Source organism: Lepidochelys olivacea (genome assembly GCF_965140295.1).
Source record: "Lepidochelys olivacea isolate rLepOli2 genome assembly, chromosome: 9".
Taxonomy (NCBI): domain Eukaryota; kingdom Metazoa; phylum Chordata; order Testudines; family Cheloniidae; genus Lepidochelys; species Lepidochelys olivacea.
Genome location: NC_140419.1, coordinates 80,605,685 through 80,749,863, shown reverse-complemented (window position 1 = coordinate 80,749,863; position 144,179 = coordinate 80,605,685). Strand labels below are relative to the sequence as shown.

Sequence of the window (144,179 nt, the reverse complement as noted above, 5' to 3'; positions counted from 1 at the left end):
TCCTAATTCTCCCTTTCAAAAAGATGAAATAATCCAGCATTAGGCTGTACCTAATCATAGAGAACTCTCTGATAGCAAGCTAGCCTTTCTTTAACTAGAAAAAACAGGGAGATCATTTTTAAAATAAAATGATTCTCTGACTAATCTGGAAGGTGAATGACATCACTTGTGTATGCATTGTGACAAAGTTCCTCCTCTATCTTGGTGGGTCTTGTGCTTATTGGCGGATTTGCTCACCTTGGAGCTTCATGGCAGCCCTCAGTTTGGCCATTTTCTTGAACCCACAGTCCAAGTCAACTTCTCCTGTGTCTGACCAGGAGTTGGGAGGTTTGGGGGGAACCCGGGCACACCCTCTACTCCGGATTCCAGCCCAGGGCCCTGTGGAATGCAGCTGTCTAGAGTGCCTCCTGGAAAGCTGTGCGACAGCTACAACCCCCTGGGCTACTTCCCCATGGCCTCCTCCCAACACCTTCTTTATCCTCACCATAGGACCTTCCTCCTGGTGGCTGATAATGCTAGTATTCAGTCCTCCAACAGTCCGCGTTCTCACTCTCAGCTCCTAGTGCCTCTTGCTCCAAGCTCCTCACACGTGCACCACAAACTGAAGTGAGCTCCTTTTTAAACCCAGGTGCCCTGATTAACCTGCCTTAATTGATTCTAGCAGCTTCTTGATTGGCTGCAGGTGTTCTTATCAGCCTGTCTGTCTTAATTGTCTTCCTGATTGTTCTGGAACCTTCCCTGTTACCTTACCCAAGGAAAAGGGACCTATTTAACCTGGGGCTAATATATCTGCCTTCTATCACCCTCCTGTAGCCATCTGGCCTGACCCTGTCACAGCACTGAGAATGTTAGTGGTAGCCACAGCACTTTGTACCTGTGTTTGTAAATAGAGAGGTGAGCACTAACCTAAACCATACTTTCACGTTTTGAATAGGGCATCTTTGTCTCTCATAGTATTTCCCTTTATTCTCAATTAAGCATATTTCCCTCTGTACTCTTCTCAAGCTCCCACCTCTCCTTGTTTTTCCCCTTCCTCTGCATAGGAGAAGAAGTCTAATTTTGTGTTTAAGGTGCAGAATGAGGAGTTCAGAAGATCTGGAATCTGTTCCCAGCTTTGCTGTAGACTGACTGACTAGCCCTAGGCAAGACTTTTAGCCTCTGTGCACAAGGGTAAAACAAGAATAGCCTCAAGATACCTTTGTGAGATGGAAAAAACTTATTAATATTGGAGTTGCTCAGATATTATGGGATGAGTGTCACAAATGTGCATAAGGAGACAAATTTAATTAAGGGTCACGTTCTTTGGTGTTTTGAAAGTGCCAATAACCTTGATATCTAAGCACTGGTTTCTCTCCATGACTTGTTCTTATCTGAATAATCTTAGCTACAGCTGTACATCCTTACCCTCTTCTAAAAGATATGCTATCTCTGCCCAAAACATCTCTGCTTAAATGTGTGCATGCAGGCCATGTATACTTTTCTAGATATGTTTGTTTCAATTCTAAGAGTTCTTCAGAATGTAATAAAAAACCTGGGTTACACTAACAGCAACCACTGCTAACACTTTGATAGAGTCCATGTGTAGTACAATTAATACATCCCTACTTTTCTCACAATCACTGCATACTAGTTTACTAACTTGTATAAGAAAGTAAGATACTTGTCTCTTAAAATTGTGGATATCAGACTTATCCAAACAAATTATTTTGATCTCCAGTAAAGTATGGCAGACCTCCTTCTTTAGAACATTCCAAGTGAAGATACTAACCTGCCCATTTACATCTTCAAAATGTTGTACAAATATTAATTAATGTACTCCACTCCATTAGAATTCAATTTCTTAGCTTTACCATGCCGAGGTCTGCCAAATGTAGTTGTCAGTTCTTGGTGTGGATGCTGAGTCAGCTACAGTCTGAGTCTTAAAAACATTAATATTTGGAACGTGTTTTTTATCTTAAAATGTCCAGTGAACCATAGCATTCAGCTTTCCATATGTTTTCCCCAAAGGTAACCCATGTTACCCAATCCAGGAGCCCTCTTTTATCTTGTGATTCTGATTACACCTAACACTCTGTGCAAGTGAATGAAGGTGTCAGTTCTCTTTTTCCTTATCTGTATTGCACCACACAAGAATATTGGGGTACCCCATTTTCATAGGTTGTTTGTAGTTCCTTTTTTTCTTGTTAGCATCTACACACAACATGTACTCTGCGGTTAGGACACATGTTGGAAGAGATGTTATAACAAGTATCTCGTGATCTTAAACAGTACTTTGTGGTCAGTTTTTTGCATCACCTGTTGACACATCTTTCTCATGATCTTGTAGCATAGGGTCACTCTTTGCTCACTTATTTATGTCAAGCATTTCTTAAGCTTGTGACCTAGTACATCTTACAGGCCTCAGCCTGTAGGCCTTGCATTTCAGCCCTGCTTTACTTATATACCTAATGCATATTTATCACTCCTAAATACTTATCAGTCTCATACTTGTATGATCCCACAACTTAAATATATTTAGCATACTACAATTATATACGACGTAGCATATGAGTTAATCATAACATCTCACAACGCACAATAAATGAATGATAAAATGAACAAATTGACTATAAAACATATTCTCCCAGTTTGATAGCGAACCATTGATAACTACTCTTTGAGTATGGTCTCTCAACCAGTTGTTCACCCACCTTATAGTAATTTCATCAAGACCACATTTCCCCAGTTTACTTTTGAGAATGTAATGTAGGACTCTGTCAAAACACTTACTAAAACCAAGAGATATCACATCTACTGCTTCCCCCCATCCACTAGGCCAGTAACCCTCTCAAAGAAGGAAATTATGTTAGTTTGCCATGATTTGTTCTTGAAAAATCCATGCTGGCTATTCCTTATGATCCTGTTATCCTCCAGGTTCTTACAAATTGGTTGTTTAATAGTTAGTTCTAGTATCTTTCCAGGTATCAAAATTAGGCTGACTGGCCTATGATTGCCCAGGTCCTCTTTGTTCCCCCTTTTAAAGATAGGTAATATATTTGCTCTTTTCTAGTCTTCTGGAACCACATCTGTCCTCCAGAAGTTCTCAAAGATAATTGCCAATGGTTCTGAGATTGCTTCAGCTAATTCCTTAAGTATCCTAGGATGAATTTATTTCCCTATTTTGGCTTGCATAAATTCCTCCTTGTTGTTAATATTACTTGTGTTGAGTATCTAGTCACCATTAACCTTTTTAGTGAAGACTGAAGCAAAATAGATATTAAACACCTCATCTTTCTTGATGTCATCTATTATTAGCTCTCCTTCCCCTCGAAGTAGAGGACTTACACTTTCCTTCATCTTTGTCTTGCTCCTAATGCATTTAAAGAACTTCTTCTTATAGTCTTTTATGTCGCTTGCTAGGCATAATTCATTATGTGCCTTAGCCTTTCTGATTTTGTCCCTACATACTCATGCTAGTCTTTTGTACTCCTGTTTAGCAATTTGTCCATGTTTCCACTTTTTGTGCTATTCTTTGTACTCCTCATTTTCAATTTGTCCATGTTTCCTTTTTGATTTTCAGGTAATTAAAGAGCTCCTGATGGAACCATATTGGCCTCTTACTGTTCTTCCTATCTTTCCTTCGCATCAGGATAATTTGCAGTTGTGCCTTTAATATTGTCTCCTGAAGAAATCGCCAGCTCTCCTGAACTCCTTTTTCCCTCAGATTTTCTTCAACAAGAACTTCAAGCTCCTGCTTTGTAAGAATGAAGCTGCATTATCTTGTATCACCACTAACCTGTATTTATGTATAAACTTCTACATGGTCAATGGCACATAGAATGGATAGTATTCCCACCAGCAAAGAGAAAATGGGAAATAATGAGACTTTTTCTCCCTGTTGCAATTTGTAATAATTTTCTTCTTTGTGTCTAGACAGCATAATTTTTCTTTCCTTTCCATTTCCCCCTACTCAGGACACATGGAACTTTAAAAGTGATTAACCAAAACACATGTTTTGAGTGCTAGCTAGTTTACTTTATAACAAATCATTTACCACTGCTAGATAATCTAAGAATCTTTTTTCCTTTCCCATTTCTTGCCTGGATGTTTCCCTACACCATTAACACTTGTCTAACACTTTTGATCACCCATTCTTTCTCATGAACGTGTGCTGGCCTCTTTGCCTGTTTTGTCACTGTACAGTCACCGGTCCCTGCACAGCGTGAGCTTCCTTGCAATAAAATGGAATTTGTGTGTTCATAGCCCACAGATATAAATATTGGTAACTATCTTTTTTTCAAAATGTTTTGTATGGAAGGGATTCAAATAAATATTTAAGCATTTTTTAAACTAGGCTTGGCCTGGATCTCTTCAGTGGCAAAGCCAGAGACAAAAACCAAGCTCTGTTGTAGACAAAGAGCACACAATTTCCTACAGAGGCAGCTATTGCCATTTTGTGCATTGGTAATCTTTCTAATCCAATTGATACCAGAAGAGGAGAAGGTGGAAAGTTTCTCTCCAAAGGAGCAGCGGAAGCAAGCTAGAGAATATCCCCTGCAAAGTCAACTGAAGCTCACATGCTACTAGCATTTCAGGAAAGTACTTTTTTCTGAAAAATTAATGATTCAAAAATACATGTCTGGCCAATGCAAGGGAAACCCACACGTAATACCCCATTGCCCAAACATTAGGTGTTAGGGGAAACTGTTGGCACTTTGATACCCTAGATCAAGAATTCCTCCAGTCTGTGACTAACGTAAATTCTCCACATTCTTTCCTTAATGTGACTTCTCAGCATGCTTTTATGCTTCATGAATGTTGCAGTTCTTAAACTTGCAGCAATCGACTCATGAAAGGGCTGATTTAAAACTGCTGCTCTCATTTAGTATAAAAATTTAAAATTGCTTCATGCCTTTAGAACTGTTTGTTCAGGGGCAGTGCTATGGGGTAGATTATGCTGCTGCTATTTTTGGTGCATAATATTTCTGCCTTCACCGTCAGCACTGGGTCAGCGGATTGTGGTGTTCTAGCAATAAGCTAGTTAGTGTGCTGCGGGGAGAAATTGACAATGAAACAGTAATTAATGCAGTCTTCCTGTGTAAACCTGACTAAGACAGAACATCAGTAGAGATTAATATAATTGTAGTTGACTGAATTAAATGTGGCTTATGTTGGTGATGAGACTTTCTGTTTGATAATGCTTATATTAAGTGGAATTAAGTTGAGGCTGATTTAATCCATCAGAAGTGTGACTTCAAACTCCCTGTATTTCATTCAGAAGAGCAAGTCTAGATCTGATTTCTAAGAGAGTAAGTAGATAGTCTGGCACTTTGTCTGTCAAATTTCTGATTTCTGTGCCAGTAATGATTATGGACCAAGATCATAGATCATAGAGGTCTATCCTCTTCCCATTATGTATATGTAATCTCTTGCCGCTAGTGGGAGGTGTATGGAAAAGGGAGCGGACCCCTTTTAGGACCCGATCTACATTCATAAAATGACCATGTGGAAATGGTTGTAAGTTATTTCCCTTCCCACAATAACTGAGGCTCCTGTGCTAAAGTCAACGGGATAAAACAGGTTCCCTACCATCAGATTTACAGTCAGCCGCTCAATCTCAACCACTCTAAAACGGGTGATCATTCCTGTCTTGTCTATGCTAGCAGCTAGCCTTATGTACCCCAATTGAGGGTGGGAGGGCAAAGGGGATAGGTTGCTGACAATCACTGTTGGCAGCGGATCACTTTCTCCACACTGCGGCTCTGTCTGTGAAGAGTATATTTAAAACCAGCCCAGCAAAGCACGCGTTTACACGTGGAAGTTAAAGTTGTTAAGAACTTGCACTGTACCTTGCTGATTGAAACCCCTCTCTTGGTGTCTTGTAGCTCTGACAGTACTGGCATGTGAAAGATGCAGGTGCCAGGCAGTAAGGAGCAAGAAAGGGGCAGCGTTCCAAACAGCACAGGAGTAACTTGCCCAGCAAGCTACTTCTGGCTATGGGTGGCTCTTACTCAGGGAACATGTGCTTGCAGTGCCTGTGCCTCCCTTCCACTACTCCTCACTCCCCTCCCCAGAAACCCACTTACCACTTTATAAACAAACCTGAGCATATTTTTAATAAAAATCCTCTTCACAGAAGCATCTGAACTCACAGCAAGCATTTAGACCAATGTCTTATGAAGTTAGGACCAAACCGGTCTGTTTGAGGTAGCTGAAATATTTCTTTAGCAGTTGAATGTGCAAAGGCTGGAGCTTAGCTCTAGATGGTGTTTAGTACCTCACAGACTTCGGGCTCTGTGATCTCATTATGTGCCCAGCGAAGGTTTATGGGAGTTTTGCTGCTGATTTGTATGGAAGCAGAATCTGGAACGGAGGAGAATCAAAATGAAGCTGAACCAAATGCTGATTAACAAAGTGAATAGCCTGGGGGGATTTTTAGTGTTGCTTATATAAGTGGCTCTCAACCTTTCCAGACTACTGTACCCCTTTCAGGAGTCTGATTTGTCTTGCATACCCCAAAGTTTCACCTCACTTAAAAACTATTTGCTTCGAAAATCAGATATAAAAATACAAAAGTGTCTCAGCAAACTGTTACTGAAAATTGCTTAGTTTCTTATTTTTGCCATATAGTTATAAAATAAATCAATTGGAATATAAATATTATACTTCCATTTCAATGTATAGTATATAGAGAGGTATAAACAAGTCAGTGTCTGTATGAAATTTTAGATTGCACTGACTTCGCTAGTGCTTTTTATGTAGCCTGTTGTTAAACTAGGCAAATATCTAGATGAGTTGATGTACCCGCTGGAAGACCACTGCATACCCCTAGTTGAGAACCACTGACTTAGATAATGGGAAGAGAGTTCGTAGACTCAACCAAGGAGGACAGTGGGGTAGGGGAGGAAGGAAAATTCCAAAATGGTCTAAAACTATTTCCAGATTGAGTCCAATTCTATTTCATCTTTCTAAATGGGTGATGCTTTCCAAAAGTTCCATTTTGGGTATCACTTTAATAGCTTAAATATCATTTGGTCATTTAAGGAGAAAGCTCCCTCTACTGTTCACAGTGAAAACTACCTCTTCAGAGTATATAAAGATTTAACTTAGGAAAGAAACAGCTCTATCCAACACCCATTTCTTTATCTTAAATGGTTGGCAGATTCTTCTCAAGGATTCCTGTACTAAGCCATTAGTAAGCTGAAAAAGGAAGTCTGCGCAGCAGTTTGCTCTGGGTGAACTAAACTGCTGCAAACTTGGGTGTACACAGTCTTTTAAACTGGATCATAGTAAAAAGAGGTTTCTTTGTCCTCTTGTGGGTCTGACGTTCACAATTGAACACCTCCAAGTGTATGGTAATTGCACAGGCAAAATAGGCATTCAGGTGCATCTAAACAGGGTCTTTGTGTAAATGGTCAGCTGGAGCAGTGAATACTTCCATGTGAAAATACCTGCTTGTGAAAGTCAAGACTCTGTTTCTCTTCATCATTTTATCTGGATTCAGAAATCATTTGAATGCAAGCAGACTAGAGTGTTCCAGGGATGTGACTGAGAAGCTTGGCTAGTGCCAAGCGCTGGTCAGGCCTGGCTTTGTCTTATCTTCCTTTCTACTCCTCACTCCTTCCAAACAAAAGCTCATTGCACAGGGACCTTTATTTCCTTTAGTCTGTAACACCTTCAACTCCATCAGCTTGCCGTAAGAGGGGTATTTCTAACTGTATTCTAAAAAACTAAGGAACTGAGCTTTTAGCTTGCAAAACATTGGCTAATCATGATTAATGCAATCAAATATATGTGAAAATACTCCACAGAAGGAAATGTGGCATGAAACAATGTTTATTAAAAAGGACTGTACAGACACGTTGAACATTTAGCACATTACTCCAACTGGGCACAGGAGTATAATATTTAGAACACAGAACCCACTGAAACTCAAGGCTAGCACTAATGAGGGAAAGGCAGAAGGCTCTCAAATAAGGATGAACAGTGTCTTTTGTATTTTACTTACTAAGGATGTTAGTTAGCTCTTACCTGAGCCCTGCCGGAGCCGTCTGATCTTAGAAGCAAAACAGCCAGGGCTATACTTTGAAAAATGGCCTCTAATTTTGTAACTTGCAGTTGAAGGCAGGTTCACTTAATTGCAAGCGTGCCTGATGGTAGGGTTGCCAGCTTTCTAATCGCAGAAAACCGAACATCCCTGCCCCTTCCCCGAGGCCCAACCCCCTCTCACTCCATCCTCCCTCCCTCCATTGCTTACTCTCCCCTGCCTTCATTCACTGTCACCAGGCTGGAACAGAGGGTTGGGGTGCGGGAGGGGGTGAGGGCTCCAGCTGGGGGTGTGGTCTCTGGCGTGGGGCTGGAGCCGAGGGGTTTGGAGTGTGGAAGGGGGCTCCGGATTGAGGCAGGGGGTTGAGGTGTGGGAGGGAGTACGGGCTCTGGGCTGGAGGTGCAGGATCTGGGGTCGGGGCAGAAATGAAGGGTTCAGGGTGCGGAAAGGGGCTCAGGGCTGGGGCAGGGGGCTGGGGCACAGAAAGGGGTTCGGGTGCAGACTCCGGGTGGCACTTACCTCAGGCAGCTCCTGGGGAGTGGCCACATGTCTCTCCAGCTCCTAGGAGGAGATGCAGCCAGGGGGCTCTGCATGCCTGCAGGTGCTGCCTCCTCAGCTCCCATTGGACACGGTTCCTGGCCAATGGCACCCATAGAGCCAACACTTGGGATGGGGGCAGCATGAGAGCCCCCCTGGCTGCACCTCCGCCTAAAAGCCGGAGGGACATGCTGGCCACATCCTGGAAGCCAGGCATGGAACCTGCCTATGCCACCAACCGGACTTTTCACGGCCCGGTCAGCAGTGCTGACTGGAAGTGCCAGGGTCCCTTTTCAGGTGTTCCAGTCAAAAACCTGAGACTTGGCAACCCTACCTAATGGACATCTCAAGTTAACTCTTGAGTGCACATATTAAAATGTGGATTGTCAAAGTTGTTCATAGGTGCAAAATTAGAGGTCGTTGTTGATCTGTAGAGGCTTTTACTTTACCAGAAAATACAGAAATTATATAAGAACTATGGTGCAGATAGTTTCCTCATATGCCTAAAAGAGCGAGAAATCAATAAGGGGTGTCATTTCAGAAAAATTCTGGACAGGGGGAGGAGGTGGCAAAGTTGTGTCATCATATAGAAAATTATATGTGATTATATAATAATCCTGCAAAGTCTGGGGGGAAGGGAGATTGTAAAAAATGGAAGACATAATGGAGCATACAGACCTATGAAAAGTCTCGGGGGACAGCTGCCCCCACTTTCCCCATAGCAAATGAGGCCCCTGAAATCAATATTTCATAATATACATTTGTATAGTCTCTTAACAAGAAAAAAGAGGAATGAAAAAGAAAGGGCCCAGTGTGGTCATGTCAGAAGCCATCCAATAATCTTCCTGAAATCTGTAATGGGGGAATACTGTTTTCCCTATGAAAGAACCCCTCTCCCTTAAATACATAAACAACTTTTGACTCCTTGGTGTAATAGTTTGACTTACTACTAGCAATGCACTTTATTCATATGGCACAATTTTGTAAAAAAGAAAAAATACAAAACCAGCAAAGCACGCTATTGATATGGCACAGCTTTGTAAAGAATATGAAAACAGCCATGTAAATACATGATTGGTATAAACTAGATATGTTATATGCACATATTATAAAAATGTTTTTTTCCTTATTTTAAAAAAAAAGGTAGCTTGTTGAACACGAAGGTGCAAAAGACTAGATTAAAAAAAAAGTCCAAAGCACTGACTTAGAAAATGGTGCATCTCCAAACACTCTTCAGTTTAGTCAGAGCTCTGCTCTAGAAATCCCCAAGGAGGAAGTAACTCTTGAATGTAATAGCGAGGTGAGAGCAGTCAGGACAGAGTCTATCCCTTCCCCTATCCACAGGACAGGATGTCACAAGGACTTTACAAATTTACTTTTCTCAGCAAACTACTTCACTGAAGAACCATTTGTCCAATGTCCATTATCACTACTTTTTGAAGTTATATGAATCTCATTAATTCAGCTTAAGGGCCTTTATGCTGCCTTCTAACTATACATATTTTCCATTAATCCCAGCAGGAATCGCACTATTGAGGGAAGGTAGCATATGGCCTTTCAACATTTAAAAGTAGAATACAGCATTTATTTTTAAGAAACAGGAGTCCGGACATAAAAGACTGTCAGTCAATGTCACCACTGCCCTCTACTGAATGGAATGTCAGATTTGAGCAAGAATGTATCTGATCAGATTACCTTCCAGTGGCTATAATTCACAGAGGCTCTTAATCCTAATACTAAAGTAAGAGAAAAATGCCTATTTATACTGAGTGAGAGGCCTGTATTTTCAGGAGCAGAAGGTCCTGAGAGCTCTCATTGCTGATAGATGTTTACATGGTTATGAAACTAGTACACCACTACAAGATGAACTAAGCTTGCAGTAAGTGGCTCACTTCAATAAAATCCCGTTGGGACAACTGGGCCTATAACTTTTTGCCTGTTGGGAATTAATCATGAAAAGTAGGTCAAGTTATTTTTAATACAGAATGGTATAAACAGGTGCAAGAAAACCAGACAGAAAAACTGAATTAGTCCAAACTCAAAGGTGTATTGATAAAACTCTAGGATGGTGTTGAGAAGTGAACAAGAAAATGTGGGTCTCAAAATTAATTAACTAAAACTGGCGTGTTAGAAACCAGGCCTAACTAGTGGACAAATGAGAGAGGGGAAGAGCTATTTCACCGACCATTCCCTTTGTGCAGGGGTGGGCAAACTTTTTGGCCCGAGGGTCACATTAGGGTTGCAAAACTGTATGGACAGCCGGGTAGGGAAGGCTGTGCCTCCCCAAACCCTCCCACTTCCTGCTCCCCTCAGAACCCGCAACCCATCCAACCCCCGCTCCGCTCCTTGTCCCTTGACCGCCCCCTCCCGGGACACCCCACCCCTAACCGCCCCTCGGGACCACACCCCCATCCAACCCCACACCGCTCCCTGTCCCCGGACTGCCCCGACCCCTATCCACAACCCCGCCCCCTGACAGGCCCCCTGGGACTCCCATGCCTATCCAACAACCCCTGTTCCCCGTCCCCTGATGGCCCCCCCAAACCTCCGCCCCATCCAACCTCCCCTTGTCCCCTGACTGCCCCCCGGGACTTCCTGCCCCTTATCCAACCCCCCCGCTCCTTGCCATCTTACCATGCCATTCAGAGCGACAGGACTGGCTTATTGGAAAGCCTGGGAGGCGAGTGGGTGCAAGCCGTGCTCCCCTCGCAGCGAGTTGAGGCTGCGGGGGAGGGGGGACAGCAGGAGAGGAGCCGGGGACTAGCCTCCCCGGCCAGGAGCTCAAGCGCCGGGCAGGACGGTCCCACGGGCCGGATGTGACCCGCGGGCCATAGTTTGCCCGCCTCTGCCTTTGTGGGTCATTAAAGAAAGAGACTTTGTGGGGAAACTACAGAAGAACAGACAGAGATGACTGAAGCAAGCTTCACCATCCTGGTTGCCACTCCCACCATTTCCTGGGACCCCGAGCCTTTGCCTTCCTAATCCTGAGAGATGTCCTCACCAGATCGGGCCAGAGAGAGGGACCCAGGTGACATCACCACCCTACTGGCTCCAGCTGACTCCCAAACACCACCTGGGACGAAATGGGATCGGACTTTAACAGGAACAACAACAGCTACAGCCCAGATCAACTAACTTCTTCTCTTTTCCCCAATCAGACAGTTAATTACCATCTTTGAGGAAACTGTCCAACAAGGAGTTTTTCCTTCTAAAACTCTTTCCAGCTAAAGGGAACAAGGAAACAAGTATAAAATTAAAGCCTTATTTAATACTGCACATTTCAAATGCTTTAACTGTTTTTCCTTCTTTTCTGTATCTTTAATAAAAGGTTAATAGGATTTTTAATGGTGTGTTTGCTATGGAACTAAGCAGGCTGATGTCTCTGTATAGCAAACTCTGGACAGAGACTGGGTTATGTTAACACCTTTGGCACCATCTAAATTAATACAACCACACTGTCACTGTGTGGGAAGCAAGGGGGGACTTAGCGCAATTCATGTGCTTTGGCCAGCAAAAGCTTTTTAAGTGGGCTTGTATGGTCCCCAGCAGCAGGTACAGTCTCCTCACCAGAGGCCAGGGTGTGGCTTATTCTGTGTTTTTTTAACTACCAAACAAAAATCTTTAATACAGTGGTCCCCTAACCTTTTTTGTCACGCCTCCCCTTACCAGTAATGGAATCTATTCTCCACCCCACCCCACCCCAAGGAGCTGTGGTCGGGAGATGGGTCAGGGCCAGGAGTGGAGCTGTGTTCAGGATCAGGAGCCAGGGGCCCAGGCTGGGGCTGGAGCGGAGCTGGGGGCAGAGCGGGGCTGGATATCCCTCCCTCTCCGCTCTCCATGGGGGTTGGCCTGGGCCCCCCCAAACCTGAAAGTTTCTCCATGCCCCCCTGGGGGGGATGTCCCACAGTTTGGGAACCTCTGCCTTAATACAACCACTCCAGCACAAGTATGGATGAAGGATTGGGGCAAGGGAGAGGGGAGGATAAAAACCTAGGGAAGGGGCTCCCTCCTTCTGTAATCTCAAGTGTTATTGAAAAGAATAATAAGGCCTTAATTAGTTCTTAATTGAATTGAAGTCAGTCTTACGATTGCTGAAAATGGCCTAATTAAGATGCTAGACATTATTTAATATTAATATGGATACAACGGCTTGATCCCCTTCCCAAATTTTAATCCATTTCTGTAGGAACCATACAATCAAACCCCATAAAACTGAACTATATGTTGATCTCCCATGCGCCCATATCCCTATTTTTCCTGGTCATTTCAGATATACCCCCAAATCCTTGGATACGCTGAGTTTTACTCTATATCTAGCCCATGTAATCTTGCTGGTTAGGACAAGGCATGGGTCTTTAACATAGCAAATGGATATTCAGCTACTTCTGTGCCTCAAGTGGGTTTCTGTTAGGAGAAAATTAGAGTAATCTTTTAGCAACATCTCTCTTTCTCTCAAAAAAACCCCAAAATACAACAACCCCAACTTGCTGTAGTAACACTTGATCATTAAGAATATTCTGGTTTTATAGACAGTGCCTGCTTTTTAGCAAAAGATACTGTATGGCAAACAGTGTAGAGATAGAAAAACACAGAGACATTTTGGCAAGTACAGTACAGGTACCTTAGGTCTAACATATTTAACTATGAAACATGTATCCTCAAATATATCTTCACAGGAGGGATCATACAAAGTGGTCATCGGCATTCAGACTACTTGCATTAGAAGTTCCACTTGGCTTAGGAGTCAGAAAGATGGAATGACTAAAATGTTAAAGTGTAGCACCATCAACACTTCTCCTAAAACCAAAATGTGAGGACTGGATGGAAATTAAGACGGAACAGAAACATTGTGCTTACGTCACATTAACTAGAAAACAATGGGTAAGTCATACTTAAGTCTGCACTTCAATAAACTGGCCACGTTTACAGTTCTACTGGAAAGGGATTAGGATGGGTCACATGTTTTCTCTATGGATTTTCTGTGTTTCACTCATCCTGTTTCCTCTTGGGTTTTTTGGGATTCCGAGACCGGCTTTTTGCTTTGCAGAGTGGACATATCGGTGCGTTCCGATGAATTTGCTGGTGACATGATAAACAGGCCTGCAATGCAATGTTACATCTTATTAATTTATTTGTATGGAAATAGTGCCTAGGAGTCCCAGTCATGGACCAGGACCCTGTTAGCAACCTATTTCTCTGTGAGGTAATAAACCCATGAAGTTCTGTTGAGACACACTGCTTATTGAACATGTTACCTGCTCTAATAAGTTAATATACTGTACAGGAAAAATATATAAGCCCCTGCATCCTCAGTGGCGAACTGGAACTAAATTCTGCGGCAAGGTTCCTAGATCCTACAGCAACTTCAGGTCAGTTGAAAACTAAAGGATTTATTGAATTAAATTTTCAAATGAATAAAACTGCCAGTGCACCCCCCGTTTATCATTTATTTAGATATTAAATTCAAATTTTTTTGAGCTTCCCCTCACATTTTCAAGATTTTTGTACTGACAATGCCTGACTATCAGAAAAATTGTTTAGAAGGCCAGCTGTGATTCCACAGATTTTAAGTCAGAAGGCACCTCTATCTAGATCATCTAGTTTGACCCCCTGTATACAACATAGAATTCTACCCACTTATCCTTGTATTGAGCCCAATAACTTGTGCTTGACTAAACCATATCTTTCAGTATATGTTTGCCGTGGAGCTGGAGATGTAACTTCCAGCTCAGAAAGACATGCCCGTCCTAGCTCTGAATGAGCTAGTGCCTTAAAAAGAAGCAATGTAGTCATGGCTACATGGGCGGGGGGCAGGCTGGCCACCCAAAATACATACGAAGGATCCTTGGAGTGGCTAGCCCATCCCAGCACCCATGTAACTGCAACTTCAAGTCTAGTTTTAAGCATGCTAGCTCGGTCAAAGCTAGCACAGATACGCCTCTCCAGGCGGGAAGTTACACCTCCACATCCAGCAGGCATACCCTCGGAAGGGCAACTAGATTTAATCTGAAGACATCAAGAGATGGAGACTCCATTACATTCCTTAGCACATGTCTACACATACAGGGCTGCAGCAGCATAGCTGTACCAATGCAGCTGCACCGCTGCAGCATGTGAAGACACTCTATGCTGACAGGAGAGAGCTCTGCCGTTGGCATAATAAAACCACCTCCGCGATGGCAGAAGCTATGTTGCGGGAGAAGCTCTCCCGCCGATATAGCGCTGTGTACACAAGCGCTTAATGCCAGTGTCACTTACGTTGCTCAGGAGAGTGGTTTATTCACACCTGAGTGACATAAGTTATGCTGACATAAGCTGTAGTGTAGACATAGATTTAGTAGTTTCTTCTAATGGTTGATCATCTTCTTTGTTAAAAATGTGTGACATATGTCTAATTGGAAATTGGCTTTAACTTCCGGCCGCTAGTTCTTGTCATGCCTTTCTCTGCTGGGTTGAAGAACCCATTAGTACCTGATATTTTCACCTTGTAACAATAATGTTTCTCAAGCTCAGGAAGCACAGCGAGTAGAAACTGGCAGTATCTGCCCTATGACTGAAGAGTCCCTGCAGGGGGAGTCATACAAGATACAGAGCCTGATTCTGAACTCTAACTGAACTGGCGCAGCTCTATTAACTTCAGTGGAATTGCCCTTGGTTTACCCTAAAGCAGGCAAAATAAGAATTGGACACATCATTATTTTCAGTGCTAATTCCTTTGTGAACACAATATGTTCCAATCACCCAAGAGACAAGCCTGTGCATTTGACACCCAAGAGACAACGCCTCACCTTCATTGGAGGTGGCTGTTGTCTGAAAGTTGCTGTCTGTCTGGTGTCCTGTTTCCTAGCCACTTGTAGCTGTTGGGCAGCAGCTGCAGCTGCAGCCAGAGATTCTGGAATGGGCGGTTCTTGTGGTTCTGTCTGCCATTCAGCTTTTTGCTTTTCAAAGTAACTATACAAAAACAAACCAAAATTATAATCAACTGCTGGCCTGTCATTTATTGATTTAACAAGCATTGATTTGTAATGACTCTTCCGTGCTAAAATATAATGGGCCAAAATTTTTTGGTTTTCTTCCTCTAGAATCAAATGACTTGCACCAAGGACTCATTTGGATCAATTTTTTTAAAATGGGATAATGACAATTGTTAAAATACTACATGTGGCCAAAAACACAAGCCCACTGACGATCAATAATTAAGGATCATCCTAATATAGATGGAGAAGACTTGTTAAATAATGAATTCCATCCACTCTCAATATCTAGGTTTTTTTTAAAGTTAATGAGCCAGATTCGATCATGTAACTAGTTAGTGGCATAATTATAGCGAAGTTGATATACTATGTTTCAGGTTCTTGTTTTCCAAGTTTTATCTGCAACAACCAGCCCTAAGAAATGTTTTTTGTTCTTCGTTTTTAATATAAACTGAGATTTTGGAGCACAATTCTGCAGCGAGGGATGAACTGCATAGTTATTCATTTAATATGTTCCAGGGGTAAGAGTTGATTTTATATATTTAAGACCACAGGAGGATCAGGTTATTCATAGTGGATCAGGAAGAAATCTCCATGTCCCCACCCAATAAGATCGCATGAACCAAAGCAGAGAATTTGTCCCCTTCCCTTGAAGCATGAGGGGTTGGTTGGTCTCTGCTGGATACAAGGCTAGATGGGCCATTCTCGGGAGAAGCATTAACGTCCTCCTTGGTTTTCAAAAAGAAGAGCATATCCTTTACATTTCTTCCATAGATCCAACCATCTGGATTCAGCCACAGCTTACCAGATTAGATTCTGTGTTTTTTTTAACAGCTATAGCACAAATTTGAATTCTGACCAAGACTCACTAAAGACACTCATGTAGTAGTTTTGGGTTCCTCTCCTCCCTTGCATCATATCCATACCTGCTAGTCAAATGGAAGAAATGGATTCTTAGAAAAAAGTACAAAGTAATGTAAAATTAGAGATAGAGTAGAACGAAAACCTTAGATCCAAACACCCTTTAATTTGCGGGTCAGCGCTGGGGTTTACAGCTTTGGCTGATCTAAATGTAACTTCGATCTTTGCCCCATATTCAGACAGAACCCTTTTGGAGGCTTGTAAATGGCTGGTTAATTTTTGTTGCACATACATGCTTCCTCCACTTTCAATTAATTTTGTTTTTCATGATTGCCTCTGAGTTCCTACCTTCCAGCTGGGCCCAGAAACAAAAATGACAAAATGCCAGCAGAATCATAACTGTATACAAGGCCAAATATTGTTTGATCTGGAGACATACTCAAGAGAGAGTTTCTCTTCCTCCTCACACAGATCTGGCAGCCTCTGCAAGCCCAGAGTCATCCGCAGGGCATCTACGTGCTCCTTCAAGGGCTTGTACTCTTCATGCAGGCGCCGAGTGGACTCCAAGAGCTTATTGAGGTCATTCTCAGACTGCTTGATGGTGTTCTCCATCTGAAACAGGAGGAGACATTTGCTTAGCAGATTGCTCCATTCACAGCTCTCTGATTCACCAGCCAGAGGTGGCAGAGTGCAAAGATGATGCTGCCCTTTAGAGAGTGGAGCTTTTCACATTCAGATTGGAAGAGAATAGGCAGACAATGAAATGGCCAAATAAGGAGTTAACATTCTGGGGGGGAGGGGAGGGTGGAATATGGGCAGGGAAAAAGCAGTCTGGAAGCAATTAGGACGGGCAATGTTGTTGTGTTGGGCACTTCGGAAAGATTCTCAAGGAAGGTTATAAAAATAACCTTTAAAAAAAAATCTCCACTGGGCTAGGGCCAACTCATTTGCATTATTTCAAGCCTTTCCAAATACCCCATAGATTTAAAAATTTAACTCTGATGTTGCTGAATTCATGTTCCACTTGGGAAAGAGAGGTTTCAGAGTAGCAGCCGTGTTAGTCTGCTCAAATAAATTTGTTAGTCTGTAAGGTGCCACAAGTACTCCTTTTCTTTTTGGGAAAGAGAGTGAGAGAAGCAGCAAAAAGAAAGATAATCTGATGGAAACATGAAGTGCAAGTAGGACAGCATGAAAGAGAAGCAGGGAGTGGAGGGGGTGAGAAAATTCTAATGACAAATGAAGGTGGTGTCACATATTCGAGGTACCCACTTGTGCCTACCCACAGTTTGGGAGCTTTTTCCATCCCTAATACAGAGTCCAGGCTTCCCTTTAATTCAACATTTTAAAAATAATTACTCACCCTTAAGAGAAGGAAAAAGTGTGGGTTTAAAATTGCTGGTGAACAGAGTTGCTAATTCAGAATGGTTTTGCAAACCCAGCAATTCACAAATCCTCAGCACTCTCCAGGGTACCCCTCTAATCATTAGTCTCCCTATTTTGCATTAATATCCTTCACGCTCCTGCTTGTTTTACTATTTGTATTGCAGCAGTGCTTAGTTGTCTCAGGGAGAAATCAAGGCCCTCTGATTCTAGGCACTATGCAAACATTACAAACCATCCCACTATCCCTGCTTCCCAAAAAGAAAACAACCCAAATCCCAGACAGCTGCCAAAGCCTCCGAGGTTCTAGGTGTTAAATTAGGCAGCACTAAGAGGGTTATTTGCTAGGAAGAGTCAGAATAACGCTACTATGACTGCTGGTACCATTGCAGCAGCAATGGGCTCGGTTGTTCGTTCCCTTTAACCTAAATCCGGTATCTATTATTGAAAATCATCTTGCCTGATACAGACAAGCACTAACAGTGACTAAATTTAACTCATTTGATACCATCTGTATAATCCTTTCATGCTGTCAGGAAAGCTCAGGTTGCATATCTCTAATCTGTCAACTGTATATCCTTAGGACAATCCATATGGGACTATATATAAAGTATATCCTGCCCACAATCCCACTGCTACATACCACATTTATGTCAGCATGGATCAGCCGCAGCTCTTCCACGTGGGCCATCTTTTCCTGCAGCAGAAGATCCATCTCCTGCTTGTATTCCTTCAGGTGCCTCTCCTCCGATTCCAGGGCTTCAAACTCTGCCTTCAGGCGTGCCTTAATCTTTTCCATCTGCAAAGTCTTATTCCTACAACCCGATGGAAATTACAAATATAAAGGGACAACTGCCATAATGTCAATGTAAATTCTGGTTTCAGAGTAGCAGCCATGTTAGTCTGTATTCGCAAAAAGAAAAGGAGGACTTGTGGCACCTTAGAGACTAACCAATTTATTAGAGCATAAGCTTTCGTGAGCTACAGCTCACTTCCTCAGATGAGGAAGTGAGCTGTAGCTCACGAAAGCTTATGCTCTAATAAATTGGTTAGTCTCTAAGGTGCCACAAGTCCTCCTTTTCTTTTTAATGTAAATTCTGTTTGCTTAAAGACTCACTATACACACACACAAGCAAAGATGTTCACATTGATAGCAGGGGACTGGCAAAAGTTGTTGATAAAGTCAGAACTAAAGTATATCTTTGAAAGACTGGGGTGGTCTGTGCAGAATCCCGGAATCAGGGAACTCCTGGGTTCTAATCCCAGCTCTGTCATTGGTCTTGTCTCCACGACAACTTTTTATTGTATTGGACCATGGAGCTAGATTACATGAAATTTACCAAGATTTAGCAGTTTCTGTAGACCAGGACAATTGTGTTCAGCATTGTATCAGTCATGATTAAACCTTAATCACGAAAGAGGAAATTCTAGAGAAATGTTTATTCCTGCTGGGCTTTAAAGGGGCTTCTGAGAAATGGAGTATAGGATGCAAAAGCCAACTATCTCGACAGTAGACTGAGACACTAAAATGCAGACTTTTGCTTTATACAAAGGATGCTCCAAGACAGTAAAAGTTCTGATGCCATTTCAAAGCATCTAAAATTCCACCTGCCGTCTACAGGGTAGCCTCCCATTTTCCTGCTGACCTCCAGCCCCTTTAATGCTATTTGTAACTGCAGCTCCCTTTGTTCTACATTCCAGTTTTTGTTTCTTCTTTTTAAAATGGTACCACCCCATATTTCTACACATAAAAGCTATGGAGTCTGGAGCAATGTCTTTCCCTCCAAAGCTAGGAGAGAAGGACTGGCTGTTTAAGCAACACAGCAAAGCTATGCTTACCATTAGTTGAATCAGCACTGCTTCATGACCATCTCCATTTTGAAACAATTGCCCAGACAGTCAAAAACCTGTTCTAGTTCCCAATCCAGCTTTGCCAGGCCATGATTCAATTATATTCCGATCTTCACTTTCCAAAGACATGATCTTAGAGATATAGCCCCTGCTTTCATCAGAACTGTGCCCACCAGCTCTGCTATTGTGAAGGCTTTGGAGTTGCTTCTGTTCGCCCTCCTCTTGCATCCCTTGTGTCCAATTCCAAGAACAAATACAAGACCTACCTAAGCCTCCGGTACTTCTGATCCCTCCCCTCGTGCATTTTTAAAGTAGTCTATAGCTTCAAACAGACTGAAAATGAAAACCAGAGGAACTGTGATCATTCTGTTGAGCAATCAAAATCTGACCAAAGAACTTCAAATGGACCAGGATCAAGTCCTTGGGTAACAAATTCTGGCTCCTGTCACGAGTTTTATGGGTGGGACTGAGATAACTGCAGGAGATCCAAAAAACAGCACCACAGGTTATTTTTCTAGAGTGTAACATGCCCAAAGCAGGAATGTCCAACAGTGATAATATCAATAATAGGAGATTTTTTTTAAAAAATTCTGAATGAGATTTTACATGCTCCCTTGGAACAAAATACAACAACGTCCTTCATCACAGGATACATTTTAAAAACAGCCTTAAAAATAAAAAATCTCCCTCTAGTCAAATAAACCTGAACCAGTTTGGATTAATGTTGCTTCTGATCAGCACCATTACACTGGGGAGTAGAAAAGCTGGAAGCAGAGGTGTGCATAGTACAAAGCCAGACATGGAATTGGATCGACTCAGAGGTCACCCAGAGACATTTACAAAGATATTCACCTAGATGAATATTTTACAGTTACAGTAGGGTTGCCACCTTTCTAATTGCTGGTAACCAGACCGCTAAGGCCTCATGCCCTGCCCCGCCTCTTCCACCAAGACCCCGCTCTACCCCTGCCCCCATCACTTGCTCCTCTCTCCCCCCACCCCCATTGCTCGCTGAATTGTTTCCACCTTACACCCCACCCGACGAGCTGGGCTCCCTGTGCTCCAGAGCTGGAATGGGAGCTGCTGCAGCATGACTAGGAGCCTGCCTGCAGGCAGGAGGCAGCCCCAGATGAACAGGGGCTAGCGTGGGTTAATGACCCATGCCTCCCCACACCCTGCAGAGACCAGACTTTTGATGTCCATCAGTACATCTGACCAGATACTGCCAGGTCCCCTTTTTGACCAGACCTTCCGGTCAAAAACCGGGCTCCTGGCAACCCTAAATGGCACCAAGACACAGAAGCCAAAAACTGGACTGTCTGGGTAAAATCCAGACGAGTGGCATCCCTAAGCTATAAACATGTATATTTTATGTGGTATATACCATGTGTTATTAAAGAGAATATTACATGTTTTATATAGAGACAAACATTTTTTTAAAAAGGAAGCCAACTGTCCCAGTTTTGAAGAATCAGAATCAGCCCATCAAAGTAAAAATGGCTGGAAAAAAACAGTCAGCGATAAAAGCATTATATCGATAAAAGTCATCTCCTAATCAAGCCAGAGACCATTTTGTCAAAACAAACAGCTACCTGAATACATTGATTTCTGGAACCAGAGGCAGGGCTTATTTCAACAAGAAAGTAGTTGCTGACTGGACTTCAGTTCCAGTGGCCCAAGTCAAAGTGTATTAGCCTCTGTGAAGAATTAATGGTCACTTAAGAATTTTTAAAATGACCACAGTAAACTCCGGGGAGTTATTTAGCAATAATATAAAGTTGTCATACTTTTTACTTTCAGGATTAATAGTGCCATTTTCTCTATATGAAGCAAACATTCATAACTGGCAATCTGATGAAAATTAAGAAGAAAAACATATCATACAACTCTATAACTCACAAATTTACAAGAGTTTAGAGAGCAGTCTTTCATCCACTGAGGAGACAGGATGTACATGATGTCTTAACAGTTTTAGAAAATGAATGTATTTTTATTTATTTTATATTAAGATTTATTACTTTTGAGTGGGAGGCTGAAGAGAATTAGAGCAACTGGTATTAAAATTTGTTATTCTACAGTGTTAGGGCCCAGTCTTACAGAGATTTACACAAGCGCTTAACTTTACGCATTGTGAGTAATGTGAATTTTTCAGTGCACTATTATTAATTATGTGCTTTCCAGGAGCATCCAAAATATGCTAGGCATTCTCACTCAGACAGAAGACAGTCAATGCCCAGAAGAGTTTACAGTCTGATGCCTCAGTCCTCCATCCAGATCCGTTAGTGCTGAACTCTGAGTCCATGTGAAGTGCCATTGACCGTAATGGGACTTTGCAAAGGAACAGAACTTTGCACCAGTACATTTGGAAGCAAGGGTGGGACAGAGGGATTCAATCGAAATATATGCACTTTTCAATATACATTATGTAATTTTAAAAAGTAAATATATTAACTATACTATCCCTTATACTTGGTCAATTTCTTGTAGCCATCACAAAAGAAGTAGGGCTATTGATTAATCGCAGTTAACTCAAAAAAAAATTAATCGTGATTAATCACACAATTAAACAATAGAATACCAGTTGAAATGTATTAAATATTTTTGGATGTTTTTCTACATTTTCAAATATATTGATTTCTATTACAACACAAAGTGTACAGGGCTCACTTTATATTATTTTGATGACAAATATTTGCACTGTAAAAATGATAAACAAAAGAAATAGTATTTTCCAATTCACCTCATACAAGTACTGTAGTGCAATCTCTTTATCGTGAAAGTGGAACTTACAAATGTAGATTTTTTTTGTTACATAACTGCACTCAAAAACAAAATAATGTAAAACTTTAGAGCCTACAAGTCCACTCAGTCCTACCTCTTGTTCAGCCAATCACTAAAACAAACAAGTTTGTTTACATTTACAGGAGATACTGCTGCCTGCTTCTTATTTACAATGTCACCTGAAAGTGAGAACAGGCATTCGCATGGCACTTTTGTAGCTGGCATTGCAAGGTATTTCTTTGCTGTTACTAGTCAGTTTCATCTTCTAGTTCCAGTGTGCTGCCAGAATGCAACAACATTGTAGTTTCAGGGGACTATTCCAACCCAAACAATTAACTTTTAATATTAAAAAACAAAGTACACATAAAGTATGAAGACATTTCCATTAATATTAGGGCATTTAAAATATGTATTTTTGAAAACAAAAACCTAAATTTGGGACCTAGCCTACATAGCTGATTCTGCTCTCATTTCTATTATTTTCTATTCTAAGTTTCTATACTGCCCTCCTCATCATACTGTCTGAGGGCTTGTCTACACTACAAAATCAAGCTGACTTTATTTAATTCGACCTCAAGCCCCCAAATTAACTAAGTTGATTGTGCGTGGCCACACCATGCTCATTGTCTCGATGGAGTGCGTCTTCACTAGCAGCGCCTGCATCGATGCACAAAGCAGTGCATCGTGGGTAGCTATCCCCAAGTGCAACTTGCCGCAGTGTGTTTTGGGAAGTTTGTGCAATGCCTCATGGGACCAAAACATTGTCGCAGGGGAGAATGGGAACATTGCGTCAGCATCCCATGATGCACTGTTCTCAACAACAAACAACCCAGTGGTTTTCGCGCCTTAAAACCGCCACGCATACGCCATAACCACAGAAGCATGTAGCCTGCTCAGTTGTGAACTCTCACTGTGAGCATCTCAAATACCTCGCACCTTCTCCTGCAGTATTTCCAAAGCCGAAGTAGGGTCTGCCGCACGGAACATAGCGATGTCCTGCAGAAAGCCCTGCTGCAAGTCATTGAAAAAAACAATTCGCAGTTGCTGCTGGCAGACAGAGAGGAGCTGCACTCTGTTGAGCACCATTTCTGGTCCCATGAAACAAGCACCGATTGGTGGGACCGCATCGTTTTCCAGGTAGGGATGACAAGCAGTGGCTGCAGAACTTTCGAATGTGGAAGGCCACCTTCCCAGAACTTTGTGAAGAGCTTTCCCCTGCCCTGCAGTTCAACAACACAAAAATGAGAGCTGCTCTGACAGTGGAGAAGCGAGCGGCAATCACTATTTGGAAGCTTGCAACACCAGACAGTTACCGGTCAGTGGGGAATCAATTTGGAGTAGGTAACCATGGGAGCTGCTGTGCTCCAAGTGTGCAGGGCCATTAATCGACTTCTGCTATGAAGGGTAGTGGTCTGGGAAATGTGCAGACCACTTGGATTGTTTTGCTGCGATGGGGTTTCCTAATTAAGGTGCGGCAATAGATGGCATGCATATCCCCATCTTGGCACCAGACCATCTTGCCACAGAGTACATAAACCGAAAGGGATACTTTCCAATGGTGTTGCAAGTGCTGGTGGATCACAGGGGGTGTTTCACTAACATCAATGTAGGAAGGGCGGGAAAGGTTCATGATGCGTGCATCTTTAGGAACTTGAATCTGTTCAAAAAGCTGCAATCCGGGACTTTCTTTCCAGACCACAAAATGAACAGTGACAACGTTGAGATGCCTATAGTTATCCTGGGGACCCAGCCTACCTCTTGCTCCCATGGCTCATGAAGTCATATACTAGACGTCTGGACAGCAGTAAGGAACAGTTCAACTATAGACTCAGCAAGTGCAGAATGGTGGTTGAATGTGCCTTTGGTCATTTGAAAGGGCGCTGGAGACGTTTACTAACAAGGTTGGATCTTAGTGAAGAGAACATCCCCATGGTTATAGCTGCCTGCTGTGTGCTCCATAATATCTGTGAAAAAAAGGGGGGAAATTTTCTGCAGGGGTGGGCAGTTGAGACAGATCGCATGATAGCCATTTTTGAGCAGCCAGACACCAGGGCAATAAGAAGATCACAGCAAGGGGTGCTGCATATCTGTGAGGCTTTGAAAAGCCGTTTCAATAATGTGTCACAGTAATGTGAGCGGTTTGTCTGCATTGTGCTTTCCCAAACCTTCACCTGCCTTGTATCACTGTCCCTGTAAAGCCAACCCCACCACCACTGTTCCCTCTAAGCTATGCGCATGTGCATACAGATCCTAAACCCCACGCACAAGGCAAAACACCCCGCACACAAAAATTTGCACAGAAGAAATTTTTTGTGCACACAGCCTGTCAAAAATGTGCACAGAAGAAATTTTTTGCGCACACGGCCTGTCAAAAATTAGAGTGAACATTGCCCCCCACCCAAGCCCTCTGCTTCTACTCAATAAAGAACATTTATTTCTCAAATCCATTTACTTTATTTAACAAACATAAGTAAAGAGGGAGAACAGAAAAAAAAGGGAACCTTGGGGAAAAGGGGTTGTAAAGTTGGAACGGGAGAAACATTTTCAGCTGTGTAACGTAACACCCCATTCCAGACCATCAAAGGTCTGTGAATGGACGCCTTCTGTTCCTTGTACCCTCCCCCTGAGTTAAGTGAAAGGGATAATGGACTTTTGGCCCATGCCTCATGGAACGCTTGTGGGAGGGTGATTCTACGCCAGGAGATGCTGGCTGGCTGTCCACCAGGATCTGCAGAGGGACTCTACCCACCTGCTTCTGTTCCTGCAGTTCAGCCAGACACCTCAACATGTCTGCTTGGTCTCTCATAATCCGAAGCATCTCGTCCTGTGCCGCACACTCTTGCTCATTAGAAGCTTTCCTGCTCTCCATGTCCATGTCTAACTTCTCGGACACTGAAATCCTCCACGCTTTCAGCTCTGTGTCAGCTGTCCCGGAGGCATTTATTATCTTGGTGAATATGTCCTCCTGCGTTCTCTTTCTCCTCCTTCTAATCACTGAAAGTCTGCTTTCAGGTGTTCATGACACGCCGAAGGACACATTTCCGGCTGTCAGTCATGCGGAAAACTAAAGGAGCCATTGTACATGAATAAAATGTTTCCATAGCAAGGCCGCGTTCATAAAAAAACAAACCCTTATTACACTAAGTGCAAGCCATAACATAATCAGAATCCGTAACCATTCACTATGCTGTTTTGCTGCTCCAGCCGTGGTGAGTAGGCTCCCTTCGCCCCCCCCTCCCCCCCCGCTACCCCCAGGTCATGGGTGACTGCACTTTTGAACAAGGTGGGGGGAAACGTTTTTACTCCCAAATTGGGGAATCTCTCATGTGGGGCCCCAGTCCCCTATCAGTCACTTTAAACTACTTGCCAACCCATGCCGAGCACAGTAAAGGCACATTAGCTGCTGCGTGGTTTGGCGATCTGGAATGTGTGTGTGGGGGTGTATCATTCTCCTTGTTGTCCCTAGACTCACACACCTGTGAGGTGTCCACGTTGCTTGTGGGGGTGCTGGTAGGGTCACCCTCGAGAATCGCATGCAGCTTGTTGTAGACCTGGCATGTGTGGGGTCCAGCACCAGAACGACTGTTTGCCTCTCTTGCCTTCTGGTACACTTAGCGAAGTTTTTATTTTCACACGGCACTGCTGGGTGTCCCTCGTGTAGCCCTTCTCCCCCATTCCACGAGCAATCTTTGCATAGATGTCAGCATTTCTTCTGCTGGATCGAAGCTCTGCCTGCACAGACTCTTTTCCCCACACAGCGATGAGATCCTCCACCTCCTGTGCAGACCAGGCTGGAGCGTGTTTGGGGCGTACAGTCTGCACGATCAGCTGTGCTCAAGCTGGCATGCTCCCAATGCTGATCAAACAGGAAATGGGAAATCAAAAATTCCCAGTGCTTTAGCAGGGGAGGGGCTGTTTCCTGTGTATCTGGCTGCAGTGCAGTCAAGTTGAGAATGATCTCCAGAGCAGTCACAGCTGAGCATTGTGGGACACCACCTGGAGGCCAATTAAGTTGAATTACACAACGCTGCATCTGTACTACCTCACAGTCGACCCATGAAAATCGAATTAAGCGCTTCGCCTCTTGCAGAAGCAGATTACAGAAGTTGACATTAGAAGCGACTTAGGTCAGCGTAAAGGACCCGGTAGTGTAGACACATACATTAACAGGTCAACTTAAGGCGGCTTCCTTCTACCTAACTTTTTAGTGTAGACTAGGCCTGAGTGTCCTCAGGAAGTGACTACCATCTATCATGGGCGGTTCATTCTCTCTCTCACTCATCCTCTCCCCAGGAGGAATGCTGGAGCCCAATCCTGCATAGATTTACATATGTGCTTAGTTTGACCACTGTGAGTAGTTCCACTGATGGCAATGGGACTACTCAGTGCATAAAGTCAAGCACATGCATAAATCTTTGCTGGATTGGGGCCTTACATGCGTACTTAAATTTACTGACTGGAGTAATCCCAGTGCTTTCCAATTAAGCATGTACAGAAGTGTTTTCAGGATCAGGCTCTGACATCCCCTGAAACCTCAATAAAGTCTCTTTAAAAAATATAAACATTTGGCGTAATATAGGAAAGGGTCTCCAAAAGAGACATCAAGTGAGAGAAAACAATAGGGCAAATTTTGCTTTTTTCAGCTAGTGATTTTATTTATAAAGGCCCTTTTAACTCTGCATGTGGAACAGGAAATTAATATAAACAATAATTAGAGTATGGCGGAGCCTTTTAAGCACATGAAATTTGTTTATTTACTTTAAAATAAAACGGGCATAAAAGTACAAATATCCAGAGCTTGTGATTTCTTATCTGGCCTATTTTGGGCCAAAACCAACATGCCTTATTCACCTGATCTGTCCCATTTAGTTAAACGTGACTGTCTATTTAGGTCAATTTGGTAATCAGGATTTAGCCCGCTGATGTAGAAGGATTCTTAGATTTCACAGATCTTCATTTCACTTTCATGGCACCATAATTTACAACAAGGCCAATAATTACAACAGCAAAGTGTGTCAAATTAAATAATTACAGTTAAATTCACCTTTGAATCAGAAAACTGAATGTACTTGAAGTTCCCAAATACAAAGCATTGTAACAACCAAGCAGAAAATGGATCGGATATTTAAATCCAATTTTACAACAATCAGGTCTCAACAGAACTGTAACTGGCTGATGATCTGTTTTAAAAGATGACAATTCTGACAGTTGAGCACAGAAGTTTCAGAGCCTCAGTATCAATCTGGAACATATTCACTGTCCTGTCTCTCATTATACGTATTTTGGTACACTATATATAAAAATAATTTGGGGCCTGGTCTTGCCACCATTATTCATGGGAGCAGTTTTTGCATGAGGAAGGACTTGGCCCTTGCATGGAAGAATAATTTGCTTCTGCATACTCAGTATTCCAACTAGGAGATTTTGTTAAAGGTGTAAGGACTATAAAAACTATAGTAATTGAATTGTTGCTTATTCTGTGGTTTGATTTCAGTTTCTTTTCTCAATCGATTAATACAGGTTTAAAACTGAGCATGTTACAGTGACATTTTTTATTCTTTGTTTTATTGATTTCCCCCTCCCCACCTGCACTCCATAGATAACCTCTTACGTTTTCCTGATACAAAAATATAAAACACAACTCACCATGCAGATGAGCATGGTATAAATACCTACATATATATCCCAGTCAAGGCTGTTTGTTCTTCCTCCCAGCTACTTTCAAAATTATTGCACTTTCCTTATTACATGCCTTTGCTATTAAATGCACAAATTCATGCTGAATGCACGCAACTCAGGTAGTACCCAGAACATCATGTTCATAAATGAAAAGGCGCAAACTGAGCATTTAAAGCCATGGTGCCATGCATTGTTGCTTATGATTGACTCTTCCTGCAACATGTCCTGTGATTCACTTTACGAAGGCCACTATATAAAAATTAATGGTATACTGGATTGCACTGAAGAGTGGAGAGACCCAGCTTCCTGCCTTGCTGGTAAACCTCTTTAAGAAAAAGCAATAGCATCCTTAGTGCCATTGTGTCCCTGCTTCATCATCATCATTCCATCCTATGTCCCCAATAACTCCTTCAGAGGAGAGGACCACAATAAACAACAGGAAGGGAACAGGGAACATTCACCAGTCTGACTTCACACAACATCCCTAACCCTAACTCCTTCTCCAAATGGGGGTGTGAGAGAGAAGTAAGCTGGCTAAACAGATCTCCCAAGATGCAGCTTTCTTTCCTTTCAATCCCTCCCCACAAGAACACCCCCTCCCAAATTCCTCTGCAAGCCACAACACTGTTGCAATGCATATCACCCAAAATATTAGCTAAGCAGACACTTTTGAAGGATATTATAAGTGAGTCCAGCCAAATCAATATATTTAAAAAAAAAAAAAAGCACTTCCCAACCCCACCTCCCTGATTTCAAAGCAGCTTCTGTGCTCTGGATGCCTATTTGGCTCACGTACATACATTATGTTCTGTAATTTTCTCCCCCACCTCCCTTCAAACATTTTCTTGATGCAGCCAACCAGAAGAATGTTAGGAATGAATGGGTAAAAACAAATCCTAACAGTTTACCTGAATAAATAATAATTAAAAAAAAAACACAACTGCTTTAAAACAGATCTCCAGTTGTCCATTCATAGCTGCCACCTCCACCCCCTTTTTATTACTTAAGGCTAATTCCCTGGAAAAACATGATAATCCCCGCCCTGTAGTGCATCTTTCACGGCACCCACTCTCAGCAGATGCTTCTTTTCCTACTTAAAAAAATTATCTCCAGCTTTCATCCCAGGGTTTTTGTTGTGGTGGGTTTTTTTTTTAATTTTATTTTATTTTGTAACATAACAGTAGCGTCTTCAAATCGGTATAACTCATTCACTCCTTCAAGGAGAGGGAAAATAGCTTAGTGTTACTGATGCTGCACAAAAGAAAACATACCTGATCTCTTTGATGCTCTCCAGTTTGCACATGATTTCTTGCTCATCAGCCATGCTTTTCACTCCAATTTAAACCTCCCGTGATGTACAAAATGCCAGCCCCAAAAAACAAAACAAAACAAAAATCAACCCATACAATAGACACAATGTAGCCACCCACTCCGGGCATATGGACTCTGAGCCTGTGCGGTATAATCTAATGGGAACTATGGGAGTTAGAGTCCAGTTCCTTATTGCAGCCGAGGCATGTGCAAGAGGAAAGACTACAACGCCCACAAGGCAGAGCAGAGCTTTCTTACCCCGCTTCCTGCAGCCACACTTTAAATCAATTTGTCACAGCTAATTATGTCAAAGGTTGCTAGTTGTGGAAGGGAGCTGAGTTCCTCCCCTTGAGGGTTGTGGGTTGTTGCTCTTTCAACTGAAACGATACAGTGACGTATAAGTGAATCCTGAGAGTCGGTTGGAAAATGTCATGATTTTGATGAAAAGCTAAATTAAATCACACAGAAAAAATGCTCCAATAATTTTGGGAGACATGTTTGACATTTTAATTGATGCTCAGTTGTCCAAAGATATGCAGAAGCACTGAGGTTTCTTTGGGATTTGTTTTCGCTCTCAGGGCATGGTTACACTTGCAGATGTAGAGCGCTTTGAGTTAAACCAGCCTTCAGAGAGCGCAGTAGGGAAAGCGCTGCAGTCTGTCCACACTGACAGCTTCAAGCGCACTGGTGTGGCCACATTTGTGGCACTTGCAGTGGCACTGGGAGCAGTGCATTATGGGCAGCTATCCCAGCATGCAAGTGGCTGCAACGTGCTTTTCAAATGGAGGTCAGGGGGGGAGTGTGACAGGGAGTGTGTTGTGTGTATGTGGGGGAGAGAGAGTGGGTGGGGGGGGCTGAGAGCATGTCAGCATGCTGTCTTGTAAGTTCAGACAGCAGCAGACCCCTCTCCCTCTCTCACACACAGCATTCCACACTAATGGTTGCTTTGTCTAGGAGCAGATAAGCAGCCGGCTGTCAGAAACGGAGCTTTCAAAGGGCATTTCCGCATTCCTGCAGCGATTCCAAAAAATGACAAGAGTGGCCACTTGACTTAAGGAGATTATTGGACATTTCTGGAGGCTGATCAGAGAACAATAATGCAACACCTCGTTCACACTGGTGCTGCGGTGCTCCAGCGGGGGTGCAGCAAACGTTATTCCACTCGCCGAGGTGGAATACCAGCAGCGCTGTAGCTGTGGAGTCAGAGTGCTCTACGTGCCTTGCCAGTGTGGACGGGTAGTGAGCTAGTGCGCCCGGGGCTCCTTTAGTGCGCTGTAACTCGCAAGTGTAGCCATGCCCTCAGTCAATACAGCTGACAATATGAATGATACAAAAGAAGAAATAAAGCACAAATGTAACCTTTGTTATTAAAAATTAAGATTTAGAGTGATCCTCAGGCACCTTGCATCTGAGGATCTCAAAGAGATGTACATACATTGATGAATTAGTCTCACAGTCCCGTATGAAACCGGTAATTATTTTTGTCTGGCTTCCACAATGTGTTATCTGCTATGTAGACAGTTAGGAAGACAAGGGGCGAGATTTTCCAAACATAAATGACTTAGGTTCTTTGGAAAATCTCACCCTTTGTCCTGAAGAATTTATGATCAATGAGCTCTGCACTAGTGGACCTGTACGTGAGCATGGAATCTCATTGGCTCTAATGGGGCTCCCATTGGTTGGTGGGTGTGGGTGGGGGGGTGTCCCTCCACGCAGAGCTCATTATAAGTTCAGGGCCTAGACAGGCAATAGAGGGCCTGATCCTGCAAACACCTACTAATGAGTATAACTTCACATGCCTGGGTACTATCAATGAGACTACTCACAGGAGTAGTGTTAGCAGGATAAACCCAAAGAATGAGGAGGAAAATTCAAAAGACCTTGGTTTAAACATAGCGAAACTGAGTCACAGAGAGGTGAAGGGATTTGCCCAAGGTCCCATAGCAGTCCAGAGGCAGAGGTTAGAACAGAATCAAGATCTCCTTGCTGCCGGGCCATTCCCTGAATGACAAGCCCAGTCTTCCTCTGCTCTTTTGCTGCATGAAGCCTCAGCATTAAAATTGCTTCTCATCACTGACTCCCCATCCAAACAGAATTGAGTAAAAGCAGGTTGTCCACAATGCATCCTGCATAGAATACTGGTTTCCGTGTATGATGTATTACTGAGCATCTTGAAAATCTGTCCTGGAGGATTTTGTTTGCATGTTTTTGTTTGTTTTTATGGGGTGTGTGAGTGGTTAGGCTCACTTATAGAAAGAGGGAGAAAGAGTTATAACGATTACCCTTGGTTTCTATTGCATTAATAATAATTAGTAATTAAAATGATTTTCTTGGCATCTTCACAAATATTAATTAATTGAGTCTCACAATATCCCATTAGGCAGGTGATGGTGTAAGTATTTTCTTCATTTTTAGCAATGAAACTGAACTTCACACCCAAATCCCCTTGAATGCTGGAGATGTTCAGACCTGTATCTGAACTTTGCCATCAGGCCCATCTCCACTCATTTTACAGATGAGGAGATGGAGGCACAGTGAAGTTAAGGGACTTACCCAAGTCCATGCTGTGAGTCAATAGCAGGACTGGGAGTAGAGCCTTAAACTTCTGATGTCCAGTCCCCTGATCCAATCACTAATCAAACTACCTTTTGATGAATAATGTATCTGAACATGCTAGAGATATATCCTGTAACTCATTTAACTGTGATATTGAATTGCTTTTAGAAATGGAGTCCTATTACTGAATAATTATACTTTGCCCTTTTCTTCTGAAGTCCTTACAGAGCTTTGCAAAGATGGGTAAGAAACAGAGCCACAGAGGGTATGTCTACATTGCAAAGAAAGACCCATAGCAACATGTCTCTAAGCCCTGGTCAACTGACTGGGGCTTGTGCTACTGGGCTAAAAATAGCAACATAAGAATTTGGACTCAGGCTGGATCTTGGGCTCAGAAATCTGGGGGGGGAAGGGGGGAAGCATCTTGGAGCCAGGGCTCCAGCCTGAGCCCAAACATCAGCATTGCTGTTTTTAGCTCCATAGGGCAAGCCCTGCAATTCTGAGTCAGTTGATCCAGGCTCTGAGACTCGCTGCTGTGGTTTGTTTGGTTTCGTTTTTTTCAATGTAGATGTACCCAAAGAGGTTAAGACATAAAATTTCAAATCTGGTCGCCTAAAATTAGATATGAGTGGTCGAATTTTCAAAGGTGATAAGCATCCACATTTCTGTCGGGGAGCTTTGAAAATCCAGCCACTAATGTTGATACTTAACTATGAATTTAAGTGTCTAACTTTTAGGCAACCTGATATGAAAATTATGTCCATCCAATCTGGAAACCTTTGTCTATCTGTAGTATCATAACGGGTAGCTCCAGTCACCTGTGATCATTTGTGCTGTTGCTGTTCTCTTCTGAAGAGATTGATCTACGTTCTCATGGAGTCCCAGATGTATGTGTGTCAAACAGTGCTAGTTGTGAGGAATATTGCCATTTATAAACTGGCATGATGAGGAATGCTACAAATCTCCTGGGCACTCAGCTCAGCTGGAATTAAACCACAAAAGAACTATCACCTGATGTCTCTGTGCAAATAACACACATGCTCTGAAATAAATGGGCAACAGCCAACAGCAAAGAAATATATTGGAAAATTGGGCACAGGGAGGTTTAAATTACACTTCCTTTCACCAACAAAGCTATTTGAATGGCAAGGCAGATTCACCCTTATTGAAGGGATGGTGGCATCTATCTCAGCCCTCTTGTGGTCCCTCACCAGGAAGAGGGTGGTATGTTTAATTCCCCTGTGTGTTTCTATGAGCTCTGCCAGTAGATGAGTCTCCAAAGAGCCTATGAATATATGCTGATTTCCCTGGACACACACCTTTTCTGCCGAGCACCACCTTATTCTGATGCTGAATAGACCCTTAGAGCCCCTTGGTAATTGGAGTTGAAAATATTTGGACCACCATCAGCTGGAATTTTTTTACCTTCTACCCAAAATAAATGTGGGATGTCAATGTGTGTGATGAAGGACCAATCTATCAAAACCTGGACCCCAAGTGAGGCGTGAATTTTGAATAGTGAGAATAATTAACCTTTGGAACAATTTACCAAGAGTTGCAGTGGATTCTCCATTGCTGACCATTTTTAAATCAAGATTGGATGTTTTTTCTAAGAGATATGCTCAAGGAATTATTTTGGGGAGCTTCTATGGCCTGTGCCATACAGGAGGTCAAACTAGATAATTACAATGGTCCCTTCAGGCTTTGGAATCTATGAATTCCATGAAAAGTTTGACAAATGGCAACTCTAGTCCCCAAAGCTCCAGCTTGTCACCTCCTAAATTCAGCCTGAGCTCCACTGATCCAGGAAGCAAAAGAAAGTAGGTCAGTCGTAAAATTTCTGAAGCACACAAGGCTGATATCAAATCTCCCCTGCACACACACGCGCACACACACACACACACATTGTAGCTTTTTGTTAACCTCTTTCTTAAAGGAAGTAATTTGGAGCTTAATCCTGAATTCTTTGTATACTCTCAAATCCCAGTGAAGTCAGTAGAAGTTTGGGATGGGCAAGGAATGCAAGAGCAAACCCCCAGATAGTTTTAGCAATGAATTTTTTTAATGGCAAAAATGATTAATCTTCATCATGCACAAATGGGCTGAATGATTTCCCCTCTATTTTGTTTGCTGTCTTCTCCAATCAGCTGTTACCTCTCAATTGTTCTCTGCAGAAAATTGCTCTTTTCCAAGGGTGGTTCACCCACTTCTATTTGCCACTGTTTTTCCAACATGTAGACTGCCCTTGGCCCTTTGGAGCAGGGATCCCATTTTTATATTTGACATTGAAATGTCACACACTCCTATAGCACCATAAAGCAAACACAAATCTTAGAAATTAACCAGTTAGTGATATTTTAATGGTCTAAATAATGGTTGTCAGGTTAAAGAACTTGGGACTGATTTTGAAAACTCTCAACACACGGCAACTCCCACTGACTTCAATGGGAGATTTGTGTAGTGAACAGAAAGGCTTGAAAATCAGGCCCCTTTTATGCCAGTTTTCTATTCAGAGTCCAGTTTGTAGGAAAGTTATAAACTGAAGCTATGAATGGGAGGAGAATGGGGCTCTCCAGCGGGAGGGAATAAAAAGCCAGGCTTCAGAGGTGAAGTGCCCTGACAGGGATCCTGGGTCTGAGGAAGAAATGTCCTGGGGAATAGACTGAACAGCCCTGAGCTAGGATCTCTAAGAGCAGCCACACCTATGGAAAAGGCTTGGCTTGAACTTCAAATGGTCTTATTTTTCATTTGTTTGTTAATAAAGTCAAGCCCCAGCAAGAGGGTGAGTTTTGAGTCTATATGGGGCAAGCAGACTGGCTTAGAACAGCTAGGAAAACCACCTGCTCCCAGGGTATAGTGGTGGAAACATTGATGCACTCATTACATTGAATCTTGGAAGGATTTGATTTAATAATAATATAATAATAATAATAATTAATAATTGATCATGCCTAGCTCTTATATAGTACTTTTCATGTTTAGATCTCAAAGTGCTTTACAATGGAGATCCGTGCCAGTATCTCCCTTTTATAGATGGGGAAACCGAGGCACAGAGCAGTGACATGCCCAAAATCAATTAGCAGGAGGAGCAGCAGAGCTGGGAATTGAATTTTTATCAGCAGGGTCCTGTTTTTTTTAGAAATCCTGAGCACTCACTACTGCCACAAAGTACATAGAAGTGGCAGTACCTCTGAAAATTCAGGCCTAAGTTATTATTTATTATTTGTATTGCATTAGCACCTAACAGCCCCCATTGGACCAGCACCCCATTTTGCTAAGCATTGTACAAACACAGAACAAAAAGATGGCCCTTGCCCCAAAGAGTTCTAAGTTTGAGTATAAGACAGGTGGATACAGGAGACAAGAAAGCACAAGGAAACTATGATACAATACTGGTCAGCATGATAGGCGGTCTCCGTGCAACCAGCAGACGCCTAACCAAAAGGCACTTCTCATAAAGACAAAATATGATTATTGTTAATAATCTAATTGTTATTCATTATTGTTAATAATCTACATTTACAGGAAAAGAAAGTTAAAACCCATGTTGCACTTGTAGATAATGACTGCCCTCTCCTTCTATCAGTTTAGACTGGCAGTCAATTGAGATATTAATATGGGAAGTTACAATTATTATTAAACATGATTTTATTTCCGAGTCTGCTATGAATCTTCAAGGTAATAATTTTGAGGAGTTATCTGTAATATGCAAATATAATTTCTGTAAATTCACTCCTTGTGGGCATTGCAGAAGAAGAATATCTCAAAAAAAATGAATATATAGCAATTGTGAATGGTGGAGACGTCTGCTTTGGTGATTTTGATCAATATTTAAGGATTTTCCCCTGTGAAGCTGCCATGCCATTTTCTTCCACAATTAAAAAAAAAGGAGGTGGGCACTACCATATTCTTCATCATTATATGTCTTTTATACTAAGCTGGGATATTCAAGGCCTGATCCTCCTTCTATTGAAGTCAACTGGCAAACTTCCATTGGCTTAAATGGTGCAGGATTGGGCCCTTCGTGAGATGTGTGTTCAAAAGAGGCATGATTCTTTAATGCATGATTTAAATGGATGAACTAATTGATTTGAGGGGGTAGGAGGAAAGTTAGCTAAGGTGGGCCAGCCAGTCTCTTGTTGCTAAGACACTGAGGGAGTGAGAGCAGTTGGGGTGAGGAAATGACAGGATGAGAAGGGATGATGCCATGTAAAATATGAGACATGAGTGATGAGAACCCCACTCTCCCAGCATGAAGGATAATTATTCAGATTTTTATTTATTTTCAATTATGAGCTAAAATTTGCAGGTTGAAAAATTAAAATGCTGACCTTATAACTTCATAGTTCACCAGTGATTTCAAAGAGATTTTAAAAGACATTTACAAATTGTGACAAAATATTCCCAGGTTCTCGGAAGAGCAAGGAGTCTCCTCATTAGCTACAGCAACAGTCTACCTATTTTAAGTGGCGTTCAGGTGCTAATGGACTCTGAATTGACTGTAATATTTGCCTTCATTGGTTCTTACAGACTGCACCTATTGACTCTTTGGTGCTGACCCTTAGCTGGACAACATCAGGTATACTTCTAGTGCTCGATAAATAATAATAAAGGGATAAGCCCTGTAGCTAATATTCAGGCAACGCTCCCACTGAACTTATGTCTTTTAAAACCCACTGATGTTAAAATTAATGCATTCCTTTTGTTGTTTTTTGTTTTATTCGGGTTCACATATTGCACCCAACACTGTGGTTTCACAGCTTCTTCCAAAAATGTAGTAAGTGTAATGACTAGCTTGTGTTGTGTCGTGATTCTTTTTTTCTCCCTTCCTTTCCCCATGGGGGAAAGCAATGTGAGAATTTAAATTTTTTTATTGTATTTTATTTTATTAATACTTTCTTATGTATGTCCTGTGCTCTGTGTTTATATTGGTAAAAGCAAAGTCTAAGAAGTGTGGCTTGCGCTTGCAATGGAAAGTGGTGAGGTTTCAGGGTTCTTAGATTCTGCAGGAGTTCATTATCCTGTCCAAGACCATTCTGCCATTTTGGACAACCCCCTGAGAAAGCTCTGTCTTCTGCACAGGCAAGCTTTATCTTCAGCTCTGTTAGAGGCTGAGAGTCTTGTCCTTATTAGGGAGGAATTTAAAGATAACATTGCTGCTTCTCTGAAGGAGCAATTATTAGAATTGTCAGACATGACAGGGTCAATATAAAGTTTGTCAACACATCATCTGAAATCACCAAAATCCTCAGCTAAAGAAACAGCTGAATTGATTTCACCCACAAAATCATTAAAGTTAGAAATAAAAAGACTGAAGTGGGCTATCCAGTCCATCACTTTGCAAATGCAGGATTGTTCCTTAATATACATTATCTCTTTCTGTATCCAGTCCAATTGTTGCAATGCAGTTCCCATTACTCCCCTTGGAAAACTCCTCCCAACTTGAGTCAATTTCACTGTTAGGCTGCAAATCTGCAGAGTTTATAAAAAAGGGTGTTGCATTTTAAATATTTTAAATGGTGTCCCTAGCCTCTATTTGCAAGAAGATGGGAATGGGTGACAGGGGATGGATCACCTGAGGATTACTTGTTCTATTCATTCCCTCTGAAGTACCTGGCATTGGCCACTGTCGGAAGACAGGACACTGGGCTAGATGGACCTTTGGTCTGACCCAGTATGGCCGTTCTCATGTTCTTAAATATTAAATATATGAAAAGTACAAAATGTAAGTAGTGCTGTATGGTGTGGATGTGGGGTGGAAGGTTTTTGTTTGTTTGTTACTGTGGATAAGTTGTATAGTCAATTGCTTGACCACACTTTGGCTTGTTATGAATAAGGCTACTATTTAGTCACGGAGGTCACGGCAGTCACAGATTCCGTGACTTTACAGGACCTCCGCGACTTCTTCGGCTTCAGCTGTCAAAAGCTGAAGCCAGGGCTGGAGCGGTGGCTGCAGCTGGGGCTGGAGCCGGGGCCATGCACCCCTGCCCTGCGATGGGGGCTGCAACCGCGGCCATGCACCCCTGCCCTGTGGCTTCTGCCAGGGGCTGCAGCCAAGGCCATGTGCCCCTGCCCCACAGCTTTCAGCGGGGGCTGCAACCAGGGCTGTGTGCCCCTGCCCTGCGGCTTGTCTGGTTATTTTTGGTAAAAAGTTATGGATAGGTCAGTGGCTCTGTTAATTTTTGTTTATTGACTGTGACCTGTCCCTGACTTTTACTAAAAATAACTGTGACAAAATCTTATCCTTAGTTATAAAATATATTCAAGAGACCAAATAACTAAGGTCTGTCAGGTTTATTAATATGGTACAGGAAAAAGGTCCCATACGATACCAGTATCTGAAGAGCAATCCTGTGCAGCGATGTTACATTCACCTTATGAAGAATGTGTGCTCCCCAAGTTACACATTTCAGCTGATATTATTTGTGTGATTTTACAAGAAACACATTTCTTTACATGTCACTAAAATGCAAACCATCAGTTTGTTCCAGTTCCCTAACTTGTTGTTCTGTTCCTTCCTTATCTTTGTTTTGGTTATAAGCATTACAGGTACTGAGCCGTGAAGGTACTTTCCTAGTTTGTATTAAGACACAGAATGAATGTATCTTGATTTTGACAAAAGTTTCCTATCTGCTTATGCCAATGCTTACTTCAGCAAATTCAAGGAGATATGGGATGCTTAACATAAATGAACAGGATGATGGAATAGGCCAGATTAGGTTATATCACTGTTATAATATTTGTGCTTAATGTTATTGGTGGTATATAATGCAGGTAATAAATATGATTAATACTATATATTTATATGCTAGCCAGTAAATATTAGTCAACAATAATTTCATCATCATTTGTACAAATATTTTCATAAATAATTACATAGCATAAGTAAGAGAGAAACAGAGTACGCAAAAGTATTAAAAAATATTAAGGCCTGATACAAACTACATTGAAGTCAGTGGATAGACACCCGTTGGCTTCAGTGGGTTTTGGATCACGCTTTAAATCAGTGGTTCTCAACCTATTTACCATTGTGGACCACATATACAGCTCTCTATGTGTTAGGCGTGCTGCATCCACACAATATATATATTACCTGTATGGCCCTGTGGAAGTCACATGGGCCACAGCTGTGTGCTGATTGGGCCTCAAGTGGCTCGCAGGTTGAGAACCACTGCTCTAAAAGAATACTAACTCTCTGAAATGTGTTCCTAGCTCAGGCCCAACTTGAGTTCACCAGTCACCATAGGCAATGTCTGTTGTTTTAACCAATTTTCTGCTCACTAGAGTGTAGAGATCTGGAATCAAATTATGGGTAGGAGTTCCATCTCGCTATGTCCTTTACCTTTACTGCCTCAGGGGTACTATAATCTTCATTGCTGGAATCCTTTGAACTTTCTCCATGTTTGATAGCCCAGAGGCATTTTTTCAAACCATAAAGGTGTCCATTTATTTTTGTATGGCTGTTGCTGCTAAACTTCTGAATGAATATTTTTTCCAGCAAACACAGAAACACAAAAACAGGTGGGGAGTAACTAGGTTCTCCAGTGCAATTACATACAGCTAATTGTGTGGGGAAGGCACAGCTGATCCTGGAGGCTGACATCTCTCAGTATTCCAATGAAGATGAAACGTCTCAAGATTCATGCTAATTTGTATGGAGAAAAACCTCTTTTCAAATCTGAATCTAATGATCAGTATAATCATAAGGAAGTGGTGTCTAATGGGTAGAACAGGAGTTTAGTAACTCAGGCATCTGGGTTTTATTCACATACTGATGCTTATGTTCCAAACCTATTCACGCTGAAAGTGAAGGGTAGCTTTCCATCCTGGCTTAGTGATCTTGGGCAAGTCACTTAACCTCTCTGTGCCTCAGTTTCCTTGCATGTAAAATGGGAATGATACTTACCTATTTCACAGTGGTGATATGAGAGGTATTTGTAAAGCACTTTGCAATTGTTGGTTGAAAGGCAGTCTTTAATGGAATGTCTACACTGCAATGTAAGCTTGGGCTCAGCCTCGAGACCAAACACAACATCTGTCTACACGCAATTTTGTCAGACTCGAGCCAGTAAGCCCTCTGGGCCCAGGCCCTAGGTCCCAACGAGGGGGACTCAAGTCCAAATTCCATGGTTTTGTTGTGTGGACACAGCTCAGGCCCGGGTGCCCCAGATTTACGTCCTGAGAGTATACCAGTGCCATCCTGCAATCCCATCAGCCAGGGGTGGCCAACCTGAGCCTGAGAAGGAGCCAGAATTTACCAATGTACATTGCCAAAGAGCCACAGTATTATGTCATCAGCCCCCCATCAGCTTCCTCCCTCCCTGCGCCTCCCACCCACCGGCAGTCCCACTGATCAGCGCCTCACCCTCCCTCCCCACGTCTCCCAATCAGCTGTTTCGTGGTGTGCAGGAGGCTCTGGGTGGGAGGGAGAGGAGCGAGGGCATGGCAGGCTCAGGGGAGGGTGCGGGAAGGGGTGGAGTGGGGGCTGGGCCAGTGGCAGAGCCAGGGGTTGAGCAGTGAGTACTCCCCGGCACACTGGAAAGTTGGCGCCTGTAGCTTCAGCCCTGCAGTTGGTGCCTATCCAAGGAGCCGCATATTAACTTCCAAAGAGCTGCATGTGGCTCCAGAGCCACAGGTTGGCCACCCCTGCCATCAGACATTGTTTCCTGCCCCGTCTATCCCAAGACTAACCAATCAGCTCCTAGGAAACGGAAGCAACCAGCTTGGTTTAAGTACAGCAGCTCAGGTTTTAACCCTGCCAGTTTATTCTGACTGCTAAGCTGAAAACAGTGACCAGTCTCAAGTTTGCAACGGCTACCAACAAGAATTCTTTTGCCATGGGATCACAGCCAGGTTTTACTAAATCTCTAATGCAAGGCAAGCAAAACATTCAACTTCATGAATGACCATGTGTACCAGGAAATAGCAAAGAAGCCTGGCAGCATTGGGGATTCACTGGATGGGTAACCAGTGCATGGAATGGATTAAGCCACTCAAGAGTGATTCTCATAAAGTCAGGAATGAGAACCACACCTCTGGCAACTCCCTGTCGTCCTGCCTTTTTTACAAGGAGTTTGACCAGGTGCTGGGTACTGTGCCAAGCATGAGCCAACAGCAATTCAAGGTAGCCTGATCAGCTGGGCTGGTGATCTTCTGACCCCAGAAACTAATATGGAACCAGAGGGGAGCTGGCCGGTGTTAAATCAGGCTAATGAAGTGACTCTGGTGCTCACACTGGACCCCAAGGAGGCTTTGCCACTGGAGCAGCTGCAGCATGTCCTGGGTCCATTCTCAGAGAAGCTGTTTGATGACCTCCAGGAGGAGCAGCCTGCCATGGAGTCAGCAGCAGAAGCAGAAGAGGCAGAAATAGCCTTGAAGCTTGGTGAGTTTCTGGCTCTGTATTGAATGTTATTAGCATAAGAATAGAAGGGATTTATGGTTTATGACCCAGTGCAGAATTTAGTACAAGCTACAGGTCACAATGTGTATCCGCTAGTGGCGGAATGTATGCCAGCGCCTTGGTGTCACCCCACCACCACCACGTAGAATTCAGAATGGATCCCAGGATGTGCAAACAACAGTTAAATAAGCATTTACATTTAATTTTGTACTTGATACTCATGTGTGCTAGGGTGTTAAAAGTAAGACCCTTATATTGCCTCCTTTTTAGTATGCTGCTCCATATGAATCTGCCGTGCCACAGAGTAACAAGCCACCTATAAACAGTAAATTGTTCCGGGAGGAGGGGAGGAAAATGTAGGCCGTGGGTGACAAAATCAATATGTGAAATATGGCTGGGGGTTTGTAGGCAGTCCAGAAACATGCAGGGGGAGGGGAAGAGTAGGGAGGATGGCTGTGTAGTTCTCTGAGAATCTGTATTATTGTATGTGTCTGCATGTAGTCTATAGGTAGATGTAGGCAGAGCAGTCTATATTGGAAGTCATAGCTAGGATCACCACACTTATGTACAGTATCTAGTCTAGTCCTGTTTACACTGTCAGATACTTCCTGAATCCAACTAATTGCCCATTTTCTTCCCCGAATCTTATCATAGGACACAGGTTGAGGTTTTCAAAGGTGACTAGGGGACTTTGCCACACAATTCTCAGTGGAATTAATGGAAGTTGTGTGGCTAAATCCTTTAGTTGACTCTGAAAAACTCAACTCTAACTATTATCATATTTAATCCAGTTTTAAACCAAAATTGACAGACAAATTTTTTAAAAGTTTCAGCATTAAGCAGATTGAAGTCAATGACAAACCCCCCATTTACTTCAATGAGCGCAGAATCAGTTCCGTTACAGTTGAGCTAAGAAATGTGTTATTTCCATTTTATTTTATATGATCTGACAAATTCTATAGTGAAAATTGCCCAATGTAGTAATATTTTAAACATTTGTCATTTGGTATATTTTGCTGCTCCCATTGTCAGAGCATCTCAAAGAGCTCTACAAACAAATAATCAATGAATTAAGCCTCATAACCTCCACTGATATGGGCAGAGGCAGTACTAAACCATTGGGGCCCTAAGCAGGAATATTTTGGGGTCCCCCTTACCTACTCCCTAAAAATACTAATTTCATTATTTCCACAAACCAAAAAAAAAACAAAACATACCAGTACAACACATACTAAGAAATCCAGGTTAAATAAGATGAATAGTATTTTGGGAGAAATACTAAATCAGGGCTCCCTGGAGCTGCTAGGGGCCCTAACAGTTGCTTAGTCTGCTTATGCCTAGATCCAGCACTGGAGGAAGGAATTATCTCCACTTTACAAATGTGGAAGATGAGATGAGTGGTTCAGAGATTTGCCCAACTGACATGGCAAGTTTGTGGTATAGCCAGGAATAGACTCTGGATCTCCTGACTCACCGTCATCTGCTATACTCAGAACTTATTGAACCGAGTTAATTCATGGGGTATAACTCCAATGGGAGAAGGAATCAGATTCATAAGGCTTTGGTCCGCATTTTGACATTAAAAATTTGTGTGCAACACATCTTATAAATATATTAAGAAAATGTAGATGTTTTAGTTACATTTTTCACATTGGCCTGCGGACCACAACATAGCTGCTTTGCTTTTCTCCTTCAGTGAACCAAGTTGTAAAATAGCCTTAGCAAGGGCAGATGAATACAGGATAGGAGAAATACAATATGACTCACCATAGAATTTCTCTAATAAATTATTGAAGTGTGCTCTATAGCCATGTCAATAAAGTTGAACTCATCTCACTTCACACACTGTTGTAAATAAACTTTAATTTGTGATGCTGTTTTGTACATCCCAATACTGCAATTAAAAAAAAAAGTTAGAAAAGCCACAGCAATTCCTATTTTCTTACGGATGGAAAAGGGATGCCTGAGGCTTAAAATGGGAGGTAGCATGATTCAGTTGATAGGGCACAGGACTGGGAGTCAGACCTGGATTCTGTTTCCAGCTGTGCAGGTGACCTGCCTTATGAGACTTTGGGTAAGTGACTTTACCTCTCTGTGGTGCCATTTCCCCATCTGTAAAACTGGGATAATTATTACCTTCCTTTGTAAACCACTTTGAGATCTGAGATGAAATAAATAATATCAGTATTATCTCATCAGCATGGAGATTACAATAAGTGATGAAATCAAGAGGAAATGTACCCCAGTATTTGGAGCTCTGGAGACCTCTGTCCCATATGAACCCTCCAGAAATTAAAACAAATAAGCATAGTCTTTTGTTTGGATTTCAACCTTCCCCTGCAGTGTTGGAAAGTTTGGAGACTCAGAAACAAAAGCCTCATGCTGGTGCAGAACCTGAAAGTGAAACTGATCAGTCTGGTGGCCCTGTCCAAGCAGAATGAAATGCAAAAAATAAACAAACAAAAACCAAAAATAGCATCAGTGATGAAAAATAAAATTTTATTTTTTAAAAGAATTGTGTTGAAATGTCTCCAAACTTCTGTCTGGCCTTCTGGCCTTGGTACTTGGATACTCCTCATGCTTATGTCTTAAGCATTTCTGGGAGCCCTCCTCTTGCTTCTCCCAGTGTGATGAATCTTCTGGAAGTCATAAGTCAGCAGAGGACAGCATGAGTCTACTAAGGAGTGAATCTGCTGCTCTTTCTCTCTACATTGGTCAGCAGAGGGGGAGCATTCTGGGGAGTTGCAAGGAGTTTGGAGCAGAGTGCCAGGAGTTGTAGGGCCTCTGCTATGTCTGGATGGAAGAACAATGCAGAAGGGCTCCCAAGGAGACATACTGCAGGACTGAACCCTGGCCAGGGGACTGAAGCAAATGTAAATACCTCAAGCAGAGGAATGGATTGCAGTATTGCCACCCCTAAGTTTCAAAAATCATGCCAGGCTCCCCACAAAAATCATGAGAGTAAAAAAATAAAATATGGTTATTTTTACATGTCTTTTGGTTTTTGAATCTTTAGAATACACTTGGATCAAATTTTCAAACTTTTCTTCACGGTAAGTCTAAAAACTACTTTTTAAAGAAAAGCTGAGACTCTCATGAAATAACATAACCCTTGGAGCTGGGACTTTTAAAAAGACACCCAATAGCATGAGACTTGTGATAAAATCACAGGAGTTGTGTCACTGGGGCATCCAGGTACTAGGCCTGACGAGCCCTAACTATCTTTTGGATATTTAATTGTAATTTATTAATCCTGTGAACCTGGGGTATTTGCAACATTTTCTGCGAGCCCTAGTAAATCATCCTTTTGAGTAATCTGTGTGTAGGAATGATTATTGGAACCCACCAGATACTTGACTACAGGGTCTAGCAGCTGACGTGCCTTGAATGCTTGTGCATGTGTCATGGTACTCTTGGCACACTCTGATGTACTGTATCAGAAAAAAGCTGATGCACAATGGTGACCCAAGGGTGCTCTCCAGTGTTCCTGACCTTAGGATTTCAGGTGCCCTTCACAATGAATTCTGCTATTAAGAGCTGCCTTGCAGTGTCCTGCATAGGTTATTGACAGTTCCATGGAAACCCATACAGATAACGCAGGTAAGAGAGATGTGTGTCTCATTTGATAGATCCCAAACTGTTGGCCTAATGCCGGTTAAGAGAGATATGAAAAGTGCAGCAGAAAAAACAAGGACAGCATCCAATGCCCATGTGTGCTCCACAGTGTATGTATACTTCACGATTCATGCGTACTTCGTGCTGTTTTGCACAACCTGATGCATGCATGCTGGAGACGGACTTTAGGGGGCACATGTAGCATAATGTACCTTTTGCAGTATAAGCGCTTCTGTCTTCAAGAGATACATTATGTACACCTAATTTTGTGAGGTGCTCATCTACCAAGGTGAAGAGCACAGCAGAGACGCCTAAACGGCTGTAGCATGCTCCGCAAAGGTGTACGCTGCAGACCTCTGGCGCACATTTTGCACGCTGATGATAAGTGGATGGAGACGGCAGTGAACATTTTGCTATCTCAGAGCGGGCCCATGCGTTCAATGCAGCGTTCAAGCATGCGGCGTGCTCCCCGGAGACAGGTTGCACTGCCGCTGCACGCATGCAGCCCTCCAGCCCCCGAAGCACTAAGAAGTGGCTCGCGCGCAGGCTTCGGTGAGTGGCGGGAGCGCGCGGGCTTCGCTCGGAGACTCGCGCCGGCAGCAGTGGGCAGAGTGGGCGCGAGCTCAAGCGGGGCCGGGCGCCGTTGCTAGGAGACGGCGCTCGGGCAGGCCGGTGGAGGCAAAAGCGGGATGAGGCGAAAGCAGCGGCCCCCGGGCCCCCCCTGGCGCTGAGTCCGCGGGAGGAGCCGATCTCCCGCCGCTCCCAGAGCCGCGGGTTCCCCCCGCCCCCGATGCGGTGGGAGCTGGTGGGAACGGCCGCAGTGGGGCCCCTGAAGCGGCGGCGCCAGCCCCCGCCATCCATCCGTCGCCTGTTCCGGGCGCGGCTGTGCCCCCGAAGGGAGCCGCGAGCAGCGTCTCGGAGAGCGGGTGAGGCAGCGGCCGGGGCCGGGGCCGGGGCCGGGACCGGGACCGGGGAGGGCAGGGAGCCGGGCGCAGAGGCGAGGGGGGGGGAGGTCTTCTGTGCTTGCGACCGGGGAAGGCCCCGCCCAAGCAGCCTCTTTGCCCCCGCCCTCCTTCTTCGGCCTCGGGAGCTGGTGGTGGTCCGCCCTCCGCAGTAGAGCGGCCTCCAGAAGGCCTAGCAGGTGCGGGCGCCTGCCCGGTGGTGGTCCTCCCTTCAGCCCAGGTGGCCTCGGCCTCCTGGGCCGTTCTCATCGCCGCCGAGTCCAGGGCACCCCCGCCGCGCGCGGTTTGGGCATCACGGCTGTGTTGGGGGCAGCCCTGTGGGGCACGGCGTGGGCGTTGTCATTCCCCTGGACAGGATGGGCCGTAACCCCTCTTGGTGCTGTTCCTGCCCCCCCCCTCCCGCTCCCCGTGCGAAGTGTTGTAAGCAAAACGCTTGTTGGGCGAAAGCGGCTGCTGTGTCAGGGTCATTGCAGTGGCCCAGTAAAGTGGGTACAGGACTGGAAGTCGGGTGATTCTCTCCCACTTTCCTTGCATGACTGGTGGAAAGGGGGTTGCATTTGAATCCTGCCTAAGAGCCGTCCTCAATTTAGAGACCCAGCTCCAGGGAAATGAAAACTGTCACATTGACAAAAGAAGGTGATTAAATAATAATGTGACATTGAAGGGGTACCTGCTGACCACCATTTAAGCTTCCATTAGTCCCTCATATAAACTAACTGTGATTAATAATGAAGTCACTTTTTACAATTAAAACTTGAGAAAGATTGGAGGAGCTAATTTATTATTTTAATCTTATGGTTTAAAACTAAATTCTCATTTAAAAAGAAGTTAACGGTGCACATTGTCCATTTTGCTAATTGTCAGCTAGTTCTGTTGAATATTGTATTTAACTGCTGTGAGTTTCCTTCACAAGTTAGTCAGTATACAATAAAGTGCAATGGAACGGTCATACTGTGTATTAATTTGGTAAATTGTGCAATAATTCTGGAGCCAAGTGAATATTTGCTTGTATCTATCTACTGATGTATTGGTTTGGTTTCAGTATCTGGGAATTGTCTTCAGTGACACGTATGTCCAGTTGTTAGGATGATCAGACAACAAATGTGAAAAATTGGGATGGGGGTGGGGGGTAATAGCCTATATAAGAAAAAGACCCCAAAATCGGGACTGTCCCTATAAAATCGGGACATTTGGTCACCCTACCTGTTGTAAACAGGAAGTTCTGAGTAGAGGAAAAATATGAAATACAACAGTCTTAAAAATGGGTGCTGTTTATGTCATTGATGCTTTATATCGGGGACCATGCAATATTCCAGATCCATGTTCTTACAATCAACACATTTCGTCTTTTAAATGAATGTGGCTATAAAATTGGTTTTTATGCAGCAAATATCCTGTATTAAAATGGTATACTGTTCAACTGGAAAGAAATTATGGACAGAGTATAGGATATGGTACTGGAAAGATAAGTGTGTAATTTGTAATGAAAGAGGTGCTGGGGCTTCATAAATGATGCAGCAAGCCCAGAGAAGCCAGGGCTACGAACTGCCAAGACAAGAGGTGCCGGGCTCAACACTTGCAAGCCCTGAAACAAATTAAGCACTGTGAAAGGTGCTTTTGAAGGTGTGATCAGTGCACCCAACTTTAAAATGAGCCTTGTTTTTGGCTGGAAAATGGGATAGTGGAGAGGCTGGAGTCATTCCCAAATATGGGAAAGGTTAGGTAATCTTTTTGCAGAATACTCTTCCTATAACAGGAAGTGTAGAATGACTCTGAATGACTCCTTTAATTTGCTCTTTTGGATCTCTGTTTGCTTTGTCTTCTAAAGTGAGTCAGTGTTTATCTACTTTTGGAAAAAAATCTGTTGGGAAGCTTCCTAAATTAATTTAATTGATTTTTTTCATGTCCAGCTTGAAGGATTCACTTGCTAATCAAAGGAGATACATCCCTACAAAATCTTTTGTATTAGCGCCAGTGAGATCCAGGTCCAAATTACTAGTAAGAAACTCAGCTCTTACTCCCAACTATTACGAATGGGGAGAGAGCTTGAGTTCCATTAGGAAGCTATGGCTAGTTGCTTCTCAGGGTGTGTCTACCCTTTGAGCTGGGGGTATGATTTCCAGCTCAAGGAGATGTACTTGTGCTAGCTCTGATCAAGCTAGCATGCTAAAAATAGAATAGCTTCAATAGTATGAGTGGTGGGAAGGGCTAGCTGTCCAAAGTATGTGCCCATCAGAGGTGCTAGGCACATACTTGAAGTGATAGCCTCTGCCACTGCTCACACTGCTGTGGCTGTGTTCTATTTTTAGTGCACTAGCTCACTGAGAGCTAGCCTGAATAGGTTTCCTTGAACTGGGAGTTCAAATTGAAGACCTCTTCAGAGGCTCAGTATTTTGTACCAGTTAGCCTCTGGCTAGTATGTGATTCATATTTGAAGCTCCCCCTTCAATTCTGCTCTGATTGCTGGAAAGGAGAAAAATGTCTATGGTGTGTCTGCTACTTTGCCCTTCTCAGCATCCTTTTTTCTTTTTGTTTCTTTGAGGGATGTCTTTCCTTATCTGTGAATTGCTCCATTGCCTGCTTCTGTTGCTGTTCAGCTTTCCCAGCCATCAGCAGAATGAAATTGACATAATATGTCAGTTTTTCTTCTACTCAAGAGTAAGTAGCAACAAAATTAATTAGTGTTGTGGCTTTTACTCTGCTGCTGCTTAGAAAAGCCCTGAGCAACAGCAGAGGCACTGGTGCTGTCTGGACTCAGAAAGATAGTGCTGCAGAAGTTCATATTTGGAAGCAGGACTAGAAAAATGTACTCACTTGTACCAAGTAGTAATCTTTCCTGAGCAAGTGTTGCCAAAGTCTACAGAATTTAAGCTTTCATTTTGGGGAAAAAATAAAATCCAACGTTTGTGGTTGTCAAGAAAACCTTCAGAATGTGAACAGAATGTAAACTGTTGTTGTATCTTTCTGACCCTGTGATGAATAGTGCCATCACTGTTAGTCAGAGCTGGACCATGAAAGCTGCAGAGGGGTCAGCACTTTTGAAATGCAGTTATGGAGGTGCTTAAGTATGTATTTATTTTTAGAAACCCGTTTGTTTTTGTTCTAGAAACTAGCCCTAAATCTAGTAGGGGTAGCATATATTTTTCCAATCCCACTGGCAGATTTTCTTCTTCGGGACATTGACTCCACAGAGCTTGCCTGACTAATAAAGTGCAAATGTGACATGGCATTTTGTATTTGTGGCTCTTTTTCCTCGCTAGACCATCCAGACTGCTGTTGTTAACTATGATATATGCTGGCTATATCTACCTTCAAGCACCTTCAAAAATGGAACCATTCCAGTACCAGATCTTGTAGTTAACAAAGCAAACACAATGCTATTGGGCAAATATATATTTTTACATAAAAGAGGTTTATATAAAAATGCAAGGCCAGGTAGTACACAGTCTTCTAAAGATATCACTGTTTTGTGCTGAAGGCAAATGGCATGCTCAACCCTCTATAGTAATACAGACAGGCAACTTCATTAGCTGACAATCTTAGTTAAAATGGAGATTTTAGATAGCAAATATATAACAAATACTTTAGCCAGTATATTAATTCACTGTGTTTCAGCCTTAAAGATAGGCATCATGGTATTTTGTTTTCTTACATATGCTGCTTTTGACTTGGTTTATGTGGCAGCAAGTCATATTGAGCTATCATGTGACCGTGGATTTTTAGGCTTGTACTGCTTGTTGTGGGTCTGTTCTGGACTCACATTGAGCTGTATAGTGAGGTACAAAACTGAACTATAGTGTGTATACTGGCTCCCTTTACCAAGAGTCTTGGATATAAAGGTATTAACTTTAATAGGAGTAAACCCCACATCAGCAAGAAAATAAATCCCTTTTAAGCAGTTGTTTTCCTAATTATGTTAAGAGTTTGTGTTAGAAGTCTCAGATCTCATTTTGGTGTGTGTCACTAAAAAACAGGCCCCAAACATGGAATATTAATTTTGAAGTGTTTTTATCAGTTTCATGTCACTGTGTACAAATTTAGAATGTAATTCCTGTGTAGCTGGATCTCAGCTGATCTTGCTGTTTCTTCTTCTCCCCCTCCTACCCTATTTTTTTTGGCTGATGCTTTTAAAATAGGCTAAATGATTGAGATGACCAAAAAGAAAATCATAAAGACATTTGAATATGACCAGTTTTATCAATGGCTGCTTTGGTTCTTTGGTCATGTCTATATTATCTGAACTATAGCGGCATCTGTGACACTGTAGCTGTGCTGACAACCTTATAGTGGAGGCACATCTTACAGCAATGGAAGAGGTTTTTCTGTCACTGTGGGAACACTACCTCCCTGTGCAAAGGTAGTGAGGCTGATGAAAGCATTCTTCAGTGGATTTAGTTGCATCTACACTGGGTGTTAGGTTGGCATAGGTATGGCATTCAGGGGTGTAGATTTTTCACAACCCTGAGCACTGTAGCTATGTTGAGCTAAGTTTTAAGTATGGACCAGGCCTTTAAAAATAAAGAAATCATAATAGCTGACAGAAGAGAAGACAGGAGCTTGCAAAGGATGGATTAATGAAAAGCAAAGAGAAAAGAAAATGAAAGATGGATTAATTGTGGGCAGTCTGCTGGAAGAAGCACTAATAGAAAATCTGCATTTTTTTTTTCAGTTTGGTAGATTAAAGAAAACAAAAAGAAAACCTATTTTGATTTGTCTCCTCAGCCTTTCCCCTCCAACAAAACAAGAAGATATTACTTTTCCTAATGTTCAAAAATGATTTTTCTCTCTTTCCAGTATAACTAAATACTTGAAGAAAAAAAATCTCAGTCTATGGCTTGTTTGAGTTACAATACTGTATCTCATGATAATGCTCAAAGTACTGATTTTCCTCGATAATCAGTTGCTGATCAAAGAGATGTTGTCAAGGCTGACAGGCCAAAATATGACTGTTCAGTGCTCAATAAAACCTAGGAAGACATAGCTCTATGGAGCTCAATTTCTCACTCTCTCAAAAACTTGGTATCATTACATTACTTTTGTAAAAGCATACGCGGAGTCGACGGGGGACTGTCAGCAGTCGACCTACCGCAGTGAAGACTCCGCAGTAAGTAGCTCTAAGTATGTCAACTTCAGCTATGCTATTTTCATAGCTGAAGTTGCGTAACTTAGACCGACTTAGCTTGCTCCCCTGCTATGCCGGCCCCCCCCAGTGTAGACCAGGCCTCAGATCATGACCTGGAAGTGAGCTGAGGGATGTCTCGCTTTCCAGAATGATTTAATTCTCTGCTTCTCTTCTGAGACTGCCAGCAAGAGTAGACAGGTGCTTACCCTGGAAACATGTATAACTCTTGTTAAAGCCAATGGGACAATTAATGCCAATTGCAATAGTGTTTTTTGTGATGTAAACATCTGGTTCTTAGAAATTGGAATAAGACCAATTCAGCCCAACTGCTAAAGCAATAAACATTCCATAAGTCAATCAAGTCATTTTGTATAGGTCTCCAAACAGCCATTAGAAGGTGATGACTTTCAGAAACTATTCATTGTACTGGAGCCTGAAGAGTCTTATTGGGGGAAATAATGAGGCCCTTGAGCAGAGCCATTCAGACACCCCCAATGCAGGCATAGTGCACTAAATTAATTCCTAGTGTAGCATAATTGAAGTGAATGGAGTTATACTAGACTGGTATTTGGCCTACTATGAATTTTTATTTTCATAGTATATGATGTTTTAAAGCCAGGGCTTTACAGACTTTTGAAAGCTGGGTCTCCCTTCAAGAAAATTAAATTATTATTAGTTACAATTTGTGTTTTATTGTAGCACTTAGGAGCTTTGGTCATGGACCAGTACCCCATTGCGCTAGGCACAATACAAACAGAATAAAAAGATAGTCCCTGCCTCAAAGAGCTTGCAATTGCAGTATAAGTCAAGAGACAACAGATGGAATCCAGATAGACAGATTGACTGGGAGTACTAGGCAATAAACAGTGAGACAATATGGTCCTATGAGGAAAGATTGGAAAAAATTGGATTTAGTGTGGAGAAGAGAAGACTGAGGGACATAAGTCTTCAAGTACGTAAAAGGTTGTTATAAAGAGGAGGGTGAAAAATTGTCCTGAGGATAGTATAAGAAGTAATGAGCTTAAATTTCAGCAAGGGAAATTTAGGTTAGACATTAGGAAAAACTTCCTAATTGTGAGGGTGATTAAGCACTGGAACAAATTACCTTGGGAGGTTGTGGAATCTCCATCATTGCAGGTTTTTAAGATTAGACAGACACCTGTCGGGGATGGTCTAGATAATACTTAGTCTTACCTCAGTGTAGGGGACTGGACTAGATGATGTATCAAGGTCCCTTCCAGTCAGACATTTCTATGATTCTAAGGTCAGCATGGCAGGTTGTTGTCTCTGGCTGAGAGCAGCTAGACTGCTTGTGTGCAATCATGCTATCCCTGCAGCCCCACCATATGGTGGTAAAGGTCTTCTGGCCATATGGTGATAAAGGTCTTAAAAACATAAGAATGGCCATACCGGGTCAGACCAATGGTCTGTCTAGTCCAGTAGCCTGTCTTCTGACAGTGGTCAATGCCAAGTGCTTCAGAGAGAATGAACAGAACAGGCAATCATCGAATGATCCATTTCTTGTTGTCCACTCCCAGCTTCTGGCACACAGAGGCTACGGACACTCTGAGCATGGTGTCGTATCCCTGTCTATCCTGGCTAATAGCCATTGATCGGCCTATCCTCCACAAACTTATCTAGTTTTTTTTTTTAAACCGTGCTATGGTTTTGGCTTTCACAATGTCCCCTGGCAATGAGTGTCACAAGTTGACGGTGCATTGTGTGAAGAAGTACTTCCTTTTGTTTGTTTTAAACCCGCTACCTATTAATTTCATTGGGTGACCTCTTGTTTTTGTGTTATATGAAGGAATAAATAAATTTCCTTCTTCACTTTCTCCACACCAGTCAAGATTTTATAGACCTCTATCACATCCCCTCTTCGTCATCTCTTTTCCAAGCTGAAAAGTCACAGTCTTCTTAATCTCTCCTCGTATGGAAGCTGTTCCATACCCCTAATAATTTTTGTTGCCCTTCTCTGTACCTTTTCCAATTCTAATACATCTTTTTTGAGATGGGGCAACCAGAACTGCACCCTGTATTCAAGATGTGGGTGTACCATGGATTTATATAGAGGCATTATGATATTTTCTGTCTTACTATTTACCCCTTTCCTAATGGTTCCTAACATTCTGTTAACTTTTTTTACTACTCCTGTATATTGAGCGGATGTTTCCAGAGAACTATCCACAATGACTCCAAGAACTTTTTCTTGAGTGGCAACAGCTAATTTAGACCACATCATTTTGTATGCGTAGCTGGGAATATGTTTTCCAATGTGCATTGAATTTCGTCTGCCATTTTGTTGCCCAGTCACCCAGTTTAGTGAGATGCCTTTTTAACTCTTTGCAGTCTGCTTTGGCCTTTATAAAATGATTCAATATAGTTTTGTTTGCAAATTTTGCTGCCTCACTGTTTGCCCCTTTTTCCAGATCATTTATGAATATGTTGAACAGCACTGGTCCCAGTACAGACCCCTGTGGGACACCACTACTTCCCTCTCACCCTTCTGAAAACTGACACTATATCATCCAATCCTTTGTTTCCTGTCTTTTAACCAGTTACTGATTCATGAGAGGATTTTCCTCACAATGACACCATACTTTGCTTTAGAGTCTTTGGTGAGCGACCTTATCAAAGGCTTTCTGAAAGTCCAAATACACTATATTCACTGGCTCACTTGTCCATATATCTCCCATGTCCCTTTGGTTGCCCCTCTGCCCCTTGCTGTCCCCTGAAGGAGGGGTGGGGAGAGTGAGAGTGGGAGAAGTCATCTCATACTTCGGCAAACACTGTCCTAAGTATTCATCTGGCTGGCAGTTTGGAAATACCAGCACTCAAGGGGAGAGTTATTGTCTTGGGACAAAATTCACTTTTAATTTTTTGTGGGGCAAAGAGGTAGTCAAAGGGATATGAAAATATATAAATTTAGATCAGAAGGCCTTTAATACCACTGGTGGGGTTGCAGGGATGGCAAGATCGATTGAGAGCAGCTAGGCTGCTTGTGTGCAGAGACCATAGCCTGCCATGCTGACCCTAGAGTTATAGAAATGTAGGATTGCAAGGGACCTCAACAGATCATCTACAAAAGACTGACAATTTAGCTTTTAGGAATAGCTTTTTGGATTATTTTTTGTTCCCTAGTGTTTAACGTGACTCTTTAACTGAAGTTGAAAAAAATATTTTATATTTTCATGGAATAATCAGGCAGTTTTCCAGTTGCATTCTATTAGTAAGAAATGTAAAATTTTCCCTATTAAAAGTTAGGTGTAGTCGAACAATTTTAAATTGTTTAATTTAATTACAATTTAAAATTGTAAAAATGAGCTTTAGATAAGTGACTTCAGCTCTAAACCAAAGTGTTTTTCAAATGTATTAATCATTCAGGGACGTATCTCTCTCTGTAGAAATTATAGCCTGTGCCAGTGGTCCCCAGAGTGTGGAGTGTGGAGAATGGAGGAACATTCTTGGGGGGGCACATGGCAGGGACTGGGCTAGCCCCAACGGACGGTGGGGAGGGAGTGCGACCCAGCCCCGCTGCGCCCCCCCCGCTGCAGAGTCACTCTGCCCCCGCCCACTGAGGCCAGCTCCGCCCCGCCCACCCAGGCCAGCTCTGGCCCCAGCTGCAGCTCTGCCCTCATTCCCTCTCCGCCCCCAAGCCTGCTCTGCCTCTAGCCCCAGCTCCTCCCCAATCTCAAGTTCGATCCCCAGCTCCACCTTCAGCCCAAGTTCCTGTGCTGAGGAAGCCTTGGCTGTGCAGACAGATTCCATTCCTGGTAAGGGAAGGCATGACAGGAAAAGGTTGGGCACGACTCCCCTATATTCTTGTGATTCTACCAGTTATTTGTACACAATATATTAATACCAGTGTATAGAATTCACCAATATGTAATAATGCTGCACCATATGCAGTACAAGCCTTACTCCTATTGCCTGATGAAGCTACACAGATTTTGAACCATCCATTTTTATACCTATCCATGTATAATAATTCCACACCTATATCCACATATATAGTGCTAGCATATAAAATTGCTGTACATAATATATAATTACGTACTACTTGTGTACAGATGGATATTTCAGCACTTTGCCTTTAGACTCTGTTAACTATTTGCTTTTAACATCTAGGTAGTTAAGTTTGACCATCTACTCGGTGCTCCTTCAAGGCCTATGTGAGGACCTCGGTAAACCATCCAATCAGTAATAGTGAAGGGTGATGTGTACAAAGGGCAGGGACTTAATCAGCACAAGCTTATATCCTGCCCTTACTCGGAATTCTTCGTTCATGGGGAATAATGGGTAGTCATAAGGTAGACACATGCTGAGCCAGTCAGTGTAGCACACTTGCAGCTCCAGACATCTAAGGGTGTCACAGAACTGTTATTGCTCAGTTTTGGGTAGCTGAATGCCGGTTTTAAAAATGGCTAAGATATGCAGGAACAATTGTGGATCCCATTCATTGTGCAGTTTAAAGTCTTAATGTTAGTTATTTTTCATTTTCTTAGTGATATATAAAGGTCCTTTGAGTCTAGGTATGCTGCAAGAATTGAAATCAGTTTAATTAGTGGTTCTCTTTATGCTGGGAAAAAATATTCTCTAGAATTATTATGGAATTGAAATCCTCTTTGAAATTGATGGTAGATATGCTTGCCAGATTCACTGTGGAAATTGTCCTAATGCAAATTGGTCTTATTTCTTTTTAAGGGGGAAGAAAAAAGTTAAGCACTAATTTTTACAAAATGTACTTAGAAAATGATACAGTCCTGATTAATTTTACGAACAAGGTTAAGAGAAATTTTGTGATAGGACCTATCAAATTGTGAATTTTAAGGATAAAATAGTCTCAATATACAAATTTTTCCACAAGCAAAGGGTTATAGCTTAAGGGTGATCTGTTAGTGGAAAAAATTGGTCTTGTGCCTTTTTTGCTTCTTCATTATGTATTAGGATGGCCTGAAATTGTGGTGGGGGGGTATTTTTTGTTTGTTTTTTTAAACTACTTCTTAGTGCTTATTTTTGACATTAGCAAATCGGGTCCTGTGTATCCTGGAAGACTGTATGACTGTGTCTATACTAGGCTTTGTTGCTTAAAGTTTCCCACTGTTGCTACCAATGGTTCAGCCCTGCCACAGATGCTGGTGGCTCTGATGTTTTTACCACTATGCTGTCTTACTCTGCTCAAAGCAGGTATAGATGACAGAGTGGTAAAAATACTGGAGGCCTGAGGCACTTTGTCAACACTGTACCTCTTTTGTTGCCATCTGTAACAGGGTGGTGTGGATCAGTGGGGGAGTGGGTGGACTGAGCCACGCCACCCCAAGTTATTACACTGTCAGGACACAATGGAGCAGGAGGACTCAGGTCCCCCTACCCCACCCCTAGCGCCTGGCCCCAAGAAGGGCAGGACAAGGGGTTACCTTCAAAGAAGCCTGTCCAACATGGACCGCATCCAGAGGGCTTGGGACATACTGAACTGAAAGAGAGACTGGGATCGGAGGCCCAAACTGACCAAACCATCCCGCTACATTGCCATGCAGTCAAGCAGCGGACAACAACTTTTTTGGGAGAAAGGTTGAACCTGTCACATGAGGAAATCTATAAAGCAACAATTTGGTCTATATCACATACATTTTGAAAACACAATAAAGTGAACTTAAAGCAGGTGGAGATTGCACTGGAGAATTCCTCTTGAGAAGGGGGTATTTCTGCTGGTCCAAAGTTGTCAGAGGTGATTTTTTGCCTCATGCATCAGCTCTACCACCTCCTTCAGTAGAGCTCCACTGCCTGGTATAAAGGAAGCAGAAGAGGGGAAAAAGGGGAATGGGTGGTCATGACAGAGCTCTAATACACCCAGTTCTCAGCTGATCGAAGGTCCTTGATAAACCTCAACTGAGTGGTGGCAATTAACTCTGTCCTTGTGTGGCTCCCTGATTTTCAGAAATTCAGCCCCAGTATAAACTAAGGCTACAGTCATCTCCCTGTCAATCCCCTACCTCCACTGTACCTGAGATTGAGCCCCCAGTTTTTGATAGGAGAGTTCTACTGCAAGTAGTGTTTCTCAGTAACTTTCCAGGCCCACGCTGCTTCCTGCAGCTCCCATTGGCCAGAATGGCGAACTGCAGCCACTGGGAGCTGTGGGCGGCCGTGCAAATGTAAACAAACGGTCTGGCGGCCTGTCAGCTCATTACCCCGACGGACCGCAGGTAGCCCACCACTGCTTTTAAGCTATTGATTTTGGTTTCATCTTGCAAACTCTATCTAAATTCCAGGTCAGAGTCAGACATCTGATTTGCCTTCAGGTTCCCTGGAGTAAAGAGGTACAGATTGCTGGACATGAAGTATCTAAACAAAATTTTGGAATTCCCATTCTGCAGAAAATTTCAAAATTTAATTTTCTGTTCCAGTTCAGTTTTCTTCTAATTTTGGAATTTCCCATGAATCATTAATTCTAGTTTCCCAGCACCTCTAGTAGTTTTCCTGAGTCTTCAGAATCTGAAATGTGAACTGCCTGAGAGCCAAATCCTTGTCCTGGAATTTTGCCTGAGCATCTGGGTTCTGCACTGGAGAGTTATTATTAAATTATCATAGTGCCCAAATGTGCAGTCAGGATTGGGGTTCCTTTGCATTGGGCACCATACAAACATAGAAAAAAAGACAATTTCTTGCCCTCAAGGGCTTACAGTCAAAAGACTGATACATGAAAGTAGGGAATGGGGATACAACATACAGGTAAATGATATGGTAAAGAATTGGCTCAGCTTTGTTGGTTATATAAATTGTAGGATTTTTCTTTTTAATAATGATGGGTTATAGGGGAGTAGGAAAAGGAAAGAGGAATAGCCACAGTTTCTTGTTTGTCTAGACATGATCAGCATGCTTGGTTTTGTAGGCATCATAGAAGAGGTGAAAGGTGGGAATATTGATGTAATGAAAGTAGTGGTCAAGGTAACTACTAGATTAGTTTGTTAGAGGCTAAATTGTGAAGGACCTTTAAATGTAAAAACAATTTTGTGTTTGATGTGGAGGTGAAGCGGGGAGCCAATGAATAGACTTAAGGAGTGGGTGGCTGTGGTCAGAGTGGTGAGCAACAATGATTTAGCAACAGCATTGTGAATAAACGTAAGGAGAGCAAGATTGCTGTAATCAAGGCTATAAAAGAGATGGTTGCAACAAGACGTGAAATGCTGAGGGCTTAGATCAGGGGTGGCCAACCTGTGGCTCCAGAGCCACATGCAGCTCTTCAGACATTAATATGTGGCTCCTTGTATAGGCACCAACTTTCCAATGTGCCAGGGGGTGCTCACTGCTCAAACCCTGGCTCTGCCCCAGGCCGTGCCCACACTCCACCCCTTCCCGCCCCCTCCCCTGAGCCTGCCATGCCCTCGCTCCTCCCACTCATGCTCCAAGCCTCTTGCATGCCACGAAACACCTGATCCGGAGGTGTGGGGAGGGAGGGGGCGGTGCTGATCAGTGGGACTGCCAGTGTGTGGGAGGCGCTGGGAGCTGGGGTTGGGGGAGCTCATGGGGAGCTGCTGACGTATTACTGTGGCTCTTTGGCAATGTACATTGGTAAACTCTGGCTCCTTCTCAGGCTCAGGTTGGCCACCCCTGGCTTAAATGATAGTTTTGGCTGTGTTAGAAAGCTGGATTTTAGAGATACTGTGTAAGAAAAAGTAGCAGAATTTAGAAATAGCCTGAATATGTGGGTCCAGTGATGACTCCCAAGTTATGGGCCTGACTGGGAGGATGGTGGTGTCCATGGTGATAGAGTTAGAGTTCAGGGGGAAAGATCAAGAGCTCAGTGTTTAGCCAAGTTATGTTTAAGACAGGGGCGGGCAAACTTTTTGGCCTGAGGGCCACGTCGGGTTTCCAAAATTGTATGGAGGGCTGGTTAGGGAAGGCTGTGCCTCCCCAAACAGCCAGGTGTGGCCTGGCCCCCAACCCCTATCCGACCCCCCTCTGATGGCCCCTCGGGACTCCTACCCCATCCAACCCCCCCTGTTCCCTGACGGCTCCCCCAAGACTCCTGGCCCATCCACCGCTCCCTGTCCCCTGACCGCCACCGGACCTCCCACTCCTGACTGCCCCCCACCGCCCCATCCAACCCCTCCTCTCATTCCTGATTGCCCCCCCAGAACCCCAGTCCCATCCAACCACTTCTTCTCCCTGTCCCCTGACCGCCCCTGACTGCTCCCCCGCCACCCCATCCAACCCCCCCCTTCCTGACTGCCCCCATTCAACCCCCCCCCCCCGTTTCCCGCCCTCTGACCACCCCGACCCCTATCCATACCCCCAGCCCCTGATCACCCCCTTGAACTCCCCTACCCTCTATCCAACCCCCCCGCTCCCTTACCAAGCTGCCTGGAGCACCGGTGGCTGGCGGTGCTACAGCCACGCCATTGCGCAGCACAGAGCACTGGGTCAGCCCAGGCTCTTGCAGCTGCGCTGCCCCAGGAGCTTGCAGCCCCGCCGCCCAGAGCATTGTACTGGTGGCGCAGTGAGCGGAGGCTGCGGCGGAGGGCGAACAGCAGGGGAGGGGCCAGGGGTGAGCCTCCCGGGCCAGGAAGGTCCCAGAGGCTGGATGTGACCTGCAGGCCATAGTTTGCCCACCTCTGGTTTAAGATGAGAACTGGAAATCCATAAAGAGATGTCAGAAATATAGGCTGATATTAAACTGGATAGGCGTGAGTCAAAGGAGACTGCTGGGGTTTTGATTTAAGATTTGGTAAGGAAGTAGAGCTGTTTGACTAAGAATTCCTGCAGAGTTTGGGGAAAAGAAGGAATCCACCTCACCTCTATACATTGCTCTGTGAAAAAAAAGAGAGCCTCTCTTAAGCTGATCTTTTGGTAATCTCTATGCTCTTGCATGCATATTTGTCTCTATCCTCCTTCTCCCTGCCCTCATGATGTTGTGACTGATAACTGGCCACCATGCTCCCCTAATCACAGCAATCTTCAGTGTTCCATAAAGCTGGAGTCTGCTACAGCAGGGATTGTGCAGGTTCCTCAGATCCTGCCGTCAGTGCACAGTTAAACTGCTTAATGTCTTTTGACTGCAAGAGTGCCCTGTGCAGGATTTGCCACTAAAACAGTGGTTCTTAATCTTTACAATAGCCTGCACCCCTTGGATTCTCAAAATATGTTCTCACAACCCTTATCAAAAATTGTTGAAGTCAGTCAGTTGTTTAAACAGAGATATATTTTTAGTTTGTATTTTACAGTAATTGTTACAAAATGTATAATGTTAATAAATATATAGGTTTGATGAAACAAAGAGGTTGTTTTTACATGCCTGTGCTTAGTTTGTGTTTTTGATTATTTACTTTCTAAAAGAATCTGGCATGTCTCGCACCCCCAGAAAGGGCATCTCGCACCCCCAGGTTAAGAACCACTGCTCTAAAAGATGCGTAGTATTTCATTCCATGTCCCTTGTCTATTAATACTGAAACTCTTCTCTCTCTTTCTCTATTTTAATTTTACCCTCAATAATAATAATAATACGTCAGCCTCCTCCAAATTCTGTGTAAATTTACAGCACTGGTAGTGAGTAGGATAAACCTTTTGACTGGAGACGAATTGGTTGATTTTTCAAGGTCTGAAAATTCATTTTTAGCGTATAATTCTGGCTAGATATTTTTCCCAGTAATATGTTTCAAGCAATTCCTTCGAGATTGGATTTCTAAAGAAAGTATTTTTAGCTTGCAACTTATAAATACCTAACATTTGAAACAGTATTTTTAAGTGTTTATAGTTTGTGTTTAATTGGTATGCTTCTGTTTCTGATACAACCAGTTTAAGGATGCATAATCCTAAAAATAATCCATTTGAGGAAAATTGTTCTCTTAAATGTTGATATAGTACATTTTTAATAATTCCTTTAAGAGCAACTGACTCACTGTCACACTCATTGCCTCTATAAAACTGTTGTGCTAAGTCACATTCTTATTGTTCTGCTGTGGAGGTGGTTGAGAGAAAAGATGAGGCAGAGACAGAAAAATGGAAAATTGTTTTTTCTTTTTCTTTTTTTTAAATACTACATCAAATTGATTCCCAAGGGGGAAAGCTTCTTAACTTCTTTAAATAAAAAAAAATTACAAACCACAGGCCGTTGTTTAATATGAAACAGTATTCTGAAGAGCAGTGTGGTTAATAAACATTTTGCCCATGGAGAGAGAATTCCTGTTATTTTTCCACAGTTTACCTGTACATTAAATGTAAACATTTTATAAATAGGATTCAGACTTATTCCTTTTATTTAAAATAAATGGGTGGAGGTAGAAGCAAGGCACATTAGTAGTACCTTTGCAAGTTGAACTGAGTACATGCTTCAGGAATACACTTTAGAAAATGGGGAAATTGCAGTTTCTTTAAAGACTGCTATAATCTTCCCCATTTTACACAAATTTTATGACTTTTGTGTCCTGGCAAATTACCAGTGTGTTCGTCATTTGGACAAAGGTTGGATTTTGACAGCATTGTAAAGGAGATATCTGTGATGGACTCTTGTGAGAGCTGTAGTGTTCTGCAAAAGGGTTAATCGGTATCCAAATTACTTGTGCTGTGGTGACTTTTCTTTAAATAAACACTTTCTGCTAGTATGTTTGTTTTCATCACTTTTTTTTTCCGTTAAGAGATAGTACCAAAGATTATACAGGTTATCTGCTGGACAGAGGATGAGCTGGTGAAAAGTTACAGGAAAAAGATTATTTTTGTATCTGCTAGAAATTTATTTTACAGTGAGCTAGTGTAGTGTTTTTGGGGGTTTATTTTTTTTTATTTCAGCAAAGTGATTCAGTGTAAAAAATGTAGGACACCTTTCTTGACATTGTGGTAGTTTTGCTTCATTAAGGACTGAAAGAATAGGCCTTTGCTCTGGTTTGTATAAAGATAAAGTTTCTGAATTCATCAAAATGACAGTGTTGAAACTTCAGGTTAATGTGTTGAGACTGACATCACATTACTGTTTAAAAAAATCCATTAAACTGAATGAAAATGCTGTCATTATAAGGCTCTAATTATCAAGGGACTAGATTTTTTGATCTGCCTTTTTAACACTTCTGTTACAAATACCATTTGACTTAGTGCATTTCTAGGGAATGCTGGTGATATGAGCATGTGTATGGGTGAATGAAGTAGAAATGCACATTTCTGGACTCTTGTTTAGAACATCTACTCCAGGGGAGGCCAACCTGAGCCTGAGAAGGAGCCAGAATTTACCAATATATGTAGTGCGTGCAGACATAATCATTATGTAAGTTGATAAAGTATATTTATTATACAGTTATAATGTCTAGTTAACAATAATAATCTTTTACTTAGTGGGACTTCTGGCAATCTTTGCTTTCAACAATTGAAGTTTGGTTTGTGTGCAGTTGTGCTCACACTCAGCAGTTCTCTTAAGTGGCTGTCTGTCAGAACACATCGGTGCTTGGATTTCATGTTTGAGTGTCGAGAAAACAGACTCACAAAGATAGGTCAAGGCAAACATTGAGGTTAATTTTAGGGCTGCACCTCTGATGTTGGGGTATTTATCCTTTAGTACAGATTTCCAGAAAGTAAGGGTGCCCTCTGTCTTCTGAACAGATTTCAATCTGTCATCTTCCAAAAGTTCTGTTATTTCCATCTGGGATGTTGTTTCATTAGTGACTAAAGGGGGCTTCAGACAATCTGCTTCAGAACTAAAAGGGTCAATCAGAAATCTGATTTGAAGTCTTTTCTGCTGCAAATCTTGGAATCTTTCCTTAAAACGGTCCTTAAGATCTCACATACCTAGTAGTGCTCCGTTTTAGGCGTTTGATCTGGCTTGAAGTTGTGATATTGAGGGAAAGTGTGTCAGCTCTCCCTCAAGCATTTGTCTGTGAAACAACTGCAGTTTGTTTGTGAACGCAAATACGCCTTGCAATAGATCAGACAGCAGCCAGAATTTTCCTTGTTTAAGTCCATGTTTAGTTTATCCAAATGCAGCAGCATGTTTACAAGAAATGCCAAGTCTAGAACCCATCCAGGATCTGTAAGCTCAGGGTGTATTCTGTGCCCACTCCTCCACCCTTCCCCCCCAGAGCCTCCTGATGCCACAAAACAGGTGATTGCAGTGGGCAGGAGGCACGGGGGATGGGGTCTGCTGGTGGGTGCTGAGCAATTTCCCCTCCAGAATTGGCTCCTAGCAGGAGCCGCATATTGTCTTCAGAAGAGCTGCATGTGGCTCCAGAGCCACAGGTTGGCCACCCCAATCTACTCTTCTAGCATGGGGAATCAGGAGCTGGTATGATTTTTAATTAGCAAGATCAACAGCAGCTAAATGTATTCAGAATAATTTTTTTTCCTCCAGAGAACTTTTAATAGGATTGGTCAGGTATAGTACACTTATTGGGAAACATGTTATCGGTAAAATTACTATCAAACAATTTGTGCTAGAAGCAGAATAATTTTTTAGTTTTGATTGTTGATTTTATTTGGATGTTAGCCTTCCATTTCCACATCCTTCTATTCTTTGAATGTTACATATATTTAGGATTTGTCATATATGAAAGTTAGTTTAATGTGGACATACAAATGTATTGAAATACTCTGAGCAGACACTTTCAAAGGTGACATCCTAAAAGTATTTTAATGACTTGGTGTTTAACTTTTTTTATGACTAATAATTGCTAATTACAAAAGTTGATAGCATTGTATTTTCAAAACTGCATGTTCTGTAACTGTTCACTAAGAATAACTGTAGGGCAGATTCCCTGAAAGTTAGACAGAGGACACAGCCAGTCTTGAGAACTGTTTGGCATTGTAAGAAACTGCACTTGAACAACTTTGACTTTAAGTTAACAAACTGTTTGTTTTGGGAAATACAGCATGGCTTGAGGTTACCTGATCCTTCACCCCCAAAAAGCAACCAGCTCACAGTTAGAGATAAAACATATATGTTTTGTGGTGTAGACATTGTGACAAAATACCTTGTTCGCCTCTGCAGGCTCGGTCCTTTTTAGCCTTAGGAGACTCAGGTTTGGGGCAAATCCTTATAGGTGGCACAGGGTCCTGCTCCTCCTCTCCTCAGTCAGTCCCTTGTGCTTGTTTTCCTTCCCTTCTGGGGAGGGAGTGCAGCCTCCAGACTGGGAAGGTTTGGTGTCTTGCTGCAAACAGCCTACTGGCAATTTCCCTGCTCCTCTCACTCCCCGTCTCCTTCCACACAAGGGAGGGTTTAAAAAGGTCTCAAGTAGTTGGAGTCAGCGGAACCTAATTTGGTTCCCTGGCAAACCCTTTTCCAGCTGAACCTTATTGCCCTGTGGTTATCTCTCCTCAGTGGATAGGGAGGGGCCTTTTAACACCTTGGGACTAATTACTACCCCGCCCCCTCCCCCCCCCCCCCGGGTTTGTCCTGGGTTTACCACAAGATATATAATCTATAATGTGTTCCTGTTATTGTTAAAATATTAGTATAAAATATTGAAGTTCAGTGTGACAAAATTGATGAAAGCCTGCAAGCAAAATTCTACAAATAAATGAAAAACTGTCCTAAGAGGTGGGATAGGATAATTCCGAGGGCCAAAAAAAGTTGCATAACATATGATCTTAGTATCTCTTCCACTGTATTCTGCACATTCTTGAATATCCAAATTTTTAGTTTAAAATATTTTTTTTTCTTTCTGTTGCGAAGATACTGTCTCCATTTAAATGAATGCACTCTCCATTTAACCCAGTTACCCAGAAAACTGTCTCCAGCCAGCAACTTTTTAGGTGAGAACTCGCCACTTTCTCGGTGTGTTGTAAATGTCAGTGTCTTATGAGGACAAATCAACTCCTGGAAATTAATTGTAGTTAATATTTTTTGGTTAAAAACAAACTGCCCTCTACCTGCTACGGAAATTAAATATAGCCTTCTTCCTACCACTTCTAAAAAACAAACAAAAGTTAATATTGCATTAAAATAGCACAAAAATCTCAAACATCCAGAAAATGCAAAAGTTAAGGTTTCAACAACAACAGTAACTCGGCTGAGTTGCACATATGAAATATTTTATGTTCCTGTATTTATGATTAAATTAATAGCTTTAATATATTACTGTTTTTTAGTCTAAATTTATATCCTAAAAGATACAGGTTGTGCTTGTGATCAAGTTGATGATATTTTTGTTGTTGGAACATTCCCTAACTTGTGATTTTCTTTTTTAAATGTGCAAAATCAACATTGCATTAACCAAGTGTGGTTTTTTTTGTTGCTGTTTTTTGCATTAACAGTAGACAACTCAATCTCCTATGTGCAGGTGCCACTTACTTAAAAGTATAACTGGGTTCAGAAAAAAATTAGACAAGTTCATGGTGGATAGGTCCCTCAGTAGCTGTTAGCCAACATGATCAGGGACACGACCCCATACTCCCGATGTTTGGAAGCCTGGAACTGCCAGAAGCTGGGACTGGATGACAGGGGGAAGGATCACTTAATTTTGTTCATTCCTTCTGAAGCATCTGGCAACACTGGCCACTGTTGGAAGACAGGATACTAGGCTATACTGGACCTTTGGTCTGACCTAATATGGCCATTTTTATGTTCTTTACTTTCAGCCAAAAAAGGCTGGCTCCTTTTGGAATCTCTGAATGCTGGGGAGAGAGGCTGCTATATAATAGGAAGTCCTCCTTGGTTGTTGATCATGATGCATCTGGAAAACAGCCTTCTTTGGAACAGGAGGTGATTTATTTATTTCTTTATGAGCTTTATTATAGAGCCCAGATCTCCTGATTCTTGGTCTACTGCCTGAATTAGAAGACCACCTTTTCTGTCCAGAGGACTGATGAAGATACTGTGGGTAGAAACAGGCTGCTGGAGAAAAAAGATGGGCTTATTTTTATTCTCCTATGGGAAATAAATGGGATTTTACACACGGACTTTAATGGGAAAAGGACTGATTCTTGGTATGGACAATCACTGCTTACACCTTCAAATATATTCAGTTCATGTATTCTTGATAGCGCAATGAAATTTTTTTTTTAGGAAGTTTATTACATAATGAGTGAAATGTTGTGATAAGAAAACATTAAAGTACAAACTTTAAAGAAATAATTGGCAAGTATGTTAAGGTTATACATATTTTTTATGTATGCTGTTGCTGGCCAAAATATATATATATGAGGTAAATGTTTAATTCACAAGAGACATTTTAAAAATTATAGAAACACCTAATAAATTCCCAGTTTATTGGGGAAATAAAGGAAAGGAAAACCTACATTTAAAAAAATAGTTCCATTTTTAATTTTACCTATTTGATTTTACCTAATTTTATGCTATTTAAAAATTTTAAAATACAAATTTCACTTATTTATATAAGATGTTATTAACTTCAGTCAGGCTGCCTGTTGTGACATTTAACCCAAATAAAAATTCATTCTCTTTGTCTGAGTCATACTACTTATTTTCTCTGTAATAAAGTCATTTGGATAGATTTTACATAAAGCTTATACATATCCTTTAAATTAAGGTGCCAAAAGGTAAATTTCAAAGAGCATGTTCCTGTTTGTGGTTAAAAGGAGTGATATCATAATATGTTACCTGCTAAATAGACAGCTGTACAGTGGTAGCTTTCCTTTTTCTCTCTTTTTTTTTAAAAAAAAAAACTGTTTTAGTTTTAGGACAAAAAAGATTCCTAATTCTGTTCAGATAATTTTTTCTTAAATTTGTCTGTACATAGAGCCAAAGAATTTCCCACACATTCTTTCCTGCTGAGAGTCATCAATACTACTGAGTTTAGTATCAATATTTGTTTTATAATTAAGATGTTTTAACTTATAACTATCAATGCCTGGCTTTAAACTCCAGTGTGCTTTAATATTGGGGAACATAGACTAACAAAGATATAAGACTTTTGAACATTGAGTTGTCAAAATCTTCATTAAAAATATTAGATAAAATAACCTGGATAACGATTAATGTTATTTATTGTTTATTTTTTATCTGACTGAAATGGGAAAAGCCAGTTCCTTGAATTTTTTGATCCATTTATTTAATTTAATTTTTAGCCTTGGATTAAATGCTTTTATATACTCACCTGAAACTATACAGTATTCTACAAAATATTAAGATAAATGAGTTTCAGTGATTCACAGGAAATTTGATTACTTTAGGTAGGTTGTGTCTTCAGTGCCATAAGCATATTGCTGTTGCAATTGTAGTCCTCTTTTCATTAACACTAATTGTTTTTACAGTTAAGGCCTGATCCAGAGGCTATTGGGGTCATTGGTGTCTTTTCATTGACTTCATTGAGTTTTGCATCAGACCCTCAAAGTGCAGATATATAAAGTTTAGTGTAATGAGACTGAAAACACAGGTTATATGTGTAATGATAAAATATTTCAATAAAGTTAACGTGAAAACTGGTGGCAGTATATAGGTGTCCTGAACTTAGTCCCACACTCCTCAAGTCAGAGGGAGCTGGGACTGCTGTGGAGAGGATGCAGACTATTCATTATGCTCAAGCAACTGCTTCTGTCTGGCTTACTACTGGTGACAATGGCCTCCGGAAAGCACTGTATCCAGATATCTTTGCCTGTAAGGACAGGTAAAAGCAATAGAGGGCCAGACTGTGGGAGGATTTAAGGGGACAGTTCCCTAAATGAAACTACCAAATATAAAGCTTTGGAATTGTAGCCTGATCTATGAATCGTATATTAATTATACTGTATTGATTACTTAAGAATGCCCAGTTATTACTCTGAGGTTTGACAGGTTCTTATTCCATGATCAGGCCAGGTATTAGTCAAATTACTGTTTAGTTGGGAACCCTCATGTGCACAGTTGCAACACTCACACTTTAGGAACCCTTGTATGTTTACAATAGTTTGTTAATACATTTAGCAAAGTCTCTAACACTAATCCAGCATGGTAGATAGAGATAATACAAAATGTACATCTGAACATCCATATACTCCACACCATGCCTTGCAGAACAACCTAAAATGTTAGTCATTATCTTCCACAATCAGCACCATCTTCCTCATTGTCACTGGCCATCATCCTGGGACCTCCCAGAGCTACATCTCTCTCCTGCCCACAGGCTGGGATACAATTTTTATAATATGTTACGCTGATGCCACTATGTCTAATGCATATTCAGGAGGAGTTTCTCCCCTTTTCCTTATTTGTATTTCCTCATCCTACTAATGAGGGTGCCATTCTATAGATTATAAGAAGTTGAGATCATTAATATACTATACATCAATTGTTTGTCATGGCACTCTTGTGGTCAGACATCTGCAGATGTTCCCATCCTAAAATATCCAAAAGCTGGTGTTAGTTTGTGTTCCTGTGGTTGGCCGGTGTCATAATTGACAAAATTCCTCCTTAAACACTATTCCCAGTTTCCCAAAATTTAGGGGTGACCATTAGGCCATTTATCTTGCCAGAGTTCATAGGCCTCAAGAGCTTATGCTAACTGCTAAAGCTAGTGTCTTAGAGGATACAGGCCTATAGGTTCCTTGCATTACTGCTGAATAAAACAAATGCTAAAGCTAGCTCTGTGGGCAACCCAGTGAAGTCTTCTGCAGCATTATGCTGTTTAAAACTAACTCGATCAGTCTAAAAATTAAAATATAAAGTTAAAACATGGTCCTGAAATCTAAGTTTTCCTCTTTATTATAGAGCAGTGGTTCCCAAACTTGTTCTGCGGCTTGTGCCTGGAAAGCCCCTGGCGGGCTGGGCCCGTTTGTTTACCTGCCGCATCTGCAGTTCGTTGCTCCAGGCCAATGGGAGCTGCTGGAAGCGGCAGCCAGTATGTCCCTTGGCCCGCACCACTTCCAGCAGCTCCAGTTGGCTTGGAGCAGCGAACCGCTGCCAGCGGGAGCCGCGATCAGCCAAACCTGCAGACGCGGCAAGTAAACAAACTGGCCTGGCCCGCCAGGGGCTTTCCCTGCACAAGCGGCGGAACAAGTTTTGGAGCCACTGTTATAGAGATACCTCCAGGTCTGGTTGACTTGCATTGATGGGACAGTATGGGGAAGCTTGCACTGCTGTTTACTTGTGCACCTTTACATCACCTGCTTTCTAGGTGTTCTGTCATCGTGCCTAAGGATTGGCATGTGATCCATTTCTGTTGTCATAGCTCCAGTGTGTGTAACTCTTCCACTTTGATATCTGTTTCACCCTATCCCTCTCCACATCTAAGAAACATCCAAAAACATATCTCTTTCAAGGGCCTCTGTTTATTCTCACTCACAGGGAAAGTGCCCTCAGTGTCTTGAGCATAGACCCGTGTAGCAAGCTGGTCTGCTGTGGAGTGTGTGAACGACTCCTCACAACATCAAATGTTCAGTGCCCAAAGAAGCAAGGAAGCGTGGCTCCCCAGACGCTTCAGTTCATTTCTGTCTGAATTACTGGTAGCTGAAGGAACTTCAGACCTTCATCTTGGAGCTTTGTCTTTGAACAAACACTCTATTTTACTCCCAGTTTTAATTCCCCTTTTGTTTTTGTTTGTTTGTTTGTTATAGGTTTAGGTGTAGGTTTAATAAATAGCTTTTATTAAAATAGTTAGTTTAAAAGGGCTTTGGTGTTTTCAGATCTAAAGACCTGTGTTTCTTGGGGTTAGGTACCTGAAAGTTTAAGAGGTATGCCTCATGCCTGTCATCCTGGCCTCATGTCTATTCGTAACGCCCTTCTGTATGAGGGAGGAGCATTCTCTATATTGCAGCCAGGTCTGGGAACCCTGTATGCCTCAGGCCACAGCGGGTGTGACATATGATTAAAATATGACCAGGTATATCATTGTTGCTACCACTGTTATAAAATTGCAACAAAACTTAGACCAGGGGTCAGCAGCCTTTCAGAAGTGGTGTGCCGAGTCTTTATTTATTCACTCTAATTTAAGGTTTTATAGAATCATAGAATATCAGGGTTGGAAGGGACCTCAGGAGGTCATCTAGTCCAACCCCTTGCTCAAAGCAGGACCAATCCCCAATTTTTGCCCCAGATCCCAAATGGCCCCCTCAAGGATTGAACTCACAACCCTGGGTTTAGCAGGCCAATGCTCAAACCACTGAGCTATCCCTCCCGCTTGCATGCCAGTAATACATTTTAATGTTTTTAGAAGGTCTCTTTATATAAGTCCATAATTTATAACTAAACTATTGTTGTATGTAAAGTAAATAAGGTTTTTAAAATGTTTAAGAAACTTCATTTAAAATTAAATTAAAATGCAGAGCCCCCCGGACCTGTGGCCGGGATCCGGGAAGGGTGAGTGCCACTGAAAATCAGCTCGCGTGCTGCACGTTGCCTACCCCTGTCTTAGACAAAGTATGTCATATAAGGTGTCAATAGAAAAGTTATGATTTGCTAAGTATGAGTATCCCATTTATATGCATGTACAATTTCTATATCTGAAGTTATGAATATTAACTGTATACCTTTATGTCAAATGTGTTTGCTCCTGTGGTAACACCCACAAGGTAATTTATATCCAGTCTGGCCAACGCATTGTGAATGGACTATTCAAGTTGATGGCCCATTAAAGGTCACTTCGCTTGCACAATAGATGATCAAAGAAGCCTGTCCCTGCTCCATGAACCTTCCTAGGGATGTTTTTAGCCAGAATGTGGATAATGGCTGCTTCTGAGTCAGGAAGCATGCAAGGGCATGAGACTTGCTCATTGACCCTGGACCCCATCTTGTGCCTGTAATTTTCCACAACCAAAGACTGAGCGCAGCCCCTCCACATGGGAGAAGGTCTAAAAACCCCTGGAAGCATCACCATTTTTCTTCTTTCCTGCTCTGATCTCTGGAGTATGGACTTACACTAAAAGGAACGTTCCAACTAATGGACTGAGGTCCTTCCAATCTTTCGGAGGTCACCAGAGACTTTACAAGCCAGCAGTTTATTCCATCACTGCTACAAACTTGATCCAAGAATTTTGCAATGAGTGTATGTATTTGTTCTCCTTGACCACTATAGCTGTCTCCTCTTTCTTTTCTCTTATAAATAAACCTTTAGATATTAGATGTTAAAGGATTGGCAACAGTGTGATTATTGGATAAAATCTGAGTTATATATTGGCCTGGCTACGTGGCTGGTCTCTTGTGATTAGAAGAACTCTTTGTTTGATTAAATTGGTTTTAGATAACCACTCACCATTCAGTCTAGTGTCTCGTTGATGAAACAAGGGCTGGGATAGCTAAGGAGTCTGCATTTCTAACTTCTTGTTAACCAGCGTGTTGAGACAGAAGTTTACTTTTGTTACTGGCTTTGTATATCGTATGGAAGAATAACTACTCATTTGGGATGGGGCTGCCCCATTTCTCAACAGTTTGTTCTGAATCTGGTATTCACAGCTGTGATCCACTGAGGCACAGTAGCAGAGGGACCATCAGGTTTAGCACTAGGCCTTTGTGATGCTCTTTAGGCGACTCGTGGCAAACCGGGGAAGTCCCGGATGACTGGAAAAAGGCTAATGTAGTGCCAATCTTTAAAAAAGGGAAGAAGGAGGATCCTGGGAACTACACGCCAGTCAGCCTCACCTCAGTCCCTGGAAAAATCATGGAGCAGGTCCTCAAAGAATCAATCCTGAAGCACTTGCATGAGAGGAAAGTGATCAGGAACAGCCAGCATGGATTCACCAAGGGAAGGTCATGCCTGACTAATCTAATCGCCTTTTATGATGAGATTACTGGTTCTGTGGATGAAGGGAAAGCAGTGGATGTATTGTTTCTTGACTTTAGCAAAGCTTTTGACACGGTCTCCCACAGTATTCTTGTCAGCAAGTTAAGGAAGTATGGGCTGGATGAATGCACTATAAGGTGGGTAGAAAGCTGGCTAGATTGTCGGGCTCAACGGGTAGTGATCAATGGCTCCATGTCTAGTTGGCAGCCGGTATCAAGTGGAGTGCCCCAAGGGTTGGTCCTGGGGCTGGTTTTGTTCAATATCTTCATAAATGATCTGGAGGATGGCATGGATTGCACTCTCAGCAAATTTGCGGATGATACTAAACTGGGAGGAGTGGTAGATACGCTGGAGGGGAGGGATAGGATACAGAAGGACCTGGACAAATTGGAGGATTGGGCCAGGGGAAATCTGATGAGGTTCAATAGGGATATGTGCAGGGTCCTGCACTTGGGACGGAAGAACCCAATGCACAGCTACAGACTAGGGACCGAATGGCTAGGCAGCAGTTCTGCGGAAAAGGACCTAGGGTTACAGTGGACGAGAAGCTGGATATGAGTCAGCAGTGTGCCCTTGTTGCCAAGAAGGCCAATGGCATTTTGGGATGTATAAGTAGGGGCATAGCGAGCAGATCGAGGGACGTGATCGTTCCCCTCTATTCGACATTGGTGAGGCCTCATCTGGAGTACTGTGTCCAGTTTTGGGCCCCACACTACAAGAAGGATGTGGATAAATTGGAGAGAGTCCAGCGAAGGGCAACAAAAATGATTAGGGGTCTGGAACACATGACTTATGAGGAGAGGCTGAGGGAGCTGGGATTGTTTAGCCTGCAGAAGAGAAGAATGAGGGGGATTTGATAGCTGCTTTCAACTACCTGAAAGGGGCTTCCAAAGAGGATGGCTCTAGACTGTTCTCAATGGTAGCAGATGACAGAACGAGGAGTAATGGTCTCAAGTTGCAGTGGGGGAGGTTTAGATTGGATATTAGGAAAAACTTTTTCACTAAGAGGGTGGTGAAACACTGGAATGCGTTACCTAGGGAGGTGGTAGAATCTCCTTCCTTAGAGGTTTTTAAGGTCAGGCTTGACAAAGCCCTGGCTGGGATGATTTAACTGGGAATTGGTCCTGCTTCAAGAAGGGGGTTGGACTAGATGACCTTCTGGGGTCCCTTCCAACCCTGATATTCTATGATTCTATGATTAGGCTTTGAATGAACATGCGTCTCATGTGTGTTGCTACACAGGACTGGGTGGTAGTCATGCTATTATTGGTCAATAAAATGGGTACCCATTTGAAGGTATCTCAGTTCATTGCCTCTCAGAAGCCAGCACCTTCACCCATGCCAAAGCTTGTTGTAATGCGTCAGTGTGGCCTTTCTTAGTGCTGACTTTGAAAAGGGCTTCAGAGCTGGTGACTGTTGATACTGGGGACCTTTAAATCTCTCTATGACCGGCAAGGCAGTTGTGCTCTTTAGCAAATGGGACAGAGACTCAGAGCACAGAATTGGTGCAGAGTGCTCCAGTTCTAAACAGAAGCTGTACCACAACACCAGTGCCAGATCTAGAAGAGCCTTCTGTTCCATCTCTCATTCTTCATGCCAAGGTGGGTAAGAAAAGGAAATTGTCTAAGGAGTCGTGGTCCTTGGACATGACCATTGTAAGAAGTAGCTCTAATACCACCATTACCAAAGTGCTGGGCTCAGATCCAGGGTCTTCAGTGCCACAGTCATTGGTGTTGAGGCCCCTAAGAGCAGACGGAGCTCTGTTGACAATGATGTGAGTACTCAGTCCTTCCTTATCACAGCTGGTAACTCTTTTTCTGCTTCAGTGAGTTCCTTCCTAGAATTGGAGCATATCTCTCCAGTGCTGAGGCCCTACAATTGTGCCTCACCCAAATCGTCATTGGTGTTGCCTCTGATACACTGGAGGCCACATCGAGAGAACTCTCAGCACCATAGATATAGGCACCATGCTGGAGTGTATCCATCCACTAGCTCGTGTTATGGCTTTAGCTCCAGACAGAGCTTTGGGAATCATCATTTCAACTTTAATCCTCATCTGCATGGACAGTTCTGTCAGCCATCTTTGGATCATTGTTGAAGGGCTAATCTCTCCATGAGAAAAAGTCAAAAGGCTTTGCTCATTATCATTCTTCCATGCCTCTCAACGTCTCAAATGAGCAATTCCTTTCTCTAAAACAGATGATTCCTTCACAGAAATGAAGCCAATGTGTTTCACTGCTTGCTTCTTGAGTCTGTCTGTGTATTCTAAAGTCACCATAGGTGTTACCTGTCAGCTCTGTGTTCTTGGGGAACCAGGGCGCAGTACCCAGCCTTTCTGACTCACGAAAGAGCTCCTCCCCCACACCCTCTGCTTGAACCAAAGCTGATCAGAAGAAAGACTTACAAAGCAATGAAAAGGCAGTGGAAGACACACCTAAACCCCACCAGACAAGGGTGACAGGATTAATTAAACTCCCCGAGCCTCACTTGCTTCGGAGATAGGACAGGGAGGCATCTCCATTAGCATACAGAACAGAGAACAGAGATTTCAAGGCAAGAACCACACTGAACTCTGGGACCAGAAAAGCAGGGAAGCACTGCATTATGGGGAATCGCTACTCTAGATGTTAATGAACCCCCGCCTGCACACACCCAGCTCAGTAGTTATCAGACCAATTCTAGTAATAAATCCTTTATGATATCCAAAATAGTGAAGCTCCCTAATTGCATTGTGAGCTCCCTCCGAGGAATACCACCCATAGCCAGGAATGATCAGTTCCTATTGTCTAGCCTGAACAAAACAACTTTGGTATACTCCCTTGAGCCATCAGTTTAAACATAAATAAATCTAGTATTCTCCCTTGAACCATTGTTGTTTCCCTACAAAAACCCCTATCCCTGCTCAAGTAAGTGTTCTGATGCCTGGATCCAAAATCTGCATCGGTTTCACTGGGACTTCATCTTCTCCTAACTGATCGTGCTGGGAGCTCTGCTTGTCTCCAGCACTCCAGACCCTCAGCTACCACCACCACTTGGGACCCCTGATTGATTCAAGCTTCACAGAGTGGTGAGAACCTAGCTCTCTCTCTCTCGGTATACCCTTCTGACCCTGACTTGTGTGATCAGTTATAGTTTTCTAAACCTGACATTTATAATCAAATTTAAGTTAGATTAAATTTTATAACTGGTTTGTTTGTTTGGCTCCCCTATGATTATTACCTAGCAATAAATAAGTTTCATGGTTAAGCTGATTGCTTCTCTCTTTCTCTCCCCCGGCCTCCCCCTTGGGTGATTTTTGGCTTCCTCATTTGCTCTGCAGCAACACTCTTCGTACCGGAGCTAAAGATCCTTGCAGCACCCAAAAATCCTGTGGGGTTTGCTTATCAAGTGGGTTACTACCAGAACAGTTGTAATGTGAAAGTGGGGATAGGGACATGCTGAGCCTGGGACATACGAGGGTGGTAGTTTTGAAATGCTGCTCGACCCAGCCTGCTCAGGCATACTCTATTCTGGTGCGGTGCCCATGGCATATGAGGGTGACAGCTTGGAGGTGCTGTTCCACTCAGCCGGCTGAATCCAAGGGCCTATGAGGGTGGAAGTACTGCTTGACCCAGCTTACTGAGTCCAGGGACGTACAAGTGTTATACCAATAAAATAAAACCCAGCAGGATCTTATTAAAGGGGATAAGACAAAATGTCACATTTATTGTGAATACAAAAAGAATCATAGTAGGCAGTCAGTTATAGCTATAACATTTCATTCAGTTTCACATTCATTCACACATTGGTTCATGCACACACACAGGTTCTGCAGCTGCTGTATAGTTACCAGTCCTGAACGTAGCTTGAGTTCATGGCTTGGGTTCGTAGCTTGTGGCGGCTAACTGGCCAGGAAAGCCAGGCACAAGGAAGAGCTGGGTCTCTTTTGGGCATGCACCGATGCCCTTCCATGTTGGCAGCAGAATGTTACCCTCCAAAGTCTGCCATCTCACCCGTCCTTTTTGTAGGCTTTAGTTTGAATCCAGAGTCTATGGGTCTTGCTGTGTCACGCTACCTCTGGGTTCGGTGTGATTGATCACTCATCAATTGCAGACATGACTGTCAGCCTAGGACCTGGTTTTGATGTTTCTTCAATTGTACTTTTGTTCTTTTCTTTTGAGGGTGGACTCCTCTTACTTTGTCAGGGCTGTTGTCTGCATCTTCAGCGGTTGAATGTTTACACTTTATTTCATCAGGACAGGCTGGGGCTGGAGGTTGATTCCATCATCCATCCATACCTCATTCACACATCTAAACTAAACTAATAAGATTACAGCAGGGTTTTGCAAAAATGAAGGTTGCAGCAAGCTTTTACAAACGGAGTGAGCATTTTAAAACGGAGTTTGGGACAAGTTAAAATGGAGTTTGAGTTACAATATGGACAAGTGTAAGGAATGGCAAACAGTGAACAGAAGTTACAATATAGACAAGTATAATGAATGACAAACAGTGAGCAGCAGTTACAATGTTGAAACAGTGTAAGTTTCAGTGATTTAAGCAGCAATTGGATTGAAAGTGAAACTCAATTAGCCAGTTATTGGGGTAACCGGTTTTATGTATGAATGTTGTCTCATTCATAAAACTTTTGCTTATGAAGTTATATTAATAAAGTGAACAGCTGAAAACAATTTCATTGATCAGTTCCACACAAGGGGTCAGCTTGGGAGTGCTAATTAACCCGGTCCTCTCAGACACGCTCTGTTAGAGAGCGTGTGTGTGTGTTCTCATCTGATTCTGGGGCTGGAAGAACCCAGACCTGGGGAACCTAGGCTCCATTGGGAGGGAACTTGCAGCAGGGAGAAGTAGAGCTCTGTATGAGAGAGACAAGCAGTACATTGATAGAATTACAGAACCCCTCTCCTCCCCAGAAGAGTAACCCTAATAAATGAGAATACCCCAAAGTACTGGGCAAATCTGGTTACAGTCACAATATATACCAACTCTCAGGTATCAGCACAAGTACTGTACTTTAGCTTGTAGCTGCTCTACTTCCTGTAAGACCCACTCTAGACCTTAATAGACCTTCAGGACACAATAGAAGAGAAAATCTTGCGTAGCAGAAGTTTGGGCTTTCTGGAATTCTGCCTGTTGAAACAAACACAAGGGTCCCAGATTTGATGGGACTTTTAAGACTCCAGTCTTACCACAGGCCTTCCCCCAGTCTTTATCCTCCTTTGCGGACTCGCTGGGCCATTTTCTGTAGGCATTGCATGCTTTAACTGCTGACTAAGTAGTACTGAATATTGTGAAGCATGTTGCACCATCCCATTCAGCACAATGCCTTTGCCAATCCTCATCTCATCTTTCTTAGAGAATGAGATACTTTTCAAGGAGAAGGTGGAAATCTTACTTGCCAAAGAAGCCACTGAATACATTTCTAATCAGTATAAAGGCTAAGTTCCTATTCATAGTACATCCATGTACCAAAAAAGTAGGATGATCTTTGTCCTATCGTGGATTTGAGAAAACTGAACATGAGAATGTATAGAATCCAAATGCTGAACCTGGATTGCATTATCCCTATCTTCACAGAGCAAAACTGGCTGATCCTATTGCATATTTCCATCAGACTTCCCTACTGGAAAATCTTATGATTTTATGTGGGGTACTGTCATCACCTATTAAATGTCTTCCCATTTGGACTTTTCATGGCTCCAGTAGTCTTCACAAAATGCCTGGCTGTTGTAGTAGCATACAAAGATAGCAAAATTTACATATTTGCTCCTACCTACATGAATGTCTGATAAGGGCAAGATCATGCTAGGCCCTGAAAAAATGCCATACAGAACACCTGCAACTTGGTTGCTGTTGAGGCTTTTAGATCAGTAGGGAGAAGTCTATGCTTGCTTCTTTCCAGAGTGCATGCCATTTATAGGAACAGCTCTAGATTTCAAAAGAGGAAGAGCATTTATGCCAAAAGACATATTCTGGAACATCTTGTAGACTGTTCAGGCTCTAAAGAAAAATACCTGGAGAGCTATCCGATTCTTTTTTAGGCTCCTAGGCCTCATGGAAGCTGTAACGCCTGTCTCCCCTTTTGCACGACTGTGTTTCAGACCTTTTCCATGCTGGCTGGTATAGAACCACATACCTAATGAGAGCAACCTCAGTTCGCTGCTGAGCGCTCCTTCAAGAGAACTGAAATAATTTGCGTTGTACAATTCAGGAGTCAACTTAGTGAAATAGATACATTTCAGTCTTCCAACTCCTGGAGCAATGATTTTACCAGTGCAGTCAACATTGGCTGGGGAGTTCACTTCCAAGATTTGTTGGGTAAGGCCTCTGGAACAAGTGAGAAGGGAATCTGTACATAAAAGTACTGGAGCCACATATTGGATCCTTAGATCATTACCTTAATCTCTGCTCAGTCAAGCCCAATGGCAAAGAATGGGGCAGATGATCCCCAAAACTGGCAGTTTATTCTAGTAATTTGATTCACCACGTTAGCAACAAAATAGCTTCTACAATGCCTTACTGGTTACCCAGAAGTGAAAAATACTGCTCCCCTAAAGCAATTCAGCCCTGGTCTCCTACCCAGACAGCCACGCCAAATATGGTGAGGTTTACTTAAAATCTTATTTACCATATATAAAGTTCTACTAATCCCAAGAGATCAGACACATTACCCACCAGGTCAATGAATATTTCAGGTTTTACCCAAATACACACTTACAGACAACTCTTATTAACTAATCTAAGATTTATTTTAAAAAAAGAAGTTACTATGGTTAAAAGATTATACGTACAGATATGAATAAAGTTCTTATGTCAGTTTCATAACAGAGATGGTGAACTGCTGAGATGTAAAATATTCTTCCACAATCAGTTCATTAGGCTTTAGTCCAATAGGCAGAGTCAGTCTAAATAATTCTATGAGAAATTGCAGGGTAATCCAGAATGGAGCTGGAGACATCAGTTTTGCGATTTAAACTTTCCCTGACAAAACTTAAGCAGATCTGAGATGAACAGGATCAGGTTCCAAAGTTCTTTCATAGCTGAAGCTCAGCTGATAAACCTCTTGTCACAGCAGACATTCCTTACAATAGTACATTGTTTCTTTGAAGTCAATTCCTACATCCTATGTACACAAAGGTAATTAGTTGCATTGGTTAGCATAAGGCAGTTTAACTATCCAAAGGTTCACAGGTAGTTTACTACAAATTTCAAAGAGAAATAAAGACAATGATATCATTACACCACACGTTTAATCTAATGGCTAATATTGCCTTTTGATCTCTGAATGAGTAGAATATAGTAATGAAATATTACAGACAGGAACTGAAGTTTAGCATCTACGCACTAATTAGATCACATTGTTAAACTCCTAACACAGATAAGTACATACAGACAAATACAATTAGTATTTACTTCTAATTCTCTGACAATATAGTGTGACAAAGTTCCTCCTCTGCCTTGGTGGGTCCTGTGCTTTCTCATGGATTTACTCGCCTCAAGAGGTTCACGGCAGCCTTCAGTTTGGCCGCTTTTGCTAGAGGCTCAAACCTGCCATTCACTCAGCTAACCTCATCACTGGCCAGCATGGGGGGAATGGAGAACAATGTCTGCAGTCTCTGTTGTCCCACCTAGTGGGTCAGGGACAGGCCAGATCCCTTTCCAAATTAGATCTTCCCCTCTGGTGCATCTCACAGGTCAACTCCTCCTGTGTCAGAAAGGGAGTTGGCAGATGGAGGTTAATCCGGGCCTTCTCTCTACACCGGGTTCCAGCCCAGGGCCCTGTGGATAACAGTTGTCTACAACAGTGGTTCTCAAAGCCGGTCCGCCGCTTGCTCAGGGAAAGCCCCTGGCGCGCCGGATCAGTTTGCTTACCTGCCGCGTCCGCATGTTCGGCCAATCGCGGCTCCCACTGGCTGCGGTTTGCCGCTCCAGGCCAATGGGGGCTGCAGGAAGTGGCGCGGGCCCTTCCCGCAGCCCTCATAGGCCTGGAGCGGCAAACCGCAGCCAGTGGGAGCTGCGATCGGCCAAAGGTGCGGACGCGGCAGGTAAGCAAACTGGTCCGGCGCGCCAGGGGCTTTCCCTGAGCAAGTGGCGGATCGGCTTTGAGAACCACTGGTCTACAATGTCTCCTGTATCAGGTGCATGACGGCTACAACTCCCTGGGCTACTTCCCCATGGCCTCTCCCCAGCACCTTCTTTATCCTCACCACAAGACCTTCCTCCTGAAGCCTGATAGCGCTTGTACTCCTCAGTCCTCCAGCAGCACACCTTCTCGCTCCCTGCTCCTTGCACACCCCCCACTAACTGATGGGAGGTCCTTTTTAAACCAGGTGGCCTGATTAGCCTGCCTGCCATAATTGATTCTAGTAAATTCTTAATTGGCTCCAGGTGTCTTAATTAGCGGGCCTGTCATAGCCCTGGTCTACACTAGGACTTTAGGTCGAATTTAGCAGCATTAAATCGATGTAAACCTGCACCCGTCCACACAATGAAGCCCTTTATTTCGACTTAAAGGGCTCTTAAAATCGATTTCCTTACTCCACCCCTGACAAGTGGATTAGCGCTTAAATCGGCCTTGCCGGCTCGAATTTGGGGTACTGTGGACACAATTTGACGGTATTGGCCTCCGGGAGCTATCCCAGAGTGCTCCATTGTGACCGCTCTGGACAGCACTCTCAACTCAGATGCACTGACCAGGTAGACAGGAAAAGAACCGCGAACTTTTGAATCTCATTTCCTGTTTGGCCAGCGTGGCAAGCTGCAGGTGACCATGCAGAGCTAATCAGCAGAGGTGACCATGATGGAGTCCCAGAATCGCAAAAGAGCTCCAGCATGGACCGAATGGGAGGTACGGGATCTGATCGCTGTTTGGGGAGAGGAATTCGTGCTATCAGAGCTCCGTTCCAGTTTTCGAAATGCCAAAACCTTTGTGAAAATCTCCCAGGGCATGAAGGACAGAGGCCATAACAGGGACCCAAAGCAGTGCCGCGTGAAACTGAAGGAGCTGAGGCAAGCCTACCAGTAAACCAGAGAGGCGAACAGCCGCTCCGGGTCAGAGCCCCAAACATGCCGCTTCTATGATGAGCTGCATGCCATTTTAGGGGGTTCAGCCACCACTACCCCAGCCGTGTTGTTTGACTCCTTCAATGGAGATGGAGGCAATACGGAAGCAGATTTTGGGGACGAAGAAGAGGATGATGATGAGGAGGTTGTAGATAGCTCACAGCAAGCAAGCGGAGAAACCGGTTTTCCCGACAGCCAGGAACTGTTTCTCACCCTGGACCTGGAGCCAGTACCCCCTGAACCCACCCAAGGCTGCCTCCTGGACCCAGCAGGCGGAGAAGGGAACTCCGGTGAGTGTACCTTTTAAAATACTATACATGGTTTAAAAGCAAACATGTGAAAGGATTACTTTGCCCTGGCATTTGCGGTTCTCCTGGATGTACTCCCAAAGCCTTTGCAAAAGGTTTCTGGGGAGGGCAGCCTTATTGCGTCCTTCATGGTAGGACACTTTACCACTCCAGGCCAGTAACACGTACTCGGGAATCATTGTTCAACAAAGCATTGCAGTGTATGTTTGCTGGAGTTCAAACAACATCCGTTCTTTATCTATCTGTGTTATCCTCAGGAGAGTGAGATATAATTCATGGTCACCTGGTTGAAATAGAGTGCTTTTCTTCAGGGGACACTCAGAGGAGCCCATTCCTGCTGGGCTATTTGCCTGTGGCTAAACAGAAATGTTCCCCGCTGTTAGCCACAGGGAAGGGGGAAGGTTGAGGGGGTAGCCACGCGGTGGGGGGAGGCAAAATGCGACCTTGTAACGAAAGCACATGTGCTATGTATGTAATGTTAACAGCAAGGTTTACCCTGAAAGAGTGTAGCCACTGTTTTATAAAATGTGTCTTTTTAAATACCGCTGTCCCTTTTTTTTCCTCCATCAGCTGCATGTGTTTCAATGATCACAGGATCTTCTCCTTCCCAGAGGCTAGTGAAGCTTAGAAAGAAAAAAAAACGCACTCGTGATGAAATGTTCTCCGAGCTCATGCTGTCCTCCCACACTGACAGAGCACAGACGAATGCGTGGAGACAAATAATGTCAGAGTGCAGGAAAGCACAAAATGACCGGGAGGAGAGGTGGCGGGCTGAAGAGAGTAAGTGGCGGGCTGAAGAGAGGGCTGAAGCTCAAATGTGGCGGCAGCGTGATGAGAGGAGGCAATGCTGAGGCTGCTGGAGGACCAAACCAGTATGCTCCAGTGTATGGTTGAGTTGCAGCAAAGGCAGCTGGAGCACAGACTGCCACTACAGCCCCTGTGTAACCAACCGCCCTCCTCCCCAAGTTCCATAGCCTCCACATCCAGACGCCCAAGAACGCGGTGGGGGGGCCTCCGGCCAACCAGCCACTCCACCACAGAGGATTGCCCAAAAAAAAAGAAGGCTGTCATTCAATAAATTTTAAAGTTGTAAACTTTTAAAGTGCTGTGCTTAAAGTGCTGTGTGGCATTTTCCTTCCCTTCTCCACCACCCCTCCTGGGCTACCTTGGTAGTCATCCCCCTATTTGTGTGATGAATGAATAAAGAATGCATGAATGTGAAGCAACAATGACTTTATTGCCTCTGCAAGCGGTGATTGAAGGGAGGAGGGGCGGGTGGTTAGCTTACAGGGAAGTAGAGTGAACCAAGGGGCGGGGGGTTTCATCAAGGAGAAACAAACAGAACTTTCACACCGTAGCCTGGCCAGTCATGAAACTGGTTTTCAAAGCTTCTCTGATGCGTACCACGCCCTCCTGTGCTCTTCTAACCGCCCTGGTGTCTGGCTGCGCGTAACTAGCAGCCAGGCGATTTGCCTCAACCTCCCACCCCTCCATAAACGTCTCCCCCTTATTCTCACAGATATTGTGGAGCACACAGCAAGCAGTAATAACAGTGGGAATATTGGTTTCGCTGAGGTCTAAGCGAGTCAATAAACTGCGCCAGCGCGCCTTTAAACGTCCAAATGCACATTCTACCACCATTCTGCACTTGCTCAGCCTGTAGTTGAACAGCTCCTGACTACTGTCCAGGCTGCCTGTGTACGGCTTCATGAGCCATGGCATTAAGGAGTAGGCTGGGTCCCCAAGGATACATATAGGCATTTCAACATCCCCAACAGTTATTTTCTGGTCTGGGAATAAAGTCCCTTCCTGCAGCTTTTGAAACAGACCAGAGTTCCTGAAGATGCGAGCATCATGTACCTTTCCCGGCCATCCCATGTTGATGTTGGTGAAACGTCCCTTGTGATCCATCAGAGCTTGCAGCACTATTGAAAAGTACCCCTTGCGGTTTATGTACTCGGCGGCTTGGTGCTCCGGTGCCAAGATAGGGATATGGGTTCCGTCTATGGCCCCACCACAGTTAGGGAATCCCATTGCAGCAAAGCCATCCACTATGACCTGCACATTTCCCAGGGTCACTACCCTTGATATCAGCAGATCTTTGATTGCGTGGGCTACTTGCATCACAGCAGCCCCCACAGTAGATTTGCCCACTCCAAATTGATTCCCAACTGACCAGTAGCTGTCTGGCGTTGCAAGCTTCCACAGGGCTATCGCCACTCGCTTCTCAGCTGTGAGGGCTGCTCTCATCTTGGTATTCATGCGCCTCAGGGCAGGAGAAAGCAAGTCACAAAGTTCCATGAAAGTGCCCTTACGCATGCGAAAGTTTCGCAGCCCCTGGGAATCGTCCCAGACCTGCAACACTATGCGGTCCCACCAGTCTGTGTTTGTTTCCCGAGCCCAGAATTGGCGTTCCACAGCATGAACCTGCCCCATTAGCACCATGATGCATGCATTGGCAGGGCCCATGCTTTCAGAGAAATCTGTGTCCATGTCCTGATCACTCATGTGACCGCGCTGACGTCGCCTCCTCGCCCGGTATCGCTTTGCCAGGTTCTGGTGCTGCATATACTGCTGGATAATGTGTGTGGTATTTAATGTGCTCCTAATTGCCAAAGTGAGCTGAGCGGCCTCCGTGCTTGCCTTGGTATGGCGTCCGCACAGAAAAAAGGCGTGGAATGATTATCTGCCGTTGCTCTGATGGAGGGAGGGGCGACTGAGGACACGGCTTGCAGGGTTGGCTTCAGGGAGCTAAAATCAACAAAGGGTGTGTCTTTACATCAAGGAGTATTTTAGGCAGGACTTCACGGAGGGTTCCAATAAGAAATGGTGCACCTAAGTTATTATTCTTATTGGAACAAGGAGGTTAGCCTGGCCTCTGATTGATACATGGCTAGATTTACCTCGCTGCACCTTCTCTGTGACTGACTGCAGTGTGACCTAGAGGAATGAGTCCCCTAGACAGGGGAGAAGGCAAATGAGTACAAAACAAATCTGGTCTATTTCTTGTTTTGATCCACTCCATCTATCTTTTACATCTTTGGCTGGCAGCAGACGGTGCAGAAGGACTGCATGCCATCCACATCTCATGGCTGCTCGGCAGACGATGGTACAGTACAACTGCTAGCCATCCTCATCTCTTGCCTGTCTGGCAGAAGATGGTACAATATGACTGCTAGCAATCCGTATTGCCTGCCTGGTCACCATAAGACGGTTCAATAGGACTGACTGCAGGACTAAAGAGAATGACCTGGTCAAGTCACTCCAAATTTAGTCCCTGCGCCCATGTCTGTCCAGGCGCTCCCAGCCAACGTGGCCAGGAGCACCTCGGACACGACGAGGACAGCTACCAGTCGTACTGCACTGTCTGCTGCCAGAAGGCAATGGATTGCTGCTACTGTGTAGCAATGCCGTACTGCATCTGCCAGCACCCAGGAGACATAGGGTGACGGTTACCTGAGCGGTCTCCATGCTTGCCGTGGTATGGCGTCTGCACAGGTAACTCAGGAAAAAAGGCGCAAAATGATTGTCTGCCCTTGCTTTCACGGAGGGAGGGAGGGAACGGGGGCCTGACAATATGTACCCAGAACCACCCGCGACAATGTTTTAGCCCCATCAGGCATTGGGATCTCAACCCAGAATTCCAATGGGCAGCGGAGACTGCAGGAACTGTGGGATAGCTATCCACAGTGCAATGCTCCGGAAGTCGACTCTAGCCTCGGTACTGTGGAAGCACTCCGCCGAGTTAATGCACTTAATGCACTTAGAGCATTTTCTGTGGGGACACACACACTCGAATATATAAAACCGATTTCTAAAAAACTGACTTCTATAAATTCAGCCTTATTCCGTAGTGTAGACATAGGATTAGTTGGTTCTAGCAGGTTCCTGATTGCTCTAGGGCAGCCCCTGCTCTGTTCACTCAGGGAACAGAAAACTATTCATCCAGTAGCCAGTATATCTGCCTTCTGCCAGACTCCTGCACCCATCTGGTCTGGGCCTGTTATATAATAGGTTTACATTTCAAAGGATTTAGTCTACTTACATGGCTTTGGTAACTATCTACAAGAAATGGCCCTGTTTACCGTTTCAATACTTCCCTAATATATTCTTAAAAGTGGATTTTGGGTCACTTAGTCTGCTAGTTTTTTAACCCTGGCTGGCTCAGTGTCACAGCTGTACACAAAAATAGAAAAGATTTTCCATATGAGCGAATGAGAACAATCTACAGTTTCACTTAGCCTCAATCCTACAGATCCAGGACTAGGTTCTGGCATCAAGTCATCTGGGCTATCAGATTAATATTGATTGGCATGTCTGTTAGTCTTCTCTGTTTGTTGTGGACTTTAAGGTGGAATCAGATTATTCAGTTACCCTGCTGTCTTGAAATTCACAAAGAGTATCCTTAATACCTACACACCAGTTAGAGAGCTTACTCCAGATGGGTCTGAATATAATCCTAACTAGATTTATGTAATCTTCTCCCTTTAGTCCTTAGAGAAGTGGTCATTTGAACACTAGCCTGACGTGCAGTAAGTGTCCTGCTGTTGCACACTAAAAGTTCCCTAGTGGGTTTTGATATACCCCGCTTGAAAATGGGCAGCAGGATCCACTTAGTGTGGGACACTTAGTGTGTGGCAGGCTAGCACAAGGTCTATTTATCCTGGTTTGCTGCAAACCAAGGGCTTTTCTACACGATCATTTAATTCAAGGCAGGTTGGGGTTGGCACCACAGTAGCCACCATGGACTAATTGTATGGACCCTGCTGTCATGCATTAGCAATTCATTAATTTGCTTTCATATAGTCCCATTTCAACGAGGGAGGTAGTTCACAGCCCAGCTTGCTGTGAACTAAATGTTCATATAGACAAGCCATCAGTGTTCAGTTAGACGAGCCTTTGGATCGGGGTGGCCAGCCTGTGGCTCCGGAGCCACATGTGGCTCTTCAGAAGTTAATATGCGGCTCCTTGTATAGGACTCTGGGGCTGGAGATACAGGTGCCAACTTTCCAATGTGTGTGTGTGTGGGGGGGTGCTCACTGCTCAACCCCTGGCTCTGTCCCAAGCCCTGCCCGCACTCCACCCCTTCCTGCCCCTGAGCCTGCCGTGCCTTCATTCCTCCTTTTCTCCCACCTTCCCCCACCCCCAGCCTCCTGCACACCACGAAACAGCTGATCGGGAGATGTGGGGAGGGAGCAGGAGGCGCTGGTTGGTTGGGCTGCCGGTGGGTGGGGGGGCGGGAGGGAAGCTGATGTGGGGGCTGCTGACATTACATTTGGCAATGTACATTGCTAAATTCTGGCTCCTTCTCAGGCTCAGGTTCGCCACCCCTGCTTTCGATAGTTGCGGAGCCACACTGCCTTTTATAACCTTGAACATTGAAAGCTTGCCACCAAAAGGGGGCACTTGTGCACTCCCGACTGTCAGTTGGCTATGAGGATGCAGGCTCAAGGCTCCAGGGGATGCTTTCCTCACATTTATGACCATACAGAAACACCCCTTAGAGAACAACAAGAACCTACATTTTCCAAAGGTGGTTTTTTACTATATCTATTGTTGGCCCCTTGCTACTAGTATATGTCACTTATTTTGATTTGATTTATTATTTATTTTTGGTTGTAAAGGGTTTTCTAAAAATGATATTGGTGTTTCTGTTGTTCTGTGCTTTTACTTAATTGTTGTATAATACCTGTTGTGCTGGAGCAGTCGGGGAGCTATATAAATATATATTTTGTTATTGTTTGTTTTCCTTTTCATAATCATATGTTTCATAGATAAATATAATATTTCAGTTTCTAGGGATGTTAGTCTGGCACCATTCACATATACTAAATTGGCACACATTTTAAAAGGCAGAAAAGTATAGCATTTTTTTAAAAGTCACTTGGGGGTGGTTAGGGAGGTTACTAATTAGACAAAATTAAACTTTTTGCTAAATTAAACATCAAAACATCTTCCATACACAGTACTTAGATGTTAGCTGTGAATGTATTTTAAAAAGTTATTCCAGTTTAATTGGGATGCCACCAGAGTTTGATTTTTTTTGAAACTTTCATCATATTACCCCATAACTGATTTTTTTCAGCACTTCTGGAGTGCAAAAAGCAAGTGTCAGCATCAAGCACTCAGCTTTGTTATGGTCCTGAAGGCAAGACCAGATCCTAACCAAAACTAGTGAAACGCTCTGACCACTGTAGATGAACATAGCTAATCCTCAGATTAATGGCATATATCATCATTTGTCTTTTTTGTCCTCTAGAATTCTGTGCCCTATGTGAAGAAGTGAGGAAGTAGCAGTGAGAATGTTAATATGGAACGTTTGGCAACAATGAATGCATAATATGGAAATTCTGCCTCAGAAAATATAACACATCTTACATATTTAGCTTTTATTAAGTAATAAGTAGTGACTTGTGGTGAGTGAAACAGAATGAAAAATTGTTTCATATTTCTTGGTAAATGCTGGGTTTCTTCTAATTAATTTGATGGCATCAGTTTTCAAAAAGCAAAACTTGTGATACGACTTTTACCTGGTATTTGATAATCTATGAAGTACTTAGAACATAAAGACTCCATTCACACAGGCAGGAGTTATACTATTTGAAAGTTTCCTAGCTAGTAAGCTTTACTGCATAATGAAAATCTGCCACTGAGAGTAGTTTATGTGAAGGCTTGCGTAGAATGCTGAATTGTCTTTCTAACTATTCATGTATGTGCTTGGTGTCTGAAATATAAAAGACTTGTGTGTCTCAAGTCATAAGCAAGATTTTTGAAGAAGTGGCTTCATTCTAGTCAGTGCAGGTTAGACAAAGATGATTCAAGTGATCAAGAATTTTGAATATGTACATCATTTATTTAAATATTTATATTTCAGACTATATGCTGTGGCATGCAAACTCATTTAACCCAATATTCCTAAAAATACGGTAGGTTGTCTTTTATCTGGTGATGAACAATCCCTGCCATACCCTCTTATGGTTCATTTCCATCCAATCTAAAGAAAAGAAAAGAAAAATGAATGTAGACTATCAAACAAAGGGAAAACATCCAAACATCGCACAGCTTGCTAGTTTGTATGGTCTTGTATCCAGAGAGCCTGTTAAAGTCAATGTAAAGACTCTTTCATTGACTTAATGGACTTTGTGTCGGAACATTTGCAAGGTACTAATTAACAGAAGAATCCAGGTGAGTACTTTTCATATGTTTTTGTACTGCACATTTGGTTGTTGGGTTTGGTGTACAGGTGGCTGGGTACTGTTGGTGGCCTGTAATATACAGGAAATAAGACTGCCCTTAAATTCTATGATTCTGTTATTATCCTTGGAGCTGCCTCTAAATTTTCAGCATTTTTCCTCTCCTCCCTCAATTCTCTCTTTAAACCCCACTTCTCTCACAAAGATTTCCAGCATTGATCAAGCTATGTTTTGCATCTTCTCAAGTCTGAACTGCTGTCCAGTGTATTAAACTTGTCTAAATGGAATTTTAAGCTCTTTGTCTTTTCAGGCATTCTGTAGAGTATTGTGAATGGTGTGTTACACTATTACAGGCAAGGCTGGTATTATTACCTACTATTAAAATTGACGGACATATCCCATTATAAGAGCTATGCCAAACTTCAAGCATTTCGGCTGAAATTTTCCATGGCAGGTGTCTCAGTGCTTTCCTCCTTCCCCCATTGCCCCCCAGACACAGGCAGTGTGGAGGATGAAGCTGCCCAATTTTGATGTGAAAGGAACAAGAAATGGACCTCTTTGGGCGTGGGAAGTAGAAAACTAGTACAAAGTGCTGGGAGGGCAACTGGAAATGGGAGTGTAGGCTGGTGGGGTTTGATAGGGAAACTGGGACTAGTAGTTGGGATGGGGAGCAGAGTCTGGGACTGAGAACTAGCATTCTGGGTGGAAGGGAGACAAGGGACTGTGTGGGAACTGGGACTGGTTGGACAAGGAGATGGGACAAGGAGCTGGGACTGGGGTGGGGAGGGGGAAGAGGGAACAGCATTAAGATTGGATGGGGAGCCTGGGGAAGGGGTTGGAACTGGAGCCAGTGGGTGTGGGGAACATGGGTGGGGTAGAGTTGGAGTGACTGGAGACCTAGGTTGGGGAAAGGAGACATATTGGATGGAAGGGGACTGGGAATGGCTGGACAAGGACAGGAGACTGGGAATGTGTGTGTAGAGTGGGGAAACTGGGACAGAGTCTGGAGGGGTGAGACTAAGACTTGCTGTGCAAAGAGATTGGGACTGAGGTGAGAACCTGGCGGTGTTAAGATTAGGAATGGGACATGGAGCTGGGGTGGGGAAGGACTGAAATGAGGACAGGGGAGAAGGGGCCACTCTTGAGAATGGACAGAAAAGTGTGTTCCTACTAGAGCCCACTTCCATCCAGAGCCTGGAAGGGAACCCAAGTCTCATCATTCTTCTGCTGTCAGTGTATATCTGTAAAACCCACTGGCGAAGTGTTAACATCCCCCGCTTTTGGTTGGCCACATAGAGGATGACAATTTTCTGCTGCTATCGCTTACTCTTGTTAGCTCAAATGGCAGATGTCTGTGTGGTGGATCTAAAGATTCTGACCCTGCTTATGACCTGTGTGTGTAACAGTGTAATGCCACATGATTGAATTTCTGTTACTTCAGAATCTAGGAAATTATACACACAGACTACGTTAAAAGAATATTATTAAAGTAGCAAAGTCAAACACTCAAAGATAGGAAATATCAAAATTAAGTTTGTGCAGTCTTTAATTACATGGTCACATACTGATCCTTGCTTTATTCATTGCAGAGGATGCTCTTGCTCTGGAGATGAATCAAAATTGTGTAGTTAAGGAATCTGTTATCTGTAAGAGCCCTGCATCATTTGTTGGAAAAGTTGGAAGGTGTGTAATAAATGAAGCAGGGGTCAGCAAAAAGTGAAAGAGTAAGCTGTCATGGGATAAGAGGGAAGGTCCTCTCATGGATTTGTAACTGGTTAAAAGATAGGAAACAAAGGGTAGGAATAAATGGTAAGTTTTCAGAATGGAGAAAGATAAATAGTGGTGTCCCCCATTTGTCTGTACTGGGCCCAGTCCTATTCAACATATTCATAAATGATCTGGAAAAGGGGGTAAACAGTGAGGTGGCAGAATTTGCAGATGATACAAAATTACTCAAGATAGTGAAGTCCCAGGCAGACTGCAAAGAGCTACAAAAGGATCTCACAAAACTGGGTTGACTGGGCAATAAAATAGCAGATGAAATTGAATGTTGATAAATGCAAAGCAATGCACATTGGAAAACATAATCTTAACTATACATATAAAACAGTGGGGTCTAAATTAGCTGTTACCACTCAAGAAAGAGATCTTGGAGTTATTGTGGACAATTGTCTGAAAACATCCACTCAGTGTGCAGCCGCAGTCAAAAAAGTGAGCAGAATTTTAGGAATCATAAAGAAAGGGATAGATAATAAGACAGAAAATATCATATTGCCTCTATATAAATCCATGATATGCCCACATCTTGAATACTGCATGCAAATCTGGTCACCCCATTTCAAAAAAGATATATTGGAATTGGAAAAGGTTCAGAGAAGAGCAACAAAAATGATTAGTGCTCTGGAACGGTTTCCATATGAGGAGAGATTAATAAGACTGGGACTTTTCAGCTTGGAAATGGGACGACTATGAGGGGATATGATAGAAGTCTATAAAATCATGACTGATGTGGAGAAAGTAAATAAGGAAGTGTTATTTACTCCTTCTCATAACACACGAACTAGGGATCACCCAATGAAATTAATAGGCAGCAGGTTTAAAACAAACAAAAGGAAGTATTTCTTCATACAACTCACAGCAACCTGTGGAACTCCTTGCTAGAGGATGTTGTGAAGGCCAACACTATAACAGGGTTCAAAAAAGAACTAGATAAACTCATGGAAGATAGGTCCATCAATGGCTATTAGCCAGTATGGGCAGGGATAGTGTCCCTAGCCTCTGTTTGGCAGAAGCTGGGAATGGGTGACAGGGGATGGATCACTTGATGATTACCTGTTCTGTTCATTCCCTCTGGAGCACCTGGCATTGGCCACTGTCAGAGGACAGGATTCTGGGCTAGGTGGACATTTGGTCTGCTCCACTGTGGCTGTTCTTATGTTCTTAGCAGCACCACGTCCACCACTTTTTTCACTATTTCAGCTGAATTTTATTTGACTCATTATTTCATGATTTTGTATTGTAGAGTTGAAATTGTCACTTGTCTCTAACAAGTTAAAAGGGTATTTTAGTCATTTAAAAAAGTAGTTCAGCAAACGTATGTGTAATTATCATCAGTAACCACTAGTCTGTGCTTATAGTACATGGTAATTTTGAAGTGAGGATTATATGTTTTTTTGCCTTATAACATTGAAAGATTATAACAACACCAGTAACAAAATGCTGTTTCATCTTTCTCTTGTGCTATTGTTTCCATGCTTTTTAAATCTTATTTTACAATAATCCATGAGCATGCTAGCATATACTACTGGCAGGAAGTCAGCAGTTTCATTAATTCATGGTTATCCTTTTTGATTCTAGTTTTTGTATATTGGGAGGCATAATGGTCAGAGACTGTTGTTGCTTCAGATAGCCTTATTCCCCAGAAAGATTTTTAAAAGACCTGTGTGCAGGAAAGAATGTAGAGAGGATGACCTATGTTAATAGGAAATCAGTTAGATAAAGAATGAAAAGGGAAAGTAAAGGTAAACTGTGAAATTCACATTGAAGCCTGAAAACTTGTAATAAATTTTTGTTAATGACACATAAATACCAACTCTTTTAATCCCAGTGAAGGAACTAATTTCACATAATTTAAGAAATATGTAAAAATTAAAAATATACAGGATTTATCGTCTTCTTGACACACATAGTAACTTGCAATGTTATTACTCTTTTATGTTGTCAATATTAAGTTAGATTTTTCTTCAGTTAAATGATCATTGCAGTTATTTTTACCAAATATACCTCAAAAATATATTGGTAAAATTTAAGAACCTAAAATGTAATACTATTCAATGAACTGTTTCTTGGCTCATAGTCCAGATGGGGCAAAGTCCTGAGAAAATTCCTGTGGTAATTTTAAGTCCTGTGTTTCAAAATCTGCAATGATGGAAAAGTAGGAACAGTTAATTAATTAGGCAAACTCTCCCAGCACGGATAAAGATGACAAAACAGGAACTTTTTTCAGTTAAACTAATGCTGTTCATGGTAGGTTTCTGTTCCTTGTGATCTCCTTTTTGCTTGCATGTTAGGGGCCTGATGCAAAGCCCATTAAAGTCAGTGGAAAGACTTCTGTTGACTTCACTGGGCTTTGAATAGGCCCTAAGTCAAGATTCATTTTTAAAATGTAAAAAAAAATTAATCGCTATAATAAATTCTGTGTCTTGATTATACTGATTCTTTTTCCTTTTTGAGTATATTGTCTGGCAGCACTCAGGACAAATGATATTATGTATACAGAATATTTGCCATTCTGCTATGTTACTTTTCAAAACTAACTGGCAACATCCATTTCAAACTACATTGTTTTTATTAAATGTTAACCTAATTACAGTATTTTATTACTGGACGGATATTTTCTCTCTGTTTTATCACTAGGTAAATTATATTAACACTTACAGCTCAGTACTGTATGAACAAAATACAGATACTTTCGAAACACTTGTTCTCTGAATAATGTAATCAGCTCTACCAGTTAGTCGTGACTCTGGTGAAAAGAAGTGCTTAGGTAAAGAGGCCTGGTTGCTAAGCAACAGGCATCAGAGGCTGAGACTCTTAAAGCTACACTATATCGTTTTCTTTCCATGAGTAATAATTGTGCTTTCATATTAGAAATTTACAAAGGTCATATAGCTCTGCTTTTTTTCTTAAATTGGTGCTCATATCTGGATATTGCAGGGGGAAAAAGTGTCCTTGTTTAGGCTCCACAATATGAGCTCTTATTTCTGATCATTCTGCAGTGTACATCAATTCCTCCACCTCCCCAACTTTTTATTTATACGAGTAAATCATAGAATTTCAGGGTTGGAAGGGACCTCAGGAGGTCATCTAGTCCAACCCCCTGCTCAAAGCAGGACCAATCCCCAAGTTTTGCCCCAGATCCCAAATGGCCCCCTCAAGGATTGAACTCACAACCCTGGGTTTAGCAGGCCAATGCTCAAACCACTGAGCTATCCCTCCCCCCTTATTGAACCTTTTTCAGCTATTTAATGATTTTTCATAACATTTCTCCTCCTTTGCATAAGTGGAATCAAAAATTTAAATTTATAGTTTGTGTGCCTATCAATAATCCTGTGATGCGGTTGCACTGACTTTAAATATACAGTAGAAGCAGCAACAACAAATTGAAGTGGGAAAAGTAATCTGAAAGTAGCACTCCATAGTCTATAAAAAAGAATTCTCCAGTAAAACTACTTGTGCAGAAAAAAGGTGGAGTGAATATAAGGTCAGTAAGGTTGGGGTTAGTTGGAGCCAATGGGGAATGAATATGAATTCCCAAGTTGAGGGCTCCCCATTGACTGTCTCACCTACCTCCCTAAATTCAGATCTTAAGATCTGTAAACGTCATTCTGGATGAAATAAGTTAGAGAATATCTATTTCTGTGCTCTCTCTCATTGCCAAGCTCACAAGGAAGAATCCATGGTTGTGAGGGGAGCAGGTCATATAATGGGGAGCACGTGCTTCACCTTTTCACTCTTTGCTTCCAGAGGCAATTACAATCTCTCTTCACTGCCCCCTGCTAAAGACTGTGGCTTAAAGCTATAATTTAGCTCTAAAGAACAAGTCAGAATGGTTTGTAGTAGAATGTATGCCATTCGTCTGCAGTTTTCTCATTATCCTGTTCACAGGATAATGTTCCTATACCTGGAAAGGTAGCTCTTATTTACTACTGTGGATTAACTTCATACAAGATTTATTCTACGTCTTCAATTATTCCCATCGTTGATGAAGGATTCCACAAAGTTTCACCCTTGGCCATGTCCTTCTGCACCCGGTTCCTGGGTAGTGTTATCCATTTACAGGGCTTCAACTTTCATGTCTTTGATGATGAGTCACAAATCTAGCCCTTCATTCTGGACCTATCTCATTCTGTTCAAACCTGCATCTCAGCCTGTCTTTCTGACATCATCTCCTAAAGTTCAGCCATCAATTTAAATTCAATTGTACTTGTATCTTCCCTCTCCCAGGTACATGGGCTTGTAATCCGAGAGTTCTCTTTGACTTAACTGTCTCTCTAGACCAGAGTTGGGCAAACTACGGCCCACGGGCCACATCCGGCCCACAGGACTGTCCTGCCCAGCCCTTGAGCTCCTGGCCGGGAAGCTAGCCCCCAGCCCCTCGCCTGCTCTCCCCCCTCCCCCACAGCCTCAGCTCGCTGTGCTTCCCACGCTCTGGCCCACTGCTCCTGCTGGGCAACGTGGTGGTGTGGCTTGCTGCGGCCGGGCAGCAGGGCTGTGAGCTCCTGCTGCTCTGAGCAGCATGATAAGGGACGGAGAGCGGGGGGCAGTTGGATAGATGTGGGAGTCCCGGGGGGCCTGTCAGGGGGCAGGGGTGTGGATAGGGGTTGGGGCAGTCAGGGGACAGGGAGCAGAGGGGCTGGAGAGGGGGTGGGGTTCAGGGGGGTGGTTAGGGGTGGGGGGTCCTGGGAGGGGGCGGTCAGGAGACAAGGAGCAGGGGGGTTGGATGGGTCGGGGGTTCTGAGGGGGGGCGGTCAGGGGATGAGGAACGGGGGGTTGGATAGATGTGGGAGTCTCAGGGGGCGTGGGGGGTGGATAGGGATCGGGGAAGTCAGGGGACAGGGAGCAGGGGTGTTGGATAGGGAATGGGGACCCGGGGGGAGCGGTCAGGGGACAAGGAGCAGGGGGCGTTGGATGGGCCGGGGTTTCTGAGGGGGACAGTCAGGGGGCAGGAAGTGGGAGGGGGCTGATAGGGGGCAGGGGCCAGGCTGTTTGGGGAGGCACAGCCTTTCCTACCCAGCCCTCCATACACTTTCACAACCCCAATGTGGCCCTTCAGCCAAAAAGTTTGCCAACCCCTGCCCTAGACCCATATATTCAGGCCATGTCTAGATCTTGCCACTTCTTCCTGCGTGGTATTTTTATAATCCAGCCTCTTGTGGAAGTTCGTGTCACTGAAATTCTTATCTGGGCCTTTATCTTGTGTTGATTAGTGCAACCGCCTTTTCTCTTGAAATTGAAACCTTCTTGAGTCTATTCAAAACACTTGTCACTAGCGTCCTTTTCCAGGCTCATCATTCTGACCACTCCTCCCCCCCTTCCTCCCTTATATCTTTCCATTAACTCTGCCTACTCCATTATATCAATCAATCAAACATAAGCTTTTTGACCTTATTTTTAAGGGAATTAATTGTTTGGCCCTACCCTACCTGTCAAACCAGTTATCCTATTGCACAATTGACTATCCTGTTTTCTCTGTCAGTGATGCTAGCCTTGACTGCCTCTTTGTTCAATTCTCCTATAAGCACCTCTGTGATTTCTCCTTTGCAGTTCATTACTTGTGGGAAGCAAAACTTCAAAATCCATCCTTAAGACTTACCTCAGGGATACCTACAGAACATAAAAATGGCTATATTGAGTCATTCCCGTGATCTGTCTAGCCCAGTATCCTGTCTTCTGACAATGGCCATTGCTAGATGCTTGAGAGGGAATAAACAGAACATGTGGTTGCATCCCTGACCACCTTGACTAACTAATAGCCATTGATGGGCCTGTCCTCCATGAACTTACCTAATTCCTTTTTGGCTTTCACAACATCCCCTGGCAATGAGTTGCACAGGTTGACTGTGCATTGTGTGAAGTACTTCCTTAAGTTTGTTTTAAACCTGCTGCCTGTTAAACACTCCCATCTAACCTTGCCTCCACAGATGGTAAGCTGAGACTACTGCTTATAATGCAAAAATGTAGTCTTACTGTAAGCATGTCCTCCCCCTGCTGCTGTCCTGATTTCTGTTTCATCCAGTCCTGGCCTCTTGTGATAAATCTAGACTGCATGGTCTTTTGGGCAGGGGATGGCTATTTTAACTACCTATCTGTACAGCACATAGCAGAATGTGACATTTGATTGAGGTCCCTAGGTCAGTGGCTCTCAAACAAATTTTTGCTGTGGTCACACATGCAGGCATAGCAAATTCATGGTGGCTGTAGTTTTCACAGTTAAAATATTATACTAGTGATAATCAAGTCACGTGGTTATTTGGAAGTATCATGTAAATAAAATAATAAATATTTTCAATGTAAAGAATGAGATCTGCTATTAATAATACCACACAAAAGTTACACCGTCCTGCATCTGCACTCCCTGGTTGACACTGTCAGCCCCGGAGCTGCTTTTGAGTCTAGGCTCTCCAGCAGCAGCAGCACCAGTTACATCATACAGCCTGTCCCAGTTGGTGTCGTCCTGCTTCTGCCTGGCTCCTCCCACTGCAAGCTGATTATCCCAGAACTGGCTAGGTGGTCCCATGGCGAGTTACATGTCCCTCCTCCAATAAGATGTCTGGCCAGTCAGCACCCTGTCAGTGTCCTCTTGTCAGTCAAGACAAAGTAGGTGGGGTGAGGGGTCTTGTTCCCTCCCACAGCCAGAGGTGGCAGTTCTACTACGTACATTCTAATGAAACATCACGGTGCTCGCCTTGGGTTTGGGCTGCTGCTGCAGGGAGCAGAGCCAGTGGTGACAGCAGGGAGCTTGGGGAAGGGGCTCCAGGACCCTAATAGTCACAGTAGCCTCACAGGAAGCTCCTAGTGGCCTCATGCAAGCCTGTGTGCTACTGTACTTCAGATAGTAGATAATAAATCATTTATTTTTGGTATGTTTTAAATGATCAGTGCCATGCTACAAACATGAATGTTTTTTTCTGAATTTACTAGAAGTGCAGTATAGAAAAACTTAGTGCAGTTTTTGTTACTATAAATGCAGATAAGTTAATTGCATGTCTATGCTGCTACTCAGTGGAAGTTGTTATCAAAAGTATTACACTGTATTGTCAATGAGTTTTGTCATTTGAAGTGGAAAAGACTTTTCTAGGAAATTGTTTGACTACGTTTCTGAGAGGCTGAGAAATTTTCTGAAAATTTCTGAGGGAAATTTTAAATACTAAACCGTCCCATATTTCAAAATTTATTTTACATTTTAATATTATTTGTATAATAAGCTTTTAAATTACATATAGGACAGTACTATTGTCATTTGTAATCTGTACCTGTAGTGCAGGGGTGGGCAAACTTTTTGACCCAAGGGCCACATTGGGGTTGCAAAACTATATGGGGGGCTGAGTAGGGAAGACTCTGCCTCCCCAAACAGCCTGGCCCCCGCCCCCTATTCGCCCCCTCCCACTTCCCGCCTCCTGATTGCCCCCCCCCCCGAACCTCCGACCCTTTCAACCCCTCCTGGTCCCTGTCCCCTGACTGCTCCGACCCCTATCCACACCCCACCCCGACAGGCCCCCTGGGACTGCCACACCTATCCAACCGCCCCCTGCTCTCTGTCCCCTGACTGCCCCGACCCATCCAACCTCTCCCACTTCCTGTCCCCTGACTGCCCTGACCTCTATCCACACCTCTGCCTCCTGACAGGCCCCCTGGGACTCCCACGACTATCCAGCCCCCCCCACCCCGTTCCCTGACCGCCCCCCCCGAACCTCCATCCCATTCAACCGCCCCCTGCTCCCAGTCCCCTGACTGCCCCCCGGAACCCCCCGGTTCCTGCCCCCTTACCATGCTGGAGCCAGCCACACTGCCACGCTGCCCAGGAGGAGCAGCGGGACAGAGTGCTGGTGGCACGGTAACCTGAGGCTGCGGGGGAGGATGAATGATACATCTAAAGTTACAGAAATAGTAAGTAATAGCAAGGAAATGTGTTAGAGTATCTTTTGTTTTAGCTTGTGAATTTTCCCTGTGCTAAGAGGGAGGTTTATCCCTGTTTTTTGTAACTTTGAAGTTTTGCCTAGAGGGCAATCCTCTCTGTTTTAAATCTTATTACCCTGTAAAATTACCATCCATCCTGGTTTTTGCAGAGGTGTTTCTTTTACTTTTTTTTTCTTTATAATAAAGTTCTGTTTTTTAAGAATCTGATTGCTTTTTAGTGTCCTAAAAACCCAAGGGGCTGGTCTGTGCTCACCTGTTTACCTATTTGGTTGGTAGGTTATTCTCAAGCCTCCCCAGGAAAGGGGGTGAAGGGTCTTGTGGGGGATATTTTAGGGAAACAGGAACTCCAAGTGGTCCTTTTCCTGAATCTTTGTCTAACTCACTTGTGGTGGCAGCAGTGCCTATCCAAGGACAAGGAAGGATTTGTTCCTTGGGGAAGTTTTTAATCTAAGCTGGTAGAATAATAAGCTTAGGGGGTCTTTCATGTGGGTCCCTACATCTGCACCCAGAGTTCAGAGTGGGACGGGAACCCTGACAACATCTTTCAAACCAAATGTTGTTACTAGAAATCAACATTTAATAGATTGCATTTATATCTAATACACAGTCAACTCAGGAGCTAAATATCAGGGGGTAGCCATGTTAGTCTGTATCCACAAAAACAACAAGGAGTCCGGTGACACCTTAAAGAGTAACAGATTTACTTGGGCATAAGCTTTCATGGGTAAAAAACCACTTCACTCAGGAGCTGGCCCTTTCCTTTGTTTAAAAAAACAAACAAACCCTGAAAGAGAAAACAGAAAAGAGTAACATAGTAGATGTATGGTTTCAGAGTAGCAGCCGTGTTAGTCTGTATTTGCAAAAAGAAAAGGAGTACTTGTGGCACCTTAGAGACTAACAAATTTATTTGAGCATAAGCTTTCGTGAGCTACAGCTCACTGAATGCATCCGATGAAGTGAGATGTAGCTCGGGAAAGCTTATGCTCAAATAAATTTGTTAGTCTCTAAGGTGCCACAAGTACTCCTTTTCTTTTTATAGTAGATGTATGTTTGCATTCCTTTGTCCAATTATTGGAAACAATGTTGTATTAATTGAAATATCTTGATTGTTACATTTTATTTTTGATTTTTGTACTTTTCTTGAAAAAACACTTTTAATGGAAAACTTCTCAAATGGCAAGATTGAAAATGTGTGCAAGCATAGCTTGATTTTCAGTCATTGTCAAGCTTGAAAGAGATGTTGCACATATACGTGAGTGATTTTTAAAAAAAAGTATACAGTACTTAGTAATTTTCCTTAAAATTATATTGTGTAAAAACTTTGCTTTTAGTACTAGAAATGGTTTAAATGGAAAAAGAGGCTAAATTAAAATAGGCTGGTGACCTTTCTATAAAGCTGGAACAGTGTCTTTCTTCATAATCACATTTCATTAATTTATATTACAAATAATCCACCATAAATCGTGCATGTAAGTAAAGTATTTCCAAATTTTAAGTAGCAAATATCAGTATATATATCCTGCTTCTTTTTCTCTGTTCAACTGAGAAGCCACAATTATTATTTTAAACTTGGTTTGAAGACATACAGCAGGCCTTGCTGCAGTATGTGGTATCTATTTCCAAGCATTCTTCATTTTAAGTGATAAATAGCATGGGAAACAGAAAGCAATATTTACAGAGCTATAAATAATAATAAAAAAGCTTTATTAGACTAGACTTTTAACAAGAACCAGTACCAGCATGATGTAACAAGGGCCTTGCCTTGGTTGAGGAGATGGTGGGAGGGAAGCAAGATAAGCTTTTTAAGCAGAACTAAAAGAAAATGTGTAGCAGAGCAGCATTCATCGTTGGAAGGCCAAGAGTGCTGGGGAAAAAATAGCATTAGAGAACTCAAACTTGACCCAAAGCTGGAGGCTGAACTCCATTACCCATATCTTCGTTTCATGAACTGAAATTCACCATTTAGTATTATTCAGTCCAACCCACACATATACAGAGGAAGACACATTGTGATATTAGATTGAAAATATAAAAGTGGAAAGGCATAATTAATATGGCATGATTTTCCTTGTACAGACTTCTACAGCTGAAAATTATTATAAGTAGAAAAATGTGCTGAAGGTTATGCATTTCAGAAGAACCATGAGTCAGCAGTTATGGCAGTTGGACATTTTTAATTTTATTTTTATTTATGGTAAGTAGAAGGGAAGAAATATTAAAACAAGATTCACACTGAACTTTGTTCTTACTCTGATTTATATAAACTAGTGATGTCCTATTTAACAAGCAGGACTGGATTGGTGATTGTACTACAACACACACATGTTCCAATCTGTCAAGCTACTCTCCAAAAAAAATCCTGATCTACTTCGCCGCCCCCTCCCACCAAAAAAAAACAAAACCAAACAAACAAACCCCCAAACCCCATATATATTATAATCTAGTATGGTAAAAGATACATGTTTATGATTCTGTGCTGTCTAAACCATACAAAAATACATTTGTCATATATTATACACAAAATATAAAGTGATGGTATTAGCCATGGGATAAAATACATAATATACTCCTTTCTCTATGCATTCCAGCACCTATTTATGGTGTAGACTCCTTAGGCAAATCACTACCACAGGATTTGCCCTCATAGCTATCTCTAAAAGGTGCAACTTTGAGCATTTTTCCCAGGTTCATATGTGTGATTGGCTCCAGGGCTTCGAGTGGGGGCCTCAGGGCTTCTGATCTGCAGGAGCACCAGGGCTCAGGTCTTTAGACCTGGGGGAGTGTGCTGGGGCTAGGGGCTTCAGCCCCACAGGTCCATTCCTGGCGTCAGCCCTGTGGGGTGAGATGGGGCTCAGGGCTCCCCATGGCTCTGCTCCCAGTTTCAGTGGGGCAGGGGCACAGGGCTCAGGGCTTTAGCTACGGGGTTGGGGGAGCACTGGGGCTGAAAGTGGCATTCCCCCTCCCCCCCGTAGCTAAAGCACTGAGCCCCAGCGTCCCCGATGGGGCTGACTCCAGGAACGGAGCCATGGGGCTGAAACCAGGAATGTAGCCACAGGCCTGAAGCCCCAAGCCCCGGCACCCCCCAGGGGGCTGAATCCAGGAACGGAGCCACGGAGCTGAAATACTGAGTCCCAGCACCCTCCCCAGGTCTAAAGCCCTGAGCCCCGGTGTTCCCGAGGGTCAGAAGCCTTGAGCCCCCGCTGACACCAGAACCCTGGTACCCTCCCCCGCAGCTGCAGCCCCCAACCTCCCTGTGGCTGAATTCTGGAGCCCCCTCCCACCTGCGTGGCTGAAGTCCCAAAGGGCTTAAAGCCCTGAGGCCCCTCTGCTGGGGCCTGGTGTTTTTATAGTATGTTGGAGTGGGGGGGCCTCAGAAAGAAAAAGGTTGCAGTTCAGCATTTGCTGGGTTTTTCATCTCCAGTGCAGTCTGATTGATTACTTCCCTTCCTACAAGGTGTCCGGTTGACTGGTCAGTCTGTAACTCTGACTTTCGTATCTTTGAGGTTCAACTGTAATGGATGTTTTTAGAAAATGCAATGTGAGATATGGGCAGGTGTGATAATTTTTATATGAGTAAACATTAAATCTTCTACTCTTTTATGTTGTTGTATCCATGTTTTTAATATTTATCTGTGCAATGGTCTTAAACTTTGAATTGGCCCAGATGGGGCAGACTATTCATTTGATCAGTATTAATTGGTGTCTCAAGTCACTGTCACTTAGCAATATCATTGAGGGGAAAAAAAGAATCTTTTATTCAATACTAGGTGGGCTATATTACATAAATATAGGAATTAGAAATGTCTTCAGACATGGAATGTTGAGCCATGATGGAATTATATATACTGGAATCAAACCATTTTACAGCAAAGTACATAAGAGAGGCTAAACTGTACAAGTTAAAATACTGCAGCTCTCATTCCTCCTTTTCCCCTCTGATCTTATTAGTATTTTGTGTATGCCTCGCAAATGAAATGTATAGATTATGTCAGTGAGTTACCACAGAGGTTAATTAAGCCCTATAATTTTTGTATGATCAAGAATTCAGCCATTGTTTCAGCCACATATTGTATGTGTGTTTTATGTCTCTTCAGATCTGTAAACTTTGTAATGATGATTTTGATGGAAATCACATGCAGCTAATTTTACCAAAAGGAAAACACAAAAACAGATCAATATCAAGGAATTATTATACATCCTCGCTTGCTATATAATCGCTAACAAAGAGAGTAATTCCTTGATATTGATCTGTTTGTCTTGTTGGCCTAAACAGTATTACTTGTAGGTGGGGTATACTTGGCATGTTTAGGGACTGATGGAGAAGGGGACATAAGGGTTGTATTTCCTTCGCTAAAAACTAGAAAGGTTTACACTGAGCTCAAATTCTGGCGGTATTTAAAATAGGAAGATTTTGTTGAACATTTTTACTTCTCCATGCTTTTGTTTACTTACAGATGATATTTCTTTTGATCAATAAAAAGAAAAGGAGTACTTGTGGCACCTTAAAGACTAACCAATTTTCTCTAAGGTGCCACAAGTACTCCTTTTCTTTTTGTGAATACAGACTAACATGGCTGCTACTCTGAAACCTTTTGATAAATGTTATTGATTTTAAAACAGCTATACATAATGTACATAATGTGAGATACTGAAAATCTAAGTGGAGGACTACTAAACTACCTCCCTCCCCAATATCCATTCCTTAGTAATTCCATGTAGTTCTCACTTGTGTATGTGTGCTGCAGACACATTTGTCCAGTAGGTCACATTTTAACGATGTGTCGGAGTCCAATAAATTCTTTATAAGTGTTTTAATTATTGTAATTTGCGACTTACAATGAAATCTGAATGTCTAGTCTAATGTATTTCACCATTGTCTCTCCTGGAAGCATATATTTAACTTGCATTTCCATTTGTCTTTGAATAGTGGAAATATACAAGAGGTAGTCTAAGCAGCATTGTATACAATTTTGATATTAATTAAGCAGGGGATGCAAGTTTTAATACTGAAAGAGCACAAAGAGATGGCTCAGGTGCTTTAGAGAAGCAAGAATGTAGATAACTTGAATTTGTATGAAACCTTGTTGATTGCTTCTGAAGTTAAAATAATTTTGCAAGGGTATAAAGCTAGATAGCAAACCCTTCAGCTATAAATCACCAAAAGAATCCCTGTAAATTCTCATATTATTTCAGTAATAAAATCAAAACACAATTGCAGTAAATAGTTACCTGTCTGGCAATGGTTAAACTTTCAAAATTTACTTTTTGAAAAGTAAAAATTCTTTGCAAGTGCTGTCAGATTGTGCATTTGGCCATTAACACCCTGATTACCGGAGAGCGGTATTTAGTTTTATGTGTGTATCTGATAGCATCGCCTAGAGCAGGGGTGGCCAACCTGTGGCTCCGGAGCCACAGGCGGCTCTTCAGAAGTTAATATGCGGCTCCTTGTCTAGGCACCGACTCCGGGACTGGAGCTACAGGTGCCAACTTTCCAATGTGCTGGGGGGTGCTCACCGCTCTGCCACAGGCCCGGCCCCCACCCCACCCCACCCCACCCCACCCCTTCCCGCCCCCTCCCTTGAGCCTGCCGTGCCCTCACTCCTCCCCACCCCCCCCAGAGCCTCCTGCACACCACAAAACAGCTGATTGGGAGGTGTGGGGAGGGAGGGGGAGGCGCTGATTGGTGGGGCTGCCGGAGGGTGGGAGGAGGTGGGATGGGGGCAGCCGAAGTGGGCTTGCTGACATATTACTGTGGCTCTTTGGTACATTGATAAATTCTGGCTCCTTCTCAGGCTCAGGTTGGCCACCCCTGGCCTAGAGTTACGATTGCCTGACATTGTCCATTTTATTTTCTTGTTTTCACTGGCTTATAACCTTTTCCCTAATAGCCCAAATGGTAAATACATTATTTTGCCAATTTAAAAAAAAAAAAAGCACAACTGTTTAATTGAGAAGCTCTGATGTTTCCATCCTTTGGAGAAGGGACTTGAAATTTGGCAGGAAGTGACTGGGGTGAGGGATGTGCCTTTGGTTGTTCCTGTGAAAATCGACCTAAATCTTGCCAAGTTGTGAGCCTCTTTTTCACATGTGCTCAGCAGAAACTTATTAGAGTTTGGCAGCTTAAATTCTCTGAAGATATTGTCTGTACCTAGCATGTTCTAGTGCAAGGCTGCAGGGGCTGAACAGGACTTCACCTGTAATTGCTCATCCCAGCTGCTGGGGACTGCTGTAGCACCAGGCACAGGAATGAGTGCAGGGAGACTTTCTCTCTTGTGCTCTCAGCTTTCTTAGAGGCACCAGGGTGCATAGTATAAGAAATACCACACAAGGCTAAGTTAAGAGTGAATGGGCAAATTTAATTCTGGCACTTCCTAACTGTTGAGTGCTTGACTTTGTCACCTTAGCATACTTTTACTATAATGTTTTTTTTTTAAATTGTATATCTATATTAAAGAACTATGTAGAAGCTTTGATAGGGAGCTGGGCCCTCTTGGACTGTACAAACATGGAGATAGTCATGATTAGGGCTCTGTGTCTGTCACGGAGGTCACAGGTTCTTGAATTTCTGCAACCTCCGTGACTTCTGCAAGAGCCAGTGTGGCTGATCCCAGGGTCACCCAAGCAGCTGGCCCCAGGGACAGCCACACCAGCCACTAATGGAGCGGCTCCGCAGCCATCTGCTCAGGTAGCCCCGCAGCCAGTTGCACTGGTCACTGCTAGAGCTGCCCCTGGGCCCGCTGCACCGGCTGCTGCTCAGGCGGTCCCAGGCAACTGGTCTGGGATGGTGGGAGCAGGCGCGGCTTGACAGCCCCCAGCAGTGGCCCCAGGGGTGGCCAGAGCAGCAGGGGAGGCCCAATGGCAGCCAGAGCAGCGGCCCTGGGGGCAGCCAGAACACCCACTGGTACCACTGGCCCTTCCCTCAGAACAGTAGCCTGCCTCCCACCCAGATTAATTAATTAATGCCCCCCAGCCAGAGCAGTGGCTTGGCCCCGCCCCGCAGGAGTGTTTCCCCCCCCCAGCTGGAGTCCCCCAAAGCAGTTGGTCCCGCTGGGGGCCCCCAGAACAGCAAGCTACCAGCTAAGATTTAATCAGGGGTATTTTTAGTACAAGTCATGGACAGGTCACAGGAGAGGGAGATAATAAAAGATAAACATATATACACCTACATTTTTGTTTTGTTTTGTAATTACGTAAATCTCAACTTTCATAAGTGCCCTTTAGTCCAGCCATAAATCACTGGTTGACTGCTTGTAGGTATTGTGGCACAAAAGGGACTTGACTGTTATCAGAATTACTGTTATAGTTATTTGAAATACAATAGCACCTAGATTTCGCTATCAAAGACTAGGGCTCTATTGTGCTATGTACATTACAACAAATACATTTTAAAAATCCCTACTCCAGAGAGTTCACAGACTGGGCTAGTGACGAGATGCAACAGGTAGAAGAAACAGAAAAGGGGTGGGTAAAAGATAGGAGGACATTATAAAAAGTAAAATGAATACACTGTTCTTAATAAACAGTACGCAGCTCACTGCTTGCCTAGTCATTTCCAGATAGCAGTGTTCTGTAGTCCTCACACCAGAGCTAAGTTTTAAGCAGAGATTTGAAGGAAGACAAGGTGGTGGCTTTTTGGATTTGATGGGGAGTTCTCAAGCATAAAGGTGCTTGAGGGAGAAGCAGAAACAGAGGTGATCAACAGCTGTCATCATTGATTGGGGCATAGATGATGGGTTGCTCGGATAAAATACTGATAGCTTGGAATAAAATAATTAAGGGACTTAAAGGTGAAGACAAAAGGATGGTATTTGATGCAGTGGGACAGAGGAAGCCAATGGAGGGATGCAAAGTGTTGGAGGTGATAAGGTTAGAGTGATGAGCTAGGAGGATGATCCCAGCATCAGCATTTTGAGTGGAGCTGGATGGGGTGGGGATTTACATTACACATGGAGAAACTTAGATGCAGGGAGAGCAAATGATTTTCTCAAGATAGTGCACTGAACAGTTGGATGACAGAGCAGCAAGTAGAACTCAGACTTCCTGATTCTTCTTCGAGTAGATGCAGCCATGTATTCCACTTAGGCTTGTGCATGCTCAGTGTACCGGAGCTGTAGAAGTTCATCCCTAACCTTCCTCAGGCTGGAGTTGGAGCTTAGTGAGGTCTTAACCTCACAACTTTTCAATTTGTTTAGTATTCTCTTGTTGTATATAGTTAGTAGTATCCTTAGTGTTAGTTAGATTATTGTTAGTTGTATAAGTTTAGTTTTCCTCAGTGATGCCCTGACCAGGGTTTAAACATTGTCCTTCTTGTGGGGGAGTGATCCCCAATAGCAATTCCACACACGCAGTGCTTGCTCCATCTTGGCTATGGCCATGTTAAAGAGCATGGTGTGATCTGCAGATTGTTCAAGAAATTGACACAAGTGGCTTGTGACTTTCATCTGAAGCAGCACCTACTCGAACAGGCCATGGGGCCTGCTTCCACACCAAAGTGGAGATATGATTGCTCTCTATAAATATATCAGAGGGATAAATACCGGAGAGGGAGAGGAATTATTTAAGCTCAGTACCAATGTGGACACAAGAACAAATGGAACAAATGGATATAAACTGGTCATTGGGAAGTTTAGACTTGAAATTAGATGAAGGTTTCTAACCATCAGAGGAGTGAAGTTTTGGAATAGCCTTCCAAGGGAAGCAGTGGGGGCAAAAGATCTATCTGGCTTTAAGATTAAACTCGATAAGTTTATGGAGGAGATGGTATGGTGGGATAACATGATTTTGGTAATTGATCTTTAAATATTCATGGTAAATAGGCCTAATGGCCTGGGATGGGATGTTAGATGGGGTGGGATCTGAGTTACCCAGGAAAGAATTTTCTGTAGTATCTGGCTGGTGAATCTTGCCCATATGCTCAGGGTTTAGCTGATCGCCATATTTGGGGTCAGGAAGGAATTTTCCTCTAGGGCAGATTGGAAGAGGCCCTGGAGGTTTTTCGCCTTCCTCTGTAGCATGGGGCTCGGGTCACTTGCTGGAGGATTCTCTGCTCCTTGAAGTTTTTAAACCACGATTTGAGGACTTCAATAGCACAGAACCCAGTGGGCTCTTGGGAAGCAGCTTTGGGCATCATGCCATGCTGACTCATCCAATTTTCAAGGAATTTACAGATGTGAGTGGGCCAGCTTCTAGGGTTCTGCAACCTCCTACCTAATTGGTCACATGATATTGACCCTGATTGATTGGTGACCATATACAGTATAAACTTCCTGCTTCCTTTCTGGTCTTGTCTGAGCAACAAACAATTGCCCACTACTTTTTACTTGGACCCTGCTTGATTCCACCCCGCCTGACCCTGCCAGTTATCTTGCTGTACATTTCCCTTAGATTAGATCACCTGCCTATTGGACCACTTGTGTGAACTCGGACCGCTGATCTGGACTGCCCTTTGACTCACCTGACCCTTGAACATTATATGGTGTCTCATGTAGAAGGGCCTAAGCCATTTAAGACTTTATAGGTCAAAAACAAAAATTTAAATTCCTCCTAGAAACCAATAGGTATCCAGTGTAGTGCACTGGTGTCACGTGCTTCTGCTAGGATACACCACTTAAGGCAGTGTTCCCCAAATTTTTCAGGGTGCCCCCCCTTGAGCCAGGGCTTGGCGTGGGCAGAGGCAGGGTGGACACAGACAGGGGTAACGGGACCGAGGCTGGGGATGCAGCTGGCGGTGGGTCTAGGGCGGGGGCTGGGAATGGAGCCACAGCCAGGGGCCAAGGCTGGGGCAGGGCCAGGAGTGGAGCCGCAGCCAGGGCCAAGAGTGGGGCCAGGGCCAGGTGTGGGGCTGGGGGCTGTGACTCAGGGCTGGGCCAGAGCAGAGCTTGGGGTGGGGCAGGGCTGGATGGCGCTCCCCCCACCATGGGGGTTGGCCCGGGCCCCTCTGTGCCCCCCTAGTGGGGCATGCCCCACAGTTTGGGGACCTCTGACTTAGGGTATGTCTACAGTTGGAGCTGGAGGAGTTAGTCCCATCTTGAGGAGACATGCTCAAGCTAGCTTGCTAACAATAGAGGGTAGTTGTGGCAGTGCAAGGGGCAGGATGGGCTAGCCGCACCAAGTATGTGCCCATGATCTTGGATGGGTATGTATTTGGCATGGCTAGCCCTTCCTTCTGCCTGTGCTGCCAAGACATTCGTGTTTTTAGTGCACTAGATCAAGCAGAGCTAGCCAGAATATGTTTCCTTGAGCTGAGAATTATACCTCCAGATCCAATTGTAGGCATACCTTAAAAAAAAAAAAAAAAAAAAAAGCTGCCACCTGCACCGTCTTAAGTTTCTAGGTTGATTTAAAACTTATGCTCACATAGAGTTTTGCAGTAGTTAAGTCTTTAGCTGACAAAGGGATGGATTGTGGTAGCAAGGTCAACAACTGGTTGTTATCTACTAGCCAAACATGGCAGAAAGCATTCCTTGACATTGCTGCTATATGATTTTTTTGGCAGCTGATGATTCAACAATTCCCCTGAGATTGTGAACTCTAGTTAAAGGTATGTTGCATTATTTGGCATTTGAGAATGCTGAAGAAATGACTCATTTCTGGATTTGAAATGTATAGCTTGAGAAAACATTCAACAAAGTAAACATTGATTCAGGCTTCCTTGGCTTTGCCATAACTTAATCAATGTATGAAAATAACCTTCTGTTTCATACTGGACTGATGGTGAACGACGTATCAAGATGTATTGCTTGATTATGTGAAAATCAAGGCAGTTTGGAAGGATTTGACTGAATCTGTACTGTCACTTATTCAAAATACGTTAATCCAAATTACATTCCCATTTCAGCTGATGGAAACTAGACCAAGTGCATATTCCCACATCAAAAATCATAAACTCAGAAAATTAGTTTGAATTTCAAATTCTCAGCATTGTAGTGGGTTATTACTCCCTCTATGGATAATCTCTGTGGAAGCATTTTGGGCTCTGGTGACCATGTGTGCAGTGTTTGACAGTGAGAGAGAAATATCCAGGATATTAGTCTGGCATATTTTACTGCTGGGTGAAATCTCATTAGATCATGTATTTATTTATGTTTAGTATCTAACAAATAGAAATAGTTACTAGTTGCTGTTTGATCAAATAGCAAAAAAAATGGATTTGTGACATCCCTGATTTGAAGTAGTATTTTTCTTGGTATTAAGCCACCACTAGAGCGGGTCAAATAGTTTAATGAATTTTGCTCATGCTTCTGAAAAAAAATATAATTTTTTTTCCATTCTTTGCCCATCTTTATCCCTGCACTGGCCTCTGTGTTTCCCCTTTCTCTGTGTCTCTGTCCTTTTATTTATTTATTTATTTATTTAAAATGACACAAACATTTAAAAAAAACAAGAGGGAGAGACCAAATTCCAGATGAATTTGACTTTACAACATAATTTTTAGATGCTATCATGAGGGACTTCAAAACTATAAAAATCAACTTTTACAAATGATACATTGGAGAGAAACTGTGCCACATTCTTGGAATAATATCCTATTGCTGTACAAATGCTATATACGTTATTTTTTTTTAAAAGTATCATTTACGACTGTAATTTGTGTGCAGATGTGATACATTTTGTATTTGTGTATAAAACTTGCAGGCATTTATTACAAATGAAAAGGAGTACTTGTGGCACCTTAGAGACTAACCAATTTATTTGAGCATGAGCTTTCGTGAGCTACAGCTCACTTCATCGGATGCATACCGTGGAAACTGCAGCAGACTTTATATATACACAGAGAATATGAAACAATACCTCCTCCCACCCCACTGTCCTGTGGGTCCTGGGGTGGGAGGAGGTATTGTTTCATATTCTCTGTGTATATATAAAGTCTGCTGCAGTTTCCACGGTATGCATCCGATGAAGTGAGCTGTAGCTCACGAAAGCTCATGCTCAAATAAATTGGTTAGTCTCTAAGGTGCCACAAGTACTCCTTTTCTTTTTGTGAATACAGACTAACACGGCTGTTACTCTGAAACCTGTTATTACAAATGCTGTCCTAATTGGTATTACATAATTGGTAGGGACTGTGGTCTTCAGCTGAACAAGCAGATTTGTTTGGGTTAAGTGCTTGTTAATTACACCGCTTCTATTTGACTTCTTTTAATTTGGGCCAATATATTGTACTGCAACTGAATTTTGATAATTCTAGCAGAAATAATTTTAAATTCCTATTAAATAAACTATAATGATATTGATACACTTTTTTCAGAGGTATTGACACACAAAATCGCTAATAATTCTAATAATCTCTGCAGAGGGAGAGGAGTGAAACTTCATGGAAATTCTATCAGCGATCTCTCTCAAGTGAGTCCTGTCGACTTAACTGGTAAGCAACCAGTGTGAGAAATGCAGGTCAATTAAGGTTTCGGATTTTTGATCATCAGTTGAAGTTCATTATGTATATCAGTTATCTGTTTAATGTTCTTTTTTTAACACTTGTCTATGTCTAATCTATATGTGTGTGCAATATAATAATCTAATCCTGGTGTGCATTTAATCAATCTTTTGGCCAGGAGGCTCTTTGGGGCCCGCATGTGCACCTGGAGTGTTCTTGTGCTCCTGTATTGAGGCATAAAGATGGAACTGCCCAACCACTTTTCTTCCTTTCCATCACCCATAGCTGAGAGACTGAAGCCAGGTCTACACTACAAACCTATATCGGTATATGTCAAGGCTGAATCCCCACTCTGCCACTTCAAGTGCAGAAGATAGGGGCATGCAAGGATTCTAAAAATTAATACATGCCACTCCAGGCTTGTATTAAACTCCCAAGGTTACAGCTTTTCTCTGACCTTGGCTTGATAAACGCTGCCACCACCCAAATGCAAAAAACCCCCTTTAAACCCAGGAAGGAGCACTTGGGAATTCCTCCTTGTGGGGTACCCTCAAGCCCTTCCCCCCCCACACCCGGAAGAGCTGAGAAAGAAAACAAAGAAAATTAGCTGTGGCTATCAACTAATCAAACAACATGCACAAACCTTTTAGGACACCAAAAATCCAATCCTGTTCTGAAAAAAGGTAAATTTTATTAGAAACAAAAAGAAAGAAAATACATCTGGAACTTAGGCTGTTTGTTCCATCTTAAAAGAAACAATTACAAAAATTAAGCACCCAAAATAGCTTTCTTGGGGTTCAGCTCAAAGGTTACAAGCAAACAAAAGCATCTGGGGTTAGCACAGAGGAGATCCACAAGCCTTAAAAATAAACAGAATTAATCCTGATTGCATCTAGCTAAACATTCTGATCTACTTACACATTTAGAGTTCAGATAAGTAGTTCTAGGTATGATCTGGTGATTTATGATCAGACCTGACTTAAAGCTGCTTATAGCATGGCTGTTCTGTCCCTCCAGCCCACAGAACAACAGACAAAGGGAAAGTTTATTTCCCCATTTTAAAAAGTTCTAGCCTTCCCATTGGCTCTTTTGGTCAGATGCCCACTTTTTTGTTTCTGTACCTGGGTTTTTTTAACCCTTTACAGATATAGCAAGTAGAGAACAGCTACTGAGAGGGATTTTACAGCTAACTGTCTGGCTGGGTGTCCATCAAAGGGAGCTATCCCCCCACTTCATTTATCACAGTATAACTGGATTGCTCCAGGGGTGTGAAAAATCCACACCTCTGAGTGATGTTGTTATGCTGACCTAACACCCCATGTGGACAGTGCTATGTCGACAGGAGGGCTTCTCTTGTTGACACAGCTACTGCCTCTTGGGGAGATAGATTAACTATGCCGATTGGAGAAGCATCTTCACTAAAGTGCGACAGCGGTGCAGCTGCACCACTGTAGCGTTGTACATGAAGACAAACCCTGAGCTTTCTAGTGTCTGCATCTCAATGCTGATTATACTAGTTGTTGTACGTTGATGTTAGGGTGAGTTGCCTGTTGGCAGATTTTTGATAAACTTTAATTGTTTGGGAAGTTTTAATCTTCTTTCCCACGCTGGAATTTTTTCCCAGTACAGGGGCTTACAAACATCTACCCCAGGTCACCTGGTTTTAAGTATTGTGTCTCTTGCGAGGCAGCAGTACTGGGAAGTCTCATATCCCCAGCAAATGTTCAATCTGTAAATCTTGTTCTAAAAGGCCTTTAAAAGATGGGGAGGCTCATTTACAGATGTCTTTGTTAGACTGCTCTTTGTTACCAGCTTCAGATCCAGGTACAGCTGACTCCCCTGCACAAATCCCACTTCTGTTCCGGGGCACTCTTGTGAGTGTAGGATTCATTAGTTTTACTATTTACAGAACTTAACATTCCTTTGATGGTAGTAATACCCACAGTCACATCAGCAATGGGTGTCTCCCCAAGACCACCACCTCCCCTTACCATTGAACATTCTGGTTTTGGTAGCCCCTCCCTCAGCCTTGGAATGCTCATTCTTTTTGTCTTCTGAGTGCAACATAATGGACAGGGATCCCCTACTTATTTCCTTATGGCCTTCCTAGGAATTTTATGGGTTGAAAGCAGAATCAAGAACTTGTTTCGGTCCAGATTTTATAGGAAACATGAGGGTAGACATACGCCCTGGTATCCAGGGGTGGCGAGTTATATCTCCACGTGGTGCCTTAGCACCTGCAATATTCAGAGCCCAGGGGCCCAGTTCCACCAATATTTGCTGCCGGTTGTCCCAACGGCCCATCTGCCGCCCCCCCTGCCCCATCTCCCCCAGCCCCCAGTTGCTGCCCCCCACATGCCTCCCCGGCCCCGGAGCAGAGCGTCCCTGGTTGCCTCTTCCTTCCCTGGCTGTCTCTTCTGAGCAGCTCCATGCTGCCCCCCTGCAGCAACTGCTGTCGCAGGGTCCTAGTGCCCCCCAACTTCACTGCCAGGGCAGACTGACTCTGAGCCTGCCCTTCCACTTCAGACCCTTCCCTTTTCTGGCGGGACCCTCCACCAGCACAGGGGGCCCCGCCCGCCCTCAGTCACCATTCTGGGCAAGGAGGCAGCCCCATCCCTCACCCACAGTGAGGCTACATTGAGGGACAGCAGGAGGAGAGGGTGTGCACGCAGCACCCCCTGGCACCCACCACAGGGGAGGTAAGGGAGATTCCTGGACCTGAGAGGGGCCCTAGGAACTCGTGCAGTGACAGTGGTGGGGATGAATGTGCTGCTTGGCGGTGGGAAAGGGGGGCTCCTCCCCCAGAGCTTTCTGCTGCTAGGGAAAGGGTTGGGGGGAGTCCTCCTCTCTGGCCCCTGTCCCAAAGCAGTCTGCCTGCACCCCAAACTCATCCTCAGCCCTGCCCCAGCCAGAGCTTTCACCCCCCCACACACACCCTCAACCCTTTACCCTAGCCTTGAGCCCCTCCAACACCCCAAACACCTTATCCCCAGTCCCAGCCAGAGCCCTCATCCTCCTGCACCCTAACCCTCTGCCCGAGCCCTGAGCTCCTCCAGCACCCCAAACCCCTTATCCCCAGTCCCAGTCAGAGCCCTCATCTCCCCTGAGCCCCCTCCAACACCACAAACCCCTCATCTCCAGCCCCAAACAGAGCCCTCATCCCCCTCCACTCCAACCCTCTACCGCAGCCCTGAGCCTCTCTTAACACCCCAAATCCCCCAGCCCCAGACAGAGCCCTCACCCTCCACACTCCTACTCTCGCCCTGAGCCCCTCCCTCCACACCCCCTCCCATCCCCAAACTCCCTCCCAGAGCCTGCACCCTGCACCCCAATCCCATGCCCCAGCCTAGGGCCTGCACCCCAGACCTCCTCCCCCACCCAAACTCCCTCCCAGAGCCTTGGGCAAGTGGAGGGCGGAGATGGGGGGGCAGAGTTTGGGCAAGGGCGGGTTCTGGGCACCACCAAAAAGTATACAAACCTGCCGCCCCTGCTGGTATCCTGTCCTGGGCCCTCAGGCCCCTTACCTCTATAACATCCGAAGGTGGCCTAGTTGGAATCTCTCAGTCCCTATCACCTGAGTCATCACATATGTATACCACCACCTAGGATGAAATTCTTCTTTCCTATTCATCATGAACCTGCAGTTTCTCAACTGCCAGCATGTGAAACTGAACAGTCAGAGGAAATTTCTAAGGAGGAACTGTCTGGGACTGGAGAATTAGTTGTGCCTTTCAGGGCTTCCGCAAATTAATTAGTAGGATTTTTCTGAAAGAATAAGGGGTTAGCTGATATCAGCTCAAAGGCTGTCAAAATGGGTTTCTGATTGCATCAAGGCTTGTAACGACAGAGCTAGTTTAGATTTGCCAGCTCAGACTAGGGTTCATTCTACTAGTGCATAAGCACCTTCTCTGATTTCCTTGTGAAGCATACCCATTTTAGACATCAGCAAAGCAGCCACATGGGGTTCAGTCCATGGGCGGCAGATAATAAAGGCAAGGGGAGGCTGAGCCTCCCCAAACTGCACTGTGTGGACCCGCCCATGCTCCGCCCCCAACCCCCTCCTGCTTCCCGGTGCTCTGCAGGTCTTCCTCTGTGGCTGGAGCTCCGGGCTGGGGCTAGGGCTAGTGGGGGGCTAGGGCTAGTGTGGCCAGGGACTCCGGGGGGTAGAGCCAGTGCTTGTGCACCCCAGGCTGCCTGCCCGCCTGCCTGGTGCTCCGGGGCTGGGGCTGCATCCCCTGCCTGCCCGCCCGGCGCTCTGGGATTGGGGTCCGCACCATCCACCTGGCACTGGCAGCCATGCTACCTGCCTGTCCGGTGCTCCGGGGCTGGGGGCCACATCTCCCACCTGGCGTTCCAGGGCTGGGGGCTGAGCCTCCAAGAGTGGAATGTATATATATTAATTCAAGCACTTGAAGAAGAAAGGAAAAGTTACTTATCTTGCAGTAACTGGAATTCTTCAGAATGTGTTGTCCAAACAGATGTTCCCTGCTAGTAGAGTACTATAAAATCTGGACTCTGTGTTGGCAAAGAATCTGAGTGGTGATTGAGCCACTCCACACTTTATGCCCTTGATATGGGAACATGAGGAGACTCAGAGCTAATGTGTGGCCCCAACAGACATTACTGTCCAAAAGATCTGATTGCAAGCACATGGGACACACATGCACTGAGAGAGGAATAAAATACATATGGACAACACATCTCAAAGAGCTTTTGTTTCTGCTTTCTTATTCTTTGCTTCAGGTGAGGTTACAACAGCTTGGGGGCTGCACTAACTTGTGACAGTTGGGAACAGTCCTATAGGGATTATGTGCTAGCTGGGGATAGGCAGAAAACATTTTCCATTCCTGCCCACAGCATTTTCCTTTCCACCAGAAGCTTCGGGGAGGGAGGCAAAGAAGCCAGTTATGTTGGCCCTGCATGACGGGAATCTCAGCAAGGAATTTGCGGATGGTTTTTGCTTCCTGTGCAACACCTGCATGTCACAAAGGAAGCTGAACAGAACAGAGAATCTGCCACAAAGCTATTTATTGTGGCCTCTTGACCTTTCTGAAATATTTTCCCCAGAAGTTGAAAACACTAAAAGTACACCTCTGATGTAAAGCAATTAAGATTTTTCAACAGAAATAAAACAGGATCTTGGTAAAATGTTCAAGACTTGTGGAAGTTTCTTACTGTTAAACTTAAGATTCCATTTTACAGGTCACATGGGAAAGCAGGAAATGCATGACTAAACCAGCAAGGTTTTGTTCTTTCCATTCACAAGTGTTTTCACTCTAGTTAACGGAAGGGGAATTCTGTCATTTAGCAAAAACAACGAGGAATCCTTGTGGTACCTTACAGACTAACAAATTTATTTGGGCATAAACTTTCATGGGCCAGAACCCACGTCATCAGATGCATGGAGTGGAAAATACAGTAGCAGGTATATACACAGTACATGAAAAGATGGGAATAGTCTTACCAAGTTGGGGGTCAGTCTAACGAGACAATTCAATTAACAGTAGCATACCAAGGGAGGAAAAATCACTTTTGTAGTGGTAATGAGGTGGCCCATTTCAAACAGTTGACAAGAAGGTGTGAGTAACAGTAGGGGAAAATTAGTATGGGGAAATTCGTTTTTGTAAAGACCCATCTACTCCAGTCTTTATTCAGGCCTAATTTGATGGTGTCCAGTTTGCAAATTAATTCCAGTTCTGCAGTTTCTTGTTGGAGTCTGTTTTTGAAGTTTTTTTGTTGAAGAATTGCCACTTTTAAGTCTGTTATTGAGTGACCAGAGAGATTGAAGTGGTCTCCTACTGGTTTTTGAATGTTATAATTTTTGATGTCAGATTTGTGTCCATTTATTCTTTTGCGTAGAGACTGTCTAGTTTGGCCAATGTGCATGGCAGAGGGGCATTGCTGGCACATGATGGCATATATCACATTGGTAGATGTGCAGGTGAATGAGCCCCTGATGGTGTAGCTGAGGTGGTTCAGTCCTGTGATGGTGTCCCTTGAATAGATATGCGGACAGAGTTGGCAGTGGGGTTTGTTGCAGGGTTTGGTTTCTGGGTTAGTGTTTTTGTTGTGTGGTGTGTAGTTGCTGGTGAGTATTTCCTTCAGGTGGGGGGCTGTCTGTAAGCGAGGACTGGCCTGTCTCCCAAGGTGTGTGAGAGTAAGGGCTCGTCCTTCAGGATAGGTTGTAGATCCTTGATGATGCGCTGGAGAGGTTTTAGTTGGGGGCCGTAGGTGACAGCTAGTATTGTATTTTAAGAAAAGGACAAGTATTGTATATGGAAATAGAGTATTGAGGATAACCTATCTATGTTTTTAGAAACAGCCTTTCCAAAACCATTTTAAATTGATGAAAGATGGCCACAGAGAAAGATATACACTATATAACACTTGCCTCAAATAAAACACAAAGGATTCCCCCCTTTCATTTTAATTATTTTATTAGATTTTGTTCTTCCTCTAAAGTTAATTTAGTGTTCGTAAAAAATACTAGAGAGGTGCAGCATGGGCAATAGCAGTGCAAGCTTCTCTCTGACCATTCTGTCAATGTATCCTAGCCCTGACTTTGTGTTAAGAAAGGAAATATGTTCTTGGGATTAGAGGGTACATCAGTTTCCTTGGCCCTTTCATTCCTTGGGGTATCTGAACAGATTGCCAACAAGGAAGCCAATTGTGATGATATCTTTTGTGATGTGATGTAGTCACTAGAAACTGGATAAGTACCATAAACTCACCTCTTGCAGGCAACTGAACAGGCATGGCAAACTAAGTAATGGTTTTTATTAAAAGAAAATCTAAAAATGAAAGGCTCCCTATTGCACTTTCAGTCCCCTGAACCCATCATTTTTTAATTTTATTTATTTATTTATTGACTACAGCCTATGAGAATTAGGAATAAAGAGTAGGGATTTAAAAAGTGCCTATGTGACTTAAGAGCACAAGTCCCAGTGAAAGTCAGTGTGACTTTCCCACCCAAAATAAATACAGTACTGTAGGAGAAAACAACATTTCATGTCAACATTTCAAGTTACTAAACTGGAGTCAGTATGTAGTGAAGTTGTTAATGTGCTTGAGTATTTTGAGAATTAAGCCCTTAGATTGTAAGGTCTTTGGGACAGGGATTGTATCTTCCTGTTTTTTCAGACAGCACTTTGCACATTGTGAGAGGTACCGGAATACATACAATAGTGCCCCCTCCAAGCTTCATATAGTGGGGAAGAGGGAAAGAAAGAGAGAGAGAGAGAGAGAGAGAGAGAGATCAATTTGTAGAGATTCTCTAAAGAAAGTACATACATTTTTCTGCCTAGCTATTCTGTTTAGTTCTTTTACTGTGCTAATCACCATAGAATCTGTGCACCTTATAGTAGTGCATTAAGCAGTGTGACTAGGCATCTGTCATGTGTTTGTTCTTTAATCCTCTCCCCGGGGAGAAGTGTGTGCCGTGGGGTGTCTTGGTTTTTTATATCTATTTTAAAAAAACAACAACTACCTGTTGCTCTGTGTTAGAAAAGGCAACGTTAAAGAAATGGACCTTGCACTTGGAGCAGAAAGTGGTAAGTTTGTGACAGCCCTTAGTTCTTGGGAGAGTTCATTCAACAGTCTCAGACTGTCCCCAGAAAAAGTTTGGTCTCCCACACAGACAAGCTTTATTCTTCATATTGAGAGTTCCATTGTGCCAGAGGAATGTAGTTGTCTATGGTCTTCGTCCTGGAGCTTTAGATGGTCTTTTAGATATCCTGGGCCCAGCCCATGCAGCACTTTGGAGATAAGGACCAAGACCCCTTGAACTTGATTCTAAATTCTATGGGAAACTAGAGTAGAGAGCAGAGGACAGGTGTGACATACTCGCAGTATCCTGTGTTGCTGAGGAGATGCGCTGCAGCGTTCTGGCTCAGTACTTTGTAGGACTGATTGAAAAAGACTTGGCAGAAAGTATTCAGAACTGTTCTTGAAATAAAAAAGATTCAAACAGCGCTCATAAATACTAAGTATTCTTTTAGATAAAGTCTCACTTAAACTATTAAACATGATTTGGCAATAATTAAACATCTTAATGTTAACAGTAAATACTGGTAAACAACATAAGGAAATAAAAGCCTTTTGTATAGCAGCATATCTTGGGTCACCAAGCATTCCATTTATTTATTATAGAGTTCCAGTCTCTTCCAGTGAGAAGACGCTGTTTCCATATGGTCTGTAATAGTAGTGTTGCTTTTCCTTTCTGAGATGTTCTTGCTCCCTTTGTGTTGAAACAGGGTGCTGGATAAGATTTCTGGAAGCATTTTTTTTTCCAGTTTAGGATCTCTGAATCAGGCATGTTAAAAACTTCCAAGATTTGTAAATAATGCTAGATGAAAAAGTGAGTTCTTAATGTAATTCTCTGTTTCCATTAGTTTTGGAATATACTGTTTTTTTCCTCGCAGAAATCAATGTGTTTGGACTGCTAATGTTTTTAATCAGATGTCAGCATTTTTGCTGATGGGACTCTTTCTGAGTATTGCTTTGGCTATACTGTAGTCTCTTCTCTCAAATTTTCAAATTATGAATTAATACTGAGCAAGAAAGTGAAAGTGTGTCAAACAAAGCTTATAAAATGCTGAAAATCAGTCAGAAATGTTGGGAAAACAAAGTATTTACACAATCACTTTCCTCTCCTGACTATTAGGGCAGAAAATATGCTGAACCAAATGTGGGTGACTAGCCAGCTACTGCAGAGACATATTATGTTTCCCCCAAATTTGCGAGCTTTGTGCATGTAGATGTGGGGCTGAATTTGTTGCTACACCTGTGGTGGTTCTCATGGCAGTGGAATAGGTGCAGTTCTGCTGTACAAATGGGTATGTAGGATGGGATGTGGAGGCCACTGCAGCGAGAGATCTCTGTCTGCACAGGCTGAGTCTAGCTCCATAGGGGATCCCTGTGTGCAGATATAGCGGAGGAAAAACTATGGGATCTGCTGCCACGCACATCTTTTGTTTTTCTCTTGGCAGTAGTGGGAATTTGTGGCATAGAGAGTTGTCTTGAGCCATTAGGCTGAAGTAGTCACTGTGAAAAGGTTCTGTAACTGTTTGTGGGCTAAGGAAGTGGAAGAATTCCTTTGTACACACCCTTCTGGAGATGCCCAGTGCTTTGCACACTACTTGGTAATAAGTCAGCTTGTCAGGATTAATTGTGTCTTTATCCCAAGAGAGATGGAAGATATGTGATGGGTCCTACTGGTGCTGGTTATGGCTTGGTAGAAACTGAGGAAGAGGGCTAGTGGGGGACAGACAAAACCTCTTCCACTGCAGTGTCTTCTCTATCACTGAGTCCATGACTTATCAAAGAGAGAGAATTCTGTATGTGATTTAGTTTTAAATTAGTTGGAAGTTAACTGGAGCTATTTTAAAACAAATTTATAATTACTACTTCATAATTATTCATTCAAAGATAATAGTGATCATTAGGTCACACACAGTACATTTTCTGTTGCCATGCAAGAGGAATGACACAGCTGAATTCCCCTAGCTAACAGTTTCCCACCAAGAGTTGACATAAAAAAGTAAATAAAGACACAAAACTCCTGGGTGAGTCACGGAAGTGGGCGTGTTTTAGTAGAAGGAGCTTTCATAACACATCCACCAGTGGCCAAAGACTAGGAAGCCTTGACACACTTAGTCTGGCAGAAAGCAATCCTTGTGAATAGACAATACAGCTAGCCAACATGGATTACGACTGAGCTGCTTTCGTTAGAGACACAACAGAAGTGAGTATGCTAGCAGCAGTGACAGTGTTTGTTTTTAAAGTGGCCTGTCTAGTTGATATGTTTTTAAATTAGTTTTGAATTCATGCCAACCTGGCTTTCTGTTTTCAATGTATTGTTTTAATTAGTTAAAGCAATAACTAGTCTCTAGAGAAACCTGTGAGATTTATTTGTGGTAGGTTAGGTATGTTGGTGTTAAAAAGCATAACATTAAGGATATTGTGGAATCAGGAAAGTATGAATGAATTAAAGATATTAAAGCACGTTTTGTGCGTGTGTGTGTGTGAGAGAGAGAGAAAGAGAGCGCAATGACATTATCATATGGGTAGTACTTTATTTTTTAGTAAAAAATATCTTTTGAGAGCAAACTTGACCTGTGCAGTTAAGTTGTGTTTGTTTTTTTTTAAAGTCTAAATGTGGAGGTAAGGAGTAGTAGCATAATAATTCTCATGGGTATTTCATTATTATTTTAAACCTGGTTCTAAATTTTGAGTAAATCCAGTTGCTTCCAGTTCTAGTTATGCTGTGTAAAATGTCATCCTTACAGTGACTGCTATGTTTTGGTAAGCCTAGAATTTGTGAAGAGAGACGGAAACTCTCACTTTACAGGATAGTAATAGCAGAGAGAGAGAGATAATAAGCAAGGAAGGATCCTTTTTTATTCAGGGATCATATTTTTAGAGTATAGCTCTACATTTTATATTACCGTTTTTTTTGTTATATTGTTTTTAAGTAGAAGCCACTGCAGCTGGGAGGGTGCTTCTCAGCACAGGTAGACAGAGGCACACTAGCACAGCTATTTTTAGCGCGCTAAAAATAACAGTGTGGCCACAGTGGCAGAGGTGAGAGTTAAAGCTAGCTGCCAGAGTACAATCTTTACCACCCCCCTGAGTATGCACTTGGGTGGGTATTCTGAGCTGCCACTGTGGCCAACCGACTGTTTCTAGTGGTCTCACTTGAGCAGAGTTCGTGCATGTCTTTGTGCCCACATTGGGAAGCACACTCCCAGCTGTAGTATAGACATACCCTGTATGGGGATTAAGGAAAAGGATGCAGTTTCTAGTGGTTTAAAATATTGCATAAATGTTTCTCATAGAATTTAATTAGGTTAAGCCTCTGATATTTGGTTTAAACAAATTACTTAAAATACTTGTTAAAACAAAATGTCTTTATTTGGTGGTTAATGATTTTTAACTTGTATGCTCCCCTTCCACTTCAAAACCTTAAACTTTTAAGACTGCTCCCAAGTTTATGAATTTCTGCTTACTCATGTATGACCAGATTCACACCGGTGAAAGGATTAGGGTTATTTTCCAGGGATCCAGAAATTAGGCATGATACCATTAAACAGCAAAAAAAAAAAAAAGTGACATTTCAATTTATGTAATCAAGTAAAGATGGAGAAAAATACTTATTTTAAAAAAATACTTGGGAAGGGGATGAGTTGGAAAGATTTTAAAACTTGGACCTGTACTATTCTACCGCTTCTTATTTTGGGCCACATAATGTACATCAGAAATACAAAGTTTAAACTTGAGAAATGTTGTTCTTTGCTGAAGACTTCAGGCCATATTGTTAGCTGGTGTAAATAGGTATAACTCCATTGAGGTTAGTGGAGTTACACTGATTTACATCAGCTGATGATATGGCCCATTGATAATAACATATCTCTTTAATCTTTCTATTCTCTTATTTTTTGGTATGTCCTTTACTTCAGGTCTGGGTAGACTGAGATGGCATATTTAAGCCCCAGTTAAACTCCTGTCCCAGGTAGAAAACTGGATAATAGTACCCATTTTGTATACTGGAAAGTAGCTATTAAATACCTGACATAGTATTTTACTGCAAATATACCAGAGGAAATGAACTTTGCTGAACCTAAGGAGTTTCCATAATGAAATAACAGCATACACACAAGATGGGGGATATGCCTTGGATGTACGATGTTAATAAACAACAAGTGTGTGTTTCTAAAAACCTAACTAACAAAACATTGAAATACTCCTGTTTGGAATGGAAATTTGTGTGTGATATATGTATTAATTAGGGTAAATTTCTCCAGTAACTTATAGTACTTAAAGGATAAATAAGAGTCACATCCTAACAATTCAAACCAAACCCTCATTTCTAGATTGATTGGCTCAAAATTTAGCCTCCTTTTATTTTTTCTTCTCTAAGTTTGCAAAGTTCAAGTAACTCTGTAAATGTGTAACTATTCTGTCAAGACATCCTTTAAAGCTCTTTTACAATGCTCAGATTCCTGTTGTTCATGTGGACCCTACAAGGGCACATCCCAATGTGCACATGGTGGAGGGAGGAAAGTGTTTTACAAGGAAAGATTGTAATTTAAATTTTCCAAGGAATAACGAAACTAAAGGTTATGAATAATATTTTGATACTTGGTGTGACTGATTTGGAGTTGCTTTGTAATAATTTCTGAGTACAATATGTTCGTCTGTTGTAAGGGGTTTACTGTGAATATATTGGTTTAATTTAATAGCAAGCTGTTGGAAAAACAAGCAGAAATGTGAAAATAACAATCCAAGATATGACCTCCCTCAACAAACACTTGGGGGTTATTACGAGACAATGGGGGAGAGCATTTGCCTGGAGGAGATTGACTTGGTCTCCTGTGGAACCCACCAAACTGGTTTTGGACTAACTGGGCTAAAAATAGCACAGGAAGAGAGAATAAATAACTGACGGGATAAAAAGGGATCTCTCTCTCTCTCTCTCTCTCTCTGGGGTAGTTACTTTTGGGGAACAGACTGAGACCCAGGCCCCCAGGGGTTTGCAATGTGAGGGAAGATAGGCCTGCCTAGGAAGTAAGGTAGATGTGTGGAGACTTTTTTGTTCTTTTACAAATTCTTTTCTCTTATTGTCATGGTTACAGGGCACACCATACCTTAGGCCCCTTTTTGTCCCTATTTGTCATATTACAGGCGTGGCTTCCTGCACCTTACTTTGGGTGGAACCATGTACTCCAGCCACTTTAGACTGGATCTCTGGGCTGTGGCCCCCATTTCCCAGCCATGTTAACACAACAAGCCCAACTAGGTTTAGCACCTGTAAGTTTTTCCTTTCAGGAACCTGTGACAGTCTACGTTTGCAGTAACACAGAAACAGCACTACTCAAATAGTCTTACATGCTTATTTACCCTTATCTATACCTTAATCTTTCCTTGCAGGTATTTGTATGTTCCCTTTAGAGAAGGTAACCCCTCATCTCTTGCTGGGAGAAGCAGACTGTCCTGCTTATAAGACAGATGTTGTCTCTGTGTGTTCCTTTGCATCAGTGGGCAGCCGACCTTCCTGAGCTCAGCATATTAAGATTTAGGGTTCCCTTTGAACATAGGTTTAGGGCTAGTCTACACTTGAAATGATATAGTGGCATAGCTGCAGTGCTGCAGTTGTGGTACTGTAGCACTTCAGTGTAGACAATCACTACAGCAAGAGGAGGGGCTCTCCTGTCACTATAGTTGTCTATCTCCCCGAGAGGAAGTAGCTAGATCAAAGGCATAATTCTTCTATCAGCCTAGCACTGGCTATAGTGGGGGGCTAGGCTGGCTTAATTACATCACTCAAGGGTGTGGATTTTTCACAACCCTGAGCAATATAGCTGAGTTGACGTAACTTTTCAGTTTAGACCTGGTCTCAGACTTGGGAAGAGTAAACTATTCTAAACATGGACGGAGCCAGATAGGCATTATTCCCCAGTAAACAGCTTCCCTATTGTTTCTTCAAGACTCTTTATCTGTGTCATTGTTTTGTCTTCCCTGCTTGGTTCCTTTAACCCCTTTGATTATTCAGACAGAAGAATATTTTACAGGTAGCCCAAAAGAGATTATATCTATAAATAATACTACAGATAACTGCCTCATTTTCCGCACCTGTTATTTGTTCTTTTGTTCCTACTGTTAAGATAAAAACATAGACTGTTTGAAGAAGGCTGTTTTGGGTCACTGTAATTCACTGGTCATAAGCTCCCAAATGGAAAAACTGGTTGGGCCTGCTGGGGAAGCATGGTGCTGTAGACCTGGACCCTGTCTAAGAGCTGGAGAATTGTGTGATTGCACCTTAGGGAGATAAAGGCATGAGGCCTAAGTGGTTGTTCTCTAACCCTAACAATTTTTCTAAATGTTTTCCCTTCTCAGTGTTTTTAGGACACTTATTGGTGTTGGTGTATAGCCATGCAGTTCTGAATTATGGAATTAATTTTTCCTTGAGAGTTCCTTAAAAACCTAAGAACGTTAAAGTTTACTCCTGGGGGAATTCCGCGTCAGTGACTTCTGACGGGGAAGCCGCAAGAGCGGTCATGTGCCCACTCCCTGGCAGTGCAGACAGGTCGGTTTGGGCACCCAGAGCAGCCGGTAGAGACATAAATCATCACCTGAGTGGGGATGGGGGGGGGCCCTGGGTAGTTGTGTGTTTGTGTGTGAGAGAGAGAGACACTCTGTCCAGCTTGCTATTGCAGCATGCTTGAGGGGCAGGGCTTTGGGGTATTTCTGAAGAGGTAAGCAGGAGGCAGGCTCTGTTCCCTCAGGCAGAGGAGAAAGTAGCAGCCTGCCTGCTTAATGAATTGTTCCCATTGTTCTTAGTGAATTCCCCCAGGAGTATAAAACAGGTGTAAAAATTTTAAGGCCAAAGTGGTGTAAAGGAGACTTACTGTAAAGGACAGTGTGGCCTTATAAATGCTTATGGTCCTTTAGTGATTAGAACTGAATTTTTGGACTGAAAAAATTTCCTATCAAAATGTGCTCCATGAACTCTTTTCTACTGACCTTTTGGAGATGGTCAGTAGCCAGTATAAACTGTGAGTTTGAGATCCCAGCCCTCACTTGCTCTTCAGTTGCCTATGATGCAGCGCTGAGCGTGTGGCTAAATATATTTGTTGACTAATAATTAGAAGTAAAGGGTCAATACTAGCTACATTACTATTAGACAAAGGGGGTTTGGTGATTTCCTCCAATGCTCCCCACTCCCATTCTCCATCCATAGTAGTTTAAATAAATTAACAAAATAATTGAAACTAGCTAGATTATATTTCATTATGTTGACAAAAAATGCAGAATTTTAAAATATTGTGCACAGAATTTTTATTTTTTTTTGGTGCAGAATTACCCCAGGAGTAAAAGTTGCACTAATCTTTTGTACATATGCCCATTCCATGGTGTGCATGCACATTGTATGGTAAAGATGGGAGTCTTTTCAGCCATCAGTACCCATTGGGGGTACACATGTCCTCGTGCTTCTCTGTGAGGGCATATAAAGGCAAGGTGCACCTGCCACTATTCAGTTCCTCTCACCGATTCACAGCTTAGAGACAGAGCCCAACAGTCGAAGAGACTGTCAGCCTTCTTGACAGCCTTACTAAATAGTTCTACAGTTAGAGTATAGTAATAGTTTTTAGTAGCTTTAGTAATTAGTAGTTCAGTTGCCTGTTGCAACCTTTAGATCTTACTTGCTGTAGCATTATTTGATTCACCTAGGTTTAAACACTGCCCCTCATGCAAGGGAGTTCTCCCAGCTTTGAATGGATACTCAAAATGCCTCTACTGTCTGGGATAATTGCATATTCCCAGTAAATGTGTAATTTGCAAGTCCTTCAGTTCCTGAGCTAAGAAGGATAGCTCCCCTTCAGGTCTTCTTAACAACCAAGTCAGTGAGACCTGCTTCTGAACCGGGCTCTCTAGACCCCCCTGTAGAGGGACCTTTTGAGCCAGAGTGGACATGGACTCTTCAAGAGTTCCAACTCAAATCACAACCATGATAGCAGTTAGACTGCAGGGAGCTAGAAGCCTGAGAAGTAGGTTGCCCACAAGGGGTTTCTCAAAGAGCAAAACCCCAAGGTGCTGAACATTGTCTGACACTTTGTGGCCCAGAATGGTTCCCGTAAATTATTCTGCACTTCTTTTCCTAAAGTTGTTTTGCGTTTCTGCTGCTGGAAAGCCTGTCCTGGATTCTCCCACAAAGCTAGTTGCAGTTTAGTGGAGAGGATAGTGATAGATGTAAATGAAGTGACATGTGGTCTTATATCGCTGATTGAAAGGCCTTATATAAATGTACAGTTTAATAGTAGTGGTGGTGTTCGGATACTATGGTGATGGGCACTCTCCAACTGCCCCATACTAAAAAATAAAAAGAATTCCTTGTTCAGATAAATCTTTGTCAGCTTCATTTGTAAAGTGGTTTCTTATTTTGATTATTAATTTTATTACTCTTAAAATTATTAATAAAATTAGAATAAATTGATAATCTGTAGTTTACCAAATATGGTGGATGCCATTTCAATCCTGTTAAATACAACTTTCTATTATTAGCATCATTTCCCAGAGAACTGATCCTGTCCCATTGTCCTTAATGTTAATGGGATTCGGATATTAGCAACTGTTATGCAGCTTTTTGACAACCTGGAACCACCACGCTCCATGGAAAGCCCTGGCCAAAGGGACTGCAGCCAGGGAAGAAAGCACTGGAATGTGCAAGCCTGAGTCTGCAGTGCCAGAGCAGGGTTTCAGTGAACAAGGGGAAGACCAATTTTCCATTTTAAAAATAAGATTTTTTTATTATATTAAATAATATTATAGGTTTATTTTACATCATTATAATTAATGCTAGTCAGCACTTCCATTATTGGCTTTCTAATTTTAGTGGCTGTTACATTTCTTTCTGTGGAAAAATTCTTTTATCATATTTTTAGGATGAAAAGCTAGTTCGGGTACTTTTTAGCTTCAAAATAAAAAGGAAGTTAACGGTGTCAGACACTATTTTGATTCTAATTATGTTTTATGTGCAATAATGATTTTTTTCAAGAAAGATTCTGATTCTTATTTTTAGCCAACAGACTTAGAGTCAATCACTGTACATCAGGGGAGTAATTCTCATATTGCTTTCTGATGTGTTAGACCACAGAAGCTACATAAGAGCCACTTTGATCTCTTGGGGGGCAAGAATCTGCTTTAAAAAAAAGTTTCTGAATGCAAATGTATATGATAGATGCTCTTCTGGATAAATAATTCACTTAGTTGGTTGAGTTCTTATATGTTCCCTTGATAATTTTTTCTTTCTTTTAATCTCTGCTCTCATTCTAAAGGGATGGAAGATACATGAAAGGGAGAGAAGAAAGGAACATGAAAGAGATGTAAATTTCCTCCAAGTGGTGTTACTGTTCCTGACAAAAAACCCAGTCAGCTCTAGTCTCTTCTTTGGTCTTTCAGCTTTTCCTCTAAGTCCAGGTCTGCAAAACACTACATTGTTTGGGGTGTGAAAAATCCACACCCCTGAGCAACATAATTACACCAACCGGACACCCTGTCTAGATAGCGCTATGTCGAAGGGTGAGCTTGAGCTTCTCTTGTTGACATAGCCACTGCTTCTCGGGAGGTGGATTAACTACACTAACAGGAGAAGCTCTCCCATTGGTGTAGTAGCATCTTAACTAAAGCACTACTGTAGCGCTGTACATGACAACAAGCCCTTATATACACTCCACCCACCCCCCCCACCCCCCCAGTCTAATGGCAATACAGCTCACTGGGAGAGGACACCTTTGTCTATGATTCTCAATTGAGACTGTGAAGAGAGAATAGGTTCTGGAAGCTCTTTGCCTTTCAGCACTTCTCCTTAGTGGTTACCGGATTCTCTGTTCTTTGGGGACATCTCCATAAAATTATTTGTGCAACAGAACCTTAACAAAAACAAGATTTATTAAAAACAGAAAATGAAATTAAAAGAAAATAAATGGTTTGTGTAACATCTAGATAAACTAACATCTCATAAACTAAGCTATAGAAGGCATTTTCAGTTTAGTTGCAGAGAAAAAAGAGAAAAATAAATAGCTCAGATTTCTTGAAAGCAATCCTCTCTCTGTTCAGCCTGTCAGTTTCTCTTGTTGATCAGATAGCAGCAATCCTCTTTGTGGCCAGAGAATTCTCTTATTGAGCCCCCTGATCCAGAGCTACTTCCACCACTTTCCAAATCACTTTTGTCCAGTTAGCGACACATACATTAGGATTTGGACTCATCATTTTTTCTAGGACATGGATTGTTGAAGATACAAAGTTCCTTTTATGATTATTAATAGCCATCTTTCAAATGCTTAGCCTAGTTCAGATATCACTTTTCACAGGCCACCTCGTCTAGTTGTTTTAGTTACAGTCAAGTTTCTTGTTAAAACTCCCTAAGCAATTTTTTTTTTGCCAAGAGACACTAACTGTGGGTACGGTCCCCAGGCCCTCTGTCAAAGTACTGCCATGTACTTTCTCATTTCAGGAATTTTTAATGAGTTACGAGCACAAAACAACAAGCCCAAGACAGTTCTCTCACAGGGCCCTTCTGCATCTCTGTAGTGACCCCTGCCTATCTGCTAGCCTACCATATAGTGATTTTTAATAGGTTCCGGCTTGTCAGCTTGATTGGTTACTGTGGTATATTGAAGCATGTAGGGAAGCATGTGATCTGGGTCTTCAGTACTCAGTCTGCAAAAGAGCCAGTGTTGAGCAAAGTGGGTTGCAGCCTGCTGTGCCTCTCTCTGTGTTTGGTTGTTGTGTGTTCTGAGAAATAAAGTGGTGTTACATTTCAACCTTTCAGGAAGAATATTGTTTGTTTCTGGATTTGGATCACTTGAAAATTATCTTGTTCTGTTCATTCCCTCTGGGCCACTGTCAGAAGACAGGATACTGGGCTAGATGGACCTTTGATCTGACCCAGTATGACCGTTCTTATGTTCTAATTCTTTGTGTATGCCATAAATATAACAGTTTTATATGATGGCAAAGCCTTGCAGAAAGGGACTGAAGGGGTCTATGTGGTAGGGTAATACGCACAATGGGGGGTGTGATTTCTAAAGTACACTAACATATTGTGCATATGCCATTCCATTGATGGTGTGTATGTGCCTCATATGGTAAAGATAGGAGTCTTTTCAGCCATCGGGACCCAATCCTTAGAGCTCCAGCATGGTCCATCCAGTTCTGGTTCACAAAACTATTGAGTCTCTCAGTATCTTAGTCCAGGACCTTACCTCTGCTTCCAGACCTACTGTGTAAGAACCAGGAACAGATTCTACACCTTAACCTAGCATCCCTGCACCTCACTGCATGCAGGCTGGATGGATGTCATTAGTAGAGCAGGCCTGCTCTTCTTCAGTTATGGAAGTTATGATACGCAGTAGAAAGGATAAGACAAACTTACCCGTCAAAATGGACAAGATTCTCTCATTGGTGCCAGTGGAAATAATTGATTCCACATTACCCTTCAATCCTGCAGACTCATGATTTACTCAAACTCAAGATGAAGAATCTGTCTCTTAGCTTAATCATGGCTCATATAGTGGTGATCTCAGTTTGCCACCTACTGATTGAGGATCATATGACCGTGGTAAGATTCTTGAGAGTCCTAAGTAAAGCATTCCCACCTATCAAAGCACCAACTCTAGACTTAAAGTCTAGTGCTCACAGCACTCATGTGACTCATCTTCAAGCCCTTGGTTGCCTCTTTTCTATTACACCTGTGAGTGAAAATGAAATTTTTGATAGTGATAACTTTGGCCAGAAGAGTAGGAAAGATTCAAGTGTTTATGACTGACCCTCCATATACAGTATTCTACCCAGATAAGGTATTAATGAAGACATATCCTAAATTCCTTCCTAAAGTAGTCACAGGTTTCCATCTCAATCAACCAATATACCTACCAGGATTCTTTCAAAAATCTCATGCATCCAAATCTGAGGCAATCTTGCATACATTAGATGTGAGGAGAGCCTGCTACCTGAATAGAATGAAACTGTGTAGAACATTGCTAGACTTGTTTGTCTTCACTGAGGCAAGGATGAAGGGCTCTGCAGTTTCAGTCCAGAGACAGTCTAATGGGATTTCTGATTGTATTAAAATGTGATGAGGTGGCCAAGGTAAAGACATCAGCTACGATCAGGGCCCCTCCACCAACAATGCAGATTGTGTCACCAGCATCACTGAGAAACTTAATATCTGACATTTGTAAAGCTGCTGCTTGTGTGTGAATCCACATGCTCACTTGATATTATACCCAAATAGAAGCCTCTAAATCCAACACTACATTTTAATAGTTATTTAGTTAACTACTTCAAGCTTCCACCTCCTAAATATAACTGCTTGGGAGTCACCATCAGTGGAATAGGCATATAGACAATCACTCAAAGGAGAAAGGAAAGTTACCCATGTACAGTAACTGGAGTTTGAGATCTATTGTCTATATGTACATTCCACAACCTGCCCTTTCATCCCCTGTACCTCAGAGCCCTCTTGTAAGGGATTCTGCATTGAGAAGGAACCAGATGGTGGTGGAGAAGCATGAGAATTGAAGAGCACATGTATGCCCTACAAGTACTGCTGGCCAAAAAAGAGTTCCATCGCTACTACGAGGCGCATGCACATCATCAATGGAATGCACATATGCACAACACTGCTTGAAGAACTCCAGTTACTGTATATGGTAAGTAGTTTCCCTTCCCTAATGTGCTTTAATGGAGTGCTGTTTGTAAAACAGTACTGTGTTAAAGTGAACCAGGGAACTAATAGTGTTCAATACATTAGTGCACTTTGGAAGTCACACCCCCATAATAGCACATTACCGCACTGTGTAGACAAACCCTAAGTTACAATTTATGTTCTCCAGAACCCTGCCTAGTTATATCTGAGCTAGCCATGGTGCAGGCATGTAAAGAGCTTATTAGTAAAAATTATGGATAGTCAATTTCTGTGCTTCTGTATGCTCAGTACTGTTGACATACCATGTTCCTCATTCCCAAAAGCTCCTGTGAAGTTTTTTTTTTACTTCAACTGTGAATTTATTGTGCTGGAAGTGTTGCCATTAAGTTTATATATATATATATATAACACACAATTAAATGGGAATCTGAATGGTTGGGGACCTCTGTTGCTTTTTAAACAAAAGTATGGTAGTCAAACCTTTTTGAAGAATTTGACAAAAGCTGATAGTGCGTGTTTGTGTGGTTTTGTTTATTTAGGATTACATATTGGCTTTGTATACACTATCACATATCAAGCAAGACAGATGAACTCCAGCCTTGTGTGCACTTTCAATTAGCCTACAAGATGCAATTTAGTATGAATCCCAGGCAGCTTTGGAAGTGAAAGAGAAGTTTGAGATCTCTGGCTGGAAGCTGAACGTGATGACGGCCTGGTCTATGGTGGAGAAGTTGAAAATGGAGAAGAGGCATTCCAAAGAAGAGAGGAATGTGGAACAGGATTCTGGGGACTGCAGTGCTGAATCTGAGGAATGGACAAGCTCAGAAAGTGAGCCTGAACAACCATGCTTCAAGAACAGCTGTAGCAATATTCAGTGGAGGGAAAAAGACATTTCTACTAAACCACATAGGCAACTCTGTCGCTCTCCTTGCCTGGATCGTCCAAGTTTCTCACAGAGCAGTATCCTTCAGGACTTGAAACTGGAAGAGTGTACAATAAACTTGGACAAGGAATATCAGGCTAAAATGGATTTTGCTTTAAAGCTTGGGTATGCTGGAGATCAGATCCAGGCAGTGCTGAACAAGTTGGGAGCAGATGCTCTAATCAATGATATTTTGGCAGAACTCGTGAGACTTGGCAACAAGGGTGAATCAGAGGGACAAGGCAGTGTCAGCAGCGGTAGTGGTTCTCTGGTGCTCAGGGGTCCTTGCCCAAAGGAAATGGCCAGCCCTGAACTGTCACTTGAAGATGAAGTAGTGGATAACACTGACAACTTAAGACCAATTGTCATTGACGGAAGTAACGTGGCTATGAGGTAGGCCTCAGTGTTAGCATTTTTTAAATAATACACCATTATGTTTATCTACAAATATTCAATTTGAATGACAAAATCATGTTACGTTGACTATATGGTCCTGTTTAACATCTGGTTTCTTTCATCCACTGTTCAAAATATGCTGATGCTCCTCTTTTTGCAATCCCTACCCCATAAATCAACTCCTTCCATATCATTCTTTTTTGCAGTCCTCTGCTCCCATAAATCTATTAGCCAATAAATAAGAGTTTAGTTATACTGCAGCAAAGGTTTTGTTTTTAAGTTTTTGAAAGACTTTATCAGTCTTGTTCTAAAATATCTAATGGCAGCTTGGACATCTGAGTGGGTGGAAGAGTTGTTTTAAAAGAAGCTTGATAGCCAAGACGGGTAGTCTCAGCTAAGGGTGATTTTTCAATATATAGTGCTTACCATTGGGAAGGATCTTGCGTGGAAGGGCTGGGGAACAGTACAGCCATGCCAGAGGAGCTACTGGCGTGGGGCTGCCCTCCTTTCGCCTGAAATCGGTATCCAGCACAGTGGGAGGACAGAGGCCCCCCAAGTAATGTGGTATGGGGAGTGGACGGGAAGAGCGTGGGGGCCCGGGCTGGGGGCACAGAGAAGTCACATTGGGAGCTCACGTGCCCCCCTTTAGCTGATGCTCCCCTTTGTGTCTCTCCCATGAGTCACCCACTTTCCCCTCCCCACCCCCTCAATCCCTCACAGGAAGGGGGGGCCCCCCCTCTGGTTGTCAGCCCCCTGGTGACAGCAGCAGCACAAAACTAAGGGTAGGAATAGGGCATTAAGTCTGCTGTGACAATTGATATTTGTCAATGTCACTTTTAACATAGAATCATAGAATATCAGGGTTGGAAGGAACCTCAGGAGGTCATCTAGTCCAACCCCCTGCTCAAAGCAGGGCAAATCCCCAATTTTTGCCCCCATCCCTAAATGGCCCCCTCAAGGATTGAACTCACAACCCTGGGTTTAGCAGGCCAATGCTCAAACCACTGAGCTATCCATTGTCATCCTTACTTCTATGCTGCAGCTGGTGCAGTGCTGCCTTCAGAGCTGTGTGCCTGTCCAGCAGCCCCTGCTCTCTGTTCTGCCTTCAGAGCTGGGCAGTTGTATATGTAGCTTTTTGGAGGAGAGGGGGTATAAATGACTACAGACATAAAGAAGGGGGGCCTGATCAAATAAGTTTGAGAACTACTGGTATAGATCAGTTCAGATAGAAATATTATTTTCAAATTGATGGTATCCCTTTAATCAACATATGGTAAGAAGTAAAATAGTAAATATTTTTCATGTTTGTTTCTTGGACAATGTAGCTAAACTGCCAAATAAGTTACATATTTAGGGCCATATTCTGTCCTGGTAAAAACAGCAGCATCTCCCCAGTTTAAATACTTTAATAAACAGAGCTGAACTTGGTGCTTAGACTCCCTTTGCTGGTCCCTATGCAGCAAGCTCTTTAAGAGTAGATTTTCATTTTGAGGTGAACACATGGGATTAACGTTCAAAGGTTTAGCTTTGGTCTGGTATTTTCCCCAAACTATCAAAGAGATCCAGTCAAATACAGAGAACTTGCCCAGAAATAGGACCACATGATTTTCAGTCACTGACTTTGCTTTTGACACTCTCCTCCAGTGGCTTTTTATCAAAGAGAGGTATGTGCATTTGTTCTCGTATTTCACTTGATATTTTTTCACAAGCCTTCATATTGTGTGTTTTTGGACTATGTTGATCAGCTACCATTTTAATTATGATATTGGTATTAGTGAAACAGACCACATGCAAACATCTGTTTCTCTATACAGTAGAACCTCAGAGTTATGAATACCAGAGTTACGAACAGACTGGTCAGCCACACACCTCATTTGGAACTGGAAGTACACAATCAGGCAGCAGCAGAGACCAAAAAAACCAAAACAAAAAAACCCTAATACAATACAGTACTGTGTTAAACATAAACTACTTAAAAATAAGGGGAGAAGTTTTTTAAAAAAAAATTTGACAAGGTCAGGAAACGGTTTCTGTGCTTGTTTCATTTAAATTAAGATTGTTAAAGGCAGCATTTTTCTTCTGCATAGTAAAGTTTCAAAGCTGTATTAAGTCAAGGTTCAGCTGTAAACTTTTGAAAAAACAATCATAACATTTTGTTCAGAGTTATGAACAACCTCCATTCCCAAGTTGCTCATAATTATGAGGTTCTACTCTATTACATTTGAGCATGAAAGAGGATGTCTCGATGCGCTTTTTATATTTCATGGCACTGCCTTTGTCTTTCCCTAAAACTATAGTTTTAACAAAGGTTAAGATTCATAAAGATAGCTCATAAACAGTTACCTTTATTCCTTCCCCCAAAGACAGTTTAATAAAACTTAATACTAATTCTACAGTATATTGTATAAAACCTGTGAGATATTTGACAACACACCTATGCATAAGGACAAAAAAAAAACCCTAAAACTACACAAAATGACAAATCTGCAGGGAACATTTTGTTTGCAAGACATTGACTGAAGTATGTTTCCAGGTTGGTGCACTCCTGCTCTAAGGAAGTGGCAAGGTGTGTATTTCAGTGCATGCTGTCTTATTAGTTTGCAGAAGACAGAACATGATTAACAGATTTCTTTAGTTAGTACCAATTTGCCCTGGCTTTAACTCAGTGTTTCCAGAACTTCTGAAAGCTAAGTGACCCCTGCTGTCCTTCTCCTTCAGGAAAATGAAATCAATTGCACCCCCTGCTATTTCTCCCCCGCAACTCCAGATTGTAGTGTTAAAAGTGTACATATCTTAATTTATCTATCTTTCATTCTCTCCCTCCCACAATAGTCTTAAATGCTCCCTTGCTCCCTCCTCCACACTTTGGGAAATGGACTTTTCATAATGTGATACCTCTCATCACCTATGGTTTGATGAGCTGTAAAATAGTTAATGATGTTGACGGTTAGGGTGAGATTCTGTGTTCCTGTGAGATTCATGTTTGTGTATACAGAGACTAGGCAAAGGCCCAAATGTAAATTTTGACCCACTCTGTAATATTTTTGTTGAACAATACACCACAAGTGTTTTGTAAATCAATACACCATGAAATCATAATTGGAATGTGGAAAATAAAAGCTGTGCCATCAATAGCAAGTTTTATCTTCGCAACTGTGCAGCTCTATAATGGAATACTAATTTTCTAATGTAAACGTGCACTGCCGCGCCCAGCTATGTAACGTTCGTGGTCAGTATTGGCTAATTAGAGAATCAAAGCAGTATTCCTAAAATTCAGTTGCCAGAATATCAGGAACTTGCAAAATTAGTAGCAGTTCATGATTGCTTGACTGCGTCTTAATAACCCACCTAAATTTCTAAAAACTGCATTAATTTCAATGGATTGTTTATTTTTTGGAGTTTGCGGCTACCTGTATGTGCCCTAAACAATCACTGGGCTGTCAGTTTGAAAGGTGCAGGCTTAATGGGAAAACCCTAAATGAGGAATGTTTTGGCTTACAGCTCTGATTTGTAGAAAGCCTGATGTTTGTAAGTATATGGCAATTGGTGAATCACCATCCAAGTTATTTTATCAAATATATTCAAGTGCTATTTTTAATTTTGCTCAGAATTTTGTAGTACCCTTGTACAGTAGTTTAGCACTAAAGAGTGATTTTAAGCAGTCAGTAGCAAGTAAAGCACTTGCAGACTTTTACAGTGTATGCTCGTCTACTGAGTGGGTGTAGTAGTTGTGTGGGTGTCCAGGCACTATTTATCATCTTTTTTATAAGCATATATCACTTTTTCACTCTAACCAAGTAGCTTATAAGAAATCTGGAGCTGTACATCTGTGAACTGCACATACACAGTGGGTAAACAAAAGTGAATCATCATACCCCCTAACTGAAATACCTCAAAATACCTTTTTAAATGCAGATATAAAACAGACAGTACATTGAAATAAATTACTTTTCCAAAATGCAGGATCTGGTCTGGGTTCTCACATACAACCAAAATACCAGTGAGTGAGCTGTAGTAGATTTGTACAGTTCTCAATTATTTTTCTACCCCATCTGGCCTCTCTTCTCCATAAAACACATTTAAAAAGTGTGCAGTTAAGATGTAAATAATCAGAATAAAATAATCAGAATTGTTACATATGAAATCCAGATACATTTCCAATATTCCTATATATATGCACACTGTAAAATTAGGTTACTGGTGAGAAATTAATCTACTGATCAAAGAAGATACTAAGGCCCTGATTCAGGATAGCACAAAGCATAATTTAAAGTTAATTCTCACTGACTTCCATAGGATTTTAGTTGCAGTGCTGACTAGGGTGCTCTCCTGAATTGGGCATGAAAGGCCTATAACATCACTTGAAGATTTAGGACCTGTTCCTGCAATTCACTGCCTATTGCTGTAATGTAGCGGTACATCCATGAACATAGTGAGTTGCACGATCAGGGCCTTAAATGATTTTCAGCAAACCCTTCAGAAATCCATATTTCTCTAAAACTAAAATGTTTCCATTTTCAAAAGTGAATCAAGTTTGTAGAAAGAAAAGGAGTACTTATGGCACCTTAGAGACTAACAAATTTATTTGAGCATAAGCATTTGTGAGCTACAACTCACTTCATCGGATGACGAAAGCTTATGTTCAAATAAATTTGCTAGTCTCTAAGGTGCCACAGGTACTCCTTTTCTTTTTGTGGATACAGACTAACACGGTTGCTACTCTGAAACCTGTCAAGTTTGTAGAGTGATTTAAAGATGCTTCATCTGAATTCTATGCTATTGAAATACGACTTAATTCACTAACAGAGTAAACTATAATCTTTGAGAAATACTTGACGTTTCCTTCCCTTTTTTAAAAAAAAATCATTTCCAAAAAGATTAATTTTTATCAAACTCTTTTGCTATTGGTAAAATCTCCTATTTGTTCTTTTTGTGTATACGTATTATAAAATGCCTATACCATGGCAGTAAGCATCATTAGCTAGTTCTTTGTTGTCATTTGCTAAAACTCTTTCTGATCCTAGTTTAAATGAATACTTTGCCATATTTTTAAGCCATGGGAATAAAGAAGAATTTTCCTGTCGGGGGATTCAGCTAGCTGTTGAGTGGTTTCTGGAGAAAGGACACAAAGATATCACTGTATTTGTACCTGCGTGGAGAAAAGAGCAGTCTCGACCTGATGCACCAATTACAGGTAGCATTTCAAAAAGATTTATTTTCATCCTGTGGTAAAATAATTGTATTATTACAAGACTGTAGCAAAAAAAATTGTTTCTTTGTTTAAAAGGGTTATCTTAAGCATGGAGCAAATAATTTGAGGCAACGTTAATTCAGTAAAATGATATTTTGTCTTTCATCCCAAAAGATACTCACAGCAGCTTCACAAACTTACATGTATGTCACTACTGAATACATCCTACATACTACATCCTACATAATACATACTACATCCAATGAAGTGAGCTGTAGCTCACAAAAGCTTATGCTCAAATAAATTGGTTAGTCTCTAAGGTGCCACAAGTACTCCTTTTCTTACTACTGAAATAGTCAACTTTTGGGTGGAGGATGACGACCTGAAGGCTCAGCACTCAAATTGAAACGGAGTTAAAGTCCATTATAAGTATCTGCAAGTAGGAATAATACAGGTTTTTCTAATACTGATAAAATACATTTCTGTACTGTGGAGAGAATTATTATTTCCTCCCAATGAGAAGGATTTTAGGAATATAAGGATAACTTCTTGGCCTGACTCCACCTGCTTTATAGTGGCCAAGTAGCCCAGGATTCCTCTGACAGAGGTGGAATCCTTGGATGGTGATGTAGAGCAAGCATAGACTTTGGCCCACAGTATTTGCATATGTTTTTTGAGCTAGGAGTAGCAGGTTGATTGTACACTGCTGGTGGAATGGGAGCGGGTGAGAAGCCCGAATATTTGTAAAGTGCTTTGAAATCCCTGGAGGAAAAATGCCATATAAGTGTAGGTGCTTACATTTCCCCCCATGATCATAGCATGAGCATATTGAGTGCAAAGTATTATTATTAGTCAGGAACTATTGAACTCCCTTTCCAATATAAAGTTAAAAAACAACAACCAAAAAACCAATTTATTTGAGCATGAGCTTTCGTGAGCTACAGCTCCGATGAAGTGAGCTGTAGCTCACGAAAGCTCATGCTCAAATAAATTGGTTAGTCTCTAGGGTGCCACAAGTACTCCTTTTCTTTTTGCAAAGACAGACTAACACGGCTGTTACTCTGAAACCAACCAAAAAAACGTTTTTAGTAAAAACTTGGAGTGGCTTGTTTCTTAATGCAGTTATTTAAACCATCTAAACTTATCTTGCAGATCAAGAAATTTTACGTAAATTGGAGAAAGAAAAAATTCTTGTCTTCACCCCATCTCGGCGAGTTCAGGGAAGAAGGGTGGTCTGCTATGATGACCGGTTCATAGTAAAACTGGCTTTTGACTCAGATGGCATCATTGTATCAAATGACAATTATCGGGATCTTCAGAATGAAAAGCCAGAGTGGAAGAAATTCATAGAGGAACGCCTGCTAATGTATTCTTTTGTGAATGACAAGTATGTTCTTTCTTCATATTGTGGAATTTACAGTTAAAGTTCACAGTGGAAAGTGAAGTTCATATTTCATTGGGTTTTTTTGTTGTTGTTCCTCTCCCCACCCCCCGCCCCCCCCAGATTTATGCCTCCTGATGATCCTTTAGGACGTCATGGTCCAAGCCTTGAAAATTTCCTAAGAAAAAGGCCTGTTATTCCTGAACATAAAAAACAACCATGCCCTTACGGTAGGTTCACAACAGTCAGATTGAGTTCTGTGTACAAGGGGAGACTTAATAAAAAGTTAGTATCATGTAATTAGACTTCCCTTAAGTTTTTAAAACCAGAAACTGGTTTTACTTGCTAGCATCCAGATTGGACATTAACTTCTATCTACACTTCTTTTGTTTGTTGTTGTTAAAGAAACATATATAGCAGAGCATTTGGGATAGGCAAATAGTTCAAAAGTTTAAGACACTTAGGTTTTCAACTGTGAAGCCCTGGGTCCAAATTCATAGTGGACATTTATCCACATTAAAAAGCTATCATACTATTTTGTATAGGTTTTACTCAAAGGAGAAGTCCTGTACTGTATAAGTTCTGGGATAGAGATATTCTTTTGTCTTGTACAGCAACAAGCAGATTATCAGTGCTCAACAATTATAATACGAGGGAGAACACCACAGTTCACAGCTGAGCTGTGAGCAGGAGACATGCTCAGTAGCTGCCCTTGTATGTACAAAACTCCAGATTACTCTATCATAGGTGCTGACTCCATGGTGCTCCGGTACTGGAGCACCCACGGGGAAAAAATAGTATGTGCTCAGCACACACCAGCCATCCCTGATCAGCTGTTTGGCGGTCCCCTCCCCCTAGTGCCTGCTGCCGATCAGCTGTAAAGTGGTGGGCAGGAGGTGGTGGGGGGGAGGAAGCAGAGTGGAGGTGGGAAGAGGTGGAGTGAGGGTGGGGTCTTGGGGGAAGGGGCCTCAGCAGAGCAGGGTGGAGTACCCCCAGAAAAATGAAAGTCGGTGCCTGTGCTCTTCTCACTTCTTTATTTTCATAAGCATCTACTTTCACACTACAACTCAGAAAGTAGTTAAAGTAATACAGTAGGGAACACTGAATCTTTTTGTTTAGCTCATTATAGAGACATGTTGGGGTGAGGCAATATCTTTTATTGGAGTAACTTCTGTTGAAGACAGAAAAAAAGCTTTTGAGATGCACGGAGCTCTTCTTCAGGTCTGGGAAGGTTCTCCCAGCCTCATAGCAAAATGCAAGGTGCAACAGATTGTTTAGCATAAGTAGTTAGCACATATTGTAAGGGACTACTCAAGGTAGAGTGGCCCATTAACATCTGTACAGGCATGAGACAAAAAGAAGGGGTTAGTGGGTTATAGATTGTTTAGCTTACTGTAATATAGCTTTCTGTGTGATTGTCTGTTTTTTGACATGTTTAATTTGGAGACTTCTTTTGCAGGCAAAAAATGCACTTATGGACACAAATGTAAATATTACCATCCAGAACGCGCAAATCAGCCTCAGAGGTCAGTAGCAGATGAGCTTCGAATAAGTGCCAAATTGTCTGCTGTGAAAACTATGAGTGAGGGAGCTTTGGCCAAATGTGGCACAGGATCTTCCATTTCCAAAGGTGAAATCAATTCTGAAGTGAAACGCATTGCCCCCAAACGCCAGTCAGACCCAAGCATTAGATCAGTTGCTGTGGAACCTGAGGAAAGGCTATCAGTAGCTCGGAAGTCAGAAGCCAACTCTGTCCCTTCTCTTGTTTCTGCATTAAGTGTACCAACAATCCCTCCTTCAAAAAGCCATGCTGTTGGTGCATTAAATACTCGTTCTGCAAGCAGCCCTGTACCAGGTTCATCGCAATTTACTCATCAAAAATCCTCACTAGAACACATGGCCAGTGTGCAGTATCCTCCCATACTGGTCACCAATAGCCATGGCACTTCTGTTAGCTATACAGACCAGTATCCCAAATACGAATCTTTAGGAGACCATGGCTACTATTCCATGCTCAGTGATTTCTCCAATTTGAGCATAAGCAGTATGCGTAACACAGAGTATTATGGAGCTGATGCAGACCAAGGGATGTACTCTAGAAATTCAAGCCCCTGTCCTGACAATCGCTTAAGCCATACAAGTAATGATTCTTATTCCTCTTACAATGATTTGTATCTGGGTGTAGCAGATACCAGAGCAGAAGACAATGTGAAGGTCCACAGACTTTCATCCCAAAATCGTCTTCAGCCTTTTTCCCATGGTTACCATGAAGCCTTAACTAGAGTTCAGAGTTATGGAACTGAAGAGCCTAAACAACTCCCTCGCAAACAGTCGGTTTCCCATTTAGCACTGCATGTCCAGCATCCAGTTGTTGGAGCACGGTCCAGTTGTCCAGGAGACTACCCAGTGCCTCAGAATGTTCATCCATCAGCCACTGCACAGCCAAGTCGTGCCTTGGTGATGACAAGAATGGACAGTATTTCTGACTCACGGCTTTATGAAAGTAACCCTATGCGGCAGAGAAGGCCACCCCTCTGTCGAGAACAGCATGCTAGTTGGGATCCATTACCATGTGCTGCTGATACTTACGCTTACCACTCCTATCCACTGAGCAACAACCTTATGCAACCATGTTATGAACCTGTAATGGTAAGAAGCATGCCTGAAAAGATGGAGCAACTGTGGAGGAATCCCTGGATTGGGGTATGTGGAGAGCCACGGGAACAGCATATTATTCCAGAACATCAGTATCAGACATACAAGAATCTCTGCAATATTTTCCCTGCTGGTATTGTCCTCTCGGTAATGGAGAAAAATCCCCATATGACAGACGCACAACAGCTGGCAGCTATGATTGTTGCCAAATTGAGAACAGGGCGTTAAAATGTTAGAGCCTCTTTTTGAGCTCTTAAAAACAAATAGTATTGAGTGTATAGTGGGCAGGATTTGGAGGAAAAATTAAAAATAAGGGAAGTAGGCAAATCTATTGTAAATATTTTCTAATTCTGTGGTATAAAATTCTGTACCCTATAGCAATCATTAAATATATGTGTGAGGCACTATATAAAAGCAGATTGTATTGTAAATATAATGAATATTTTAGGATTTCAAAAATAGGGCATTTTAAAGGTATTTTACAGGAAGTGCATACATTTTTGCATGAATATATAATTTAACTAAGAACTACAAGGTTATACTTTTAGAGTCTAAAACTGTTCATTCAAAACTATTGTTAGCAATTATATTGCATGTATCAATGTATAGTTTCAATTTGATTATAAATATATAATTGGCTTTTCAAAATACGTTCAATACATTCCGGGATCATAAGACTTTGGCTTTGACACTGCATTCCTCTGGGTCAAATATTTTTTTAAATGGGATGACTTGCCAACAATTACAATAATCCTCCATTTGTAAAACAAACCTGATCTATTCCCTTTTTCACTTTTAAATGTCAACATAATTGGTATCTCTTAGCTTTGAAATCTATCCACCCAGGGCTTGATCCTGTAAGGTGCTGAGCACTTTGGCCCCAATTCACCATTGGCTCCAATCCAGCAAAGCATTTAGGCAAAAGTGCTCAGAATCTTGCAGGATTGAGTCCCAATTCAATGTTAAAAGTAGGATAAACTGTAGCCTTCCTCTTCAGAAGTACTGATGAGTACAAAATGTACAATAGTACATTTTAAGGGTCAACTGTAGACTGTCACTTTACTTATGCACTGTTCATTACTCACCCTCAAATGGAGGGGAAGGCAGTGGATGTTAAAGTGTGAATATCCAGTTAGTAGAAACTGCAACCCTTCTTTTGTGGCTAGGGATAGTATTTGAAGGGTTAGACTTACACTCCAACAGATGAATAGACAATGTTTAAAAGGGGAGAGGGGCTGGTTCTGAAAAGGGATGCTACATCTTTGGCTTGCTGCAACCTGGCCTACTTTGCACTTCAGGTTGACCCAAAGGTGTGCATTTTCCTCCTGAAGGATTTTAAAGTTTTTATTTTGACAGGCAAGAAAAAAAATTGTGTGTGGCATTGTTTGCGCAACTAGTATTTTGCTCAGGGGTGGGAACCTTTGTAGCTAAATGCCTCCATAAGAGGCGTTTATTGGTTTTTTTAAGCTGCACTGAATGGATGCCCTTTTTAAATCGATGTATATTTCAACATTTTGAACCATTACTAACTCGATATGTCTCGAGCTAGGACTTGTTGACTTCTACTGTAGTTTTTTTCATGAAAGTTGAGAAGGCCTGGTTTATGGCCTTTTGTTTCTTCATGAGAAGGTGTGACACTGCCTAAATGTTTCTTACTGTGAAACACACAGAACGTGAGGCTGCAGTCAGGGTTGTTTCTGGTGTTTTGATAATGGCTTGCATGCTGCTTTCTGTTTCTGTTTGTCTGAGGACCAAAGACTACTACATCACTACTTCCACTTGCTACTGTAAAACCTGCATTGATTCTAAGTGTATCTTGTGGGCTATTTATCATGTGCAAAATGTGAAAAAGTTACAGATGCAATTAAAGTAAATGTATTAGTATGTTGGCTGTTCACACCATTTCACACATGATAAATATTCTAGTGTCCACACAGGTATCTCTCAGACTACTTACATATTTTGTCACGGCCATATCATTGTGTGTTCAAATTGCATTAACTTGAAGATTGTTTTCTTCATACCTGGAGTATTAAAAATAATTGTTTTAATTAGTTGCAGATCATTGCTGTTAATAAAAATGAACTAATCTTCAAAAAGTTAGCATATAACTATAGAAAAATATTTTTACTCTTGACCAACTTTCAAAGCATATCTTAACTAGCATTTTATATTTTTTAATTTCCAATTACTTCATATTCTCTTCTCTTTTATGGTAAAAGCAGCTGAGAGTAATGCCTCAAATAACCAGAAATGACCTTTTGTTTGTTGATACAAATTGTATCTCTCTTTTTCTTGATTGTATAAAAAAAATGTACAAAAACCATCTCTAGATTAACTTCAGTATTGCATTTTCACCATGTTTGTGACACTGTGTGTCACAGGGAAGTAGCCCATGGGTAATTATGAATCTTTTTATTTAAAATGGGCACTTGTAGTTTTTAGACAAACAAGGACAACTTTTCAAATCCACTTTATTACAGTGTGCACAGATATTGTGTGTACACTTAAAAGCATTATATTACATAAGTTATCTTTAGTCTATTTATTAAACAAATACATTCTTGCAATGGAATTTTATGTAAAAATTGTCAGTGTTAATGAATCATCTGCATGTGTTTATAAATAGAACTGTAAACAATATAACTGCTGTAGATTTTGCTTAACAGGTTAATTATACATGTATGATTTAGTTTTAAAATGAGGTTTTGTGTACTCACACTTTCCATCTTGCATGGAATTAAATGTGTATGTAGAAAAATGTTTTCCTTCTCCCCAACTATACAAACTCTTGCAAGATGGTTTGGTAGAGATGTCTCTCAGCATACTTTATTTGTAATACAGAGCAGAGGTTACTGCATAAGGTTTTGGATGATTTATGGAGATAATGTATCTTGTAGGAATTGTCTAGTCATTTTAACTCTTTCACTGACTTTAACCTGGTAGTAAATTCAGTTTTCTTCAGGGCCTTGTATTTATTAGGAAGGAGTGAGAGTAAAATCCTAGTATAAATCCAGCAAACCCTTTCTCTAAGGCACTTCTTTGAAGGCATTTTTTTTCTAAAATGAGCCAAGAATGTTTACATTGTGTAGAAATATGGGAAAAAATTATGAAGT

The 144,179-nt window shown here is 42.5% G+C and overlaps 2 protein-coding genes across 3 annotated transcripts; one reads left to right on the top strand and one right to left on the bottom strand.

Annotated features, from left to right (window-relative positions):
- Positions 1-13,069: 13,069 nt before the first annotated feature.
- Positions 13,070-29,555, bottom strand: ZC4H2 (zinc finger C4H2-type containing). Its single transcript, XM_084639060.1, has 5 exons — positions 29,361-29,555; positions 18,422-18,593; positions 16,838-17,010; positions 15,352-15,514; positions 13,070-13,663 (listed from the first exon to the last, which is right to left on the bottom strand). Exons 1-5 carry the CDS (start codon positions 29,411-29,413, stop codon positions 13,550-13,552), a joined length of 675 nt encoding a protein of 224 aa, XP_084495186.1. The 5' UTR covers positions 29,414-29,555; the 3' UTR covers positions 13,070-13,549.
- Positions 29,556-45,576: 16,021 nt separating this feature from the next.
- Positions 45,577-141,456, top strand: ZC3H12B (zinc finger CCCH-type containing 12B). Of its 2 annotated transcripts, XM_084640125.1 has the most exons (11): positions 45,577-45,897; positions 48,476-48,591; positions 64,704-64,783; positions 65,609-65,732; positions 110,233-110,303; positions 130,326-130,522; positions 131,058-131,833; positions 136,891-137,030; positions 138,180-138,414; positions 138,532-138,638; positions 139,868-141,456. In XM_084640125.1, exons 7-11 carry the CDS (start codon positions 131,223-131,225, stop codon positions 141,289-141,291), a joined length of 2,517 nt encoding a protein of 838 aa, XP_084496251.1. In that variant the 5' UTR covers positions 45,577-45,897; positions 48,476-48,591; positions 64,704-64,783; positions 65,609-65,732; positions 110,233-110,303; positions 130,326-130,522; positions 131,058-131,222; the 3' UTR covers positions 141,292-141,456. The 2 variants fall into 2 exon arrangements, with proteins under 2 accessions (XP_084496251.1, XP_084496252.1); XM_084640126.1 differs by lacking the exons at positions 48,476-48,591; positions 64,704-64,783; positions 65,609-65,732; positions 130,326-130,522.
- Positions 141,457-144,179: the final 2,723 nt, after the last annotated feature.

Excerpts from the sequence above, each read along its gene's own strand:
- ZC3H12B (XM_084640126.1), top strand. The coding sequence starts at position 131,223 with ATGACGGCCTGGTCTATGGTGGAGAAGTTGAAAATGGAGAAGAGGCAT. Across the intron at positions 137,031-138,179 it reads ACCTGATGCACCAATTACAG|ATCAAGAAATTTTACGTAAA; the intron begins GTAGCATTTCAA and ends CTTATCTTGCAG. Across the intron at positions 138,639-139,867 it reads AAAACAACCATGCCCTTACG|GCAAAAAATGCACTTATGGA; the intron begins GTAGGTTCACAA and ends CTTCTTTTGCAG.
- ZC4H2 (XM_084639060.1), bottom strand. The coding sequence starts at position 29,413 with ATGGCTGATGAGCAAGAAATCATGTGCAAACTGGAGAGCATCAAAGAG. Across the intron at positions 18,594-29,360 it reads GAGAGCATCAAAGAGATCAG|GAATAAGACTTTGCAGATGG; the intron begins GTATGTTTTCTT and ends ATCGGGTTGTAG. Across the intron at positions 13,664-15,351 it reads AACAGCCACCTCCAATGAAG|GCCTGTTTATCATGTCACCA; the intron begins GTGAGGCGTTGT and ends ATTGCATTGCAG.